The following is a 117,050-nucleotide window of genomic DNA, read 5'->3' as shown; positions in this document are numbered from 1 at the left end:
AATTACAGTTGTACTATAAAGCTGTTTAGACTATATCTGGATTAGAGGCTTTAATTAGTTGATTTTTCATTGCTTTCTAAAGTTTTTGGATGTGCATTGCTTTACAAATATATATACATGAGAAAATAGTCAATGTAAGCATGTGGGTTTTTTGGATAGGGTATTTATCAAGTAATAGAGAGGAACGAGGATAGGGTTTGTACGGCCTTCTCGTCCTGAGGCCTTGGGGCTCTCTCCCATGGCGAAATCAAGGGGTTTGGTTTAGGCAGAAGCAAACAACCCAGAGTCTGGCGTCCCTTCATTCAGAAGACTCTTTGTCTCAAAACAGGTCACCATTACAAGAAGTGCATGCTCAGGGCTCGACTGTTCAGGCGGTGGCTTCAATACAAGGCATGCAGCAGGGAGCTTGGCAAACTGTAGTTGAAAGTTGAGAAATCATGCATACACCTCCGTGGCCAAGGCGCGGCACCATTTCTAGGTGTAGATAACCTAACCTTTGGGCATTTCTAGCCTAAGTTGTCGTCGGATTTTTACTCAGTCTTCGATCTTGAATATGGCTTCCATGGAGATCACTCCTAGGGAGGAAGTGGAGTCAGAAGCAGAGGTGTCGTTGGGGTTGTCCATGAGGAATGAAGGAAATTCGTTGATTTTGGATGCAGACGAGATTCAATAGATCATTGAAGCCCTCTCAAAGGTGACCAAAGGCAAAGGCCTGAGGTTGCAACTAAGAACAGCAAAGCACGAGGCAACCAGTACGATCGAGTTACCTGAAGATTTGGCTAATAAATGGAGTTCTTCTTACCAAGCACATACTGTTGTGGGATTGTGCTTTCGCCCTCGATCACTAGTTGAATTTCTTCGATCCTGGATTAGGAATAATTGGTTTGTAAGAGGTTGGAAAGTAGAGAAAACACAATTTCTTCCCAATAACTACTATTGTTTTCTCTTTAAAAATGAATAAATGGCTCTCAACGTACTACAGGTCAATGGATGAGATTAGAAATTCTCCATTGTTTGTCTTTAAATGGTTATCGGATTTCACTTCCGTGGGACCCAAACCCTCAATTGTACCTATTTGGGTAGAGCTGTAGTTACATCTATATCCACTGTTGAAGCTTATTGTAAACCTGTTGGGAAGGCTATTAGGAACAAGACCTATTGATGACCTTAACCCGAGATGGCACTCCCCAAGCTCTGGTTGAGATAGATATTACTCAAGAGCTTCCAATCAGTTTATCCATTTATGCGGGAAGTGGGTACGCTATAGACCAGCCGATAATATATATAAGAATATCCCTAATACTTGCTTTCATCGTGGAGCCAAGAATCATTATATTAGAAATTGTCATATTAAATCCCCCCCCCACGTTCCCCCCCTTCCTCCTAAGCCAGAGGAGCAAAAGATCCGAGAAATGGACAATCAAGGTTTTCAAAACGTAGCAAGGAGGGAACAAACCCTTCAATAGGAGTTGGCAACCAAGGGTAACTCCAAAGTAAACATAACAATAGATTCACCCCCCTTCTCATGGACCTTGCTGATCCTTCCCAGCTAGAAGAGGAGTCATCCAGTGGTGTGGAGGAATGTCCCGAGCTCTCAGGTTGCAATTAGACAAGGTACATTTGCAAAGAAAGTGGAGGATATGGACTTCTAGGAAGAGTTCCATGAAGAGCTACTCCTCCCCTCACAAGCAGATGAAGAGTCTCTTCCTGGTGAAAAAATAAAAAATCCCTCTCTAGTTGATATTAAACAAGGGATAAGGAATGGAAACCTGAGTGAAATGGGAACCTCCAAAAAGAGGCAATCTCAAGTGGGAGGGATGCATTTCCCAGTCCCCAATGAAAAGACTCCCAAGCCCTCTGGGAAACCTCCTTCCAAAACCCCCAGAACATGATGCTAGACAACATCATAGCATTGTTCTTCAATACTAAAGGACTCATTGAGGAAATTAGACCTAGAGTTATAAAAGATTGGATGCGACAGTCAAGTTTAAAGACTTCCATTATATGTCTTCAAGAAATCAAGGTAGTGGGCGACACATTGCAGAGGAATCTCGATAGTTTCCAAGAATCACCGATGGTTTGTGACAGACCATCAGCAGCAGGGGAACAACCATGGGTATAGATGAATCTTTAGTTGCTTGCATCAAAGAGATTGACATTGATTCCAAACATAGATGGATAGCTATACGGATTGATACAGGGGAAGACATCTTTATTGTGATTTCAGTGTATGCATCAGGCCTTGTAGGGTCCAAACCGGAGTTGTGGACATCTTTGTTGAGAATTCAGTCTCCAATTCTCCTGCTTGGGCACTTTAACATGGTGGAATCTCAGTTAGATAGGTACAAGCAAATGGGCCATACTATCAGAGGTCAAGAAAAGAAAAGATGGGAAGAATGCAAACTGTTACATTCGTTAAATGACCTGGCATCCTCAAATGATTTCACATGGAGCAATGGAAGGTCAGATTTGTTGACAAGAAAGGCTCGGTTGGATACATGCTATATGTCAGATGCTCTTAGTCAAAAATACCTGAGCTCAACGGTTAAAGTCATGAAGAACATTGTTCTTTTCAGACCATTATCCCATTGTTGTAACTCTCAAATCATCTTGTGTTAGAATAAAATTTGGGTGGTTTTATACAGATCCAAAATTGTTTCAAATGCCGTCAATTCAGGAACGAATTAAACAAATTCGGGAGGACTCCTTTTCCACCATTCGTGCCTCGGCTAGAGCTTGGTCAAAAGTTGAGGGACTCTCAAAACTTCCTAGTCTTTGTTAAAAAAGAGGTGACCAAAGCTCGAGCTCACAGAAGGAACAAGTACTCTTGTCTTAAGGAGCTTGATAACAGAATATCTGCAACTCAGGAGGACTTGAGTAATGAAATTAATACTCTTAGAGAAGACCCGAGGAAGGAGGAAATAATTCAAAGCCAATATTTGAAACTTTTCATTAGAGTGGTGGGCTGGCAAAGTAGATAGACTTTTCAGAGAAATGTTCAAAATCCTTAAGAAGAAAGCTGACAAGGATTTTTATCCTTTCTTTAAAACCCCTAATGGTTATCTGGCAGAATCTATTGAGGAAAACACGAACACAACAAAGGAGCATTTCTTGAACATATTCAGTAAGCCTCCAGTAAAAAATGAAGAGAGACATGGCATGCAGGCACCTCTTGAAGCTGACGTTACTGATGAGGAAGAAATTGTAGATGCAACTTTCTTTCAAAAAGTTTTTTAGAGACACGTGGCACTTAATGAGCCTACGTCACACCATGTGGCACACATGAGCCAAGTATTTTTTTGTTTTTATTTTTGACACATGGTAGCACACATGAGCCCTTCATTACCACATGGCACACGTGAGCCAAGTTTCTTCGGGGGAGAAATGGCAATGTGAGCCTATCTTGCCACGTGGCACACGAGCAAATGTTTTATTTTAAATTTTTTACGAGTGGCACACGTGAATCAAGTTTTTTTTGATGATGTGGCACACCGATGCATTGTGGCAATGTGACCCTTTGTTGCCATTTGGCACACGTAATCCTAAAATTTTAATTTTTAATTTTACCTTGGGTAGCCTAAGATGCTTGCATAAAAGTAAGCATCCAGAGTAGCCCACATGGCTACCCAAAAAATTTTTTTTTGGGAACAATAAAGTATATATACTAACTATTGAAAGTCAGACCAACCGCATATATCACACCCACACTCGACTTTCTCACAACCTCTAATACCCCACATCCACACTACTTTACTCCTTTTTTATCTCGTTCAGAATTTTACAAAGGAAATCCCATCTATCATCTTCACATAAAAATTGGATTGATTCCAAGAAATTTGATATCCCAGTAGTAAACAAGCTTCCATCATAGCCTCAGTAGTGCAGCCCCGGGGAGACTGTTTCTCCAGTAGTCCTCCGTGTTTTGACCACACCTTAACAGCAGGTCTTGTGCCAACCAGGTTCTCAATAAAAGCCACGAATGTGTGATCCACTTGCTTTTCCTTACGGTACCATCTATGTGTTCTGGGCCTAAATTTGGGGGGCCTTTTCTTATCAATCCAACATCTAACCTGCAGCCAGCAAGTTCACATTAAAGCTCAATCCAAAAAAACTTGGGTAGCCAGTCCACTCCATGATGAATGCAATGGACTGGCTACCCAAGTTTTTTAAAAAGCATGCTTAATAAAGCTAGTAACACAATTACTACCTTGAAGGTCTCTCTCTCTCTCTCTCTCTCTCTCTCTTTTTTTGTTGGCTAGTATTGGTTGTCATAGCTTTTCTAGAAAGCTCTGTTTTTCTCTTACCCTACAATATTTTTCTCCCATAGCTCTCCCCTTCGGTTCAATACAGCGCTTCACACCTCCCACCATGAAGGACACGCATAGAAGAAACGCCGCTGGTGAACCCTAGCTTACCCTGACACAAACATACTTTGACTTGGAAAAACAAAAGCCAACCCCGTCAGCTTTTTGTTGTGTGCTTCCTTACGCTCTTTCTGCTCTCTCAAAAACTCTTCGTCGACAGCTCTGTCGATCTCTCTTTGGTATTCTGTATCTCTTCATTTGGCACGAGCCACTTCTTCTGCATGGAGCTTCTGTTTTTGTTCCTCAGCACGCTTCATCCACTCCTCTTTGACTACTTTTTATTCTTCCTTCTTCTTCCTCATTTATTCCAAAAAAGCCTTGTCATTTCTTCGCTTGGTGTGAAACTCTGGTGCTCTTGATATGCCATATCTAGAGCTCAGAAAATCCTGACAGATGGTGAGTTGGGGAATGCAAGCTTGAGCTCAAGGATAGCAGCACGCGGCCAGAGCTCGAGATATGGCATATCAAGGGTAAGCTCAACCATCGCATTCTTCTTTTTGTGTTTCTCTTTTCTTCTTGTTTTGTCTTCGTTGTGCCATTGCTATTACCTGAAGCTCTGACTGTGGCGCATGAATGTCAAACCAGTTCCCTTTGAGAATCAATCGTGTCACTCACACCTGAAGCTCTGGCTAGTGGATGAACATGAAGCCCATCCAACTTGGCTCGTTTGTCTCGCAAAGAATAGGGACCCTCTTTATTTAGCCGGTGTAGCAGAGAATGGAGATGTGTATTTATGTCCCTAAGCTTTGCTCTGGCATTTGCTTCAAAAATCACTCGAGGTGCAGTGAGTGTAGCCAAGTTGCACAAATATAGACAGAATCGGTCCTAGAATCTCTGTATGTATTTCTTTTTCCCCTTCTAACCCAAAAGGTGAAACAATTTCTCAGTCATACACAAGATCAACAGTTTACAGCTGGGGTTGGTAAGTGGAAAGAAGATCCTTTTTTTGCATATTGTTAAAATATAGTGCTCTGCACTTCTACTAGATTGTTTTGTTGGCAACGTTCAATTTCCAGGCTTGAAAACGTTGTCATATCTCATGTATGGTCCAGTCACATGCATCTGTGTTGTGCACTTGGTTTTCTGGTTGGTTTTCTGGTTGGGTCCTTGTTACTTCAATGTGTAGCTGGTTTTACTTGAGGGAGGTCACACAAGTGTCCTAAATTTGAATTGAAGGCTCACAGGCATGATTTTGGATGCTTGGGACATGGAAATTCAAGTGATTTTTCAACACCATTGACAACGTCTTGCACTTGCATGGAGGCATCAGATCTTTGTTAAAACCCTTACCGGCAAGACCCTTACCTTGGAGGTGGAGAGTTTCGACACCATCTACAATGTCAAGGCCAAGATCCAGGATAAGGAGGGAATTCCACCCGATGAGCACATCGTCTCATCTTTTCTAGAAAGCAGTTAGAGGATGGCCACACCCTTGCTGACTACAGCATCCAGAAGGAGTCCACCCCTCCATTTAGTACTTTGCCTGCATGGAGGTGTGTATATCTTTGTGAAAACCTTGACCGAAAAAACCATAACCTCGGAGGTGGAGAGCTCTAACACCTTAAAAAATGTGAAGGCCAAGATCTAAGATAGGGAAGGGATCCCTCCCGATGGCAGAGGCTAATTTTTGCTGGTAAGCAGCTTGAAGATGGTTGAACCCTTGCTGATTACAACATCCAAAAGGAGTCCACGCTCCACCTAGTCCTTTGCTTACATGGACGTCAGTGAGGGATGTGAGAGCCAAGGTTTCCTTCTGGTTACACTTTGTCACCGCACGCCTGAGCTTGGATGAGCAAGGGAAACACCTCCAAGGCCAACACCCACCCCATGGGGCCAAACCCCACCGAGAAGAACACCACATAGGCGTAGATAGCGTTGATCACAATATAGCAGAGGGGAACCACATTCATGAGAAAATTGTGAGAGGGCTTTTTGGCAAGATAATATTTTGCAAGCTTGTATATGCTTGAGAATCCTCAACTATCTCATGCACAAGATGTCTTGGTGTATAAATGCAAGTAGCATTAGGAGAAATATGGACTCTCCATTTTGCCCCTTAAGGATTTTCTCTTACTTTTCTCTCTCTCTAGAAAAAGATTCTAAAATAATGTTATAATATTAGCTCTTGTAGAATCAAGGAGATCTCTTTATATTGTTTTTAAAAGAGATTCACCTATTATTTTATTGTAGTACTGTTTCATCTTCAAAGTTATGACCACCTGTCCTCAAAATTCTCAAATCTGAAATAATAATATTCTATTTGATCTTAAAACGTGAAGCATCTAAGATGGGACACTCTTAAATGCCCACTTGACTTTTCAGCTTCTAATTCTTTCCAAATAGATTGCATTTACGTATTTCAAAATGGAAAAAGTTAAAAAACGGAATAACTTGATGTGGATATTAGATTTTTGAATTTCTTTTTATGCACGCCTACCTCTATGCTCTAAGAGTGTGACTGTTAATTTTTGTCATTTTTCATTAAGTATGCAGGAGTTTATGATTATTTTCTTCATTTAGAGACTTCTTTACATTTTTTAGAATAAGAAAAGTAGGGTTTTCAGTTTAAGGCAATTTTAGTTTGCTTTGATTTTTCACTTTCCCTCCTTTGTACAGAGAAAATTCAAATTTGTGTTTGTTTTCTTTAGTAGCTATGCTCAAGAGCTTTCTTTCCCCCCCTAAACCACATTAATGAGTTTAGATATTCTCAATCATGGGGTTTCTTCTCTTTTGTAACAGAGAAATTGAAGGGTAGCTTTATTATTGGGTGCCATTTAGTTGGAACCACATATTCATCTTTCCCTTCAATCATCTTTCTGTTTATCAATTTTTGCAAAAGAATCAAGAACAAGAGAGCAATGGAGATATGATCATTACTGTTATCTGTTATGTTATTATGGTTAAATTTTATCTGAGTTATTATGTTTTCTTTTCTATTAATGCTAATCTTGTTATTCTAAATGTAATTTAGTCATGTGTGAAATAGAAGATAATAGTTGAGTTTAATGGTATTATTTGTGTGCTATTTGGATTGTTTTGTTATAATTTAATATTGTCTGAGTTATTTTATTTTTTTTTCTATTTTGACCATCTTATTGTTTGAAATGTGATTTAGTCATGTGTAAAATAGTAGATAATAGTCGAGTTTAAGAATGCTATTTCTGTGTTATTTAGATTGTTTATTAGTAATTTTTTGAGTGGAAGAAGTGTGTGAAATAAAACTGTTTGATTAATAGTTATGATTTAGTTTTAGGATATATTGAAGTCTATATGTTATGTTATGTTCAATAATATGTTATGTCCCCATTCGGGTGGCGAAGGCTATTTTGTGGCTATTTCTGTTCATCAATATCTGCAAAAGAATGAAGAACAAGAGAGCAATGGAGGTATGATCATTACTGTTATCTGTTATGTTGTTTTGTTATGGTTTAATTTTGTCTGAGTTATTATATTTTCTTTTTTATTAATGTTAATCTTGTTATTCTAAATGTATTTTTTTCTATTAATGTTAATCTTATTATTCTAAATGTGACAGACGCGGTTAGCAAAGGCAAATGTGTGGATTATTACACTTGATAAATTGGCCACTTTTACAAAAGATGACATCCAATTTTGATGATTTCAATGCATTTAAAGAGGCGGTTGTAAACTTTCATAACTCAATGATAGAGGCATGGACTTCAAATTGCATTACACACTATATGGTTAGAGTGGTCTCTATTTCATTTTTACAATTAAATTATGAATGTAATATTTTGAGTTTAATTGTGGATCCTGTGTTTTTGAATGCAGCACATACTTGAGGGCTCATGGTCCATACTTTAATGAACAAGGAAGTTTGGCGATATGGTCCACACAAGACATGGAGCGATCTCATTGGCAAGCTCGATGCGGATTCCAAAAAGCAACGGTACATGGAGGTGGAATCAATGATTCCAATCCTATAAGGCAGTTACTCCAATGGGTGGTATAGGAGAATAGAGATAAGATATGGGAAAAAATTAATAAAGTCCAAATCTAATGATACAAAAGCTGTCGCAGGGTAATATATGAAGTGAGGAAAGCAAGATATGAAAATAGCATGGCCCACGGCACATGGAGGTGGAATCAATGATTTCAATCCTATAAGGCAGTTACTCCAATGGGTGGTATAGGAGAATAGAGATAAGATATGGGAAAAAATTAATAAAGTCCAAATCTAATGATACAAAAGTTGTTCGCAGGACAATATATGAAGTGAGGAAAGCAAGGTATGAAAATAGCATGGCCAAAGAAAATCATGTAGAATGGTTGACAACCCAAGAGAGAGTCGGTAGCAAATGAAAATATCGATAGAATTGTAATTATGAAATAATATTTTATGTTTATGACAATATTGGAACAATCCAATGTTTTGAAGAAATAGGTGTTTGCTAAAGTCAACATGGATAACTTTTTGATAGTGTTGATATGCATACTTGTGTGTGAGAGTATATGCATACTTGTGTGTAAACAGTTGTGTTATTTTTAAAGTTGATTAAACTATTACTTATAAGTGCTTATAAGTGGTGAGACATTTACATTTTATACTCTTCTAGCTTTCAAGCCATGGCACGTACTAAGCAAAGTGCTAAGAGGAACCCTACTAAGACTCGTCCAACACAGTCCCAGATCAATATACCAACGGAGAATGATAGTGAGCGCACTCAATTTGACAATCTAGGAGGCACTACTACAGGCACAACACATCCAAATCTGCCACGTCACAAGAAGTGTAGATAGAGACCAGGCACTGTTTTTCTTCAAGAAATAAGGAAGTATTAGAAAAGTACAAACTTAATCATACTGAGAGCGCTATTTTTAAGACTGGTGAGAGATATTTCAAGATCTCCAGCGAATGTCTCGTAATAGGTTCTATGTAATTTAGTTCTATAGTCAACAATGTGTAGCGATGGTTAGCCCAAGCGTTGCTAGCTCTTCAAGAAGCATATTCGGTGGACCTCATGCATGATGGTCCGTTGGCAGCTATTTATGCAAAGCACACACTCTTAGGACAAGGATTTAAGACTTGTACGAAGGATTCGTAATAATGCTAATGTCTTCAGTTTGAATATGGATAATATGATTTGAGTAAATCATTTGAACCTGTTTTAATGTACTTGTAATCTATGAGAAGTGTTTTTAATACAAGTACAATTTGATGTTTCTTTCTCAATACTTTGGGTGTTATTATCTTTTCCTCTCATATAGTTTTTCAAGTTTATCGAAAGCATTATTTTTTTGTTCACAAGCCTCATACGGATTTAGGATTTTTCACACATGTATACATGGAAGACTATAAGTGTATAAAATTTCAATGGATTTAGAAGTTTTGAAAATTTTATCTTTACTTTAAAAAAAACTCTAAAAATTAGATTACTTTAAACATGGAACGAAGTTCTAGAAACCCTAGGGAATTAGTGAGATGTTGCATCAAAGGGGATCTTATAAAAAAGGAAATTATTAAATATAATAAAAATTACTAAAAAATTTAAGAGTTATATTTATTTTTATTCTATAAAAATATAAATGTAAGTTATATTTTCAAGTTATAAATATAAGTTTAGAGTCTTTTGTTTTTATTCTATTCTTGTTTTATCTTCTTCAAGAACATGGCTCGCACGAAGCAGATTGCCAAGAGGGTTGATCCCGTGAAGGTCAGGCCCCCACCACCGCCCACACATCGCAAACGTCGGTGGAGACCCGGCATCGTCGCTCTTCGGGAAATCAAAAACTATCAGAAGACGGCAGACCTTCTGATCCCAAGGAGGCCTTTTCATCGCCTCGTTAGGGAGATTATGGATGATTTGAACGCGAGCCAGCTATCTCGATGGTATCGTCGGGTCGACAATAGTGAGGCTTCCACACGATGGACAACTATAGCTTTGGAAGCTCTTCAAGAGGCTGCTGAAGCTTTTTTGGTGGACATATATTGTGTCACAGTGTATGCAGCTGTCCATGCCAAGAGTCACCATCACTGACAAAGATATGCGGCTAGTTCTACGCATGCGGAAGTGGAGGGAAGATTATGGTGATGAAGAGCCACAGTTTAGGGTTTAAGATAATCTCATGTATATTTCACAATGTAATCTCATGTGATCATGATGTAAATGCTTTACTTAATGAAAATATTTTTTTTAATCCTTGCCAAGTGTCTACTTGTATTGTGATTTTAATTTTAAATTAATGATTAAATATTATTTGTTGATTTTAATTTTAAATTAATAATTAAATATTATTTATTGATCGCAAGAATACAACAAAACTTTAAAAATATATTTTTATTAATATAGAAACTGCTACATCATGACATAGAAGCAAGTACAAAAATCCTAAACTCTGCGCCTCTTAGAACTAGGCTCAGCAGAGTTAGTAGGAGGTTTAAGCGAAGGAATTATAACAAAATTTCCTTCGAGCTCGAGCTGGATAGCATGAAGATCAATCTTCCGAGTGGAAAGGCCTAGGTCAACTAGTGAATGAATCTTCCCTCCACGCTGAGCTTCGAACAAGTATAGGAGCTTGCAGCGCTTCACAAGCACCACCTTCTCTAAGCTTGATTTCACAGGCATAGGCTTGAATGCAACACCCTTTGTTAAAGCCTTGATCTTCATTAGAGAGACTCATCCATCAAGGGAGCATACTTTGTGAAAGACAATAATGTCTTGGAAGATTTTGCCAATGTACTCCTTCAAAGCTGCATCCTAGACTCTTCCTCCGCCGCCCCTCGTTCCACCAGCTCTAGATGCAAACTCATCGACATAGACAATTTCCTGAAGAAAATATTTGCATGAAAAAATAAAATATCAAAAATTATTCCAAAATACGATTGCATGGAAAAAATATATTTCAAATGAGATGAAATTGTCGGTACGGGGCCTCAGGGGCCTGAAGACCCCACACATGTAATCTGGGAAGCATCAGGGCCCTCCAGGCATGCCAGTCGAAGGCTGGCGAGGATGCAGATTCAGGGCCATCCTTGCCAGCCTTCGGCTGGCATGCCTGGAGGGCCCTGATGCTTCCCAAATTACATGTGTGGGGTCCCCAGGCCCCTGAGGCCGCACATCAAAATTTTCAGGAAGATTACAAAAAAATAAATTTACGTACCTTCTCAGCCGCCTCATCATTCTGTTTCCCATCCGATGCATCTAAATCTGCCCCAAGGATTGCTCTATCACCATGTACAAGGTTGGAGAGGTCAATGCGTGGTCGAGGTCCAAAGAGCTCCTCATGCAACCTCTCAAATTCTGCATCTGAGATATCATACTCAGAAGCAAATTCTACAACACTTCTTTACTATAGCACTTCTTTGGATGTGGATGATTGCAGAGACATCATCCATGCTCGTGCCATCGTATCGGCCACAGTTACTTGTGGAGGGACATCCACAATGTCAAAGTCGATGATGTTTTCATCAACATCCCGCACAAGGTGGCAGTATACATTAGGAAAAAAGGGAGCTCATTTTGGGGCTCTGTAAGAAATTCACTATTTTTTGATTTATTTCTCTCCTAAAAGACATCAAAAATAATAAAATATGGAAACGTGGCTCAGAACTGTCAGTAAGGACTACTGTCAGTTCAGAAAAGAATAAGATAATCTTTTGTCTCTAACTAACACGATTTTGCATTAAATATCTCCTTAGTTTTTTTTTGTTTCCTGAAGATTTCGCATCTCTTTTGACGTGTGCAGGCCTCATAAAGATCCATCACTGAACTTAATGATTGTATGGATACCGCCACACTTCCACGATTCATGTTACAAAAAGACTATGAGATTGATAAGCAAACTTTGCAACCTCATAAGCACAAAAAATGGCCGATACTAGTGAGTCACAATCTCAGAAGAAGCGATTACACCATCTTCACATCGACTTAGAAGAACAATATGCTCCAGCACAAAAAAGACGAAAGGATACGGTGCTGAATGCTCAACAACGGGAAAATATGAGAAGAGAAGGGCTCCAACATATTGACTTATGGTGTGATGGAAGTATATATCCAAAATGTCTAGTAAAAAACTCTACACCTCCATTTGTCAATCCAACCACACTACTGAGGTTTGCAGGCGATGGACAAAATGGACTTCTTGGTTATATTTCAGCACAGCCTGCATTTGTAGAAACATATAAAACAATGTACCTACAAGAAAAGGGGGCCAAGATTCAAGAGATAGCTATTCGTGCAAAATTGGAGCAGCAGTTGCAGAATGACAAATGACCTCTTATCTTTTACACGGTTGCTGGATTTGGCAGTAAAACTCGTTTAATCCTTTGATCTCTCAAAGTTGAGGATATCGCATGGAAAATCGAACTATATCCCTTCCTGCTAACTCCACTAACATCAAGTGCCTCTTGGATTGTAGTACCATCAACTTGATTATTGGATATAAAGTCCTCTACAACATTGCGTTTGATTGTTTTGTATTTTTTTTCTTCAATCAAACCTTTTGCTACACCACAAGAAAGCAATCCTTTCATTTGTTTAACTGGAAGAAGGTTGGAATCCATATTTTCTTTTGCAGGCTCCAATAGTTTCCTATAGTAACAACACAATATGCCTATATTATTCAACACTTCCAATCCTGTTTTGCGTTAATGGACAAAATAGATATAGTCATTTGAGAGCATTTTTTAGTATAAAAAATAAAAAATTACAAACTAGCCTTGCTTCCTGAATTCTTCTCTTGCATCCACCAGTCCCAGCCTTCAAATTTGCAATGTTTTTAATCTTCCTGCTTCGTTGTCTGTCTCCAAGCACGGTTCTCTTCCTTCTTGATCTTGTCAACTCTTTTTTACTCTTTGAATGCTCGTCAAACGCTTTTAGAAGCTACTGAGTGTGGGAAGAGTACTGAAGTGTCGTACGGTGATGGGACAAATGCAAAAGGGTACTGATCGTCCATACGGACAAGGAACTGATGAGGATCAAAGACTTTGTACAAATCAGTTCAACTTCAACATAATGTTTGTGCTATATTTGATGACTAAATCCTATTACTCCCAAGGCCTGCCAGTCGGAACTCTCTTTTTGAACTTGATTAGACTCTTTTTCTTCCTTGTTGGCTTGATGTCGACTGTCCATTTATCAATGCTTGCCTCTGTTGCTTGTCTGAGAGGGGTATCCTTGTCTTCAGCTATCTCCACGTGTTCTTCTTCTTGGATTGTGTGGCCTGATGCAATCATGGGTGGCTCTCAAAACCTTATGAGCTTGTGTTTTCCATAGCCCTCCAGACATTTGGGCTCTTTAACACCACATGCTAATGCATAAGAAGTGTAAGACAAAAAGTAAGAGGCCCTAGAGGCCTGCTTATTCACATAATCCCCAAATATATCTATGGCGGACAACCTCTCTATTAAAATGATCTTTTCCTTTTGCCATGGAAGATCGTATCCACCTAAAACCCTAGACAAACATTTAAAGAAGTAAACAATGGCTTCTCCATTGTTGCTCAACTGCCTATGGTAAATCAAGATCTTAGCACTGCCTAGATCATGAATATAATGAGCTAGGCTTGACATTTTGCCAAACCCAGCCGGCCTGCTTCCACTTGTTCTCTGGAGGAATGTGTCATCCTCAATTTGTAGCTGCCACGTATCAAAAGATTGGAGTGAGACAATAATACATAACTATAAAACATTTAAACACAAGATAAAGTATTTGATTTTCAAGAAGTAATAATATCATACCTTCTCATTTTCATTAGCAACAAGAAGTTCATCTTTCCAAAGATTTATTCCTCTCCCCTCCAGTCCAGCCTCTTCTTTAAGCTTTTCCTTATGAAGTGCTGAGAGATTCATAGCTTCCTGGGTGAGCTGGAAGGCAGCTTCATCTGGCTCTTGGAAATTTTTAGCCTCTTTGAAACAAATAGTAAGGGCCTCTGTAGGATCAAAAGTTGTTTCCAAAGCCAGTAGTGAATGGTCATCCTCTATGCCAACCTCCTTGTCAAGCCTTGAAGCTTGGGCAATAAGGGAAATGACATAGTCCTCCCTCAAATTGAACATACACTCTATATCATGGAGGAAAACATAATCTTTACCACCAATCAAGACACCTGGAAGCATGGGCACTGCATAGTTGCTGCTCTGAACATCAAAATCTTCAACTGGCTATACTGCCATAAGAGTTTCAGTCCTCAGTTGAACAAGGTCAAGAGCAGCCACTTGCAGCCCCTCATCCTCGAGGTTGATATCTTCTTCCTGCTCTGCCATATCTGGTGCCACAAGAATATCCTCTTTTACCTCCGCTACAGATATATCTTCTTCTTTAGCCTCCTGCCCTTGCTCTTCTAGAGATTGCTGATGGAAGACAATGTACATAAGGAATGCCATGGTTTCCTCAAGCACTCTACACTTTTTGGTGTGCAAGTTACAGCTGAATTTATATTTCTCAGGCAGGCTGTCAAATCTTTTATTCACATGGTACCTCAGCCTGTCAATGGAGACAATATGATTTATATGCACAAAAACCTTTTCACCTTCCACAATTCTTCCTGCCTCTGTCAGTTGTTTGAAGGTATCCCAATGGTCTGAAAGAAAATCTCTGTGATGCTCCAAAACAGAGCTCATAGTGAACTCCCTGTTGAAAATACTGTGGTATATGTGGAAGTTCCTCTGAGCCTTGCACTTGTGAAGAAAGTCAAATAGGAGCAAATCTGGAGATTTGTCCTCTTCTGGTTCCCTTTGTTTTGAAAGGGAAGACTCACCTTTCTGCTCCAGTCTCTTGCTTTTGCCTGAACAAAAATTTATATATCATGAATTCTATATGCTGACATATGCAATCAGGGAATGTATAGGATATCACCAAACAACTCTCTTCATGAGCACACATGAATCACCTGGTGATTGCTGTGGTCTGAGTATAGCAGCAGAAAAGTCCAGCTTCCTCTTGAAAGGAGGGGCTTGAGAATCAACTGTTCCAAAGCAAAAACTTTTCTCATCATCAAGAAAGGAGGGGCTTGAGAATCAACTGTTCCAAAGCAAAAACTTTTCTCATCATTAAGAAAGAAATCCCCAGGGACATAGAAAGCAAAACAATGAGGAAGATGTGAAAACCAAAAGGGACACAAGAATTTGCAAGAAAACGCGATGCAGGGCCATTTGGAAAATGTCAAGTACTTTCCTCGCATTTTGTTGCAAATTCTCCATTTCTATTGACATCCATCTCCAATCAAATGCTAGGAACATCTTACAATGTTCTGGACAGTAAATGATACTAGGAGGAATTCCCCAGGGCAAAAGAGAGCAAAACAAAGAGGAAGAAATAAAAACTAAAACTAATATAAGAATTTGTAGGAAAACGCGATTTGGACCATTTGGAAAATGTAAAGCACTCTCCTCGCATTTTGTTGCAAAATTCTAAGTCCTATTCATATCCATCTCTAATCAAATCCTAGGGTGATGTACCAGATTCCTAGGCAGTAAGATTCAAGAATTCTATAGATGGAAGAAATATATATCAGAAAACATTGAAAAGAATATAGATCTCTGACCTTTCTTTTCCTCTTCGATTTGTCTACAATCTTTATCTGCATAACATTTAGCACAATCCTGTGCACTCTTAACATTACTTTTCACGATTTTCGTTATCTCCTGGAGATCTTGAAGAAAATATTTAACCTTTTGTATCTTTTTTGAAAACCATACATTAACACTAAATCCTGTTATTGATGTTTGGCACTATTATAAGCAAATTCCAATATGGGTAAATAATCTTCCCTATTGGTTTTCTTTTTACTTACATATGCTCATAACATGTCTTCCAAGACTTGGTTTACTCTCTCGGTTTGACCATCGCTTTGAGGATGATTAGTAGTACTCATACTTAGCATGGTGTCCAATCTCTTAACTAGTGCATGTCTTCCATATTCCAGGATGACGAGCACTCAGACTATCATGACATTCATATAAAATTTGGCACCTAATGTCTGAGTCCAAAGGTATACACACTCTACCTTTGTAAAGTAAGTAACCGTTATTGACGGAAAAATTCTTCCAACAATTTCTTTCATCACTCGTAAGTGACATGTCTCCTTGAGATAATCTCTTAAGACTTATCGCTAATGGAAGTATTTATCTCGTTAATGGGGCTATCTTTATTTTTAATCAAGGGATCCCTTTTCTCTATGACACTCCACATGTGGGCATAATGCGGATCATCAAGGCACTTCCTCTTAAGTGATTCCAAAAAATCACTCTTAATTTGAGTAACACTCAACTCGTTAATCATGGTCATGCAACTCAATGAATTGACTACCACATTGTAATGTCCTTTTCTATATCTGAGTTGAAAGTCAAAGTCTTGGAGAAACTCTGCCCATTGAGCTTTGCATTCTTTCAACTCAAATTGTAACGTACTTTTCTATATCTGACTAGATAGCCATGCGATACTCTCATGATCAAAGACTATCTCAAATCTTGCACCATATAAATAATGCCTCCACTTTTTTAAGACATGAATTATAGCATATAACTCCCTTTCATAAGTTGAATAATTTTGTTGAGCTTTGTCCAACTTTTCACTTTCAAATGCAATAGGTTTTCCTCCTTGTAAGAGGACTGCTTGTACTACATCATTACTAGCATTTGTCTCTACCACAAAAGGGCTAATTCGGATCGACAACTTGGAGAATGGGAGCTGCAGCTATTAAGTTTTTCAAAACTTCTTTACTGGGAATCTCCCCAAACAAAGGTCTTTCCCTTTCCTTTAAGCTGATCCGTCATGGAAACAACTATCTTAGCATAATCTTGAACATACTTTCTATAGAATCAAGATAAACCAAGAAAAAATTGTAATTCTTCTAAGTTTGGGGGATGTGGCCATTTCAATATGGCCTGAACTTTCATTGGATCCATACGAATGCCATCTTCCGAGATTATGTGGCCTAAGTATTGAATTTCTTTTACGAAGAATTCACATTTATTTTATTTGGCATAAAGTGAATGCTTCCTAAGTAACTTAAATACTTGCTGTAAGTTTTCGAGATGTTCTTTCTTAGTGCGACTATAGATCAGGATTTCGTCTAGGAAAACCATGACAAATTTTCCTAAATAAGGTTTCAAGACACTATCCCCATCAGTGTCATGAATGTGGCTGGAGCATTAGTCAAACCGAAGGGCATGACTAAAAACTCATAGTGACCAAACTTAGTTTGAAAAGCAGTCCTTTGGACATCCGCTTCCCGAATTCTCACTCGGTGATATCCGGATCATAAATTTATTTTTGTAAAGTACTTTTCCCCTTGGAGTTGATCAAATAACTCATCTATTCGCGGAAAAAGATACGTCGAGAGTTGTCGCAGAGTACCTCCTGATCTTCGTAAAAACAACCTCAAAGCTTCACGTGGCAATTCCTCCGTGGGAACGGGCTCTAAACTTTAAAGGTTTAAAACCTTTGAAATTTCTCTTTTCTCTTTAAAAAAAAAGAGAAATTTCTGAATTTCAAAAAAAACTTTTAACGTTTTCAGAATTTCGAAGAAGCTCCTGTGCTCTCTGCAACAAAGTTTCTCTATTGTCTGTGTGCCTACCACTCCCGGCCTGGTACTGAAGCGAGGAGCATGGTGGCCTGGGTGCTGAGGTGAGGAGCGTCTCTCAGGCGATGCAATTCTACTTGGCCGCGATGCAGATTGGCTGTTGTGCCCATCTATCCTCTATGGTGACTGGCCATGTACACCATAGGCTGGCTACTTTACCTACCTGCCATAGTGGGAGTCAGCCTGTTTGTCGGTCGACATGCTTGACGGTGCTTTTTTATTATTGCGGCTGTAGCAACGATGGTGGTGGCTGGTTTATGCGCAGACACACGGGCGGACTCCTCCACGATTATTAGTGTTCAACGTGTCGAGGATGCAAGATTTGATACCAGTGTAAGGGCAGCCTGTGCTGCACTTCTTCTTTTTCAAGACTAGAGTGTTGAGAGCCCCTTCTTCTCCACCATAGCCAAAAGCATACCCCCGGTTCCTATATTAAGACCCAAACTCTTTTAATAGAAAACATGCTCTTCACACATGCCCCAACACTCTTATTAGTGCCCTGTCACCTGAGTTCATAACGGGTCTTTTGGCTCCCCTAAACCCCACCTATGTCTTGCTCGGACGGTCGAGGTCTCTAGGTTCCCGAAAATTCCAATGTCATGAGACGGAAGGGTACGAGCTCTGGTGTGTCGAGGGTGCTACATACCTAAAGGGTGCAGGCGCTTGTGAACAAGGGTTCTGCGTACCTGAGGGGTGGTGAAGAGTAGAGAGGGCTGCCGTTCTCGAGTGGTGTTGATGGTGAAGATAAGCAGAGCGTGGGGGGGATGCCGTCCCCGATGGTGTGATGTAACGGAGAGTGGACTGCTGGCCCAGAGAGTACTGATGATAAAACGATGATGTCTTGTACTGTAGCAGAGAGTGGGATATTGTCTCGATGGTGTGAGTTGAGGAAAAATGATGAAGTGCTCTATGTAGTAGAGAGGGATGCTGTCCCATGAGCTGAAGATAAAATGCTGATATGCTCTAATGTAGTAGAGAGGGATGCTGTCCCATGAATAGATATGTAACGCTGATGTGATTTATGTGGCAGCGAGGGCTGATATCCCATGAACAGATATGTAACGCTGATGTGATCTATGTGGCAGAGAGGGCTGTCATCCCAAAGTGTAGCTAGTTTGTAAAACGCTAAAGTACTATGCTGTAGGCAGAGTGGGCTGTTGCTGTCCCAAGGTATGGCCAGTAGTAAACGCTGATGTGTAAAGTAAGAGAGGGCGATCGTGATGAAAAAGGTGGTGAAGGTGAGGTGATGTAGATGGGTTGATCGTCTCCCAAAGTAAGATCTTGAACGCAACTCTCCACTGAGTAGGAAGTCCCATTCCCTATGTGGTCCAGATCATAGTTTGGAGATTCAACTTCTGGTGAGAAGATTTGGTCCTCCGGGAGTGTGGGTAGATGATCCATGCTGTGTGCTTTTGATAGAGCTATGATACCATGTGAGGGGAAAAAAGACGAAAGGACGAAAGGACCAAATGTACGAGAGATCAGAGCAAAACAACACAACAAAGTAGAAGCACGGACTATGACGAAGGCTCGCAGGGTCGATGTGAGGCAAAGCACTCCAAGAGGTGGTCGGTGTTGAAGGCTCGCGTGTCGGTGGATGCAGAGGCACTTCGAGGTAATAGTCGCAATGGAAGATGAGGTGATGCAGGCTCTAGTGTGACAAGGGTGCTTCAATACCTGGGGTGGTAGATGCAGAACAGAGAGTGCTGCTAGTACCATTCAGGTACCATAGCACCCTTGTCACCGAAGTTTGCATCATCATCATAGCACCCTTGTAAAACTAGAGATTGCACCGATGAAGAGCAAAGAGGGATGTCATTCCGAGTGGTGCAAGCTTTGGTGACAAGGGTGCTGCAATACCTAAGGGGTGGTGAGGGGGGCAGAGAGGGATGCTGTCCCGAGTGGTGTCGATGGGGAAGATAATCAGAGAGGTCTACCATCTCGATGATGTGAGATGGTGAGCAGAGATGGCTGCTATCCTGAGGTAAACTATAGGAGAAGTAGAGATGGCTACTATCCTGATGATATGAGATGGTGAGCAGAGATGTCACGTGCATGCCCGTGCCATGGCTAAATCTTCAGCATGAACTATGTAAATCCCTGATCAATAGTAGAAGCATATTTATCATTAGCATGGTCTACAGCAGCATCATCATCAACACCATAGCATTAGCAACATCACATCATCATCATCATCTTCATTTACAGTAGCATACAGTGCATGAGGAGCCTGGTAAACTGTCGGCAGCCAACAGGGTACTGTTGGCTACCAACTATGCTATCCGAGTTACAGTCAGCATAAGGGGCAGTAGCAAGGCATGGGGTGTGACCAGCCATAGTGAAGCGAAGAAGTGAATAAAGCCAATCAACATTTGTTTGTCCACCCAAAATTAGCAGACTTGTTGTCTACTGGCTGATTGGTCCTCAAACAACATATATAAGTAACTCAAGCATATTCAATAGTTTGCAAGTCATAGTTAAGTTGATAAATCAACATTCAGTCATAGCAAGAGTAGAATGAATGTAAAGGGATAGGGTCAACCCCTATGGGGCTGACCACAAGCCTCATTCATGTCAAAGCATCAGTTACCTTTTTGTAACATAGTTATACAAGAAAACCCCGAGCACTAATCTCTCTTCTCTCTCCTCTCTGTCTTAATCATAGGTAATTAGCATCAATGTTCTTAAGTATGCTTAGGGCTGTGGATCAGTACACATGCTGAAGATTAAGCCATGGCATGGGCGTGCATGTGACAAGAGAGGGCTGCTATCCCGTGGTAAAATATAGAAGAAAAATGATGTTGTGCTATAGAGCAGAGAGTGGGCTGCTGTCCCAAGATATGTACTAATGATAAAACGTAGATGTGCTATACAATATTAGAGAGCGGGCTGCTATTAGATGGTTGGAAACACTGATGATAAAAATTCTGGTGACAAGGGTGTTGTGGTACTTGAATGATGATGAAGAGCAGAGACGGCCGTCGTCTCCTGAGTGGTGCAAGCTCTGGTGATAAGGGTGCTGCAATACCTGAGGGGTGGTGAGGAGCAGAGAGGGTTGTTGTTGTTACATACAGAAGTCTTAGGAGTCTTCTTTCAGCCCTAAACACCATCTAGGAACATGCTAATGTAAAAGCACAAATAGAAGAGAGAGAGAGATAATTGAGTATTCAGTATATTCATATATGTACAAAAAGGTACAAGTCATGGCAGCCCTAGGCATGCCTAAAAAGGTAGTAAAATATCTAACCTAACCTAAATCTAATCCTAGACTAATGATCCAGCCAACAATGACTAAATGCCTAAAATGATGAGCAAGGCTACCTTTTATAGGCAGGACATGACTATATAAACTGGCCGACCACCACTGGTTGGCCAGCTTCTTGGACAAAACTTCATCATCATGCTACAGCCAACTAGATATAACCACTAAAATACTAGTCGACATCTCCTCATATTTATCCATAGCCAAATCCCTGTACAAACTAGCAACTCAAGCTCCAAACTTCTAGTTCTGATCTGTCTTTATCTTGTTGCCTCTTCAAGACTAGCTTTGAGGTATGCCCATGCATGTCTTGCACATGACAACTATCCTAAGTGGTGTCGATGGTGGTGAAGATAAGTAGAGAGGTATGATGTTCGGATGATGTAAGATGATGAGCAGAGAGGGCTGCTATCTTGAGGTACACTGGCGGGGTTGGCATCACGACACGACATGGTCTGGGAGGGGGTGGGCTCACTGCATGGTTCTTGGTGAAGCGGGGTCATAGCGCTACACAGCTCGCTGGGGGGGTCACTGCACCGCTCCCTTATGGGGTGGGGTTGCAGCACAACATAGCCCAGGAGGGGGGGGGGGGGGGGCCTCACTGCATAGCAAGGGTGGATTCGCAGTACGGCACAATAGGGGCAAGGGTAGGGGTGGGGTAGCGGCATGGCCCAAGCTACTGTCGAATGTTTGGCTAGGATAATGCGATCGGCCTCTTTGTCTAGGTCCTCCACGACCTCATAAACCATATAGTGTTTAAGATGATATGATCTAGACCTTGATGTCAATGTCGCGTTGGAAATATAGTGTTTTGGTTATGGTGGTTATGATGTCCCTAGTCAATGACCTCAACTAGGGGCATGGTTAGCTAAGGGACAATAGTGGTGGTTAGTTAGTGTTAGTTGAGTGTTAGAGAGTTGTTTGCATTAGGAGCATTTAGGTAAGCCTTGGGCCAAGCCATGGCATGGCGAGCCCATAAAGGATAGCTTCCAGCCCATAGGAGGGCTTGGGAAGCCAGTGGGTTGCCCTACACATGCCCATCGATTGTCAGCATAGCATTACATCATCCCCATGGGCTATCGGCATAGCAAATAATCCTGCTTGCATATAAGCTAAACCCATCATTTCATTTAGAGCATCACTCCTCTCCATAGAGCATAGCTCTTACGTCAGAATTGGAGTTGATCATCATGGAACTATGGACACATGGACACTTATTTGAATGTGTGTGTGTGTGTGTAGAGAGAGAGAGAGAGAGAGAGAGAGAGAGAGAGAGAGAGAGAGAGAGAGAGAGAGAGAGAGAGAGAGAGAGAGGGAGGGAGAGAGATGAGAGTGTGAGAAATAAGGTGTAAGAGTAGTACTTATTGGTCATAGTATATTATGTGGGAAAATCCATCAATGCTTAATCAAAGTAATTAATTTGCATAGGCTTATATTCAATGGCTAGACCCGAGACACTCACAAAGATTGTCAATGACATCTTGTTGGCTTACACATATAAAGACAACATCGATGCTTTACCGCATAACTCTTCAAAGGAAACAATATGTTATGGATCTTTATCAGGGCACAATAGTGCGTGATAGGACAAGTCTAGTTGATGTGAATAAAGCAGAGATGAAGCTTTTTGAGGCCATCACTGAGTGGAAACAAAATCAGCTAATTGACAAGAGCTCATGCTGAGCTTGTTGATATAGTGCAGCAGGCTCGGTAAAATGTTTAGGAATTATCAATTTCAAGTACTCTTTTATAATATATTGTTTCTATAGTTTAATGAACTATCGGCTTTATATCCTTGATAGTCCGATATTATGTTGTTGTTTCCGTTCTTGACGTTATGAGATACATTATGTTATTGTTATTGACATTGGTGGCATTTGGAGTTGTATTTGAGTATGTTATATTTTACTTAGAATGTGATGATGGTGATTGTGTGCATCTTTTATCTTGTGTATATGTACTAGTGGATTGTGAGTGTATGCTTATAGGTTTAGATACAATCTCATTCTGCATGTGTATAGATATCCATGTGGCGAACTTCAGGAAGTTAGGTCTCTTGATAGCCATTAAGAGAGTATTGCAGAGTCTGGGTTTGAGGAGAGAGGAGATAGAGGAGGACATGGGAGAGTATACTATGTTGAGCATTGATGAGTTGGAGGCTACCCTCACTTGACTCTCTTGCTCCTTGTTGTGGCCCGTAGTCCCTGGTGAGGGCACCTGTAGATCCTTCAGAGGAGGAGGATCCAAAGTAAGGAGAAGCAGGGTCAGGGTCATTTGCTGGAATTGGCCGTGGAGCAGCAGGATCCGGAGCTGGACATGGCGCTAGAGGATTAGGAGATCAAGAGCAGGATGTGGCATCGCACAACCAGATGAGTATGTATAATTTCTATATTTTGTCTCTTTTGAGCTATCATTTGTTTAAATATGGATATAATACTTATATTCGGTCAATCGTTCACGACACAGAGGAGAGGTACACACAAGGGGCTTGGTGTTGTTACCTAGGAGCCTCCACATCGACGCAGGTATGAAGTATGTTTTGTATGTTATACTAGTTATTTCAACATCTAATAACTATTTGTTTTAATTTCAACGTCTAATAACTATTTATTTTAATTTCCTTATAAGAGTGACGAGCGAAGTGTCATAGATCTTCTTGAGTAGCCAGCCGCACAGTCGTTCGTGCCACAATCCTGTATAGGGGACGTGGGTATAGAGTGCTCCATTGATGAGTGGGGACACATAGTGGATCGAGATGGAGGTAAGGTTTTCCGTCATCGGCTTTGAGACCTCGTGGACCTCTATATACCTGAGGTCCGCAATCTATGGGGGTAAGAGATCTTTGATTATAATATGAGATGGTTGTAAATTTTAATTGAACTCCTTAATAAACATAGAGTTTTCATTTAAATGAGGGACCAAGATGAGGTTAGCAAGAAGTTTGTCCTTGAATAGCTCAAGCGAGAGTTTGGAGCCGAATGGAGCCACAACGGTGTTCTATAAGAGTGTGTGATTCTACTCAGGCACCGGAGAGATAATTCACGGTAATAATACGCAAATTTATTTGAAAGACTGAAGTAGATGTGTAGAAATATATATATATATATATATATATATATATATATATAGAGAGAGAGAGAGAGAGAGAGAGAGAGAGAGAGAGAGAGAGAGAGAGAGAGAGAGAGAGAGAGAGAGAGAGAGAGTCTAGGTTGTTGGGTATCCATGCACAAACAGTGTGGGACTGTCAGTCGACTGGCTGCATAGGGTCCTAGCCCTGTCAGCTACTTGGCCAAGGCCCCTACTAGGGGGGCTGGTCGACAGCCTACCTAGCCCATGCAATGAAAAGATACAGGGGAGAAGAGAGCTTGAACTCTTGCAAAGCACACACACACTCACACAAACCCTAGAAGAGAACACACAAGGTGAGAGGCTGAAAATTCTTGTTCTTTACACAATAAAAGAGGTTTACAAATGTAAGATTCCTCCCTCCATCTTTTGAGGTATACAGGTGTAAGAACCTTCCCTTCTGATCTTGTAATTATTCCCCTCTTTGAAATAAAAGAAAGATTCTATTTTACCCTGTTTTGACCTAGAGAGAGAAAATTTCTAGAGAGGTAATCCAAAATTGAGATATTTTTGGATATAAAAATCTTCCTAGTGTCAAAAATGGTTTCCCTTGAAACAGAAATTCAAAAAGAACTTTCCAATGTGCATTTGGAATTAATTGAAAATAAGTATAAAGGACCTTAGCCTAAGGGTCTAGATTTTCAAAAAAATTTGGATTATGGTCCAATTAAGGTTCCTATGGGCCAATAGGATCAATCCAAGTGTGGGGAGGAGATAAATCCAATTTATAAAAGAAAAACACCCAAAAATGAGTAAATGTCCACTTAAGATGAAGAGTTGGCTAAGTACAAGATTTATTAGTAAAAAACTATGAATATTACTAAAAAAATGAGATATTTTGGGTATAATGATTCAATTTTGGCACCTTGGTAAGGAGAAGGGGGCTATTCAAGGAGGCGCCTATTTCACATGTGTGGTGGAGTTTTAAACTCAAAAATATTGTGATATTTTTATCTCTCCTCTCTCCTGGATCAAACCAAATCAAAAGGGAGCCAAAACTAGGTCCAAATCTTGTCCAAATTCAGCCAAACTGAACCTAGAAAATTCTAGAAACTAGTTGAACTTGGTTAGAGGCCTCCCTCACCTATAAATAGATCCTTAGCCCTTTGTGAAAAAATATGAGAACTATACCATGCCAGTATTATACTGAAATAATGATATTTTCTATTATCCTCTAAAAACCCTCTACAAATTGGAGAGATTGGAGTTTCTCTCTCTCTTCAATCTTCCTTGGAGTCTTCATCAACATACCAAACCAATTGATTGGTTGGGGGCCTCTACATTGATTAAAGAATCAAGCAATCTAGGAGGTAAAGTGTGGTTTATGGTTTTTTTTTAAATCTCCAAATGTTCTCTCTTCTCAACCCCTCTCAAGCTTGAGAAGCATTCAATTGGATGGCTTTTTAATACAATTGAAGTTCTTTAATGAATTGTAGTGATAAAACACATAAATTTTCATTTATGCTTAAATTAAATATTTTTTATAAGCATGTCTCTCTCTCTCCCCCAAAGCATGTCTCTCTCTCCCCCAAAGAATGGTCATTCCTATGACCTATTCTATATTCAAATGACGCTTCTCATGAAGCAATTCTCTAATCTAAAAGTAATTTCTATGCTTGTCAAATTGAGGCCAAATAAGTGGCTTTTTAATGCTTTTATGCTATTTAATTCATGGAAAAATTAAGAATTAAGTCCATAATTGGATATTGATCCAATTAATGGTTATTCTATCATATGATATTACTAAACTTTATGTTTTTAAAATTTTCATTTATGCTTATATTAAATATTTTTTATAAGCATGTCTTTCTCTCCCCCAAAGAATGGTCATTCCTATGACCTATTCTATATTCAAATGAAGCTTCTCATGAAGCAATTCTCTAATCTAAAAGTAATTTCTATGCTTGTCAAATTGAGGCCAAATAAGTGGCTTTTTAATGCTTTATGCTATTTAATTCATGAAAAAATTAAGAATTTCATAATTGGATATTGATCCAATTAATGGTTATTCTATCATATAATATTACTAAACTTTATGTTTTCAAAATTATTGAGAATTGTCAGTAATAGCAGAGCGAAGCTATGGTAAAATTTTTGAAAAATTAACACATGAATCATTTTCATTCATAATATGAAAAGAGAGCTTCCTACCATATTCTAGGATTAATCATCCTAGATTAATTGAATGATTCTCATTATAATCATGGAAAAATTAATTTTATGTTTATGCATAAATAGTTAATTAGAAAAAAGAGAAATTTCTAGTAATTCATTTTTATGTTAAAACAGTAATCCCTGTGACAATGGAAATCCCTGTATTCCAATGAAGTGAGAGAAAAATTGGGGTGCTAAAATAATGTATATTTTATTTAAAAATTAAAGAAGGATTTTAGTTAAATTTATCTTTTTGCATAGATAAATTTAAATGATGAACGAGTAATTTTCACCATATTGGAATTCAAATATTTAAATGAGGAAGTGTAATTTTTAGCATATTGAAAATTAATGGGTATTTTATTGAAATTCAAAGATGAATTTTAGATAAATTTATTTTATCTATGAGAAATATTTAAATGGTAAAAGAGGAATTCTATGACATTTGGAATTCCATCATTTAGATGGAAAAAGAGAAATTCCTAAAGCATATTGAAATTAATGGATATTTTATTTAAATTCAAAGATAAATTTTAGATAAATTTATTTTATCTATGAGAAATATTTAAATGTTTAAAGAGGAATTCCTATGACATTTGGAATTCCACCATTTAGATGGGAAAAGAGAAATTCCTAGCATATTGAATTAATGGGTATTTTATTATGAGAAATATTGATGATAAAATAGAAATTTCCATGACATTGGAATGCAAATAATTAAATGCAAAAAAGAAGAATTCCCATGGTATTTGAGATCCAAGAAATTAAATGGAAAGAAGAGGAATTTTTAGTATAATTCAATTTATGATTATTTATCAAAAGTGAAAATATGGGTATAGATTTGATTTCTATAATCCCATGAATTATTTTATTCAAAAGAGGAATATTGAATATAATTCAATTGAGGAATTGAGAAGAAATATAGAAATAGTCATTCAAGAAAAGGAACCTTTAATTAGGCCAAGCAATTGGTAAAAATTTAGAAAAAGTCCCATTATCGAAATTAAACTAGAAAAAGCTACTAAATGGGAATATCATGTGAAATGGATGTGACAAGATGTAAATAGGATGTGATAAGATGTGAATGGATGTAATAAGATGAAAATAGAATGTGATAAGATGTGAATGGATGTGATAAGATGTGATGTAATGTGAATGGATGTGATAAGATGTAAATAAGATGCGATAAGATGTGAATGGATGTAATAAGATGAAAATAGAATGTGATAAGATGCGATAAGATGTGATGTAATGGAAATGGATGTGGGTGTGTATGCGAAAGAATGGATGTGGATGTGTATGTGAAAGAATGGATATGGATGTGTATGTGGAAGAATGGATGTGGATGTGTATGTGAAATAATGGATGTGGATGTGGATGTGTATGTGGAAGGATAGATGTGGATGTGGATGTGTATGTGGAAGGATGGATGTGGATGTCTATGTGAAAGAATGGATGTGGATGTGTATGTGAAAGGATGTGATGTGGATGTGTATGAATGGATGTGATGTCAATGTGAGTGAATGGATGAGATGTAATGTGATGTGAATCAGGATGTGAATGAATGAGATGTGATGTCATGTGAATTGGATGTAAATGAATGATATGGGATGTGAATGGATGAGATGTGATGTGATGTGAATCGGGATAAGAATGAATGAGATGAGATGTGAAATGAATGTGATGAGATGTGATGTAAATTGAGATAGATGTGAATGAATGATATGTGAATCGAGATAAGAATGAATGAGATGAGATGTGAAATGAATGTGATGTAAATTGAGATAGATGTGAATGAATGATATGTGATGTAAATGAATGAGGTGTGATGAATATGGGTAGATGCGAGTGGATGAGATGTGATGAGGACAAATGAGGAAAGATGTGATGAGATGAAAAATGATGTGATTGGATGAGAATAAGAATACATATGAATTGGATATGGATTAAGTAATGTGGACAGATGTGGAACAATGTGAAAGACGAGAGTTCATTATAGAAACTGTATTTATGACCTATTTTTAAATGATTGTTTTATGTCAATAATGATGGGAAAGAATTTTGACCGTCTTGAGAATGAGGTCGTGGAGACCTAATTGATAAAGTTGCAATAGCTGACGGAGAGTCAACGGAGGACGTCTCACGTTAGCAAGGTCTTGACCAGTCGCGGTTCGATTTAAATGGTGAACTTCTGGTACGGTGGATGAGGGACCAAGGAAGCGGCCTATGAGTGAAGCGCTAGGTGACCTGCGAAGGATCCTAGAGGGTGATGACCATACGGTGCTCGGGCTCTGGGTCGCCGAAGATACCCACACATGCGTCGGGGAGGACGATATTGGAACAAGGAGTAAAAGTTGTTTTCTGAAACCGGGCATGGATATGGTTGATTGACCTTGCTGGTTGATTGACCTTGCTGGTTGATTGACCTTGCTGGTTGATTGACCTTGCTGGTCCTCAACGGATGAGTCCATGGCTCTTTTATATGGATCTGTTGGTTGATCTTGTTGATCTTCGACAGAGATTCCATCTTGATTTTTATAAGTGAATATATTGTCGGGTACTATGAGCTAGGAACTATCGAAAAGGCCCCTGAGGGACAGGTGGTGAGCGTTCTGGTTGCCAATGATGCCATAGGGACACCGATGAAGAAATGATTAGAGTAGGATTCAATCGGATATTTTGGAGGATTATGATTAGTGACACTATGGTTTCATTAATAAATGATTGTTTTAAAGATAGCTGAATCTGTGAAAAAGGCAATTTCATATTGGGTGTGTAAGTGGTGTGACTGGCGTTAAATTTGCATGAATATCTGGCTAGGGGGTCTGGGAACTCTTTTCCCCGCCACCCTTATCCATATTGCATAACAAAAATTTCCTTCATAAAAACAAATGCCTATGTGGGTTGAAATTTACACCCATGGGCTATATGATGTGTGCCTCTAAGATTGTCCTACTGAAAAAATATATCTTTTAACATACTTAGGTTTACTCAGAGCCTCCATAGTTACCATATTCTACATATATATATATGAATACAAGTCTACCTTTGCACTCCTATAAGTTGACCTCCTTAAACTCTTAGCATTGGTTGTATATCATGCCCAATATTTGCTTATAAAAAATAAAGCAAATAGTTATATCATGCAAACTGTCAAGATAAGTATATACTAAAGGCTTTACTATTTGGGTCTAGAAATAGACTCAAGGATGTTTGTAGATTTTTTCAAAAATTATGGAGCTTATATTGTTATGTATTCTAATATTTTTTGAGTGCTTATCAAATAATGTGCATATTTATGCATAGTGGTAGAATTTGTCCCAAAAAGTACATTAAAAAAGTGTCTTATATTCATGAAATTTATAAAATAATTTTTTATTTGAAAAAGATTGATATTTCTTTAAGTTATGTAAACTCCTATGTAATTTTGTAAGTCAAGTTTATTTTTATGTCACAAACAACAACAGTTTATAAATCTACAAAGGTCACACGTGTTTTCAATCTTGAAAAAAATAGCAAAATTCATATATTTTTTAAATTTATACATGGAATTCTAGATGTGTTTTCGAAAAACTATGTTTTTAAGCCATTTTTGAGATTTCACACATTTTGGGAGGGAATCTTTTTAGGTAACCCTCGTCAATTACCTATTTTGTTTGCAATAGTGTGTTCAAGGTCTCTTCCTCCTATAATAGCAATTTCACAATGCCTGCAGGAGTGTTCAAGGTGATTGTTTGCATGGATTCATCAATTGAATACCATGAGTCACACACCTAAGCTCCACCAAGGATGACATCATATTCAATGTAATCTGGGATAACATGGAATCTAAATTTCACATTTCCACCGATTGTTTGAGTACCATAGTTAAAGCATCTTGGAACTTTAATGTTTTATCCATGGGCACCTCTTGCAAGACCGTTATCTTTAGGGAAGATTTTAGGTTACCCTAATAACACCCAAGTGTGTATTGTCATGATGTTATGACTAGCTCGAGGACTAATCAATGCATGTTTGCGCTTAAAAACATTGCCCATAGGGAAATCTAACCATACCATGATAGAATCCTCAAGCGGAACCATGGAAGTTTCAGTTTCAGTTTCATCTTTAGTTCCTATTTTGGTTTCATATTCCCATTCACTTTCATCCTCTTCTTGGCTCTCGGCTTTTTCAAGAGTGCCCAATGTGTACAATGGCACACTTGATCCTTTGACCACTTTTACGGAAGTCTGTTTGGAAACTTGTGAATCCTTACAGTCCTCTTTTATGTAGCTCTTTATATCTTGGTACAAGTTATGGTTAGCCATTAAAGGTGTAAGGGGTAACGCTATGCTAGCTTCACCATGAGAGGAGATATCTCCTTCAAATGAGGATTTGAGAGACTGCTTAAATTTCGTAAGAGATTCATCAAATTCTGTAGGGAGTACGTCTTCCTCTCTTGAAAGGGGAAGCGATACTTGTCTGATTTTTATATTCTAGTTGCTTTTTTAGGTTTGATATTATGAGGTTCAATTACAGCCGATGATCATGTATGACACTCAACAATGCTAAGCATTCTCTCTTGAGCTTTCTTTTTGCGTTTCACATGTCATAGGATCACGTTTTCAATATGGGGTGGTTGGGTGGGTTCTAGTTTTTGAATTGGCCTATGAGATGCATTGAGTGACGAGGCAGAACTTGTTTCATCCTCACTAAGTAGCGTACTAGAACTTGGTTCATCTTCTGAATTTTCCTTGGATCACCAGGTTTGCATTATATTTGTCCATGCGATGAGAACGAACTTGCTTTCAGGGTTTTATATCATGTGTCGCACATGTGGGTTTTGTGGTTTGAGGAGTAGTCTTTGAGAAGCTTCTATAATATGTGTATTTTTTTGCTCTTTTGGGGTTAGGTCCTCCACATGCTCCTTTTTCGTGTCCTTTATTTCTACCTTATTTTCTACAGTTTGTTGGCCCTAATTTTGTTGGGTTCAGAAGGTTTTCTTTCACCTTTTGGTTTTTGTTTTAAAACATGCTCCTCTACCCATTTCGAAGTTTGTTCTTAATGTACACAACAGTTGTTACTGCTTCTACCCAAAAGTAATGTGGCATATTCTTTTCATCCCATCAAGGCACATGCCACTTTTGCAATGTGCCTGTTTTTTCTTTCTACAACACCATTCTGTTGCGGAGTGTACTTGCATGTAAACTGCCTCTTGATTCCCTGCTTTCTCAGGAAATCGCTGAACTCACTGGAGAAATATTCTCCCCCACCATTTGATCTTAGGCATTTTATTTGCATGCCTTTTTCTTTCTTGACCAAGGCTTTAAATCTTTGAAAGTGAGCAAACACCTCACTTTTCTCCTCCATGAAAGAAACCCACACTTTTCTAGTAGTGTGGTCATCAATGAATGTAACATAGTACTTGCAACATACAATTGTTACAGTCTTGGTGGTCGGTCCCCATACATCTGAATGTATGACATCCAATGGCCTTGCATTGACATGTTTTTCATGCGGGAAAGCATGTTTGGCTTGCTTACCAAGTTGGCATGCTTCACATACCTTATGCATACCATCAACCTTAAACTTTGGTAAGCCTGCAACAATATTTTGGTCCTGCATAGACTTCAGTCATTGTACATTCACATGACCAATGTGCTTGTGCCATATGTAAATATCTTTAACGACACCTGTTCCATGCGTAAACATGGCTACCTTTATCTCAGGCATGTTCACATCCAAAGTAAACATCCTGCCATTTCTGTTACTCTTTTGCAACCAAGCGACACTTATTTTTGAAGTCTTCCACAAAACATCCTTGAGGATTAAACCTCACTTGCAGACCCTGCTCAACCATCTGTCCAACAGAAACCAGGTTCTTTGTAATATTCGAAACATGAAGTACATCAACCAAGTACTTCATTTTGCCATCCTGCAAGTATAGACAATGGCACTTTACCAACATGCGCAATGGGATGTGTAGTATCATCACCTGTTTCTACATAACCTGGTTTTTCCATTTTCTACATATCTCTAAACCACTCAGCATGACTGATCATGTGGTTAGAGGCGCCAGAATCCACATACCATATATCTTGAGATCCTAACACATCCCCTGTTATGGAACTAAGCATATGCTGCATCACAAACAGTTGCTCACTTCTCTCATCACCTCCATGTTTGCTAGATGATAAATGCCTTGCTGCAACTTCCCACTTTTAATGTCATTCTACTTTTTGTAGCAGTCCTTTGCCATGTGTCCTGGTTTGCCACAGAAATAGCACTCTATGCTATTAGCATTTTTATTTCTTTGCCAACCACCTCGGCCTCTTTGTCTCTCCCTGCCTCTAGACTGGCCTCTTCCACCTGTGTATGATTGTTGCTCTGAATCATTGGACTATTATTGTCCACAATTCTGATTTCCTTGTCAGCCACCACCTTGGCCTTGACCACGGCCTCTACTTGAATTAGAGTAGAAAGCATGTTCCGATGTGTTCTTACTTTATGAAGAAGAATCCTCACCTAAAGCCTTTTCTTCTATGATCAGCATAGATATGAAGTCCCGAAGGTTGGGTATATTCTCCCTAACTATAATGGAGGTCTTGAATGGCTTGTACTCTTTACCAAGCCCATTTAGACAGACACTCACCAAATCATCATCCTCCACTGATACATTGATTTCTTGCTTTAACTGCAACTTCCTTGCCTTTGTGTTAGTCTATAACATCTGAACCAGTTTCAGACTTGGGTATAGGGGCGAAAGACTAATCGAACCATCTAGTAGCTGGTTCCCTCCGAAGTTTCCCGACCATGTAACTGCTGGAGTGTTTGCATCCTATATGTGTCCTATCATAGTGTTTGTGACACTAATTGAAAGCTAGTACATGACTTTTCTTGCACCCTGATTCTAATCCTTAAATGCCTTTATATCTACAGGAGTGGCATTCTCCTCAGATAACTCTGGCAGCTCCTCATTGTCTCCTTCTACATAATCCCAAAATCCTTTACCCCCATTAGGAAATTGGTCATTGTGAACTTCCAGGCATGGAAGTTATTCTTATTCATCTTCTCACAATCTGATTAATTTCGTCAAACATGTTTTCTTACAGCAATCAAATAACCTGCAAACAGACAACTTCTATATGCAACTTGTGATACAGTAGTTTTCATGAAGGAGGAAGATACATGTCTACAGCCATGTAGACATGTTGTATTATTACCTTGATTTCTCCATTCTTATCCTTCTTTAAATGAAGAATCCTTCCCTTCCAATGGTGTTCCAAAACACCATGGTTAAGAACTCGATGTGGACCTATGGCACTTGGTTGCATATAAACCCAATCTTTCACCCTAAATGGATGCCCGATCCACTCACCTTAATCATATGTAGTGTTGTAGTTGTAGAGAAGGTATTCAAAGATGGAATCACTTGGTCTCTTACTAGAGGTAGGCATAATGAGATGTATGGGTGAAGAAGAGTGAGGAAAAGAGAGGGTACAATAGCTTAATAAATGATTAACGAAATAGAAGATTATGAAGAAATAGAAGATTAAAGTTTGGTATGGGTGAGCAAGAGATAGCAAGTTGAGATTAGGGAGGGTACAGTAGCTTTAGAGATGATTATGGAATAATAGAAGATCAAAGAAGCTTGTGGAAGAGGATTAGAGAGAGATTAAGATCTTAGAGAGCTGAAATAAACTTGAAAAATGGGTTTCTCACCATAGAATATGATTAGGTAGCCTTTTTGAGGTAAAAACGGAGGGAAAACCAAAATTTTAATTTTTTAGGTTTTTTTTGCCAAGCTGCACTTTTTTATTTATAAATGTTGGCCCATGTCATTTCAAAAAGGAGATTTGACCCTTGCCTTAAAATTTGGTGTGACCTCTAGAGAGAGGTGGAAGATAGGGGGACAAGGCTAAGAAATGTAATAACTACCCTATGTTTTATAGCTAAAGCTAGTGGATAGAATGTGCACTCCCCCCCCCTTCCCATTGGTGGTGGCTATATTGATTAGCACTAATTTTTTGATTAGTAAAGGGTCCATTTTATAGTCCATTTTCTCCCTACTGTACTCAAACTCTTTGGACTAATGAGGATGAACTGATATAATCAGAATCTAGCCTCAATATATACACAAATGCAAGGCTCAAAATAAACAGCCCCAACAATCCATTGTTTAAACATTGAACAACTAGATACTAATATTAAGAACTCTCACTCAACACATAGTTATATGGAAAACTTACAGAGAAGACCCTCTTCATTGGAGCTTACAAAAACAAGAAGAAGAAAATGATGGTACTTTACTCTCCTGGAGATGAAAAATTTGATACAACTAAAGAAGATGAAGTCCATGTTCATGAGATTTCAACAAACAATAACTAGGTCTTAGCTTCATGCACCAATAGATAACTTGAGAAGAAAGAACTAGATTCTAACTAGGAAGATGTCACATATGCTCTCACCCCCCGACTCACTTGGGCTTCAACCTGCATCTACACCCCTTTGTTGATCAGCTCCATGCTCTTTCCCTTAACCTTCATAACCACTCATTTATTCTTCTCTGTCCTTTGTTACTCTGTATAAAAACACAATGTTCTCTCTATTTTGAGCTTTGTTTATTGAGCATCTCAGGCTCTTAATCACCCCAGCTCTCTCCCTCTTCTCTTTCTATTTTGTATGTTCTACCGTCAGCTTAGTAGTATTTTCCTTGTCAATTGGCCCACATCAAGCTAGGATAAGCCTTCTTCTCTCTGTGTGTAACTTTACCCTACAAAACAAACCCAAATTTTTTCTCCACAATTCTCTTGTTGTGGTGAGCATCCCACAATTTCAATTTCAGCAACTCCACCCACTTTCCATTTTGAACTGCTAGTCCCTTGACCCTTCCACGTCTGATATGGTGCCTCCCCCTCCTACCAAGTGGAATCTCTCCATATATAGACACGGGATGTATATACCAATGTTTAAACCCATAGCATCTTATCATACATAATGATGGAGCAAGTATTATAATTGTGAAGGATAAAAACAATAAAAAAGAACAAGTATTCCTAATGGACCCTTAGCAAGATGAAGCTCTTCCTCTGGATTTCTCAACTTCATCTCATTTCCTTCCTTCTCAAACTCGCCCTCATTCCCTTTTCTTTCAAAAAAAATAAGAAACGCATCCTCCCTATTCACATGATTAGCCATGAGTCATCTTTAATATCAACATATATACACTCCCCTATCTCATCATCCCTACATGATAAACTTGCTAAGACTATTTACAATCATGCTCACCCAGACTTATATCCCCAACAAATCTATGCTACCCATATAAGCAGACTCCATAATGAGGATGTCAAATATATACATCCATGTATCACCATCATGAAAATAATCTATTGTTTACAAGCATCAAACCATAAGAATCTGAAAGCTGCCTAAAGCTGCTCTATCTTCAGCATCCAAGAGCTTCTAGCTGGGGCTCTGATCCCTCTTGCAAAAATCATCGAATTTTATCCTCACAATTTCTTCACCCTATGGGAAAGAGGTTAATAATAGGATAATAAGAAGAGCAAGGACCAAGCACAAAATACTGAGTAAGATTGCAATCTCATTTCCCCTCCTTCTCCAATATTTCTTATTATTGACAGGGTGCCAACTCGAGAGGGATTCACATTCAAAATATGTGAAATAGCACGAGAGTTCAATAGAAGGGAAATTTTAATTTCTTTTTTGAGATAAATTTATATAAATTTATTTTTTTTGGATTTTATTTATAGGGCTTGAACGAACGTGATGTATACAATTTTTATATAGTGGCCTCCTAGAGGCTGCTGAAAGTAGCCCATCTTTCTTGTTTTGCCAATGATACAGACAGCATGTCTACAAGGTGGCATGCACTGCGTGTGATCTATCCATGATAGACTCACTTTTGCATGACAGTAATAGTAGTCCTAGAGTTTCATGAGGAGTATGATTATGCAATGAGGGTGACCTTAAACATTGAGAGGTTTAGACTTCCATGATGTTCTATGACTTATAGTATTCATTAAGGTTAGTACAAGCATAGATAACATCAAATCTCAAACAATAAAATCTACCAAATTGTACACAAAAATGGCCTTGTTGTATATCAGAAGGTATACACTGGGGGATTCACTCACAATAAAGGGGGACATCACTTGCATGCATGAATCTCAAGAAAACCCCCTATATATGATTCTCATAAGATAATAACACCCCCTATTTAAGCTTATAAGGATACCTTTAAAAATGACTAAGTCACCCCCTTTCTTATATCTATGTTTTTTCTCTAGCATTTACACACCCCCTCTCCTTAGATTAAAGTATGTTACTTTGAACCATATTGAGCGAACATAAGTACTTCATGCATGCTACCAAAAAATAGATGTTAAGGACTAGGAAATCATCACTATTAATCACCACAACCTACTTGAATCATTACTCAAGCATGTTATGATCATGTCTTGATATCATTAGAGTATTATCATACATGCATCATGAAAGTAAGTACTACTGAGGCCCCCTCCCCCCCTAACTTAAATTTAAGATTTAGTATTCACCTAAATACGTGACCTTACCCCTACCTTATAAGCTTATGCCTCATTTTCAAAAAAAACCCCTCTTGTACACTCACGTGATATCACGAGTTTTCTAAGAGTGAATCCCCCAGGAGGTATACCAAGAGAACCACATGCAAAACTAAGAGATTGATATTTCATTTGTAAGGGATATAAGTTTGTGATTAGAGATGAAAGTATTCCTTCAAGAATAAATTGAATTGGGAAATATTTACCGAGGAGAGTATAGTATTGATATAGACATAAAACAAGTTGGAGAAGAAGTTGAAGGCGTGGAAAAAGGAGCCAATTGGCTCATATTGGATAATTCTTCATCAAGAGAAACATGAGAATGTCTAAAGTTATGAATAAGAAGATTCCACTATATACAAAGTTACTCCTACAAGATCAGAAGGAGAAGCTAAGGGAAGCACTTAAGAAACATGATAGAGTTGCAACCGCATTTGAAAAAACTACAATAGAACTTCTTAGAAGTCAGCCTATGAATGACTTTAAGTGCTTTTCCTAATTGATAAGTGCTTTTACTGTGATTGACAAGTGCTTGCATCAAGTTTGGGGTCAATCTATTCCCAAGGGCATGTGAACAAGTGCTTGCATCATCAAGATTGTGGTTAATCCCCATGGCATGCGGGTAATGACTAGAGAAACCATACTAGCTGCCCCTACCAACAAACATGTAAAGGGTAAACACTACTATCCATAGTCCTAGCTATGTCATATTTGAACTAGCTAATGGATTGTTAATATCTCTAGCTAGTGCTTTCTAGCTATAAGAGAGACACTAGCTAGTGTTGGTGATCAACAAAAAAACCAAATTCGTTACCAACAAATAGTAAAGCAAGATGGGAGTTGTGGAAAGAGTTATGAAAGTGTACTACAGATTGTGACAAGAATGAAAGTCTCCGTAAATAAGCGTGCAAAGGTTTGGTCTTGTTTTGGCCAGATGGTGTCGATCATGCTGTTAAGTACTACCAGCGCTCAACAACAAAGTATATTCAAGACAACAGTCAACAAACTTGTCATTGAAAGTTGGGGGGAAACATCAATCACCCATTACATGGTTTTTGTTATTATCAAGATGTTACAATATATATGTATTTATAATCACTCACGTAATTACTTGTTTCTAGCATATTATTTACACTCTCATGGATCATATTACTTGGAAAAGTATGGTTCCCTTGACATGTGGAGCACCCAAGGGATGGAAAAGTCACATTATAGGACAAAGGGAATCTATTTCAAGAACACTCATCATGGTGGAGGGGTGACACAAACAAATTACCTCATTAAAATGTTTGATTGGTTTTTCTGATACACATTGAGTAGAAGCTTATTGAAGGAGAAAGCACAAGCTTCAATAAGCACATGCATCTCAAATTGCAAAAGCAGTCCAACTCCACATGAAGGGTAGTCCAACTCCACATGAAGGAGACCAATATGTCTAGATGGAACTAAAGTAGTGGGCCAACACACCATGTTGCATGGCATGCTACAATGGTTAGATAGGGAAAATTTTGGGTGAAACAACATTAAATTGTAATGGACATTAATTGTTTTTGGTTTCAAACTAAATTGTCATTTTAAATTTTTTTACCTAATGTTCAAGTGCCTTTAACAAGGTGCTATAGCCTCATTTTTATCATTTTCCTTTCACTTTCCTCACTTTCTCACCCATGGCTCGAATTGAAAATATTACATGTAGAGTACCTCCACCTCCTACCAATGCTACTACTAGTACTAGAGAAAGCATCCTCAAGATCCCAATAGCATGGAATCCTCAACTGATAGCAAGCAGGAGTGGGAGCGTATTTCTGTTGAAGGTCCTCCACAATTGGAAGGATAAAATATTCCACCTCCATGAGGGCAACATGCTGGGAAGACACTCCCTACCAATATGGGTCCCCTTCCAGCACAAGAGTGGGAGCTTTACAAGAAGCTGCAGAAACTTTTTTGGTGACCTTTTTTGAGGATCCAAACCTATGTGCGATCCATGCCAAGAGGGTCACTATAATGAGACGAAGGATTTTAAATTAGCTAGACTTTTGTGTCGTCATGACTTGTAATCAATGGTGGTGCTATATGTAAAACTTTTTCTTTATCAATGGAAAGCTCAAGTTTTTTTGTCTTGTCTCATTTTAAGCTTAAATAACCATGGATTTTTATTTTAGGACTAATTTTAAAACGTATAAGTTTGAAATATATTTTATTAATGTACCATGTGCAAAATTGAAATAGATTGCACTAATTTTCTTATAGCAAGTCACAAAACACAGAAGTGCAATTTTTTGTAGATTCCTTTTTTTTTAAAGAGTTTACAGATTTACAAATTTTTATTGTGCAATTGAATTGTGAAATTAAATTTTGAAAAAATGGGAAAAAATGCAAACATCTGGAAACATTTTTTTAAAGCTCCTGTAGGCCTTCCAAGCCCTCCCCTAGGCCTTGGGCGTGGGGAGGGGGGGGCCTGGATGGGCCCAAAAGGCCCCAGCCAACTTGTCTAGCCCTAGGTCACCCCATGCTAGCTTGGGGGCTTCTGGGCCCCTCCCAAGGCTTGGGGGAGGGCTTGGAAGGCCTACAAGGGCTTTTAAAAAAATGTTCCAAGATGTTTGTGTAGAAATATGGAAACAAGAGCTAGAAACTAGAAAACTAGAAGTGAAATAAGAACAAGATTGAGGGACAAAGAGTTACCTTGAGATTAGTGTAGACAAGACACAAGCTAGATACTTCTTATGATGTGACACCCACAATATATAGGTGTGTAGTACAAGAGATAGTAGCCACGCTGATATGTGGGACAAATAAGATGCCACATGGCAGATACACAAGACTCAAGACAAAAGTTTATACTAGACTAGGAAAAGAGTACACTTAGTGTGCACTTATTTCCAACACCCTCCTTAAGTGGACACTAGGAGGAAGACAAAAGACAAGACTGAAAGACAGACAAGACAAGACCAAGACTGAAAGACAAGATAGAAGACAAGATAGAAAAGATCTTGAGACACCCCTCCTCAAGTGATATCCTCATATGGGTCCACAAGGGTAGGGACAAGACGGATCTAAAACAAGACATAGTCAGATTGATAGACAAATAGACAAACAGACAAGACTAGATAGACTGACTGTAGACAAACAGATGGACCTTGAAGACATCCCCTCCTCAAGGGCAATCTCTGCCTCTTGGATAGGGACAAGAGAGAGGTCCAAAAGCAGAATGAGTAAGACACTAGAACCCCTTGACCTACATCATCGGTGGTCAAAGTGGTAGACAAGAAAGATGAAGTAATCAGAAAGCCCACGTTTCATCATATGAGGAATGAACAGCAAGATCTGCTGATGGAGATGCTGCAGCATCATGGGCTGAGGTAGATGCAGGGGCTGATGGAGAGGGTTTGGAGTAGCAGTCCTTCTCCCGGTGATTATCACGGCCACAAATGGTGCATGGATGAGCCTTGAAGTAGTCCTTCTCCATATGATTAGTTTTGCCACAATGGGTGCAAGGCTTTCTTACCTTAGAACTTCCTTTCTTTGCTAAAAATGCAGTGTCAGTTACCTTTTGTTGTTGAGTTCTTTCCTCTTCTTGGAGAGCATTGATGATACCTTCAAGAGTAGGATTATTGTGATACTTGAAGGTAGTGACAAGAGTAGCATAGGTGTCAGGTAAGCTTTTGAGAAGCACAGCAATAGCAATATCTTCGGAGATGGGGGACTTCACTGATGCAAGCTGAACCATAAGACTGCGAAGATAATTGACATGAGAGGCTATAGTAGCTCCCTCCTGCATATGTAGATCAAAGAATGAGATCATAAGTGCAATCTTAGAGTTTTTAGAGCGGGGTCCAAAAAGGGTATCCAAAGTGATCCATGCTCGAGAAGCAGACTGTATGTCGAAGATGTGATGAATGTAATCATCTCCAAGACCGAGCAAGATGATAGCATAGGCTTTGTCATTCTTGGCAGTGGGAACATAAGTGACAACTTGCTCAATGTCGGAATCTTTGGGAGCAGCATGGTGAACAACGTCCCAAAGACTTTCTTTCATAAGATGGCACTTGATTTTGATTTGCCAAGTATGAAAGTTGGACCCATTGAATTTGTCGATAGACATGAGAGAATGAGTAGAAGTGGCCATGTGGGAAGGTCTTACCTCTTGCTAAAATGCAAGGGCAATGTCTATTCCCTTACAAGATTGCAAAAATGAATAAAAGAAGAGATCCAAATTGTTTTTAGAAGCCGGCTATCTCACCACTTGTCAAGGCCATAGCATGTGACAGCCCATTGAAGCATGAGGAACCAGGAGTTTGCAGATATGAGGATAATAAAAGGACTAACCAGAAAACTGAAGGAGACAATGCATAGTACCTTGTAGACTCTTCAAGAGGAAGCGATGGCAGAACTGAATGCAGCAAACTTGAGTCGATGAAGAAGGCAGCCAAAGGAGAGCAGCAACAGTACAACGGCGATTGGCAAGGTGGCCGCAAAGCAGAAGCAGACATGATGTAGATAGATGACGCCGTGATGAGAGAGGCTTGCTTTGGTGATGCACAAAGGCAACCCGGCTGGTGACGAGAGTCGGGGGGTGCGGGATGGAAGGACGGTCGTAGTCGAGACGAACATGACACGTGGCCTTGCGCTTAAAAGCAAACGGTGGCGGGGTTGGTTACAGCTGAGGAACTGCTACCGTAAAATGAGACCGAGCAAGGTAACAATGAGCAGTTAAGGTACTCAGTATAGTAGGCAGAGTAGAGTGGCAATGTCACAGAGACAGTCGATGTAGAAGATGACGAAGGCCGCTATGTGGGAGCTTGCTTGTGCCACCTTGGAGAGCTTTGGATGTAGCCGTTGTAGGAGATACTCCACTCACATAGGCTATACTGTCATGATGCAATTGCTAGAAGTGCCATTGAGTGGAGAGCATATAAGCAGTTGGTGATGCTTCTAAAGCAAAAGAACACTCCTTAATGTGCCCGATAGTGATGAAAGTGGGAGGAGCTCCAGGCGTGCGCAGGGCTCTGATACCATGTAGAAATATGGAAACAAGAGGTAGAAACTAGAAAACTAGAAGTGAAATAAGAACAAGATTGAGGGACAAAGAGTTACCTTGAGATGAGTGTAGACAAGACACAAGCTAGATACTTCTTATGATGTGACACCCACAATATATAGGTGTGTAGTACAAGAGATAGTAGCCACGCTGATATGTGGGACAAATAAGATGCCACATTTTTCTAAAGCCCCTCTAGGCCTTCCAAGCCCTCTCCCAAGCCTCGAGGGTGCTGGGTGGGCCTAGAAGTCTCCCATGGTCAACATGGGGCGACCTGGGGCATGGGGGAGGGCTTGGAAGACCTAGAGGAGGTTAAGAAAATTTTTTTGGGATGTTTAAAATTTTTCCCCTTTTTTGGAATTGATTTTAAAAATGATTGCAAAACTAAATTCAATAAATTAGTGCAACTACAAAATTAAACTCACTCCATTCAACTTTAAATTCAAAATCAATTACATAGTTAAGAAAATCACTTCATGTAAAATTCTACTACAAAATTTAAAATTGGCCTCCTCGTACATGACTTTAAAAGAATCGTATTTATATTTCCAAAAAAGTGGATTATATGAAAAGTATTGCAATTTACATCCCAGTTTTTTTAAGTCTTTTGATTGCTTTTGATGTATTCAACATGCTAAGGACAAACTTGATGGGACTAACTACCCATTGTGGTCCTATATGATGAGGCATGTACTCATTGCTAAAGGCCTTTTGAATGTGCTCAATGGTAGTGAAAGCCATCCTATTTCACAACTACCAGTGCAACCAGGTGTTGTAGGTACATCTGAAATAGAATATGATACAGATATGGCTCCTCCACATGCACCACCAGTACCTCCCACTACTGCTCAAACGAGATAGTATGGAAGAGATGCACAAGCGCATGCACTGTTTGCACTTTCTATGAAGCGAAGCATTATTCCTCATATTTGGTCATGTAAGACTTCAAAACAGCCATGGGATGCTCTTGCTGCATTATACCAGGTGCGCAATGAAGCACGTGTTGCATATCTGTGTAAAACGTTGGAGTCTGAGCACCACATGAATGAGGGAGACTCTATGGACAGCTTCTTGACCAAGATCAAAGATTTTAAGGAGTAGCTCGCTAGTGTGGATGAGATATATCCTGATAGTACATTGGTGCCCACAGTTCTCAATCCATTGCCAGATTCTTATTAGAGTTTTGCCTCTACCCTTAGACTCATGCTAAAGGGAAATCCAAATGCCCTTACATTTGATGAGCTGGTTTCAGTATTCTTGCAACAAGAAGAGCAGTCTAGGCAAAACAGATTTATTATGCAAGTTGGTGACCAAGCTTTTGTTTTCAATCAGAAAGGCAAAGGTAAAGCTTCTTCGCATAGTGGCTATAAGCCAAAATCAGAATCCTCCTAAAAAGAAGGGCAAGTGTCACTATTGCAAGAAACCAAGGCACTACATAAATGAGTGCAAGAAAAATCTAGAGAAGGAGAAAAAGAAAGAATTGGACATTGTTATGGATGATGCATCTGCACCAAGTGCAGAGAAGAAAGAATCTGCAAGTTTTGCTCAAGATGATTGGACATGGAATGTACATTGCAGTTATGACCCTTCTGTTCATGATGTATGCATGTCAATTGTAGAATCGGATGGTTGGTAGTTTGATAGTGGTGCTAGTAAGCACATTACTTCACAAAAAAATTTGTTCTCGTCTCTCTAATCTATCTCCCAAGTGCAGGAACCATCACATGTGCAAATGGTTCCTCATATCCTGTCAAAGGAGTTGGTAGAGTTGTGCTCACTGCTACAAATGGGAGCGCATTTACTCTTTCTAAAGTTTTATATGTGCCAAGTATTAAGAAGAACTTGCTGTCAATTTTCAGCCTTAGCCTTGTCAGGCTTGATGGTGAAATTTGTGGATAATAGATGTACAGTTTTCAGGATAGAAATAATGGTTATTCTATCATTGCCTTAGGTACCTTGTTTCATGGCCTATACAAGATGGATGTATTTGAGAAGTTGTAGCATGATGCTTGCTCAGTCTCTACGACTCGTGCTATGAGTGATGCAGAATTATGGCTGCACGATTTGGCCATCTGAATTATGGCAGTTTGTTATGCCTTCAAAAAGGCATGATATGGTGTCTGAGTTGCCAACTCTTGAGACCCCTGTGAGGGGTGTATGTGAGGGGTGTATTCTTGGTAAAATACATCGGGCATCATTTCCAAAGGATGGATCTGTGAGAGCTGTTAAGAAATTATAGCTTATACATAGTGATGTATGTGGTCCTATGAGGACACCATCTACTGGGGGATATCTCTACTTTTCGTCACTTTTATTGATGATTACTCGAGATATAGCTAGGTATATCCATTAAAGTAGAAGTCAGAGGTTTTTATGTGCTTTAGGCACTTTGTATCCATGGATGAAAATGCATGTGAATGTAAAGTTGGCACCCTTCGTTTAGATCGAGGGAGGGAGTATATGTCCAAGGAATTTCATGCATATATGGTTGAAAAAGGCATAAGGCGTCAATGTACAGTGCCATACACACCTCAGCAAAATGGTGTGGCTGAGAGGAAGAACAGGTCTCTCATGGATATGGTACGATGTATGGTGAAAGCCCAAGATTTATCTCATGGTTTTTGGTTAGAGGCAACTATGTGCGCAAACTATGTGTTGAACAAATGCCCTACCAAATCCTTGCAATCCAAAACTCCTTATGAAGCTTGGCATAGCAGGAAGCCTTCTGTGGCTATATACTCTACCATCTAGCCTCAAAATGGATTTTGGTAAGTAGAGATGTTTTTGTCAAAAACTCAGATCAACCCATGCTTTCATACAAAAAACAGTAGAATGTATGCTCACAAGACATGTTTGACTCACTCCTACCTTTGTTCAATGGAGGGCAGCCATATGTAGAGCAATTGAATGCTCAACCAAGTGCTGAAATTCAACCTTTGTAGGTGCAAAATCAGCCTTTTGATGAGGCAATTATTGAGGATGTAGTGGATGAGGAGAGAGCAGCCATAGAAGAATCTAGGCGTATACCAAAATGGCTTGTGCAGACATTGAGGGATAGCAAGTTGGCAGCTCTTTTACCTAGCAGAACTCGTGCAGGTTCTCTTCATGCATATTATTCTCATGTGGATCATGTTCTCATTTCTACTTTATGTAGTGGGGAGGAACTTGTTTCCTTTGAGGAAGCACAGGATGATGATCATTGGATGCATGCTATGCAGGATGAGTATAACTCTATACTCAAGAATGACACCTGGTATTTGACAGATCTACCTCATGGCATGAAGGCTATTGGTACTAAGTGGGTTTACAAGCTAAAACACAAAGCATATGGTAGCATTTCTCGATACAAGGCCAAACTTGCTCTGCAAAGGGGTATGCCCAGCAAAAGGGCATTGATTATGAGACCTTTGCACCCACATCGCGTATGACTACCATTAGGTGTCTCATTGCTTTGGCAGCACATCATGGGTGGAATGTACATCAATTAGGCATTAAGACTACATTCTCGAATGATAATTTACATAAGGAGGTGTATGTATCGCAGCCTCCTAGTTTTAATGTGAAAGGAGAAGAGTCTAAAATATGCTGGTTGAAAAAGGCTCTTTATGGCCTTACGCAGGCTCCTAGAGCACGGCATGAGAAGATTCATGCATACTTGGTTGCAAATTATTTTTGCAAGAGTCCAGCAGAGAGTACCCTCTATGTGAAGAGAGGAGTAAGGACACATTTTTGGTCATCATTCTATATGTTGATGGCATGCGCTCATCATGGGACCCAATATAGATCAGATTTTAACCTTTGAGGCTGATTTGCAGTCATCATTTGAGATGTCAGTTTTCGGCCCTTGCATTACTATTTGGGGATTTAGTTTATGCAACGCAATGATGGCATTATTATGCTGCAGTCTAAATATATGCATAAGCTATTGAAGAGGTTTGATCTTGAAGACTGTAAACTTGTGGCTACACCTATGGAGACAGGTACTCGACTTAGTCTTCAAGATGCAGGAGACTCTTTTGATGCTAGTTTGTATCAGTAGGCTGTTGGATCCATTCTTTATGTGTGCAACATGAGGCCAGATATACAGTATGTGGTCTCACAGTTGAGCATATTTATGTATAGCCCAGGTACAAAGCATTGGCAAGCTATTAGCGGGGTTTTCACTATTTACAAGGCAGTCAGTATTTTGGATTATTTTATCCAAAAGGGGGTGAGTCACAGTTGCATGCCTTCAGTGATTCAAATTGGGCGTGGATGATATGACACACGAGTGTAAGCTGAGTACAGGATAGCTTTTATAGATACAGTTGAGTGTGTGTGACTCAGATGTCTTATGGCTGATTTGGGTGTTGGATAGTCGTCTAGCACTACGAATTTCACTGACAGCCAGAGCACATTAAGAGTTGCGAGGAACTTAGTGTTTTATGCTCACACTAAGCACATTGAGGTGCATTACCACTATGTCAGGGAAAGACTCTCTATACAATAGAGTTCAGCTTGGTCTATGTGCCTACACATGACAACAGGGCAGATTTATTCACGAAGGCTCTTCCTCATGACAAGTTTGGAGCTTTTCATAAAGCTTTGGACTTACTGCCTTTTTAAGATTAATCGACCATACCCTGTACATGTGCACATCATCACTCCAAGGGGGATTTGTAGCGTTATATGGTAGTGATGTGTGTGAACACACTTAGGACTGTCGGGACACTTTTTCCCTCACTAGGAGGTTTTTTCCCCCATGCGTATGTACACCCTCTTATCTACTCATTTTGGGGTGTGTACTTATCTTTTGTATCTAGCACACATTTGTTTATTCTAATCTAGTGAGCTTGTGTGCTCTCAAGCTTCTCTATCTTGTGTGTGTGCATTGTTACAACCCTAACCCTAATGCCAACAGGACTTAAGGACCACTTAGTAGTACTTCGAGACCACTTAATAGTACTTCTCGACCACTTAATAGTACTTAAGGACCACTTAATTGTACTTCTGGACCACTTAGTAGTACTTAAAGACCACTTAATAGTACTTCTGGACCAGAAGTACTTAAGGACCAATTAATAGTACTTCTGAACCACTTAGAAGTACTTAAGAACCACTTAATAGTTCTTCTGGACCACTTAGTAGTACTTAAGGACCACTTATAGTACTTCTAGACCACTTAGAAGTACTTAAGGATCACTTAATAGTAATTATGGACCACTTAGTAGTACTTAAGAACCACTTAATGGTACTTCTGGAACACTTAGAAGTACTTAAGTACCACTTAATAGTACTTTTGAACCACTAAGTAGAACTTTAGGACCACTTAGTAGAAGTTCAGGACCACTTAGTAGAACTTTAGGACCACTTAGTAGAAGTTCAGGACCACTTTAAAGCAGTTGACAAGAAAAATATACTTTAGGACCAGCCCTTAAAAGTACTTCATGGCCTTTGCAAAAGACTTTAGAATTAGATATAAGTACTTTAGGACCACTTGATAGAACTTGAGGGTCACCTTGAAAATCATACAAGTTCTCTAGAGCTATTAAAATTACTTTAGGATGACCTAAAAGTACTTTAGAGCTATTAAAAGTACTTCAAGACCTTTGCAAAGTACTCTAGGATCATGTATATGGTCTATAGGACCACTTGGAAGTACTTCAAGATCACTTTCAAGTACTTATAAGTTCTTTCTGATATTATAAACACTTTAGACCACCTAGCACCTAAAAGTGCTTTAGAGATATTAAAAGTACTTCATGGACTTTGCAACCTACTCAAGGATCATGTATTAGTACTTATACATGCTCCTCAAGTAATTTACACTGGCCCTAAAGTATTTTAAAAGCTCTGAAGCGCTTTAGAAGGTCCTACAGAACTTTCAATGGCACAAAAGTACTTGTAAGTACTTTCAAGTGATATTGAAGTTTTTCCAAGTGGTACTAAAGTACTTGGAAGTACTTCAATATCACTTTAAATTTTTTACAAGTTCTTTTGTGCCATTGAAAGTTCTAAAGAACCACCTAAACGTGCTTCAGAGTTATTAAAAGTACTTTAGGGCCGGTGTAAAGAACTTTAGGACCATGTATAATTTTTTTTAGGAAAACTTGGAAGTACTTTAGTATCACTTTAAAATTCTTACAAGTTATTTTCTACTATTGAAAGTTCTGTAGGACCACCTAAAAGTGCTTGAGATCTGTTAAAGGTGTTTTAGGGCCCAGTGTAAAGTACTTTAAATCTACTTTATACAAGTTTGAGAGTGTCTTAAGGTGCTCTAGGACTGCTTTTAATTCTGCTTTGATAAAAGTAGACTACGAGCCTGAGGCTCATCAAGCAAATGTATCGGATGCTTTACAACAGCACGTCTCCCCATTCTCTTGCTCTACAAACATTTTTTTTGTTGGGGGAGACTCTTGTCTCTAGTGTACAAAATTCAAAAACAAGATCTTTAACCTCATGTGTGATAATGTTCCTTTGAGGTTGCTATCTTTGGCATGTTTGTAGGGGGTAAGACTCCATCGTCTTCTAATTGTAGGCAAGCATTGGCTGCACACAGGTTTCTCTGGTGCATACCTTCTAAAACCTTTGCTACCTTTGCAAAGCTAATAGATTTGCTATTTCCACCATGTGCATTGAAGCCATTACCATTAAGTACCATCATTAGAGATGACCTCTTCAAGAAAAGCTCATCTTTTAATCGGGGCACTTTGACTTGTGTCAAAGTGTTGCGAATGTTGGCCAGCACAGCTCCTTCGCAACCCATTCCTTCAAGTTAAACATCCCAAAAATTTGGATGAAGGAGGAGTTCTTCAAATATTTTCGTACAAGTAGCTTTGTCGAGGCCCTTCGTCTGCTCGTACCAAGAGTTAGCTATACAACTCTACAAATCTTCTTTCTTTCCTTCTGATCGGCAGACCTATTCTCCTCAGGCCTTCGATTCTCCTTGGCTTTTTGTCGATGCTCCCTTTGCTTTGCAGCCCAATACTGCCTAATTTTCTCAGTGCCTTCCTGAGACTGAGAATAACCTTGCCTCCCTCCTTTGCTTGCGCTTCTGCATTGTCCAAAAACTGATCTTGTCCCATTGCATGCCCATCAATATTCATCCTGAAATGAGGTGCAAGTACTACTAGACCATTTTGACCCTGACCAATCATACTTTGCAAGTTTCATCGACCTGAAAACATTAGGAAAGAACAAGCAGATAAGTGGAGGGAGACACACTTTGTGTGTGTGTGTGTGTAGAAGAGAGATAGAAAGAGTTCATGAATGTAGCACAACTCTTGTGAGCCACAAGGACGGAGATCAAGAAACCGAGCACAAGAGAAACAAGAGCTCACCTGTTGTCTCCATAGATCTACAAGAAGACAACCGTATGAGGAGAGAGAGAGAGAGAGAGAGAGAGAGAGAGAGAGAGAGAGAGAGAGAGAGAGAGAGAGAGAGAGAGAGAGAGAGAGAGAGAGAGAGAGAGCACGTAGTCATGGAGGGTGATTGAGCGTGACAAAATGCTACGTGAACTTTTCATGATAACTATCGGCCAAAACATTATTTTCATGATAACTATTCCTTTTATTTTATTTAACCACTCCTTGTTAGCAGGAATGTCAATGAGACTGCTTTTTGATCCACCTATCCATGCTTTCACCCCCACCTGATGGAGACAAAGGTTGAGTACAAAGCTGTGTGCTTGCATCATGTGAGGAATTGTGGTTGAGGAGGATATGGGAGTGGTATAGAAGCAGGCTGCAATGCTCTAATGTGATAACCACAGTTGTATGGCCATTTCTTGAAGTCATGTGTTACATGCTTACACGAAGCACTTTGAGATTCACCACTTTGTGTGTGATCTCAACATGTTTAGGGAGCTTAAGATGGTCTACTACCTCTTGACAAAGAATTGTGTTGTTAGATCCCATTTTTTTTGCATGAAAATCTCCCCTTTGTGTGTGTGTGTGTGTGTGTGTGTGTGTGTGTGTCTATCTCTGTATGTGTGTGTGTGTGTGTGTGTGTGTGGTGTAGGAAGGAGGTGGTCAGTGCCCTGTTGGATCACCCCCCCATGATTTCTCGCTCTCTCTCATCTCCTTCCCCACCGCCCTCCCTCCCTGTCAACTGTGGGGATCCCTATAGGTTTGGGGGTATCTATGAGGTACAATGAAACACTTGGCAGCCTTGGTAGCTCATCTAAGCAAAGAAAAGTCAAGGGAACGACTATACTGCATATAGGCTTGATGGTGTGACAAGGGTTTCTTCTGCCTTCTTCTTCATTGGTGAGTGGTTGGCATACACGATAGGGGTACTACCACTACTCTTCATTCCTACTTGACTTTAGAAAAATTGAGGGTGCAACTACTACTACGCAGAAGCTTAGTGGGATGACCAAGTTTTCTTCCGTTTTCTTCACTAGCTCGAGACTGGCACGCATGATAGGGATGCTGACGACTGCTCCCCATTCTTGCTTAAACTTTGAGGGTGGTGTCAGAGGCAAGGCCTTGGGTCTCCACACCCACTTGGATTTGTTATTTAAGGATGCATTTGTGGGGTCCGGGGCACGGGTTTCTTTGATCTTCTCTAGGCTCACGTGTGTAGACTCGACTCGTGTCTCCAAGCTCACATTTGTTGGCTCACATGTCTAAACTCACATCTTTTTGTACAGGATTGTGTGCTCATGTCTCTTACTTTTTGAGAGCTAGTTTGGCCTGGCTTTTGGTGGTTTTTGTAGTTTTTTGAATTTGATGAGGTGTCATTAATGATCCTAATCCTAATGAATGGTTGTTATGTAAGTAATTAAGTGTTTTCTTCTTGTTTATTAAATGAAATTTCATGCTTCTAAGCTACCAATTCAAGAATGCATGAAAAAAATATTAAATGCATGAGCAAAATTGATAATCCCCTCTAATGAAGCCCAATGCTCATATTTGAGTGGATTCCACTCCTAATCATAATTGATATGCTAATCCTTGGCTCAAAACAATGAACATGCAAATAACCATGGCCCCCTTCATAGAATCCTTATGCTTCTAACAGTTTTGTGAGAATCCCAATGTTGTTCTGAGGTAACACTGGGTAGTGAGGACATTGCTTGGATCTTTTTGGCTTCCAAGGTTGTGTGGACAATGAGGCTCTTGGGAACCATACCGACGGGTTCCTTGCATCGAAGTCTTGGGCTCCAAAATAGGGTCCAACAAGGCTCAAGGTTTGGGTAGCACTCTGTTACATGGGGCTCCCGCTCATTGTTGGACTTTGTGCCAAAAGGTGGATGCCATGTCTTCTCATGAACATCATACTTTCCTTGACTAGCTAGGGTACCCTTGGGTACTCACTCCTTAGGGCCCTCCTCCTCACAACGAAGGGTTACCAAGGTTGAGATTTGGGAGGTGGTCTTCGTCCTCACCCTAGTGAGGTTTAGGATCTCCATGTAGGTTTGAGGGGGTAGTCGATGTGGCAGCGAGGCGAGAGTGTTGTGTAATATTAGAGATTACTTTAGGTGATGACTTGTAAGTGGAGGAAGAGGCTTAGGATATTGATATATTTGGGATAATCTAATTTACCAAAGGTAGAGTAACCATTCCATAGTAGTGGAGCTCAAGCGATGCGGTGCTTCTTTACCAGTGATGCAATCAGTGGCCATAATACATCCCCTTCCGAGGAGGATGCTCTCTCTCTCATTGTACTTGTTGCAAGAATCATGTAAAACTTACATGCTGCAAGTTTAGATCCAATATGAAACTCTCCTTCAAAACAATCAATAGTCATGGATTGGGAATTTTTTACCATGGTAATGGTTGTTGTGGAAGGTGTGAGGGACGAGTGGCCTAACGAGCTCCACGTCTCCTAAGATAAAACATTGTGGCTAACCTTGGTGTCTGCCAATGCTCGCCACATCACACTCTCGCTCAAGTTGAGCAGGTTCCATGGTGTTTTTGTTTGGCCACATTGAAGAGATTGGCTACGTCATGTACAGAGCTCTGTACAGATCTCTGCCTGTACGGAGATCTATATGCTTGGGGGTATATGTCCCCTTTGGGTCTTCTTTTATCGGGTGGTCCCAAGGCATACTCTCTATTTTGCATTGTCAGCCTCTCGTTTCTCCTCTTTTTCTTGTTGATTTAGAAGATAATGTCTTGGGTGAGAGGTCTATAGTAGCACTTTAGTGCAAAGTTTAGCTGTTGCAATAGATGAAACTACTTATGCAAATGAATTTAAAAGAAGAATCAAAATCAACAAACAAACACATCCAATGGCTCCAAAACCGTATGTTTTTTGGAATGTTAACTTCCTAATCAATATATGATCTCAATTGCTTGGAATGGATGGAGGGAGGGAGTTAATCCCTAGGCCAATACCTTATAGTGGGGGGGCAAATTTGTTCAAGTGCTTACCTTCGCCTTATTGAAGCATGTGTCATTGGGTCTTGCCCTTATAACCACAAACTACAACTTCCATAGGTGCACTACCTCTTCCCCGCCGTGTCCTTACTCCATTGTCATTACCAAAATGCTCCTTTTCCAAAGGGGTAAAGGGAGAGCTCTTTATGCCTAGATGGAAGAGGCAAAAAAAGATGGTTCTTCACAATGGTTCTCTCACAAAAGGTGGGGGAAGAAGAAGCTAATGGAAGAGGAAAACCTATAATCAAACCTATTCAAACAAGCATCCATCTAGCATGTAAGACCAATAGTATCCAAGCAACCAAGAGGAAGGAAGATAGGGAGCTCACAAGTAAACTATTGCAAGGGAATGATTGTGTATTGCTTATTGTCCAAAATTACTTATATACAAATGACTAGTATTTACATTGCCAACCAAACTACAGCCTCTATTACTAGTCTTAAGTAACTATGTACACAAAGTGCCTAGACGTTTCCTGATTAACATTAAGCACTGGGTAAGACAGCTTTATATGTTCCATACCTTCTTACAAAAGATAAGGGCCGGTTCAAATGGATAAAATGGCAAATCCCTTACAGTAGGTCGAGCGAGTGAAACCATGTTAGCCTACGAAGTGGGTAACAGCTTGTAAGATTTTCAATTTAGTATTGTTGGGGTTGAGGAGAGCTTGCCTGTACACCACCACCACACACACACACAACTTGAACCATACACATGAGAGAGAGCTAGTTGCTTGAAAGTACTCTTATGATAATGATAAGTACAAAAGTACTATGAGTACAAGATATGCTGGGAAAAACCTATGTCCAGCCACCACAGGGAAAAAGTGCATGTAAGTAAGTTATGATCACACCTAAACTAGCCGGGAGTGGTCATGACCAACAAACCCCCCTCAAGCAAATGGTGGGTGTGAACGGAGACAGGGTGTAGCAGACTACCCTAGTAGAGGCTGTAAGCTCAAAGCTTTGTGGAAAGCCTCAAACTTTTCTCTCAAAAGAGGCTTTGTAAACCCATCTACTATATTGGCATGTGTAGACACATAAGCCAAGTCAATCTCTCTTGTATGGAGCCTTTCCCCCTGACATAATGATAGTGAACCTCAAGATGCTTTGTGCGAGCATGAAATACAGGGTTTCGTACAACTTCCAAAGCACTCTTACTATCAATGTAAATGGTGGTAGGGGACTCTTGTCCAACACCAAGATCAGCTAAAAGGCGTCGTAGCCAAACACATTCCATAGTAGTTGTAAAGACTGCCCTCTATTCAACTTCACAGCTAGAAGTGGCCACTATAGGCTACTTCTTACTGAGCCATGAGATGCATGAGTCACCAAGAAGAAAATAGTTACCACTGGTTGACACTCGTGTGTCATAGCAACCTGCCCAATCACCGTCTGTAAATGCAAGCAAGCATGGTGTAGAAGAACTGCCATAAAACACGACAAAGTTTGCAGTGCCTTTAAGATAGCGAAAGACACGCTTACACACTTGCCACCAATGCATAGTGCTCGGACAATGCATCATTCTGCTCAACTGAGAAACAACATACTGTATGTCCAAATAAGTAGAGCATAAATAGATAAGGCATCCCACAGCCTGCTCTGCTGATACGTGGCAACATCAAAAGACTCACCAGCATGCTCGGCTCCATATAGGTGTAGAAATAGGTTTACAATCTATCATGTGAAAATGCTCAAGGAGCTGCTCAACATATATACACTAAGATAACATGATACCCCCCTCAAAAGGTATAAACTATATGCCCAAATAGTAATGTAAATGCCCCATGTCTGTGACATGAAATGCATGTTGCAAATCAGCTTTAAAAGCTGAAATATCACCCTCTTCCAGTGACAAGCACGTCATCCACATAAAGAATAAGGATGAGAACATTGTTCCCAATATGGCATACATAAAGTGTACTCTCAGCTGAACTATTCTGAAACCCTTTGGCAGTCAAGTATGCATGAATTTTGTGGTGCCAAGCATGAGGAGCCTGTTTAAGACCATACAGTGCTTTACGTAAACGGCATACTTTACTTTCTGCACCTTTTTGAACAAAGCCAAGAGGCTAAGATACATAAACTTCCTCCTGCAAACCACCATTCAAAAAAGCAGTTTTGACATCCAACTGATGTACATGCCATTGTTTGTGTGCAACCAATGCAATAACAGTACGTATGGTAGTCATACGTGAAGTGGGAGCAAATGTCTCTTCATAGTCAATGCCCTCACGTTGGGCATATCCTTTGGTGACCAAGTGAGCCTTATGGTAATCAACTAAACCATCAGGCTTACGCTTTAGCTTGAAAACCCACTTTGTGTGCCAATAGCACGCTTGCCAACAAGAGGTAAGTCACATAACTCCCAAGTACCATTTTTGTCAATGGAGTTCAACTTCGAATGCATGGCTGCCACCCAATTGTCATCCTCCAATGCATCAACATGAGAAATGGGTTCCTCATTACAAGTGGTGGCAACAAGAGCTGCATCCACATAATGTGAAGATGCATGGCGAGAAGCAGCACGTGTACGACTTGGCATAAATGTAGATTGTTTGCTATCACTCAAAGTCTCAACCAGCCATCTAGGTACAGTTTTTGACTTCCTATCCTCTGCCAATGCATCACCCAAGGAATCCTAATCAATTTGAGGCATTTCAGGATCAATTTGGGGCAAGTTCAGCTGGCTGATTTTCAACAAGCATAGGTGGTTGTAAGTGAGCTGAAATTGGCTCTATATTATCCACATTGGAATTGAATAAAGGCAACAAAGTATCAAACACATCTTCCGGCCCAATAGATGGTTGTCTGGTACATGAGACAAGTGGTTGAGATGCATATTCATCAAAGATAACATCTCTTGACACAATGATCTTGCCTGTATTAGGCTCATAGAGTATGTATCCCTTACTCTCAGTACTATAACCAATGAAAATGCATTTGATTGCCTTTGCATCAAGATTATGTCTTTGTTGTGTGAAACATGCATATATGCCAAACACCCAAAGACTCTCATATGAGTCACCACTTGAATCCTACCATTCCATGCCTCATAGGTAGTCATATATTTCAAGGCTTTAATGGGGCAACGATTAAGCACAGAATTGGCACAGATAACCTCCTCAAACCAAAATTTACTGGGCAGATCCTTGCTCTCTTGAGCACGCAACGTGCCATCTCCATAAGTGTATGATTATGTCTCTTTTTGCAATTCCATTTTGCTGAGGAGTATAGGGGGTAGTACACTGATGGGAATTACAATGTAAGCTGTGAACGCAATGTGAAGCTTGTGTCGACAAACATTTTCAGCCATGGGACGGAAATCTCTGAAAGCTGCAAAGGCACCTGACTTCATTTTTAAACCATACACCCAACAAAACCAAGTGTAGTCATCAACAATGAACGTGATGAAGTACAAGTGTCCTCCAAAAGATGGAGCCCTCATGGGGCCACAAACATCACTGTGAATGAGCTGTAATGGACGGACAGCCCTCATAGCACCATCTTTAGGAAAGGAATTCTTGTGCATCTTTCCAAGGATGCATCCCTCACATACATGCATGAAGAGAACTTGCATAGGAGGAAGCTCATGCACCATACCTTGCTTCTGCAAGTGTACAAGAGATGGGAAATTCAAGTGACCAAACCGAGCATGCCATAACTCAATGTCAACACACTGGAGGTGGATGCAAGCATAGCATCATGAGAATAAGTTCTCCTGTCATACATGTCAAACTTATACAAGCCACTACAGAAGGTCCCAGAAAGCATAAGAGAAGCTGAATCTCTGCTGTCATACACTGAGCAACAATGGTCAGAAAACTGAACCTTAAACCTAGATAATGCAGGGGCTGAAACAGAAATGAGATTCTTCTTAATGCCTAGTACATATTAAGTGTCACAAAGAGTAAAACTATCCCCATTACATGCTCTTAGCTCCACATTGGCAATGCCTTTGGAGTAAGAGGCATCATTGGCACACATAACTATGCCACCTGGAGGTGAAGCCTGTAAAATGGCAAATAGATCTCTGCAAGAAGTGATGTGCTTAGAAGCACCATTGTCAAAGTACCAATCTCCAGCTGAGATAGACATACAAGAAGCAGGCAAACTGCATGTAACCACTAATTCATATCCCTCATAAGCAAAGTTAGCCTCTTCTTTAGTGTCCACACAGTAGCAGCCAAACCTTGCTGCTTCTTTTTCTTTTCACTCTCAATGCGCTTCCTACATTCCTCAATAAGATGGCTAGGTTTTCTACAATAGCTGCATCTCTTCTTTTTCTTGGTTTCACCCTCTTTAGACAAGGTAGAATCTGAATGGGTATGTGGTTTTCCCTTAGGCTTACCACTAGATGCAGCCCCAGATTTACCTTTGTTTCGATCAAAGGCACCAAGTGCCTGATCAGCAGAAAGCATAGTAGTCCTGTTAGAACGAGATTGCTCCTCCTGCAACAATAAGAGAGTCACCAACTCATCAAAGGTATACAAATTTGGATTACCCTTCATGAGTAGACGAAGAGTAGTAGCAAAACCCTAATAGGATTCTGGCAAACCGTGAAGCATTGTCAATATAAGTGAACCATCTGGAATGACCTCATCAATGTTAATGAGCTGCTCTCGCAAATCCTTGATGCGGATAAGGAACTTGTCCATTATATCACCCTCATCCATATGCTCAGACTCAATCTTCTTTGTGAAGATAGGCAACACGAGCCTCATTGCGAACCTGATACAAAGAAGCAAGTACATCCCATGCACCCTTAGCAAAAGTGCATGAACGAATGTGTGGTATAACCTGCCTTTTGCATGAAAGTGCAATCAAAGCATGTGCCTGAGCATCCTTGGCATCCCATCTGAGCTGTTCTGGAGTGGGTGGCAAAGGTGCAGAAGATGTAGCACCACGTGAAGATACATCATCACCTGCATCAACGGTTCCTGAAGTACTAGTAGCTGCTCATGCAGGTACAATAGGCCTGACATCAGCCCCTGATACAGACCCATAAATTCTTTGCAAACATGTTTCATCATATATGCCCACATAGGATAGTTAGTGCCATCCAACTTATCATCAATGGAGAGCATTCCAACTTATCATCAATGGAGAGCATACCAAACAAATCACTAGTATTCCTAGACATGGTTGTCACAAATGCGTAGGCAAAAATCTGCAATCCAATGCTGAGACACGAGAAATTGGGAGAAATGCCTCAATTGTGCCTTTATCACCTGTTCCAATGCTATAACATCCAAATAATTGGGAAAAATGCCCCAATTGTGTCTATCACGTGTTCCAATGTTATTACACCCAAAAAATTGAGGAAAATGCCCCAATGCCAGAGCAATGTACCTGTAATAGCAAAAATGCCTGCAAATATCTCTGGTAACCCTGCAAATAGTGTTGATTTCTACAAAATCCCTAAATTTTTTTTTAGTGTAATTATGCACCAAATCTGAGAAAATCAATGTCAATGTCGCAATTTCAGGCTCAATCACGAAAAGCCCCAAAATTAATGCTATCAATTTGCTAATTTTTCAACAATTTCTACAATATTTGACTACAATATTTGACAAACATTAGAAATAATAGCAAAACAACTTTACTCATTATTGATGGCACTGATTTCGAGAAGAAGATGCTGATATCGATGCAGATCTGTACGGACTACACAGTAGGTACAATGGGGTGTTACAGATCTAGAGATGTTGTAGTTGAACAGCAGAGTGGTGAAGAGGCGACGCGAGCAGGCGACGTAGGGGCAACGAACAGCAGACAGGAAACACCAGGCAAATCTGAGGCGACGCAAGGGCAGCAAAATAGGCGGCACCGGGTAGATCTGAGACGGCACAGGGGCGGCGAATTGCAGACGAGCAACGCCAGGCAGATCTGAGGCGGCACAGGGCGAAAGGGTGGCGACAGATCTCAACAGATGCAAGGCTGTACGAAACCTTAATGCACGCAATAGACAATTGAAGAAACCCTAACACTAATGCTCTGATAGAGCAGGTGGGTGAAACCCTAACCCCAAATGGCTCTAATACGACTGTTGGGTTGCGGAGAGCTTGCATGTACACCACCACACACACACAGCTTGAACCACACACGTGAGAGAGAGCTAGTTGCTGGAAAGTACTCTTATGATAATGATAAGTACAAAAGAACTATGAGTACAAGATATAGCCTAGGGCAAAGTGCCCAACACACGTAAATGTATTCACACCAAGAAAAAACCTTTGTCCAACCACATGGAAAAAGTGCCCGTGAGTAAACTGTGCTCACCTGAACTAGCTGGGAGTGGTCATGACCAACAAGTATTATAGCGACCTAGAAAGGCTCATTGCACGTCTAGCTTATGGATTCTACATTGTGTAGATTTAAATAGTGTGCATGTGTCCAACATTATGGGCAACTAGAATCAACAATCTGATAAATTTAGTAGAGCATTTTACTACAGCCCTATGACTAGGGTGTCTCGATGAGAGCAACAAACTCTTTTCTCTATGTGAGAGAAACCATTTGGGGGCAAGAAGATTTGGGCAGCTCACAAGGCTCTCCGGGAGAGAATCTATGCTTAGTTTGAGGTGTAACATGCACCTCTCGCCACCACCATAAGGGCTTGCGCACCCCATCCATACCCTAGGCACGTTCAGCACCTTGAAACTAATGAAAAAAGAAATGACAAAGATATGACATACTGTTCAACACCAAGATCATAATAAAATTGGAAGTTGCAGATTTAGCCATGTGATCTGAGAATGCATATGAAAAAACATGGCACAAAAAAAATAAAAATAAATAATAAATAAAAAAAATCTCCATCACCTTAACATATGAATGCTAGCGTATAGGCACCAGTCAAATTCAAAAATTCGTGAAGAAACTGCACAGATTTGCCATAATGTTGGGGTAGCATAAAATGAAACGGACAGGTTCCCACCCATCATAGGATTCTGCCAAAACCTCGCCGCTTTTGGTGGTAGTCTGCAAACACCTAAAACACAATGGTGCGCCATAACATATCACAGGCTAATAAAAAAGTTTTAAATGGGCATAAAGCCACTGCAATGTTCCAAGGGTCCTTTCTAGCTTCATATCTACTTACTGTTCAGACAACAAATAGCCTCATCCTTACAAAAGCTCAAGCTAAAGAAAGTTAATGTTGAATGCTGAGCCACAATGCCAAAGCCGAGAGAGAGAGAGAGAGAGAGAGAGAGAGGTATTAATGTCTGTGAAGGCAAATTGTCAAAAATACTACAAGCTGACATTTAGTACTGTGATAAAAGATACATCCTACAAAGCAACATCAAATAATAACACCAGAATCACTAGTCTCCTATCAGACATACATTAGAAGAAGACCCAATGAGAGCGCAAGAGAAGAATAATTACAAGTTTACCATTAAAGTTACACCCAAATCGCCCACATCCTGGCTTGCACCCCCCAACATCAGGTCTAGCTTATCTGAACATATGAAAAAGAAGGATAAAAAAACATGATGTCTTCATCACCTGAACATATAAATGCTAGCTTATCGGCAGCACTCAAGTGTAAAAATGCGTCACTGTGTGGATCACATACTTAGAAATAGCACAAGTTTTCCATAATGATGGGCTAGCATAAAATGAGATGGACAGGTTCCCGCCCATCATAGGATTCAATCAAAACCTCACAGCCTTTTGGCGGGTGGGGGTAGTCTGTAAAGACTTGAATACAAGGACTTTCACCTAAAACACAATGGTGCACCAATTACAAAACACATCACACAGCATAATAAAGCGTTTTAGACGGGTACAAAACCCCCGCAATGTTCCAAGGGGGTCCTTTCTGGCTTCATATCAACTTACTGTTCTGTCAAAACCTCAAAACGTTTTAGCAGGCAGGGGTAGTCTGTAAAGACCTTAATACAAGGATTTTCACCTAAAACACAATGATGCACAGTACACCAATCACAGTATAATAAAAAGTTTTAGAAAGGTATAATCGCAATGTTCCAACAGTCCTGTCTAGCTTCATATCTACTTTACTGTTCAGAAAACAAGTAGCTTCGTTCTTACAAAAGCTCAAGCTAAAGAAAGTTAATGTTGAATGCCAAACCACGAGGCCAAACCCGAGAGAGAGAGAGAGAGAGAGAGAGAGGTGTTAAGGTCTGTGAAGGAAATTGGCCAAAAATAATACATGCTGACAAGTCGTACTGTGATTGATACAAGATACATCCTACAACATAACATCAAAAAATAAAAGGAAACAGTAGGATCACTAGTCTCCTGTAAGACATTAATAAGAAGAAGACCCAACGAGAAAATTATTACAAGTTAACCATTAAAGTTACATCCGAATTCTCCCTTCAAAAAATTTACACCAAATTCTTATCTACTTTAGAGTACAACAGAACAACAGACACTCTGCATCTTCCTGTCTAGTTGTGGGAAGTGTGATCAAACGGTGTTCAAGTATTCTGAAGAGGCAGTTTCATAACAGCAGCTGAAGCCAGAAATTCCAAGCTACCTGCAGCATAGAACTGCAGAGATCCAAGGGGTAAAACTGTGTTCCCAGAGTGCAAATCCGACAGGAATAACAACCCTCTACTGTTTATGTGCTGCTGCTCAGGGTGGCCCATCCATGATCTGCGTGCTTGAATGAGTTCCAGAATCCATTCGAATACCTGCATCGGATGCTCAGTGACTTGCCTTCAACCTCACAAAAGTAAGACACACCCAGACAATATGAAAACAAAGCCAAAAGCTTTGGCTCTAACCTGTGCAAGACGATAACGAGGCTGTTCCAACTGATTACAACGGACTTCCACACCAGTACCTTGACATTCTGGACAGAAAAGGGGTCCGCTGTTCCCAGCTGTAGCTTTTGCTTTCCCTCTTCGTGGCTTCTTGCTTATTTGACCCCTCATTCTGCGGGCATCCTTTTTTGCAACACGACAACTCCAAAACTTGGATTCACAAAGAAGAATCCAATCTATCAGGCATGAGGTGTGAAACACATGAAACGCCTGCATTGAAAGCACAATAAATGAAACTCAAACCTGCTTATCTTCGTTTAAAAACAACAGTTCTTGAAAGACATGACTAAGGAACTGTAAAATACTATGAAAATGATCACTTCGAAGAAAGGAGAGTGAGCCATAGCTTTGTCTTGGTACACCCTATGTACCCAAGCACATCCTGTGATGCCCTCAAATCTCTCAGTTTACACGCTGGAGTACAGCATGTTTCTGTTTCCGCTTCTCTGTGTGTTACATATGATGCATACCCCAGAGCTGGTCGATCACATCTGTGACCTGACCTGTGAAGAGACTTGTGCAGAGCGGAAGTACCTGCACTATTGTGCAGGGCGGATGTAGTACCAATGACAACTTGTGCAGGGCTCATGTACCTGTAACAACTCTTGCGCAGAGCGAATGTACCAGTGAAGAGACTTGTGTAGCGCTGATTTCTGGCAAGAGAAACCTACAGCAAGGCTGGTCGACAACATCTGAGCATGCCCCAGAGCTGGTCAACAACATCTGTGACATGACTTGTAAAGAGACTTGGGCAGAGCGGACATAACTGTAAGCACTCTTGTGCAGATAGGATGTACTAGAGTGACGACTTGTGCAAGGTGGAAGTACCTGTCAGAACTCGTGCAGAGCCGATGTACCTGTGAAGAGACTTATGTAGGGCGGATGTACCTATGAGAACTCTTGTGCAAGGTGGATGTACCTATCAAGAGACTCTACAGCTGGATGTACCTACAAATACTCTTAATAATACTCGGGAGTATTTTTTGGCCCCGAGACCTACGGTCACTAGAAACCTATTGTTTTTTGTGCTTTCATGTTTGATATTCTTGGAGAATTTAGGTGCAGGCCGGAGGTGAATCCACAGGCACCCATGATCTTGTACTTGGATGTCATGTGCATGCCCATTCCCAGGGCTGATCCTTGAAGGGCAAGGATAAGAACCAGTTTTGGACCAGACTCGGAAGCTTGTGTTGCTTGTATGGGCAAGGGAGGCTTGTGGAGAGAACCAGGTGGTTGTCGGCCAGCGCATGAAGGGGATCTATCTTTTGTCAGCTGCCGCAGATGGACATTTATTTGTCCAGGACCTGGCCGACAACAGGTCGGCCAGTCCTCCATAGGGACTCCCTAAGGCATTGCTTGCTCATTGGTTAGATCATTCAGTCCAGTAGGGGCTGAGTCACTAGATGTAGGGATTTTGATGAGTCAAGAACCCTTTTGATGGCAGCCAAAGGCTGGCCTAGACTTGTACACCTTTTTGTACTTTATGAATATACTGAAACTCAGCTAGGTCTCTCTCTTCTCTCCATCTATCTTGCTTGCGTTTTGCATCTGGTTGTTCCAGGATGGTGTTTACGGCTGAATGTCACTATTTGGCCACCCAATTGGTCCACCCGTGCTTTCTCATCATGTATGTACATTGGACTAGCGTCCATGGCAGTTGTATATGCCGGGGATTGATGCCACTCATAGGATACTGTGGACTTGGCTTTCCATTGGAACTTGTGCCTCTGTGTACATGCCCAGAAATGCCTGGTGGATTGGTGTTCCATTGGGTCTGGTACCTCGTGTACTTGCCTGGAGCACGTCTATTTTGGTAGTCTCATGAACGGGGATTGTCCATACCAATGCTTCATTGCATAGCATCTTTATGTGCTTGCTTGCAATTGAAATTGCATGCTGTTTTCATGCTTGCTTGACCAATGTATAGTTCTGGATAAGGGGACACCTGCGTGTGAAACTGTCTACTAACATGGTTATGTGGCATTTTTTAGTGGTAAGTATTGGTCATAAACCTAGCCTTAGGAGTTAGCACTAATTTATAAGTGAGTGTGTACACACTTCATTAAGTTTTGGGCGACCAAAACTCACTTATAAGTTATGACCAACCCGATGTTCACACACACTGATGTCCCGAGGTGGACAAAACCCAATGTCCACCACCCAGACCTTATCCCCTTTGTACAAAGGGAGTAACCAGCCATGTGTCCTTTCTAGCTTACTCCACAAAGCACCTGCCTGCCACCTAGAGTGGACAACTCACCACCTCACTCTTCCCTCTTTCTCTAGAAGAAGGCGCCGCCTTCATGAGGGCTTTTGAGCGGTGACATAGAGACACATGTACGTGCATGTATCACCTATCAAAAGGTGAAATTTGATAGGCAAAAGATGCCAAGTTTGCTTCAGCCATTGCCTATTCCCACGCGGCCATGGGAAAGTATTACAATGGATTTCATTATGGACTTGCCACGGACCCAATAGGGTAATGATGCTATTTGGACAATTGTGGATAGGTTTAGCAAACAAGCTCACTTCTTGCCGGTCAAAAAGACCATCAAAGTTGAGCATATGGTTAAAATATATCTTGCACAAGTGTTCAAGCATCATGGAATGCCAAAGTCCATTGTGGAGGATAGAGATCCCAGGACTACAAGTCTCTTTTAGCGGGCCTTATTTTGATAACATAGGCACCAAATTGGACTTCTCATCAGCTTATCATCCTCAAATGGATGGGCAAAGTGAGGTTGCAAATTCAGCCGTGTTGGATCTCTTGAAATGTTATGTGGCGGATCAGAAGTCTTCTTGGGAGAAGTACTTTGCATGCATCTACGGGAAAGGCCTCGTTTGAGATTGTTTATGGTAGGGTGGTTTTGCTACCCATCCTTTGCACAAAAGATGAGATATTTGCAACTGATGAGTATGTAAGAGACTTGGATATTGCTTTTGCTCCGGTGCGGACAGCCATTGCAAGGTCACAAGACAAACATAAAAAGGCTGCCGACAAGCATAGAAGGCAATTGGATGTTAAAGAGAATGATTGGGTATTGCTGAAATTTGAGAAAGCCAGACTTGCAAAGAGGCGTGGCAAAGAGGATGCATATCCTAAGCTTGCGACCACGTACTATGGGCCTTTTCGAGTGATCAAGAAGATCAATGAAATGGCTTTCAGATTGGCATTGCCTAGCCATTGGTACATATACAATGCTTTTCATGTGAGTCTCCTTCGTAAGTATGTAGAGCCCGAGTCCAGTGAACCGCTCATTGAGGATCCACCACAAGTGGATGAGCTTGAGGAGATCTTGCAGCAAGAGCAGATTGTGTATCACAAGGAACGCAAGCTTGATACACGCAAAGTTGCCATGCGTTACCTTGTGAAGTTTAAGAACTATCTTCCCATCCATGCTAAATGGGTAGATAAAGAGTTCTTTAGAGATTGCCCGCATGTGCTACATACATATTTGGATGCTTTTCACTTGCGGACAACTGTTTAGAAGCCGGGGGGGATGTCACCATTTGGTCACCCAATTGGTCCACACGTGCTTTCTCATCATGTATGTACATGCATCCATGGTAGTTGTATATGCCGAGGATTAATGCCACTCATGTGATACTGTGGACTTGGCTTTCCGCTCGGACTTGTGCCTCTGTGTACATGCCCAGAAATGCCTGGTGGATTGGTGTTCCATTAGGTCTAGTACCTTGTGTACTTCCTAGAGCACCTCTATTTTGGTATAGTCTCATGAACGGGGATTGTCCATATAAATGTTGCATTGCATAGCATCTTTATGTGCTTGCTTGCAATTGAAATTGCATGCTGTTTTCATGCTTGCTTGACCAATGTGTAGTTCCAGGTAAGGGGCTGCCCGCCTGCGAACCGTGCATGTGAAACTATCTACTGACATGGTTATGTGGCATGTGACAGGTGGTAAACCTAGTCTTAAGAGTTAGCACTAATTTATAAGTGAGTGTATACACACTTCATTAAGTTTTGGGCGACCAAAACTCACTTATAAATTATGACCAGGCCAGTGTTCACACACACTGATGTCCCAAGGTGAACAAAACCCAATGTCCACTGCCAGACCTTATCCCCTTTGTACAAAGAGAGTAACCAGCCATGTGCCCTTTCTAGCTTGCTCCACAAAAAACATGCCTGCCACCTAGAGTGGATGACTCACCACCTCACTCTTCCCTCTCTCTCTAGAAGAAGGCACCTCCTTCATGAGAGCTTTTGGGCTGTATTTTCTACACTTTCTCCTTCCCAACTCCATATCCAAGCTTGGTAGGGTGTTTCCCAAGCTTCCAAGAGTGTTTCCGGGTGCTATTCACTCTCCTACACCCTCCCAATGAATGAAATTCAGCAAAACAGCTCTCTTTCTTGCTGTAATTTCTGCTCTTTTTGCTGAAAACCCTACTACTTTATTTGAGGGAGAGGCCGGCCATTCCGGCTCATTGTGTGTCTCTTGTCAATTCAGCAAATTACTTCTTGTATTGAGCATGTTGTCCATCAAATCTTGGTGTATTTAAGTGTATTGATTAGCATTGTGTTCAACCAAGTTACACTGAAAGAAGACTCCCAGAGCTTCTGCATGTGACATTAACATGAGGAAGCTCTTGGAGTCTTCTTTAAGCCCTAAACACCATCCTGGAACAACCAGATGCAAAACGCAAGCAAGAGAGATGGAGAGAAGAGAGAGAGCTGAGTTTCGGTAGATTCATCAAGTAGAAAAATAAGGTGTACAATTCTAGGCCAGCCTTTGGCTGCCATCAAAAGGGTTCTTGACTCATCAAAAGTCCTACAACTAGTGACTCAGCCCCTAGTGGACTGAATGATCTAACCAATGAGAAAGCAATGCCTTATACAGGCCTTGGGAGTCCCTATGAACTGGTCAACCTGCTGTTGGCCAAGTCCTGGACAAATAAATGTCCATCTGCTGTAGCCGACAGAAGATAGAACCCCTTCATGCGGTGGCCGACAGCCACCTGGTTCTCTCCACAAGCCTCTCCTGTCCAACAAGTAGCACAAGCTCCTGAGTCTGGTCCAAAACTAGTTCTTTATCTGTTGCCCTTCAAGGATGCACATGACATTGGAAGCAGACTCCTTTTGGTAATCAAATACGGGAAGTACAAGAAAGCAGATGGGTGATTCTCCAAGTCCACTTGTGCACATGCATAATTGATGCATGTCTGGGCATTATTTTTGTGTAGCACTTTTTTTGTTGTGTTGACAAGGCCTCGTATTTTTGCACATGATTGTCAATGGGACCGGGGATGCCTAGGCACCTTGTGGAAGTGTGTGTGCATAACTGTTTTGGCCTAAAGCATTGTCTTATGAGTTTTGTAGGTGATAAGTGTGAAACTCATTTACAGCTTTTAGTAATTTATTACTGTATGGTTGCAAGTCCACCCCTCATTTAAAAGAGACCAGACAACTTATAACATGTTCACAAAATTGGAACCTGATTTTTATACATGCAGACAATTTATAGCAAGCATGCTTGGGAGCTGTGCATATAGAACACTCCAAATCTGGACAAGGTGCTAAAAGAGGAGGCACAAGGCTGAATTTGACACTTCTCACCTAGCTGTCAATGGGAAAAGCTGATTTCTTGCAAGAGAACCTTAGAGCAAGACTAGTTGACAACATCTAACCATCTTAGAGCTTGTCAACCATATATGTGGCCTGACATGCGAAGGCTTTTGCAATGTCACGTGCATCCCACACTTGGAGGCCATGTGGCCATATCTGTATAGCAGGTGCAGGCCAGCAGCGAGGGCTGCCATGTTCACACATGTGAAAGCGATCGAGTAAAATCTGAATTATCCCAGTCGTGAGTAGGCCGACAGCATCAGTAGCAAACCGACTAGCATATATGGGTCCTAGATAAGAGATCTCCAGCCCCAAGCATAAATCATCTCATATTCTCTACAAGTGCTAAAAACCAAGGGCTAGAACAGCCAAGAAGGGGTCAAAGGCAAGGTGGCAAGTGTATGCCATGTGCACCCTGCACTCGGGTACACAGTGACACACTGGCATCATCATCACAGCAACATTTTGTACAAAAATAGTACCTTTTATAGGAATATTTGTCATAAGATGTGACCCCATTGTGAGCCAACAGCCCAAGGACAGTCAGGCACAAGCTATGAAGGTCAATCTCCGAGCCATAGAGGTTAGTCTGGAGTCAGTCCTCTTAACCCACTTGAGGTCAGTCTAGAGTCAATCCTCTTAACCCACTTGGAGAATTCATCAGATAAGTGCATGTAGCAATCAACCTATAAGCCTAAGGGGGGCGTCCGTGACAGATTCAACCAATAAAGATCAAGAGGGGGAAAGAGAGAAGGGATTAGGGAGCTTTGCACAATACACACACTGAGCGGGAAACAGGCCCTGCCCCCTTTCAGGAATTTGTTCAAGAACAATCCACAAGCTTATCAAGAAAGGATCAATACAACCAATGAATACAAAAGCAAACAACTTTGTCGATGTCGATGTCACGATGCTAGCTGTGCAAGTGGCGCAGATGGGCGATGGAGACTGGCGCTTGGCTGGCTGGCAACGCTGGTGGCACTAGCTGCAACGCTAACGAGCGACGCAAGTAGCACACAAGCAGGCGGCAAAAAATGACACAAATAGGTGCAGTTGGGTGGTGCAGCCCAACAGAGAATGGCGGAACCAACGACGACCGCGGTCTGATGTACCGCAAGTGATGCAAACAACCACACCCTGGTGATAATAAAGTTCTTCACGCCCTTGATGACGATGATGACGATGAGCCCCACGATCTTGATGATGACGATGATGATGAAGTAGATGATCTTCAAGCTCCTTCAATGATCTTCCTCATGGTCCTACAAGAGAGATTCAAGTCTTTTATACTTGAAGAGAGCCCTGCTTTTTGCCAAAAGCTTATCCATGCTCTTGCTTTTGCCTTTTACTCTTTGCTTTTTCCTTTTGCTTTTTAATAATAAAATATTACTCAACGTTTGTCAAAGTTCTTTAGCTTTGCTTTTCTAACTTCAGGCCTTGCTTTTTGGCCCTAGAGCTGCTTTTTGAAAAAGCGGCTTTTAGCTTTTTGGTCCAACTCAGTCTCCTCTTGCCAGCGGTGCCCTTGGCTCGCGGTCAACCCTGTTTGACTTTTCACTTTTTCTTGCTTTTTTACCAAGACTGGTGCTTTTTCTTGAGCAAACCTTATGGTCCCTATCCCCATGCCTTCTTCCACCTATCTAGTGTCCGGACAAGGGTTTTATTATATGAAATAGAGCCAGGAGCGCCAAATAGTTACATTCCCTCCCTCTTATATTGCAGTTGTCCTCAACTGTGGAATGTAAGTGTTCCAAGCATTTCAATATGTTCCAAGTACAGCCATATGTCCCGAGTACTAGCCATGTCTGGTGAGCTAGTGCATTTGGTCTTTCCCCCATGGTTGTTTCTCGTACGCGTACGAACCTATTCGTACGTACGAGTCGTACGGTACGATACCGTACGAATTCGTACGATATCGTACGGTACGAGTTAGGTTTCCCCCCCCCCCCCCCCCCCCCCCCCCCCCAAATTTTTTTTCCTTGAAAAAAAATTTCCAAATGCTTAAAAAAAATAGAAACCCTGCTTTACGAAGATCCCAAATGCTCGCAATACTTCGCAACTTTCGTGTCCACTCAGTATTCCATATGGGGTTGTGGAGAGACCTAAAAAATCTGGCGAGGTAGACTGGTAGTGTACACTTGATTGGTAGGATGAGAGAATCTTGCTACATCACTTGGGGATCCCTGGTATAGGTAGGCTAGACAATTAGATTCTCAAGTTATGCACAAGGGAGAACATTTGGACATGGCCATTTTGATCTAGAGAGGAGTCCCTAAACTTATCACCCTAGATGCACTCCTCGTATTTGTGCAAGGACGGTCCCTTAGTCATAAACGCTACACTGGGAGACCTTTGGTATTGCATTACCCATCCAGGTTCTTTTTTGGAGACAATCGGGAGATCCAACCGGGAGAGACACATATCCATGTACTGGTTTCTCAAGCACTGTAGACTCCTCCCCTCCCAACCTTCCCTCACATTCAAGCTTGAAGCTCCATAGCTTGTAAGTGTAAAAAATAAAAACCGTATTTTATCGTACCGTATCCCAAAATTTCATATCGTACCGAATATTCCCGTACGGTATCGTACCGTACCGTATCGTATTTTCGTACCGTGACAACTATGCTTTCCCCGTATCTGTGGTGTCATCTGTCCATCTGGCAACATCTCTTTATCTTATCTTTGACCAATGGCTTTGCTCTTTATGATACTCCTGTCACATGTTTTGGATAAAATAAATGCATACTTACCTCCTGCAAAAACTAGACAGAAGCTAGTCAACAAACAGGTATGTATCATTCGCATCTACTGGATATTCCAGGTACTGGCCAAGTAGTCTGGAGTCCAGTGGACTATCACATGCCATAAATCCAAGCATTGTCCACACATCAAAAACAGCACACAAAGTCAAGGAAATTCAAGCATGCATCAGTACGCAGTGCACAAGTAATGATCCTCCTGTTCATGGATTGTAATGTCTAGTTTCATCGAAAACCATGCTGAGCTATCTAGCTCCCGAGGAAAACTGCTCACACTATCCTCAAGGCCATCTGGTCATTAGGACCACCCGAGAGTTCATCAATAGTCATCTCGGCCATCCGGTTGCATTGACCACCTGACTATGAAATCCAATACAGTCATTTGGGCTATCTGGTTGCAATGACTGACCGACTATGAAGTTCAATACAGTCATCTAGGCCGCAATGACTGCCTGACTATAAAGTCCAAAATATATGGCATCGTTGCCGTCCAATGGGTCATCTCGCATCATTGCCAGCCAAATACAAATCTTGCTCCTTGGGCTATCTGGCATTGTTACCACCCAAACTAGAGCATGTCCAAATAATCATTATATAAGACAAATAATGATCAACTCCATTCATATATGTATATATGTATATATGTATATATATATGTATATATGTATACATGGTTGTCACGGTACCAAAATACGATACCGTACGATACGATACCGTACGGGAATTTTTGGTACGATATGAAATTTTCGGATATCGTACGATAAAATACGGTTTTTATTTTTTACACTTACAACCTATGGAGCTTCAAGCTTGAATGTGAGGGAAGGTTGGGAGGGAAGGAGTCTACAGTGCTTGAGGAACCAGAACATGAATATGTGTCTCTCCCGGTTGGATCTCCCGATTGTCTCCAAAAAAGAACCTGGATGGGTAATGCAATACCAAAGATCTCCCAGTGTAGCGTTTATGACTAAGGGACCGTCCTTGCGCAAATACGAGGAGTGCATCTAGGGTGATAAGTTTAGGGACTCCTCTCTAGATCAAAATGGCCATGTCCAAATCTTCTCCCTCGTACATAACTTGAGAATCTAATTGTCTAGCCTACCTATACCAGGGATCCCCAAGTGATGTAGCAAGATTCTCTCATCCTACCAATCAAGTGTACACTACCAGTCTACCTCGTCATATTTTTTAGGTCTCTCAACAACCCTATATGGAATACTGAGTGGACACAAAAGTTGCGAAGTATTGCGAGCATTTGGGATCTTCGTAAAGCATAGTTTCTATATTTTTTTTAAGCATTTGGAAAAAAAAATCAAGGGAAAAATTTTTTTGAAAAAAAAACTCGTACCGTATGATACCGTACGGTATCGTGCCGTACGAACCCATTCGTACCGGTACGAGAAACAACTATGTATGTATATATATGTATATATATATATATATATATGTATGTATGTATGTATATATATATATGTATGTATGTATATATATATATATATATGTATGTATGTATGTATGTATATATATATATGTATGTATGTATGTATATATATATATATATGTATGTATGTATGTATATATATATGTATGTATATATATATGTATGTATATATATATATATATATATATATATATATATATATATATATATATATATATATGTATGTATGTATGTATATATGTATGTATATATGTATATATGTATGTATATATATATATATGTGTATATGTATATATATGTGTATATGTATATATATGTGTATATGTATATATATATATAACGAAGAGGACTAGAGGTACAATCCCTCCCTCTTGAATCTGTCTTGATCGCAGGACGTCTATATTTGTACTTCGAGCTCTAGTGGATCCTCTAATCCAGGCTCCCTCAAGGCTCCCTCGGTGATAATCCTATGTATGGTTTCCTTAAACTAACATGGAAGGCATTATGTATCCTCCAATGATCTGAAAGGCCATATATACACATATATATATATACATATATATATATATACATATACATATATACATATATATATATACATATACATATATACATATACATATATACATATACATATATATATATACATACATATATATATATACATACATATATATATATATATATAACGAAGAGGACTAGAGGTACAATCCCTCCCTCTTGAATCTGTCTTGATCGCAAGACGTCTATATTTGTACTTCCAGCTCCCTCTTGAATCTGTCTTGATCGCAGGACGTCTATATTTGTACTTCCAGCTCTGGTGGATCCTCTAATCCAGGCTCCCTCGGTGATAATCCTGTGTATGGTTTCCTTAAACTGACATGGAAGGCATTATGTATCCTCCAATGATCTGAAAGGCCCAACCGATGACATACATGGTTAATCTTCTTGGTATCCTCAAAAAGGTTCATATATTAACATTCCTTGATTGTGGCAATCCAAAGATAAAATCCATAGCAATACTCTCCCATAGAACATTCAATGGGTGCAATAATCCTATTAGATTTTGTCGATCAAACTTGACCTTCTGACAAACCAAACATTCTTGAACTTAAAACTTAATGTTCTTTCTGCTAGGCCAATTAGTAGCTTCTCCCAAGCTTAAGTTGTAGTCACTTTTGGCTTCAAGTCCTTTGTTACACAAACAGATTTACTTCATAAAAGAATCTTCTTTGATGACAAGAAAAGTCACAAAATTTTCATTCTACAATCTGTTCCAATACAATCCTTGAAATCCTAATCTAAGACTTTCATAGGCCACACCATGGCCCTCATGGTATAAGTCTGCTCCAATGCAATCTCTTTTTAACAAACTTCCTGGCAAGATGTCAATTTGATGATCTTCCGGTCTCTCTGGCTTCTTGCTTTGGCTTGTCAGGACAATTTGCAGCCATATGTCCCTTCTTTCCACATTGGAAACACTTCCCTTCTTTGGCGTATTCCTCACGTTACCTAAGGGACAATCTTCTTTAAAAGAGTAGAGGGTCCTCACTCCAATCCTTCTTCTCTTGAGACTCAGCTCTTGATGGGGATCGGTCTTTAGACTTCTTCCTTTGAGGTGGATCCCAATTGTCGTTCTTTGTCTTGTCGTCCCTCCAAGACATGTACAAAACCTTGGCTTGCAAAGCTTTGTCTTGAGCTTCTTCCAAAGTTTTTGGACCAGCCATATACACTACTTGCATAAGCTTTGCTTGTAGTCCATTCACAAACTTTTTGCATTTCCATGGTACTCTGCTGATGTCATGGTCCCGGTCTCATGAGAAATGGATCGTCCTGGAGTCTTGGATCAACCTCATAGTTGTTCCCTTCATTCGGTCCTTGGTTACCCTCTATTTTCGACATGTCTCCGTCACCCCAAGAAAGTTTCTTCAAGAGAAATCCTGCTATGATACCATCGTAAGTCCAGCGGGGTGTGTCGTGAAAGATTCAACCACGTATCCAAGAGATAAAGATAGAGAGGGGGAAAGAGAGAAGGGATCAGGGAGCTTTGCAGAGTAAACACACTGAGCAGGGAACACGCCCCTCACCCTTTTAAGGAATTTATTCAAGAACAATCCACAGGCTTATCAAACCACGGTCAATACAACCAATGAATACAAAAGCAAACAAATATGTCAATGTAAGTTGATGTCGAGACACGAGATCTCTGTTGCCGAGCACACCACGGGGATGACCCATAAGAATCTCTCACCGGGCTAGTAACAGATCCAATATCCAAAATCCAAGTCTGGATCCAAATCCAGATCCAAGTCCAAGTCCAGATCCAAATCAAAAGCTGGCACACCAGGTACACTGGTCGTATATGTGAGGATGACAAAGTAAATGATGATCAACTGTAGGCTTTGTTGCCCAAGTCAAAGAAGGAGACAGCCCACAAAGCATGTCACGTGCATCTCGCACTTGGATGCCACGTAGATATATCTAAACAGGAAGGTGCAGGACTTGCATTGGAAACTGGTCCCATGTGAGCTCAGTCTGGGACAAGTCAACCAGGGTTCCACTCTATACGTCCGAGGTCAGGTGTGCATTGTCCTTCACGGCAGTGCCAAACCGCACCGTGAGTCTCCCTATGGAGTGATGACAGATGTTCTGTGTATCTAGTTTGCAACTGGATGCCAGACTTCTATTTAGGTGCATTTAGGTTGCATATAGAAGAGGAGGCGGCCCTTATGGCTCCCCCAGAATAAGACTCCTTGCATATCTCATGGGAAGGCTTGGAGGCCATCCTAGAGGGGGCTAAGAGGCCCATGCTGTCGGCCAGCCCCAGGGGGGACTGGACAGCAAGGCGGCCAGCCTTAGGGCTGGACAGCCTGTCGACCAGCATGGCAGGCCTGGGCAGCCCTGTGTAAATTGTATTTAATGCTCTTTTATGTATTCGTTTCACACTGGGGGCTGCTGGCCTTCCTTCGCTTCTGTCCAGCCATCACACTCGGGCTGTAAAGCCTGCGCAGGCTGCCCATTGGGCTGGCCCACAGTCTGGCCTAGCCTTTGGGGCTGGCCGACTAGTCGGAGGAGTTTTAGTTGCTGCCCGACTAGAAGCTTTTGGGAGTATAAATACTGCAGCCAAGAAACGATGAAGGCATCTCATATTTCACAAAGGATTTGCTGCCTTCCAAGGGCCAGGACAGCCAAGGGAGTGTTCCAGTCAAGGTGAACATTGAAGGTCAAGATTTCAGTCTTTATTTTGCTGATTTGCATCATTCTAATAAAATAAATACACCATTCGTGGTAGGGCCCCTATAGAGGGTATTCGGGATCCAATATTGTGTCCTCTCTCTCTCTCTATTTTCTGCACATCTACTTCAGTTTTGTGCGTTATGTTCGTCGTCGTGAAAGATTGCTGAAATCTGAGCATTGAAGTTACCGATTCAACCCCAGAGCTTCCGCATGTTACACTCGTATCAGAGCCTCTTCAAGTGTGAAGATTCAGCCAGAAAAACTAGAAAAAAAGAATCTCGCTTGTGTGGCTGGCTTCTAGACTTCGGTGGACCACCCCCTTTCGGTGCGACTCTTGTCCCTCCTCAAAGGACAGTTGTTTTCAGCCTCCGGAAGTCTCCCACACACAATGGATGGTCCGATTGCGCTCCAAAAAGGAAGTGCATTTTCCTACTATGGCAAGCTACGACGACAAGAGAGAACGACCTCCTTGGGACCAAAGTGCACCAGGCAGTCCATCTAGGGCATCACGCATGAGTGTATCGGAGATGTTCCAACAGATGATGCAAACAATCACAGAACAGGGTACCAAATTGGAAGAGAAAAAGGCAGAGATCTTAGCCCTGGAAGAGCGCGCCCGTTCTCCAGCTCCTCTTTTTCCGTCTCCTCCTTCCTCTCCTTCCGTTTCCCAGATTCCACATCCTCCAAAAAATGACCCTTTTGAAGGGTCACGACCACAACCGAGTTCTATGCTCGAGGTGCAAATGCGTGCATTGGAGATTCAACAAATGGAAGACCGTGCGGCAATAGCCCGTGTTGCTGCACAAGATGACACCAGGCAACGCGTGGAACACGAAAGATACCTTGCGGCTTTGGATGCAAGAATGACACCAACGGCTTCCTCAAGTCCTTTTCTAGAGAAAATGAACTTCAATAAGTATAATGGTAAACTCATGTCACAAAAAAACGCTACGCACCAACGAAATCTCTGAAACGTTTCTACGAAACAAGCAAAACACCTGACTCGAGACGTTTCGCCCAAATCTAGATTTGCCCGTTTTTTCACCCATTGCGCGTTTTGGCGTGTTTTTTTCCACTCTGTGCGCTCGCTTCTCCGTGGCACGTGCCCTTCACGTCAACGGTCGCCGACTCGCCTGCAGCCCACCCAACAGTCACCCACTCGCCAGTCGCCCACCAGCCCGACAATCACCTACTTCTTCAGCCTTCTCTTCTTCCTCTTCCTTCACCTCTCCTTCTCTTCACTGCTCCTTCTCTTCTTGTTCTCTCTTCCTTCACCTCTACTTTTCCGCCTCTTCTTCTCCTTCCTCTCCCTCTTCTTCCTCCTACCTTCTTCTCCTTCCTTCCCCTCTTCTTCTTCTTCCTACCTTCTTCTCCTTCCTCCCTTCTCATCTTCTCTCTTTCCTTTCCCTTCTCTTCTCCTCATCTTCTCTCCTTCCTTTCCATTTTCTTCTCCTTCCTCAATTCTCCCATCTCCTTTTTTCCCTAATTCCAAAATTCCTCTTCTTAACCCTATTCTTAAATTCTATAATGCCTCGCCGCAACAAAAATGATAATGCCCAGAATGTGTGGGATGACACTCTATTCATCCACAAGTACAGGACCTCCGGCTCGATATGTGTAGTGTGCAAGTTGTGTGGAGATGTCTTGCGGGGTAGTAGCACCCATGCGAGAGCTCACTTCGCATGGGAGGACAAGCAAGGATCACACGGATGCTATCATGTGAGTGATGCTATTTTTCTTGCTCATGGTGGTTTGGAGCGAAAATGGCAAGAAGTGCTCCCACTCTTGTGCCCTTCACTACCCCGAGAGCACATTGATGAGTGTGTAGAGGCAGCGAGGCAATTCGAAGCCTCAAAGCAAAGTGCAACAGGAGGCGGGCAACCATCGGTCCCAAGCTCACAACCACCAAGCTCTTCAAATGTTGGTGCTATGAGCTCCCAACCACCAATTACATCGAGGGATACACCTACACACTCACGTGCGGCTACGACGGATTCTCCTCTTATGGGTGAGTCTCTATCAAACCTCCCAATAGATAAAAATCAAGAGACACATGTTTCCATGCCTTCTAGCACACGACCCACATAAGTCTATACAAAGAAGAGGGCTAGGGAACTTGTGTATGATACTCAAACTACACTTGCATCACTATACGTTCCAAAGCTCAAGCAAGAGGCACAAATTGCGGAGCAACAATTTTCTTACCAATGTAATCTTCCCTTTAACATTGCTCGTGTGCCCGCATACCATAAGTTTTACAATGCTTTAGTTGCGGCGGTTGTGGTGGGAGCCACCGGCATGCATCCTGTCAACTTGGAGTCCTTGAGAACCACACATTTGACCGCTCAAGTGAACCAAATCAAACAAGAGTTGACGGGATTGAGAGCATGTTGGCAAAGATATGGATACTCTATCATCTCCGATGGATGGAGTGACCTAGTAAGTCATGACTCTCAAATGGTCCCTTGCTTTGATCTTTTGATACATTCTCAATCATGATTTGAGACTTGTATAATATTGTTGTCTACTAAATATTTACATAATCGATTTGTTTGTCCAATGTGCAATGTAGAAAAGGCGGCATATGATCAATATCTTGGTCTCGTCTTGTGCCGGTACGGCATTAGTGCGAGTGTTGATGCCTCGGCTCTGGGTTTGCGCATCACAGGGGAGTGGATATACGAGCACATTTGGCAAGCTATAGAGGAGGTTGGGCCACAACATGTAGTCCAAATCATCACCGATAATGGTTCGAATTGTGCAAAGATGGGAGAGTTTGTAGAAAGGGATTTTCCTACCATTGTATGGACACCATGTGCCTCCCACTCCATTGACTTAATGATTGAGGATATTGCAAAGCTTGGGTGGGTTGACCCTGTTAGCACATTCATCCCCAAATTCTGCTTTTTTATGGTGCCCATTTGGTCCCTTTTGCATGGCCCTTGCTTGTGGGCTGGCCACCCCTTTTTTTTCTATTTTTTTGGGATTTTTCCCATCCTTTCTGGTATTTACCAATCGGCCATGTCCATTTTTTTTTTCCAGAAAGGAGACTTCTATTAAGTATGAATTGGATAGTGGGAGGGGATTTTAATATGGTTGAGCAACCTTCTGACAAGAAGGGTGGATGCGAAGGGGGTTTACACCCTTTGGAGCGAGCCTCATGGGAGAGGTTCACGCTTTCCCTTTTTGGCAGGGATTGCTGGACTGAGGATGACTTCCAGAGAAGGCCGAATTCCTTATCTTTCTCTTGGCATAACCGCAGGAGCGGATGAGAGCATCTTTGCACGTCTGGATAGGTTTTATGTGGATGATTGGTCCTTGGACAAAGGAGGCACCATTGCTATTATGCCTAGCACCACCAAATCCGATCATTGCCCCGTCGTTTTGTGTCTCAGGGAGCCTGAGGCTCGCTCTGTCTCTCCCCGTAACCGTATCCCTGACTCTCTTTATCTAGATGCTGACATTTCCCTTGAGATCAGAGAGATATAGAGATCTTGTGACGGTCCTGATCCTCGTCATAATATTGCGCTAGCTCTTGAGAGGACGAGCCATCATTATCATAGCATTGCCTTGTCTAAGAAGCAGGAGGCTCTGGACAAGGAGAGAGCTATTAGGCGTAGGATTGTTGCTCTTCAGAGGGAACATGAAAAGCATCCACATGCGACTTGGATAACAAACCTCTTGACCACAATTAGAGCAGAGCTGCAGTTGGTCATGGACAGGAGGGCTGAGTTCGCCTTTCATGCGAACGAGGCCTTTTGGACTAAGATGGGTGGCAGATGCAACAAAGAGTTTTTTTCAGCACACAGTCCTTCCCATAGCAGGGACTCTGTGAGGTACTTGCAGGATTCACAGGGTGAGGTTCAGATTGAGCCTGATAAGGTGCCCTCCCCTCAGAGAGATGTGGCACGGCAGAAAGTTTGGGAGTGCATGCCCAGGCTCATTACAGATGCTGTGTGTTCTTCCCTGGATGCCCCTTTCTCGAAGGATGAATTCCTTCACGCTCTGCATGCTCTTTCCAGTGGTTCATGCCCCGGGGATGATGGTCTTTCTCCCGCCTTCTTTATTCTTTTTTGGGATCATATTGGAGATGCTATCACTATTGCCCTTCAGGAAATGTGGGTGTCGGGTATGATGCCTCCATACCTCACGGAGGGACTGATTCACCTTATCCCCAAGAGTGGGGACAAGACTGACATCAAGCAATGGAGGCCCATCACTCTCCTTGGTTCTGCATATAAAATCTTAGCTAAAGCCTTGAGTATAAGGTTGCAGCCGATTCTCGAAAGGACTATCCATGATACCCAGAATGGGTTCCTCCAAGGAAGGAGTATATTTGATAACATCTTTTCTTTCTGGGAAGCTGTCGAGTGGGCAAAGGCTAGTCAGCAGCCTCTTGCCATTCTTTTGCTTGATTTTGAAAAAGCTTAAGACAGAGTAGATTGGGGTTTTTTGGAGGGCACTATGGCACACATGGGGTTTTCCCAAAACTGGATCAAAGGTGTGTCTTGCCTATACAGGGAGGCTCATAGCACTGTTTTAGCCTGTGGGGGGCGTGGTGAGCGTTTTCAGATTTCCCGTTAAGTGAGGCAGGGCTGTCCCCTCGCCCCTTTACTGTACCTCATTGTAGCTGAGGCTATGAGCAGGTTTCTTCGGGCAGCCCATGGTGTTGTGGGTCTCAGGCTGCCTTTATGTACGGAGGAAGAGTTATTGGACTATGAGTTGGCAGATGACACGGCGTTGTTCCTTGAGGCTTCACATGCTTGTTTATGTGCTTTCCGGACAGCCTTGGAAGCCTTTCCTTTGGCAGCAGGAGCTACTATCAATTGGCATAAGTCAGTTGGTTTTTGGATCAGTGATTCTCCTCTTGCAGATTGGGGTACAGATGTTGGTTTTACTTGGATTGAGAGAGGATGCTCTGCTAGATAACTTGGTTGTCAGGTGGGTGTTGACATCTCCCCTCCTGCAAAACAGTTTGCTCCAATGCTCTTAAGCATTAAAAGCAAACTTCATCACTGGAGTAGGAGGAAGCTCGACTTGGCCTCTAGAGCTTTGGTGGTTAACCAAGTTTTGCTAGCCACGACTTGGTTTATCGCTTCGTGCTGGATTTTTCATAAGGGCTGCATTGGACAGCTTCGTCGCCTTATTCGAACTTTCTTTGGTCAAGGCTTAATGGAAATGCACACACCAGGGCTAGAGTTGCTTGGGAAACCATTATCAAGCCTAAGCAAGAAGGGGGATTGAATATCATTGACCCTAAGGTGGAATGTAAGGCTTTGCTGTGTAAGCTGGTTGTTAGGGGCTTTCTTCCAGGCTCTGAGCCGTGGAAAGACTTTCTCATTAGGCTTTGCTATGTAAGCTGGTTGTTAGGGGCTTTCTTCTAGGCTCTGAGCCGTGGAAAGACTTTCTCATGCAGCAGATCATGAAGTGAGTCCCTGTTCGCGGAGGTGACTGGACTCTCAGCTCACGCTTTATTTTCTCGGATGCAGTTCACCGCTCCCCTTCATCCCCCCTGGTTAGGTCCCTCCTACAGGCCTGGGACTGCCTGAGGAGTTTTTTGGTGCACATCCCCCCCCCCCGTTCAGCGGAGGAAGTTAACCGGCAGCCCATTCTGTGGAATGATTTGATCTTAGATGTGCATGGTAGGCCTCTTGGGACAGCTATGCATATTCTTTGGGGTGGATGGGAGACGCTTTGTCCCACAATGTTGGCTTGGATGAGGTTTCAGAGCCTCGCCGAGGTACAGAGATTGGATCTCACGAAGCATTTGAGAGGCTTTAGTCGGAGGATTGCACAGATTGACGCAGCCATTCCCAACCACTGGATTACTGGATCTTTCTTGGAAGACCATCATCATTTTTGGTTTGGTGTTTTTTCTAGGACAGGTGTTCCTCTTCAAGTTATGGGTCTCCCCTTGCCTAGGGAGGATGATGTACCGGTTTTTTTTTCTATACAAGATGGATGGTAGTTGGAGAGATGTGACGTGCAGGACCTTACTGAGGGCCCCCAGATTCGTCCAGTCAGAGTTGTTGGCAAGTTAGGGAAGCACGTCTTTGTTGACACCCCCCCCCCAGGGATGATCACACAGAGTGTTAGCCTTTGGTTGTATGGTGGCTGCCCTATCAGACATTTGCATTGGGACCCCACTGAGTGGGGGGGTGGGAGGATGCTTGTAACCCCTTGAAAAGCATGCCTTTTTTCAGTTATACGGCGCGGAATGCCAGACATCTTATCTTGCGACACATTCAGAGTGTCCCTACTCTTAGACCCCATTGGGAATCTTACAGCATTTCGACTGACATTCAGAGGGCTAGGAAGCCACAGATTTCCTCCTTTATCTGGGTTTCTCTCCATGGTGGTCTGGCCACCAATCAGTGGAGGTCAGTTACTGGTGCTTGCCCAGCATGCCCTAGATGTGCAGGAGTTTTGGAGTCAGTTTACCATTGTTTATGGGAATGCAGGGAAGCACAGAGGGTTTGGTTTGCGATTGCACACCTCTTTGGTAGGATTAAGAGGGATGCTATCATTTCTTTTGGTTCTATTATTTGGTTGACACAATCTGGGCCACAACTGAGATTCGAGGGGACTGACAGGAGCTTGGCCATTATGGTTAGGCAAGGAGTTGCTCGGCAGTGTTGTCTTCAGTATTTGCCACTTTCACACTTTGTCCCTCCGGCACAAAGGTTAGACAATTCTTGGAAGATTATTGCTAGCATCTCAGCCTCGAATATCTAGAAGGCTAGATGCACCGAGGCTATTGAGGGTACTCCCGTTCTTGTTTCTCAGTGTCTTTGCAGGATTTGGAGTGATATTATTCACACCATCATGGCTACCTGGGCCAGAATCCAAGGATCTTCAAGGGCTGCGGAGAGGAAGCGCGGCCAGTTTATGAGAGTGGGACATTGGTATCTTTTTCACGTCCTCTCATTTGGGACCCTATTGGCAGCACAGGGCTCCTGATTGGTTGAGATCTCCACCTTTCTTGGTGTAAAACTTTTTCAGCCATGTCCATTAGCTCCAGTCGGCCAGCATTCCCTTACTATAAATAGTGGGTGCTGGCCTCTCTTTTCTCATTCAGTCTTGTACATATTTTGCTCCCTCACTTATGAGACTATCTCTGTCTCTTGCTTGGGACTATTTTGCTTCACTATATTCAGCATAGTTCTCTCCATCTCTCTCTCTCTTGCACTCTCTGTTCAGCACATTCTAGTGCCACTTTGCTTTCGCTCTGTGCAGTCTTTCATGGTATCATCACAAGCCGACTGCATGTATGGGGCCATATAAAATGGCCCCATGGCCCCCACACCATTGTATCTTGTTTTCATCTTCGGGATCTTGTGTGTAGAGAAGAGTTACACTCCTATCTCTCTCCTTCTCTTGTGCTGTCTATTTTCTACACTCTACTTGCTCTTGTGGTCTCAGATTTGGTTATCATCTCCACTGCGTATTTTGACATGGTATTAGAGCCCTAGGCTCTTGAAAGATCTTGGGAGTTTTCTGAGCAAGAGGGGGATTGTTGCGTTGCTGATTGGTGGATTGCTAGGGACTTTACGTTCGGGGAAGAGAAGAAGCAAGAGGAAGGCGGGCTGAGTTGCTGGACAGCCACTTGCAGGTTTAAAGTTTTTTCTCCCACCCATCCACCCTTTTTTCAGTTACATCCCCGCGATGGCAGATTTGTTAGAGATGGCTGAGAAGCATGTGAAGATCCCAACACTCCCCACATTCCCAGTGGACCGTCAGTTGGACGGAAACAATTACGGCATCTGGAAGGTTATGATGGAGTCTATGCTGCTGGAGTCATATAACCTTGCTGATTTCATCGTTATCGAGGTTCCACGGCCGAAAGCAGAGGAAGGGGAGTTACTGTCAACGAGGAAGGACCGCGAGGCACAGGCACAGATGTGGGATCGTGTCAACGCCAGGGTCCGTTCATTTATCTTCCTCAACTGCACACCGCAAGTAATCAATCACATAAAGCATATGACGCTGGCCAGGGGCATATGGCAGCACTTGGCTTCTCTTTATAACAGGGTATCGCCCATGAAGAGGATTTCCTTGGAAGTACAGATGCAGGTTATGAGCCTTGCAAAGTCGTCAACGATGCGGGAGCACATTAACAAGCTGCAAGCACTTCAATAGGAAGTCCTCCAAGCTGGGAAGGAGATATCATCAAAAGATATGGCCATTACTTTGCTGTCCCACTTGCCTGCTTAGTATTCCGCTTTCTACTCCTCTTTGATTACTAGTGGCAGGCTCAGCACCATTACCTGGGAGGAGCTTGTGCCCATGGTCTTGGACCAGGAGGAACGATTCACGAACCCTCCTCACAGTGGAGGTTCGAAGGCCTTAACTGGCCAACGGCCGAAAGGTCGGAATAACAACAAGGGCAAAGGGAAGGCTTCACCGGAGAAGTCTTCTCAGAAGAAGCCTGACACAGAATGAGAGAAACTGAAGGCCGAGAGGTCGTGCAATGATTGTGGCGAGAAAGGCCACTATTGGAGGAAGTGTCCTAAGTGGACTGGGAAGAGTGCTGATTCTTCAGCCTCAGCTGCAAAGACTCCTACATTTGTGCACTTAGAGATGATGGACTCAGATGCTTCATTGTCTTCGAGCAAGGAGGCAGTTGGCTTCACCGCAAGGATACCCGGGAATGGATTCTTGACAATGGTGCTTCCAGGCACATGACTCCGCCCGAAGACTTTTTTTTGGATCTGAAACGGCAGTCAGGTCGCATTTTCATTGGCAACAACTCCACCATTCCGATACACAGTGAGGACCGGATGGAGATTATTCCCGACAGCAAGGGGGGCAAGCATGCCTCCCGTGTTCTTTACGTCCCTGCTCTTGGTTTTCATCTTCTGTCAGTGCATGAAGCATGGAAGACTGGCTTTCGGGTGGAATTTGAGGAGCACTCAGTTGCTCTACGGGACCATGAGGCTGGCCAGGTTGTTTGGGAAGGCGGTGTGGAGAATGGTATCTACAAGCTCTCTGCACTCTCCTCATTGACAGGTTCTCAGGTCGGAGATCTGTGGCACTTTCGTTATGGCCACTTAAATGTGGATGCTCTGCGGCGAGCTTTCTGGGACCAGATGGTGGTTGGCTTGCCAGATGTTGGCAGCAGGCAAGGACGTTGCAGTTCTTGCATACGTGGTAAGCAGCACAAGGAATCCTTTCCGAAGCAGGCTTCCAGGCGGGATTCAAAACCATTGGAGTTGATTCACACTGACTTGCGTGGACCTTAGCAAACACCGTCATTGGGAGGATCTCTCTATTTCATGCTACTTGTTGATGACTGTACTAGATTCACGTGGGTCTACTTTCTTTCACAGAAGGACCAAGCTTTTGCACGGTTCAAGGATTGGCACGTGATGGTGGAAAAAGAGTCTGGATTGCAGGTAAAGACTCTCACGGCTAACAAAGGGGGTGAATTCTCCTCCAATGTTTTTCTCAAATTTTGTGCAGACCATGGCATCAAGAGGAAACTGGCCAATACAGGATCGCCTTCAAAGAATGGAGTTGTAGAACGCAAAAAACAGGACTGTGGTGGAGATGGCGAGGACCATGCTGGAGCATCGTGATCTTCCTCGTCCACTTTGGGGAGAGACTGTGGCAACGGCTGTCCATACCCTCAACCAATCTCCAACGACTTCAGTACCTAATATGACTCCATTTGAGGCATACTTTGGCAGGAAACCTGATGTCTCCGACTTTTGTGTTTTTGGGAGTGATGCGTATGTACATATTCCGAAGAAGCAGAGAGGGAAGCTTGACTCCAAATCCCGCAAGCTTATATTTGAGGGGTATAATTCTCTTTCCAAGGGATACAGATTGTATGATCCAAAGAGGAATGAGATTGTTGTCAGCCGGGATGTGGTCTTTGATGAGCATGTTCCAGTATCCACTTGGAGATCCAGAGGAGTCTGATGATGATTCCCAGACCATTGTTCTAGTTGATCCGGACTGGTTTTGAGAGATCGGTTGCAGATCCCAACCTGTATCTCTTTCGGGAACGCGGCATGGTTACGATTATCATCCTTTATGTGGATGATCTCATTCTCACCGGCGGTCATGACGAAGGCTGCCTTGTCAAAGGAGTTTGAGATGACCGACCTAGGCTTACTCCACTTCTTTTTGGGATTGGAGATCTGGCAGACCCAAAGGGGGATTTTGTCTCTCAGCAGCGGTATGTTCATGAGTTGCTTGAGGCCTTTGGGGTGGAGAACTGCAAGCCTGTTACTTCGCCGATGGACCCAAATACAAAGTTAACTGTTAATGATCCTTGTGAGCCAGTTGATGCCTCGCAGCATCGAAAGTTGGTTGGTTCATTGATCAGAATGCTAAACACCAGATTGGACTTGAGCTTCTCTGTGGGGCTGTTGAGCTCTTTTATGCAGACGCCATTGAAGTCTCATTGGGACGCAGGATTGCGGATCTTGCGGTATCTGCAGAGTACGAAGGATCTAGGACTCTTTTACACAGGAGGAGATGGAGTCAAACTCCAAGGTTGGAGTGACTCAGATTGGGGAGGAGATCCAGACACGAGGAGATCTACTTCAGGTTACAATTTTACCCTCGGCTCAGGAGCAGTTTCTTGGAGCAATAAGAGGCAGCCAACTATTGCCCTGTCTTCGACACACACATAGTACCAGGCTGCTTGTGGTGCTGCTTGTGGTGCTGCTTGCGAGGTTGTGTGGCTACAGAGGCTGCTAGGCGAGATTGGGTTTCCACAATAGGAGCCCACAGTCATCCAGTGTGATAACCAGAGTTTTATAGCTATTGCTCGCTCGGACCAAGCACATAGAGATACATTATCACTTTGTACGTGAGAAGATCTTCGCTGGTGAGATCTTGCTACTTTATTGTTCAACGGAGGACAATGCGGTGGACCTCTTCACGAAGTCTCTACCTCAGGCTACGCTCAGGCGCCACTCCAGCTCCCTAGGGTTGATTTTACAGCCAGGAGCTGAGAGGGCGTGTTAGAAGTCATCTCTGTCTTTATCAGACACCAGGGCCTCTGTTGTGGATGTGCCCGCCCTTTGTAGATGTTTTCTCATTTTTCCTCATTCCCGTATTTTTTTCCCATTTTTCCCTATTTTTACCAGGTGTGGGAGGCAGTTTTCTACACCCTGGCTGATTGAGATACTGGCCGACTGCTGGTCAAAGGTTCTGGGTGCTGGCCGACCGCCCCTTCTGGTCCCCGACCTCTCATGCATGCTGGCCGACTGTGCGACTGGTGGATGGGACTGGTCGTGGACATGTAGGCGCAGTCGGCTGCCTTTTCTACAAGCCGACTGCATGTGGCCTCCACACCATTGTAACTTGTTTTCATCTTCAGGATCTTGTGTATAGAGAAGAGTTACACTCCTATCTCTCTCCTTCTCTTGTGCTGTCTATTTTCTGCACTCTACTTGCTCTTGTGGTCTCAGATTTGGTTATCATCTCTGCTGTGTATTTTGACAAGAAGGCCGGTTTCCTAAGCTTTCAAACAGGTATTACGGGCCATTCCAAATTTTGCAGAAAATAAATGAAGTGGCATATAGATTAGTATTGCCCGATCACTGGAAAATACACAATGCCTTTTATGTCAGTTTGCTTAGGCCTTATGTGGGACCACCTCCTATGGAAGCAGTTTTGGAAGATCCACCAGAAGTGGATGAACTTGAGAAGGTATTGCAACCCATAAAGAGCGCAAGCATGCAAGTGGCAAGCTAGTGCGCAAGTATCTTGTGAAGTTTAAAAACTATTCCGCTATAAATGCAAAATGAATGGACGAGGATTATTTTGCAGATTATTGGGAACTTCTGAAGGCTTACTTGGAAGCTTTTCAGTTGCGATCAACTGCTTAGAAGCCGGGGGGAATGTCACAAAACTCCTTATAACTTCTATTTTTCTACTGTTCATGTGTGGCATGTGGAGCCTGACATGACATACATGTACGGTTGGTGTAGCCTGACATGGTGTGTTTGTGTGGCATATGGAGCCTGACATGACAATACATGTATGGCTAGTGTAGCTTGACATGATAGTACATGTGTGGCATGTGGGGCCTGACATGGTGTACATGTATGGCCCATGGAGCCTGACATGATGAAATTCTCTGGGACTGGCTATCTTGGAGATCTTTTGTATTTATGTTCTGGGAAGGTTCCGGAAGGATCATGAGCCCTGGACATTTTATCGGATACAACTAAGCAGATAGGTGTTTCTTCCAATATAATTGCACTCATGTGTGTGCGTGACTTTGATTTTATCTTTGGATGACTTGTCTTGTTTGCCTGGACTATGCCTGAGATTTTTGCCTGTGTTGTCTATGGGGCCGGGGACGCCTGGGCACCCTGTGGACATTCCAATTTACAGCTTTACGAGTTCACATGTTAATAATTATTGGTGCAAGTTCACACTCACTTATAAGTGACCGGACAACTTATAAGTGAGTACACATTGAGCACGACTTATTTAATACACGTGGCGGCCAAAAACTGGGCACTGGACATTATTTGGACCTCCTTCATGTAGGCGCCCCCCTTCTGGACCAGAAAAGCACACGTGTGGGCTATTTTCAGCAGGGAAGCCTCTATTATTGAGAAAAACTCCAGATTGGAGGGGGGCACATGCTTTTCAGGGTGCATGAGGGCTGGTCGGCTGGTTTTCAACCTATTGGCAAGCTTCTACAGCCATCCATTGCGACTAAAGTTCACTGGATGCATGGGAGGTGCTGGCCGACTCCTTCTGCATGTTCTCCACTGCTGGCCGGCTGATTTACAGCTTGAACAGAGGCTGGACAGAGGTGAAAAACAGGGAGGAAGAGCTGGTCGTGGACTTCTAAACAGTTTTCCTTCCGGCCGGGGGTTTGAAGGCTTGTGTACAACTGCTGGTCGCTTTCTCGCTTTCTTCTGAGGCTACTGAGGGCTGGTTGACTGCTGAAAACATCTTTTGAGGGCTGGTCTATGAGCCAGACAGGAAGAAGATGATGATGGGCTGATGTGGGAGTGCTACGGGCTGTCCATAGTTGTCTTGCATGTGCTTGATGTCAAGAATGCTCAAGAATTGTCAGCAAATTCAGTTTACGTGATGTTTTCTTGTTTTTATATTGTTGGAAGAAACAGGTGCATCCAGTGGTGAACCTTGGGCACCCGCAAAGTTGTATTGGGAGCAAACTCCTTTTTGGTAATCTAACCATAAAGGGGAGGGGTCAGCCCATCTTCTGGCCCCTAGTGTGGTATACTATGCAAATTTGTCATCTTGTTTTATCTGGCATGCTTATGTGTATTTTCAGATTTCATGATTGATTAGATTTTCCGTGTTCAGTTGCCCTTCTGTTTACATACGGTCAATGATAGGGACTCAAGTTACAATTTGCATACAGCAGTACTAAGCATATGAGTATAGGTTTTAGTTCTTTTATGCTTATGTGCAAGTTTCAACCTAGATCATCTGTTACCGTGGGATTTTCAGGACTTCAGCATGATGCTACGCGTACCATTTTGCAAGATATGCAAGAAATGTTACAAGTTGCGAAGAAATCTCTTAGAAGCGCTCAAGACAGAGATAGATTTTTTTCTAATAGACATCGTTCACCAAGAGAGTTCTCTGAAGCAACGATGGTGTATTTGCAAGTAAAGAAAGATTCTGACACTTTACGGACATGCCGATCTCCGAAATTATCCCCTAGATACTGCGGACCATTCGCCGGATTGGTTCAGTTGCATATGAACTGGACTTGCCTTCTCATGTGAAAGTTCATCCCATATTTAAGGAAGTACTGGGTGGACCAAACCAGTTAGTTACTCCTCAAGAAATCATAGATGTCGAGGATATGACATTTGTGCCACACGAACTGGAAAAGATTCCTGGATTTCGTGAAAGACGATTGCGGCATACGCTACTCACGAAATACAAGATCAAGTGGAAGGATCGTGTTGAGGAGGACGCTACGTGGGAGACATTGACTACCCTTCAGAGGGATTACCCTGAGTTTTTACCGAGCTCAAGAGTGAGCTCTTAGAGAAAGGGGTGTATCTCATGTGCACAGAGTGTATCTACCATGTGCAGCATGCACACAAGAATGGCTTCGAGGCTTGGGATAGCTTGGAGCTAGACAAGTAGATTGGCGAGCTACACTAGGGATAGACTGAGAGGCCCGGTGACCAGTTAAGAGCCTATAAAAGGGTGGCCAAGGTCAATCAGTTAGAGTCTTGCGAGGCTATGCGAGAGCTCTGGGGCGGTCAAGAGGCTGGATCTAGTGCAGACGTGCACCTGCTTCATGCCGCCAAGGCCGGCAGTAGTCTTGAGGCCCACGAGGGTAGCCTCATGGCGGTATGGAAAGTCATGGGGGTAGAGGCTAGTCAGTACATCTAGCTAGTTAGCTCAGCTCGTGGCTCGGTGGGGACAACCAAGACTTATTTTTTGGTGTTGGACTCACACTCACACACACAGAAACCTGCACATTAGGGTTAGGTGCAAGAAGAAGAAGCTCACACAGAAAAAGAGAGAGAGAGAGAGAGAGAGAGAGAGAGAGAGAGAGAGAGAGAGAGAGCCAAAAGTGTGGTAGCCACAAAATGCAAGTCAACCCTTGCATGTGTGCCACATCCATATAATATAGAAGTACAAAATATTATATGTAGAGTGTCCTTTCACACTTGATATCCAAGGGGAAAAACCACATGGGAAAAAGTGCCCTTGGTTAAGCCCTGTTCACACATAGCACTACCATAAGTTAGCACATGCCTACAAATCCCCCCTGTAGTGAAAGTGTGAACCTGTACAAGGTAGCAGATCACTCTCTGTATAAGAGTAAGTCCAAAGCTTTGCGGAAAGCTTCAAACTTTTCTCGAGGTAAAGCCTTTGTGAATAGATAAACTGATCTCCCTTGCATGTAACCTCTCTTTGACATAGTGATAATGAATCTCAATGTGCTTGGTACGTGCATGAAATACTGGATTTCGTGCCATTGCCATAGCACTCTGGTTATCAGTGAGAATGGTGGTGGGTATCTGCTAACACTCACGACGATCAGCCAATAATCTCCTCAACCATACACAATCTACTGTAGCTGTGAAGACTGCCCTATAGTCAGCCTCACAAGTAGATGTGGCAACACTAGGTTGCTTTTCGCTCAACCAAGATATGCATGAACTACCAAGAAAAAAACAATTCCCACTGGTGGATTGCCTGGTATCATAATCACCAGCCCAATCTGAATCACTGTATGCATAAAGCTGCAAGCTGCCCCCCCTGGGATAGAACAAACCAAGATCCAGGGTACCTTGAAGATAACGAAAAATGCATTTGACTGCTTGCCAATGCTTTGTGCCTGGGCTGTGCATGAATTTGCTCAACAAAGACACCCCAAAAGATATGCCCGGCCTCGTGTTACACAAGTAAATGAGGCATCCCACTGCCTGGCAATTCCCAATGCCGGCCTCAAAAGGCTCTCCAATATCATGCATAGACACCCACTTTGTACCAATGACATGCTTGCCTTTAGGCAATTCCACAAGATCCCAAGTATTGTTCTTCATGATAGAAGAGCTTTCAGCTTGCATAGCTTGCACCCAATGCTCATTCTCATGTGCTTCTTCATAAGGAGAAGGCTCTTCTGAATCAAAGAGACCACCCATGGCTAATGCAGAATCCCCATGATGCATATTCAATGCATGGCTGGAACTAGCCCTTGTTCTACCTGCGAGTGGAGCTGCAAGTTTGCTTTCTTGCAAAGTTTTCAGCAACCATCTTGGCACTGACTTGGCTGTGTCTAGGCTGTTTGCTCTTCCCTGACAAGATCTTCCACTTCTTCCATAGAAGGGGGCTGAATGGCTGGCTGTTCCACATGTTCTAGATGAGGATTTTCTTGTGTAGGGGCTAGCTGATCTGAATCCCCCCCATGCATCTTGCCATCTCCATGAGAGATCTATTTTTCCTCTCAACTACACCATTCTGCTGCGGTGTATAAGGCACAGTACATTGGTGTTTGATGCCCTTTTGAAGCATATAATCCTTGAATGCATTTGACATGTATTCTCCACCTCTATCGGCGGAGTGTTTGGACTTTACATCCACGCATATTTTCAGCCATTGCTACAAAGTGTCGAAAGCATGTAAACACCTCTGCTTTCGCTTTCAAAGGGTAAACCCAAGCAAACCTGGAGTAGTCATCAATGAATGTGACGATGTAAAGATGCCCCCCTATGGATGGTGTCCGCATTGGACCACATACATCACTTCAATGTGCAGTTAATTTGCCTACTTTCACAAAAGCCCCAAATTTCTGCAAACAAAAGAGGCCCAATTTGCTGATTTTGACCTCAATTTGGAAAACCCCCAAACTGCAAGCAAAGCAACATGTCCAATTTTTCAATTTGGCATCAAATTGAGAAATCCACCCAAAATTGCCTGAACCTTGCACCAAAAAGGATTTTTTCCAATTTTCCTGGCAAAAAGGGAATTTTTGGCAAACCCCAAGAAATTTCTGAACTTGACCTAACCTGAAATGGCTGCAAAGCTGTGTTTTTTTTATATATAATCCAGTAAAAATCTGAATTAATGGTACCAACAAGCGTAGACAGTACGGGTGGCAGTACAAAAGCTAGCCAGCGCAGGTAAGTACAGGCAGCACAGGCAACACTGAGCAGTTGATGGCCACGTGGAGACGGGTACAATCAGGCCGTAGTGGAGGACGAGCGTCTGCAAGTTCAGAAGGGGAAGACGTGCGTGCAGGTACTGAAGGCGCAGGTGACGTGGCGAAGAATTGGCCGGCGCAGGTACCAGACGAGCCAACGGGGGTGTCAACGCAAGTACAGTCGTGCGACGAGGACGGCTGGTCGGAACCGGCGATGGGCGACTGCGGCTGGACGGAAACGGCGCGTCGGACAGCGACGACCTTCGCACTAACACCGCCGAGTCTGGATGCTGGGCTGGGCGATGTGCGCGTGTGAGCGAAGCGGCTCGAAGCTGGGCCGAGCGACAGCGGGTCCCTGGATAGTAACGCTGCCAATTCTGGGCGACTGTGGCGGCCGAGCCTGGCGGAGCAGATGTCATGTGCACAGTGTGTATCTACCGTGTGCTACACGCACACAAGACTAGCTTCGAGGTTTGGAGAAGCTTGGAGCTAGGCAAGCTGATTGGCGAGCTGAGTTAGGGATAGACTAATGGGCAGGCACCCAAGTATGGACAGGCAGGCGCCCAAGTATGGACGCCCAATGACCGGCCAAGAGCCTATAAAAGAGTGGCCAAGGTTAGTCATTAGTCATATAGAGTCTCGCGTGATTTGTGAGAGCTCTATGGTCTGGAGCCTGGATCTAGTGCAGACGTGCACCTGCTTTATGCAGCCGAGGCCGGCAAAAATCTCGAGGCCCGTGAGGGTAGCTTCGTGGCGGTATGGGACGTCGCGAGGAGATTGGTCGGTACGTCAACCTAGTTAGCTCAGCCCGTGGCTCGGTGGGGACAGCCAAGACTGTGGGCTTGCCCACGGCTGTCATGGTTGGGAGGTGAGTCAAGCCTGCACCCCCTTGTTTGTTTGTTTATTTGCAGGATTCGAGTCTCGTACCAGGAGCGATCACAAGGAGATCCAGTGGGGATTTGACAGTGGTATCAGAGTGTGCCTCGTGAACGAGCAAGTCGGTAGGTAGAGAAGATGAGGTCGAAGAAAGGTATGTGTTCAAAAAAGCTTGCTGTTTTTTCTGTGCATACTGCTGTTTTTCAGATTCAGTATGTTGTTTTTTCATCATAGGAAACCCGTGATGAGGGTGCAGGTAGATGGTAGGGTTGTTTGCTTTGCAAGAAGAAGGCTGAAGATGTTTGTGCAGTCGCATGAACAAGTCGTGAGAGAAAACAAAAAAAAAAACAAAAAAGCATATTCGTTTTTTGTTTGAACGAGAGAGAGAGAGAGAGAGAAAGCGTGAGATGTGGTCGCGTGCTGGTCGTGTGCTGTTGGAGGACGCTCGCATGCTGGTCGTATATTGTTGGAGGCGCACGCATGAAGTAGGCCAAGCCTACGTAGGCAGGCGCCTAGGCCAGGCCGGCACGCGCCCAGGCCTGCGTAGGCCAGGGCGCGTGCCGGCCAGGCCGCCTGCGTAGGCCTGGGCGCGTGCCGGCCTGACCTAGGCGCCTGCCTACGTAGGCCTGGGCGCGTGCCGGCCTGGCCTAGGCGCCTGCCTACGTAGGCTTGGCCTACTTCATGCGTGCACCTCCAACAATATACGACCAGCATGCGACCGTCCTCCAACAGCACACGACCAGCACGTGGCCTAGGCGCCTGCCTACGTAGGCCTGGGCGCGCCCAGGCCTACGTAGGCAGGCGCCTAGGCCAGGCCAGCACGCGCCCAAGCCTACGCCGGCAGGCGCCTAGGCCAGGCTAGCAGGCACCCAGGTCTACGTCGGCTTGTGGCCAGGCCTACGCAGGCGGTCAAGCTGGCGGGGGCTTAGGCCTACGCAAGCTGGCGCAGGCACAGGCAGACACGAAAGCGCCGGCAACCACGATCACCTAAGCGCAAGCAGCGCTGGAAGATTCGAAAGTGCTAGCAGTACGGTCGGCGACGGCAGCAGCGCAGGTGACGACTACAGACAGGCTGACAGCGCTAAATCTAAGAGGGAAGAGAAAAAAAATCCAAAAAAGCATTCGGGGCTTTTGTTTTTTTTTAGATTAAATTTTTTTTTAAAAAAAGGTTTAAAGACCCCTCCAAGGTTTTAAGGTGTTTGTTTTTTTTTTTTAGAAAGCAGAATATATATATGCATATATATATAAAAACACAAAAGCAAAAGCTCAAGTAGCTTTTGGAGACAGTTATATAAACCCCTTAAGTGGACTTCTTGCCACACATCTCTCAAGTTTTCAAGCTCTCAAGCTCTCAAGTTCCCTCGCACTTTTATTGTGCAAAGATCGAATTTTCTCTCCACTTGCCCTCTTCACGATGTCGACCCAAGAATCGGAGTTGGAGCCCCTTGTCGAACACGAAGGCTTGCCGGCTACGGAAGATATCGATGCCGATCTTTTTGACGATTATGTGTCAAAATTAGATTTCCAAGAGTTCAAAGTTGCTCTCGAAGCTTCTTCTTCAGAACCTCAGGCACAAATTGCCGCCCAGATGCAAGCCTTGCAGAACTCCATCTCTCTCTTGACCACTATCCTCTCTACTCTTTCGGGTATGGATACCTTGGTCCTTGGCCTCTGCTTTAGGCCCCAATATTACCCTGGAACCGTTCGGGGGCGAGCAAAAGCAGCGTACCAAGGAGATCGTGGACACTTGGCTACATAAGTGGCAGGTCCATTTTCAGTTTCATTCATATGATGATGGAAAAAAGATCCAGTTAGCAGCAGGTTTCCTCTCCGGCAAAGCTTTGCTCGTATCTATGATGATACAATGGTCTCTTCCAAGTCGAAACCTGTTACCGAGCAGGGGAACAAGCACAAACGAAAGTTCTCTGCACCTGTGGCTAACACGACTGAAGGAAAGTCTTCGGACCAACCTTCGAAGAATTCAAGTTCGACATCAGCGAAGAAGAAACGACTCCTTGGGGCTTTAAAGCTCAAGAAGGAAGGACGTTGTTTTATTTGCAAAGAAAAAGGACACATGCGTAACGAGTGTCCAAAGCAAAAGGGTGCAAAGACCAACGCAGGACCCAAGCCAAAGGCAGCTAATCAGTTGTCTTTGACAAGTACGTCAATTACTGTACTTTCTCGCCCTAGTACATGTTCTGATTGTCTGTTCAACTCTAAAGTATTTGGCTTGCATGATCTTCTCCGAGTTTATGGAGAAGTGAATGGCCATAAAATTCACATTCTTTTAGACCCTACACAACTTTGTTAACTACAAACCTGTGCAGAAATTGAGTCTTGATACGACACCCAACGATCGTACCTATGAGGTACGCCTACTTGGGAAGGCAAGTATGGGATCGAAAGGTGGAGATGCTTCCAATCCAGATTCAGGACTACAAAGATACTCTGGAATGCTATGTTATGCACCTAGAAAATGTAGACTTGTTATTAGGGATTGAGTTGTTTAAGACTCTTCAAGTCCAGATAGATTGGTCTAGTCATATTTTTTCTTTTCACCATAGGAACATCCAGTATAGTATTTTAGGTGATTGTGTTCATCCCTCTCAGGGACCTCTTGTAAATACACTTGATTTTGGAAATATAATGGATTCTTCTTTGTATACCGCTTTCCATTGTGTATTGATTCCACTTTCTTCATTCCTCATCCCTTCCATGGAAGTCGATGAATTAAGTGTGTTTGAAAGCAAAGAATTACAGAAGATACTTGATTTGTTTCAAGATGTATTTCCTAAGGAATTGCCATCGGGTTTACTACCTAAAAGGGCAGTAGATCATCGTATTGACTTGATCCCTGGTGCCCATCCTGTCAATATTCCACCTTACAAGATGAGCCAAGCTGAGGAAGATGAGTTGGCTAAACAACTCGAAGATTATTTGAGGATGGGCCAGATCCGTCCCAGTAAATCACCTTGGGGTACACTTGCTTAGGAGAAAGAAGGACAACACCTGGAGAATGTGTATAGATTACAAGAGATTGAACAAGCTGACCATTAAGAACCGTTATCCTCTCTCTAGATCAGATGACCTGATTGACCGGTTAGCAGGAGCGAAATATTTCACGAAGATAGATTTACGTAGTGGCTATCACCAGATACTTATTTATGAAAGGCATGTCGAAAGAACCGCCTTTCGGACTAGGACGAGTTTCTCGTATTTTTGGATTAACCAATGCTCCAGCCACTTTCCAGCAAATGATAAACGATCTTTTTCGTGAACATTTGGGAAAATTTGTGGTGGTGTTCCTGGATGATATTTTGATATATAGTCGTACTCTTGAGGATCATGTTAGACACCTCACGATTGTCTTATCTATTTTAAAACAGAATCGACTATATGCTAAGTTAAGTAAATGTGAGTTTTTTATGACAGACATCATTTACTTGGGACACAAGATCACTAGAGATGGATTGAGCATTGACTATGACCGAGTTCAGAAGGTTCTGGACTGGCCTATACCGCGAACAGTGAAACAACTTCGTTCTTTTCTCGGTTTTGTAGTTTTTCTTTGGAAATCTATGTAGGAGTACTCTCAGCTCACACTACCGATGACCGACTTATTGAAAGGTCGTGGACGTAAGTCAAATCAGCCTATCACTTGGAATAACGATTTGGATATGGCCTTCAGACTTTTGAAAGATAAAGTCAAGAAAGCACCTATCTTAGCATTACCCGATCCTAGTCGGCCTTATGTTCTTGAAACTGATGCTAGTGACTATGCCATCGGGGCTGCTCTATTTCAAGATGGTAGACCGGTTGCTTTTGAAAGTAAAAAGCTAGACGACACTCAACCTCGTTGGCCAACCCTTGAGAAGGAGCTTTATGCTGTGATTCATGCTCTCAAGGTTTGGAGACATTATTTATATGGCTCCAAGTTTGTGGTATTGATTGATCATCAGTCAATCAATCATGTGTGTGATGCGGATGATTTGAGAGGAAGGAAAGCTCGTTGGACTAAGTTAATGCCAGATTTTGATTTTGAGATCCATTATCGGAAAGGGTCCATGAATAGTGTTGCAGATGCGCTTAGTCGAATTAGAGAGGTGAATACTTTGTCGTTCACTGAGATTTCTACTGACTTATTTCAGTCATTGAGAGGGCTTTGCAGGACTGATAGTTATTTTGGTCCATTTTGGCAGAAGATCCAGGACGGGAGCTCATTGATTGACCAAGGCTCAATGACTGAGCAGTCTACCATTCAGGCTCCAGTGGATGATTCGGAATGGTTTACTATTCCGTAATGACAAAATTTGTGTACCACAGATCCCGGACATTAGGTCCAAGATTCTTAACGAGTGTCACGACGCCCCTTCTGCTGGACACCCTGGGGTACACAAGACGCTATTGCTAGTGAAACACACTTTTTATTGGCCAAAGATGAAAGGGTATGTAGAAGATTATGTTCTCAAGTGTCAAATTTGTCAGGCAAATAAAGCTGAACGCTTTAGACACGCTGGGTTGTTGCATCCTTTGCAAATCCCAGGTAATAAATGGGAAAGTATTTCCATGGATTTTATTACCGGATTGCCAAGAACACATCAAGGCCACGATTCTATTTGGGTTGTGGTAGATCGCTTGACAAAAATGGCTAGATTTTTACCGACCCGAAAGACTATTACAGCTACGCAATTAGCACGGCAGTTTATCGAGCAATTGTTTAGACTGTACGGGTTACCGCAGGACATAGTCAATGATAGGGACTCTAAGTTTACGAGTGATTTTTGGAAACTTGTTTTTGAGAAGTTGGAAACAACTTTGAATTTGAGTTCCTCAGATTATCCTCAATCTGATGGCCAAACTGAAAGAGTGAATCAGATTTTGGAGGATATGCTTCGAGCATATGTATCCAAAAGACAGAGTTCATGGGAGGATTATCTTCCTATGTTAGAATTTGCATATAACAGTACTAAGCATACGAGTACAGGTTTTAGTCCTTTCATGCTTATGTATGGTTTTCAATCTAGATCACCTGTTACAGTAGGATTCTCAGGACTTCAGCATGATGCAGCACGTAATTTTTTGCAACATATGCAGGAAATGTTACAAGTTGCGAAGGAATCTATTAGAAGTGCTCAAGACCGAGACAGATTTTATTCTGATAGACATCGTTTACCCAGAGAGTTCTTTGAAGGAACGATGGTGTATTTGCGAGTTCTGAAAGATTTTGAGACTTTACGGACAGGTCGATCTCCGAAATTATCCCCTAGATACTGTGGACCATTTCGTATTACACAAAGGATTGGTTCAGTTGCATATGAATTGGATTTGCCTTCTCATGTGAAAGTTCATCCTGTATTTCATGTCAGTAGACTTAAGGAAGTACTGGGTGGAACAGACCAGTTAGTTACTCCTCAAGAAATTATAGATGTCGAGGATATGACATTTGTTCCGCACGAACCTGAAAAGATTCTTGGATTTCGTGAAAGAAGATTGCGTAATACGCTTATCACGGAATACAAGATCAAGTGGAAGGCTCGTGTTGAGGAGGATGCTACATGGGAGACATTGACTACTCTTCAAAGAGATTACCCTGGCTTTTTAGTGAGCTCAGGAGTGAGCTTTTAGAGAAAGGGGAGTATGTCATGTGCACAGTGTGTATCTACCGTGTGCTACACGCATACAAGACTAGCTTCGAGGTTCGGGGAAGCTTGGAGCTAGGCAGGCTGATTGGCGAGCTGAGTTAGGGATAGACTAACGGGCGGGCACCCAAGTATGGACGGGTAGGCGCCCAAGTATGGACGCCCGATGACCGGCCAAGAGCCTATAAAAGGGTGGCCAAGGTTAGTCATTAGTCATATAGAGTCTCGCGTGATTTGTGAGAGCTCTATGGTCTGGAGCCTGGATCTAGTGGAGACGTGCACCTGCTTTATGCAGCCGAGACCGGCAGAAATCTCGAGGCCCGTGAGGGTAGCTTCGTGGCGGTATGGGACGTCGCGAGGAGGAGATTGGTTGGTACGTCAACCTAGTTAGCTCAACTCGTGGCTTGGTGGGGACAGCCAAGACTGTGGCCTGGCCCACGGCTGTCATGGTTGGGAGGTGAGTTAGGCCTGCACCCCCTAGGAGATCCGGTGGGGATTTGACAGCAGAGGCGGACGGAACAAATTGCCAGACGCAAACCACCAGCGGACGGACTGGTTCCGGCGACGGATCTATTCGATGGAAATCCACAGGCGACGAAAATTCACGGGAAACTGCAAAGACAGAATTTCCAGAATCTGAGAACCTCCAGTGCTCTGTGCTCTGATACCAATTGTTGGTGTTGGACTCACACACACACACACACACACAAACCTGCACATTAGGGTTAGGTGCAAGGAGAAGAAGCTCACACAGAAAATGAGAGAGAGAGAGAGAGAGAGAGAGAGAGAGAGAGAGAGAGAGAGAGAGAGCCAAAAGTGTGGTAGCCACAAAATGCAAGTCAACCCTTGCATGTGTGCCACATCCATATGATATAGAAGTACAAAATATTATATGTAGAGTGTCCTTTCACACTTGATATCCAAGGGGAAAAACCACATGGGAAAAAGTGCCCTTGGTTAAGCCTTGTTCACACATAGCACTACCATAAGTGAGCATATGCCTACATTATTGTCGTGGTTGGATGGTGAGTCAAGCCTGCACCCCCTTCATGGTTTATGGCTTTGTTTTGAAGGTTTGGAGTCTTGTTTCAGGTTTGCCCTATGAGGAGACCCTTGGGGATTTGACAGATCCCCCGAGCAAGTTTCCATACCTCCTTTCCAAGGCAATGGAATCAAAGTTGGACCGCCAACTCCAAGAACTGTTGTGTCACCAATTGGCCGACCATTTGGTCCATCTCCAGTTTTTGCGTCTCGTTCACTTGAGGCCAGGCCAGTGTCTCGTGTGAAGAGGCCAGTATTTTGCTGACATGGACGGGAGCCAGACTGGTGCCACCCGTGTTAGCAAGATGGTGTCGTATGGACGGGAGCCAGACCAGTGCCACCCGTGTATGACCTGGACTGTGTTCGACCCATGGGATTGTCACGCCAGGGAAGAGCCAGTATTCGTGCCGTGTTTTGCCTATGGGACTGTCACACCATAGGGAGACTCGTGCCTGGAACTGTGTCTTACCTATGGGACTGTCACTCCATAGGAAGACCAGGTTTTTATGTTTTTATGTCGTGCCAGTTTTGTGCCGACAGATATTTTGTACTTGTTCCATGAACAGGAGATATGTCCATGTTACTATTTGCACATGCACACATGATTTGCATGCTTGAAACTGTTTTCGCATGACATGTATTTGTGTGTTTGCCTGCTTGACGTGTTACTTACTGAGCGGGGATGCCTGCCAGTGAGTCGTGAAGTCTGCTCTGTATTCTGACGAGTTTTGGTGCATGTGAACAGGTGGTAAGTATGTCGCACATATTGTTTTAATGTTTCATATTCTAACCTTTTATTTTATAAGGTTAGGTGTTCACATTTATTTAAAAGTGGGCACCCCCTTTGGACACCCACTTAGGGGCCAAGGTGGGGAGCCCCACTTTAAGTGAGTGTGGGGGTGGGCATGGTTACCTACCCAAACTCCCCACCCACATGCAAGCGTGGAGTAAACTCCACTTTTATTTTATTAAAAAAAGGGCTCCCTCCTTCAAGCGTAGACATCATCGCTTCCACCTTACGTGAGAACCGGCGGTCCGGCGAACATCTCTTCAGGCTGCGCACGTATTCTGATTCTGTGCGCCTTCATCACCCTGTGCTTCATCACGTGCTGCCGGTTGAGCCAAATCAAAGGCGACTGCATCTCAGGCTGCTGGCTGCGTTTCTGAATAACCAGGCGCATGCTTTTGTCAGAATACGCAGCGGAGATGATGACCAAATCTGGGAACACGAGCAAAAACGCAGGCAGAAAAACAGCACAATAGAGAGAGAGAGATGTAGGCGTGTAACTCTACTCTATATAGACAAGAAGATCCCGAGGAATGATACAAATGAGGTATGGGGGCTGAGGACCTATATATACCCCCCTAGAGGGCAGTCGGCCAGCATAAAGAAAAGCCCACGACTGATAAAAAGGTCCACGACTGCATAAATGCAGTCGGCCAGCAAAACAGGTGCCCACGGCTGATCAAATCCAATCGGCCAGCAGCCCTGAAGCCCACGACTGATGTAGATCCAGTCGGCCAGCAATAGGGTGCTCCTAGCATCACCTGGCAGCCCTCCCAAGCCTCAGAAAAATGGGAAAAAATAAGGGAAAAATACGGAGAGTGGGGAAAAATGGGAAAACACCTCATAAGGGCGGGCACACCCACAACAAAGGCCCTGGTGTATAAATCTAGACAGGAGATGACTTCTAACACCCCCTCTCAGCTCCTAGCTGTGTAACCAACCACTGGGAGCTGGGGTGCCGCCTAAGCAAATCTTGAGAGAGCGACTTCGTGAAGAGGTCCACCGTACTGTCCTCCGTCGAACAGAACTCCAGCAAGATGTCATCAGCAACGATCTGTTCACGAACAAAGTGCCTCGGGATGACCATGGGTTCCTCCAGTGGAAGCCCAAACCTGCAATGTAACCTCCTCCTGCTCCGTAAAACTGCTCCTGGGCCATAAGTAGATCTCCTCGTGTCCGGATCTCCTCCCCAAACCGAGTCACTCCAACCGTGGAGTCGGACTCCATCCAACAATCCCCCTCCTGTGTACAAGAGTCCATGATCCTTCGCATGCTGCAGAAACCACAGGAAACGCAATCCTGCCTCACAAAGAGACATCTGCAACCAAGAGCTCAACTGCCTCATCAGGAAGCTCCCGTCCAATCCGGTGTCCATCAACCAGATCAATGAACCATACAGCTTCTGAGTCAAAGAGACATCACACTACTCACAAGGATCAACACCTGTTACGGTGCACAAATAAGTCCTGGAAACCTGATGAAACCTGTCAACCACCCCCTCTGACTCCGGAATCACAAAGCCTGGAGAAACCACCTCCTTCTGTAAGTTATCACCTGTCACCTGCCTGGCTTTCCGAAAGGTTCCCGTGGAAAGAACATCCTCTACTACTGGAAGTTCTATGTCCTGAACACTACGAGACATCAGAGCATAAGTGACCTGTTCAGCTTCCTCTGACTCACGAACACAAGAACTACCAACCTCAGTACTCGAAAGTTCCTGCCAACTGCTGCCATCTACTGGCAAGCTATCCACCACCTGGTCTCGGAAAGCCCGCACCTACAGCGTATCCACACTTGAGTAGCCATTACCAGACTGCCACTCATCACAACCCTGAGGACCTGGGAGAGAGAGTGCTGAAAGCCTGTAGACTCCATTCTCCACTCCACCTTCCCAAACCACTTGGCCTGTTGCTTTGTCCCGGAGAGCAACAAAATGCTCATCAAACTCCACCCGTACGCCAGTCTTGCAAACCTGATGCATTGACAACACATGAAAACCAAGTGCCGGAACATACAACACCTGGGAGGAATGCTTCCCCCCTCTGCCATCGGGAACTATCTCCATCCTGCCCTCACTGTGAACTGGGATAGTGGACGTATCCCCAGTAAGAATATGACCAGAAAGCCTGCAGAGATCCTGTAAACCGGAACGGGAAGGAGTCATGTGCCTGGAAGCACCACTGTCGAGAATCCATTCCCGAGTATCCGTTGCGGAGAATCCTCCAATCTCCTCCTTGCCTGAAGAAAATGAAGCATCGGTGTCCATCACCTCCAGGTGCACAAAAGCCGGAGTCTTCATGATTGCTGAGGAGTCTTCACCCTTCTCGGTCTTCCGCTTGGGACACTGCCTCCAGTAGTGGCCTTTCTCGCCACAATCATTACAGGTCCTCTCTGTCTTCACTTTCTCGCGGTCACTAACGGACATCTTCTCAGAAGACTTCTCCGACGAAGCCTTCCCCTTGCCCGTGTTACGGCCTTTCGACCGTTGGCCAGTAAAGGCCTCCGAACCTCCACCCTGAGGAGGGTTCGTGAATCGTTTCTCCTGGTCCAAGACCATGGGCACAAGCTCCTCCCACGTGATGGTGCTGAGCCTGCCACTGGTAATCAAAGACAAGTAGAATGCTGAGTACGAAGAGGGCAAATGTGACAGCAACGTGATGGCCATGTCCTCTGATGATATCTCCTTCCCAACCTGGAGAACTTCCTACTGAAGAGCCTGCAGCTTGTTAATATGCTCCCGCATCGTCGACGACTTTGCAGGGCTCATAACCCGCATCTGTACTTCCAAGGAAATCCTCTTCATGGGCGATACCCTGTTGTAAAGTGAGGCCAAATGTTGCCATATACCTCTGGCTAGCGTCATGTGCTTTACATGATTGATTACTTGTGGTGTGGAGTTGAGGAAAATAAACGAACGGACCCTGGCGTTGACGCGATCCCACATCTGCGTGTGGGCCTCCCGGTCCCCTAGTGTATAAATCTAGACAAGAAATGACTTCTAACAGCTTTTACCTCTCTTGCAGGCGACTGTTTCACTCCCATACAAGCGTGTGTGTGCTCTTTCTCTTCATAGCAGGCTGCGCTTGCTTTTCCCAGGCGGCTGGCTGCTCTACGACTGCACATGCTACAAGCTGCCCACCATCTATTGGCAACCTCACCTGTATGCTGTGCAGGCTGCGCTTCTGGACCATCTGTGTGGCGGCTGTACCCTCTACCGGTTCCCCTTCTCAGCAGGCTGCGTGAGCTCTCCTGCATGCGGCTGCTTCACCTCCTATACAGGCGACTGCACCTATTCGCCTGCAGCTTCTACTCCCCACAGGCGGCTGCAGCAAGTATCCCTCTTCTCCATACAAGCCAGGTCTCTCTCTTCCCTTGCAAGTGGGTACTCCTCCTCTCACAGCAAGCGGCTGTGGACTTTTGCGGTGAAGTGGCTACATCTTCTCCATTGGCGTTCTACAAGGGGACTTCGCATCTCCTGGGTGGCTTCATCATACCACGAGTATTGGTTCTCTATCAGCTATCCACAAGTAAGTGAATTTCAGATTTAAGTAAAGTATTTTGTGTTTAAATCTGGTAAGGGATTCCCGACTCCCTATACGGCCAACACCCGTTCGGTGCCGGGTTGTCCAAGCTCTATTGGAGAACCACGGTCCAAAGGTGCTGAGATCGGGAGTGCCAGGCGTTAGTACGAGAGCGCGTGTTTGTGCGTGGTCTCGGAACACCAGTGAGGCGCACAGGACCGTAGAGATTGGACCACACTAGTGGTCGTTCTGCTTCGAGCTTCTACATCGAAATTCGACTTCGAGCCTATTTGTTTGGTACTGTTTTCATATGTACATGGACATTATCTGGTTCTTGGAACCCATGGAGCATTGTATTTATTAAAAACTCCCAATAAATATATCATATATTGAGGGGGGGTCGGCCCGTTCCGGCCCCAGTGCTGGTGTCCATCTTTCCATTTCATTTCATTTAAATTTCAAGTTGTATTAAGTTGTCCATTTCAAATTTGTGGTTTTAAAGTTGTGCTATTAAGCGTGTGGGTGTCCAACGGAGTCTTTCCCACTTGACGGGATTGGTTTCATTGGTATCAGAGCACGGTTGTTTCCCTCTTCCTAGTGGGGAAACGAACCTGTGTACTGGACATCCCGCTTTTAGCAAACTTAAAACACGATGGACAGCCAAGGCAACCCTTTGGAAGTGCCAAATTCGAGGGGTCCATCTAGTGCCTCTCGTGGGTCTGATGCCCTGCGAGGTAGACACAAGCCTCTTGAAAGGGTTATTGATAGTGAATCAAAGGGTCAACTGTCTCCAAGAAAGACAGTTATGCTTGAACAAGAGCCTGATGCTATGAGGGCTGAAATGGAACATATGAGAGAACTTTTGCAGGCTCAAGAGCAAGAGTTAAAGTTTTTGCATGAAGATCCCCATCTGCAAAGTGCTATTGAAGCCAGGAAGGCTGATGCAATGGTGGATGTAACTTTTGAATCAATGGCTCATGAAGTGGGCAAGAAACCAAGGGAGTTGGCACTAGCCTACCTCCTCCGCAAAGGTGATATCAAAGAGGGGGATGATGGAGAGCTGAAATTCCAAAATCCACCTCGTTTGAAGCATGGAGATCCCGCATCTCAAAGGCTGAAATCTTTTATGCAAAAGGAAGAGGTCCCTCCTTCAAGCGTAGACATCATCGCTTCCACCTTACGTGAGAACCGGCGGTCCGGCGAACATCTCTTCAGGCTGCGCACGTATTCTGATTCTGTGCGCCTTCATCACGTGCTGCCGGTTGAGCCAAATCAAAGGCGACTGCATCTCAGGCTGCTGGCTGCGTTTCTGAATAACCAGGCGCATGCTTTTACCTCTCCTGCAGGCGACTGTTTCACTCCCATACAGGCATGTGTGTGCTCTTTCTCTTCATAGCAGGCTGCGCTTGCTTTTCCCAGGCGGCTGGCTGCTCTACAACTGCACATGCTACAGGCTGCCCACCATCTATTGGCAACCTCACCTGTATGCTGTCCAGGCTGCGCTTCTGGACCATCTGTGGCGACTGTACCCTCTACCGGTTCCCCTTCTCAGCAGGCTGCGTGAGCTCTCCTGCAGGCGGCTGCTTCACCTCCTATACAGGCGACTGCACCTATTCGCCTGCAGCTTCTACTCCCCACAGGCGGCTGCAGCAAGTATCCCTCTTCTCCATACAAGCCAAGTCTCTCTCTTCCCTTGCAAGTGGGTACTCCTCCTCTCACAGCAGGCGGCTGTGGACTTTTGCGGTGAAGTGGCTACATCTTCTCCACTGGCGTTCTACAAGGGGACTTCGCATCTCCTGGGTGGCTTCATCATACCACGAGTATTGGTTCTCTATCAGCTATCCACAAGTAAGTGAATTTCAGCTATCCACGAGTATTGGTTCTCTATCAGCTATCCACAAGTAAGTGAATTTCAGATTTAAGTAAAGTATTTTGTGTTTAAATCTGGTAAGGGATTCCCGACTCCCTATACGGCCAACACCCGTTCAGTGCCGGGTTGTCCAAGCTCTATTGGAGAACCACGGTCCAAAGGTGCTGAGATCGGGAGAGCCAGGCGTTAGTACGAGAGCGCCTGTTTGTGCGTGGTCTCGGAACACCAGTGAGGCGCACAGGACCGTAGAGATTGGACCACACTAGTGGTCGTTCTGCTTCGAGCTTCTACATCGAAATTTGACTTCGAGCCTATTTGTTTGGTACTGTTTTCATATGTACATGGACATTATCTGGTTCTTGGAACCCATGGAGCATTGTATTTATTAAATACTCCCAATAAATATATCATATATTGAGGGGGGGGGTCGGCCCGTTCCGGCCCCAGTGCTGGGGTCCATCTTTCCATTTCATTTCATTTAAATTTCAAGTTGTATTAAGTTGTCCATTTCAAATTTGTGGTTTTAAAGTTGTGCTATTAAGCGTGTGGGTGTCCAACGGAGTCTTTCCCACTTGACGGGATCGGTTTCATGTTGCAATCTGGCTTCATATATCCCAGTATTTTCAGCTTCCGTTGAGCAGCATAACATTGATGTGGAGAAAGTCCTAAAGTTGCTGGAAAGCAACGAGCTTTACGTCAATGAGAAGACGTCGGAATTTTATTTGTTCGAGGTTCACTACCTTGGATACATTATCAATGCTGAGGGCATCCGACTAGATCCGACCAAGGTGGCCGAGATTGTCAATTGGAAAGTACCACAAACTACGTTTCACATCAGAACCTTTGTGATATATGCCAAGCATACTCTACCCACATAGACAAGTTTTCTGACCTCTCGGCGGATCTTATCGATCTGCTAAAGGGTGTCAAGACTGGCCTTTCCTGGAAAGTACTCAATCATACCACCAAATTGCTGGAAGATTTGGCTCCAGCAGTGATGTCGGTCACTCCACTGTGCACTTGGCATTGTCTAAATCGAACGTAATGCCTGATGATCAATGCGAACCTCAAATTCACAGCCATAAAAGAAATGTTTCCAATGTTTCAAGGCCTGCATGACTGCTAGGAGTTCCCGATCGTAGACCGAGTAATTCTTTTCTATGGGCAATAACTTACAAGACATGTAAGCTACTGGATGGTCATTCTGTTGTAATACACCTCCAATTGCGATGTTACTCGCATCGGTGATCACCTAGAACGGCTCGTCCCATGAGGCAAGCGCTAGCCAAGGGCTTCTGACAAAGCCACCTTGAGGTTCTTGAATGCCTCCAATGCTCGTGGAGTCATTCGAATCAACTGCCTTCTAACCTAGTGGCCGATGCTTTGAGCAGGAAGGGACAATTGACTTTGATTCAGACCACTAGACTCGACCTCCCTGGTATGGGACTAGACAACATGAAGCACACATACACGGATTCCAAGGAATTCGGTACACAATGCAAACATGCATTGGATGCCACAGGACCGTACCACTTTTTGATTTCTACAAAGGCCGACTATGTGTCATGAAGTCGTTCAGGGCAACTCTTCTCCATGATGCCCATGATGCCATCATTGGTGGTCATCGGGGTATGAATTCGACTATGGAGAAGTTAGAAAGGCAATATTATTGACCAAGAATGAGGCGAGATGTGTTTGCACATGTGCAACAGTGTAGCATTTGTCAGAAAGTGAAAGCTCCTCGTGAGAAGAAGATAGAGTTATTACAGCCTTAACGATTCCCGAAGGACCTTTCCAAGATATATCCATGGATTTTGTCACGAATCTGCCTCCCAGTCCGAGTAAGCGTAATGCTCAGTGCTTGCCTCCTAGTCCAAATACTCAGTGCTTGACTATTGTTGATAGATTTAGCAAATTTGTTATGCTTATTCCTTGCAGGGCCAATGTGACCGCCGAGGATGTTGCTCGTTTGTTCATTCAGCATTAGTACCCAATTGGCGGGATCCCTAGGACCATAGTGTCAAACCAAGATGCCAAGTTTACCAGTCATTTTTGGAGAACATTGTTTGATAACTTTGATACTAAATTTTTCCAGTGCATTTCACCCAAAGACTGATGGCCAGACAGAAATCTACAACCAATTGGCCCTTGATGTGAAGTGTTATGTCCACGATCAGCAAGGTAAGTGGGAATCATATTTGCCTTTAGTTCAAGCTGTTTTGAATGATTCCTTCTCTTCACCTATTGGCAAGACTCCATATGAAGCAACGTTTGGAAGACCATTCCAGTCGCTATTGACCAGAACCTCGTCTTCAGTACCTAAAGCGAACAGAATGACGAAGTCTTACCAAGAGATTTTGGAGTCAATGAAAGACAAGTTGGCTAAAGCACAGGAGGCCTACACTCGACAAGCCAACAAAGACCGAAGGGATATGAAGTTCTCAGACGGAGATTGGGTTTATCTTCGGATCATGAAGCAAAGATCGAAACGGTGAGCAAGCGATGCCCAAAGCTATCATTCAGGAGCTTCAGACCTTTTCCCACCCAGAGAAAGATTAACGAGGTTTCAATGAAGCTGAAGTTACCTCCAAGCTAGGCTATGCATGATGTGTTCCATGTCAATTGGCTAAAACCGTATGCAGGTCTAATCCCTTCAGAAGTGAAAGACGAAGCAGAACCAGATATCATTGATGAAGCTGAAGTGATGGTTCCATCGAAGACTATTCGGCTTTATTGACGCACTATTTGGAGGCTATGCAGCTTCCGTCAAGTTAAGCAGAAGGGGATGTCACGTGCATCCCGCACTTGGATGCCACGTAAGCATATTTGAACAAGAAGGTGCAGGACCTGCAATGGAAACTGGTCCCATGTGAGCCCAGTTTGGGACGAGTCAGCCAGGGTTCCACTCTATGCATCCAAGGTCAAGTGTGCATTGTCCTGCACATGAGGCAGTGCCAGTCCGCGCTGTCTCTCCCTCTGGTATGATGTCAGATGTTCCTGGTTTGCAAGTGGATGCCAGTTCTATTTAGGTGCATTTAGGTTGCATATAGAAGAGGGGGCAGCCCTTATGGCTCCCCCCGAAAAGGAGGTAAGACTCCTTGTATATCTCATGGGAAGGCTTGGAGGCCATCCTAGAGGGGGCCAAGAGGCCCATGCTTGGGCCAACATGCTGTCGGCCAGCCCCAGGGGGGTCTGGCCAGCATGGCAGGCCTGGGTAGCCCAAGTGGCCAGCCCCAAAGGCTAGGCCAGACTGTGGGCCAGCCCAATGGGCAGCCTCCACAGGCTTTACAGCCCCAATTTGATGGCTCGACAGAAGTGAAGGAAGGCCAGCAACCCACAGTGTGAAATGAATACATAAAAGGGCATTAAATACAATTCACACAAGTCGTGGGAGTTTTAGTTGCTGGCCGACTAGAAGCTTTTGGGAGTATAAATACTCCAGCCAAGAAACGATGAAGGCATCTCATATTTCACAAAGGATTTGCTGCCTTCCAAGGGCCAAGATAGCCAAAGGAGTGTTCCAGTCAAGGTGAACATTGAAGGTCAAGATTTCAGTCTTTATTTTGTTGATTTGCATCATTCTAATAAAGCAAATACACCATTCGAGGTGGGGGCCTACAGAGGGTATTCGGGACCCAATCCTGTGTTGCTCTTCTCCCTCTCTCTCTCTCTCTCTCTCTCTCTCTCTCTATTTTTTGCAGATCTACTTCAGTTTTGTGCGTTATGTTCGTCGTGAAAGATTGCTGAATTCTGAGCATTGAAGTTACCAATTCAACCCCGAAGCTTCCACATGCTACAAAGGAGCCACACAAATAGATGGTGCATGCCAGAAGGGCGATGGAAATAGCGCTCCAGGTGGCATCAACGGACAGGTGATGGCCAGTGCTAGCGACAATAGCTGGCAGTGGTGGCTGAAGATGGCACTGGCGGCTAAAGTTGCTCAGATTCTACCAGCTCAAAGGCTGGTGGCGAATCTGTGGGGAGTTTGGCTGGCTGGCTCAAGGCGCTGAGCGCTGGACAGGCTGACTACAGGCGACGCAGTTGGCTGCAGGCAGAGCTAACTGCGCAGGAGGCTGTACCAGGCGGTGCTGGCTGTGCAGGTGGCATAGATGGGCGGCAGAGGCTGGCTCTTAGCTGACTGGCTGGCGACGCTAGCTGCTAGCTGATATTGCAAATAAGGTTTGATTATTAGGTTGTTTTAGACCTTACCAAAAAAAACTCTTGTCCAAGAAACACCCCCCCCCCCCCCCCCCTTCCATTGAAGAAAGCCCTTTCTTAGAGAAAAGCTTTAAACAAAGACTTCACAAACATCCACCATATTTATTGTGCGGCTGTACAATGATTTCCCATATCTCAGGCCAATCAATACCTTGCAGGCAATTGGATTGGAATTTCCGACACTCATCACAATATCAGACGGCTGAGAACAACTGTCATTTCAGTGGGGGAGAATGTAGCACACTTGCTGGTACAGATAAGGCTGTGCAAACCACCTCCATGGGCAGTATTTTGGGCAACCAGGTAATTGGGAAGGGCACACACATAATAGGCCAGGCAATGATCAATAAATGGGCGGCCACGTGTGCACACCTATGTGTGCGTAGTTGCCAAGTGTTTCATGAAACGTGTTTCATAAACGTTTTATTCATTTTCCACAAGTTTCAAAAACGTTCCATACAAAAAGGGGGGGTAGAGGCCTCAAAATTTATATACAAGTTTATAATATGTTAAAAATATGTTGCCTTCCCTACAAAACAATATTAAACATGCATCATTTACACATTAAAACATGTTTACAAGCTAAAACTAAAGAATCTGGGTGACCCAGTTACAGTGGGCACCCAACTGAGTCACTGACCAACTGGCATAAATAAATTGGCAGCATCAAGAATCAAGATCTAGATTTCATCATCGATAATGGCACTCAAAGTGATCACAAAAAGTTTGAATCCTGAGCTGATACAAAAAAAAGTAAACTGAAGTCTGAAATACACAAAGTAAAGCATGTTGAAGCCTAAAAGATGCAATCATGCATGAATGATGACAAATAGTAAACTAGAGGAGCTTGATAGCCCCAAAGACTAGAGTCCTCAATATGGAGTGTGGGCACTGCCAACTGGGCACTCAATCCTCAACATCCTCGATGTCTTCATCAGTACTCTCCTCGGTAGACTCAATGTCACTCTCAGAAGAGGATGATGCTGGCTCAGCTGCCGCACTCGTCTCAACTGCCGCACTGGTACTAGCACCTCCTGATAATGCTACTGTAGATGCTCGTGTGCCATGAGCACGTGCCATCAACTCCTCATACAACATGGCATATATGTCGCGCTCCTCGTGAGGATCTCTCGAACATCTTTCATCTTCTCAATGTTGATTTTATCGACATTGACCTGAGGAGGCTCTATCGGATTGCCCGACTGCTCAATTAGGCGGAGATTGCAATGGCAATACACCAACCGCTCCAACTGTGCAGTAGACAACCTATTCCTCTTCTTTGTATGGAAGAGGGTCCATGTGCTCCAGTTCCTCTCAGCAGGACCCGAACTGCAATCCTGTGAGAGGACTCGAATGGTGAGGCGTTTCTACCATTAAAATACAGAAACTTTGTAAGTACAGGGTACTAAAGTCTAAGTATAATCATCATTGATCAATGTATTATGTAAATAACAGACTTGTCTTTTAGAGTTGTACTCACCAAGTGAGGGCTATTGATCCCATACTTCTCCCACCATGAGACTGGCCGAAGCTGTCTCTCTCGCATGCATGCAGTCTGTCTACCAAATCCGTGGCTGGCATTTCGATACACTAGCCGCTCGTCCTCCAATCGTCTCATGAGCTCCACATGAAACTCACGGCGGTACCCGGGGGACTAGGGCCTTTGACACACTTGTTGATACCATCAATGCATATTAAAACATTTAAACATGGCCACAGCCTTAACACATATCCATCATCACTTTGCATAAAACATAAAGCTGGTCAAAACATCCACAAATGCTGAAAATGGAGCTTGCACGTGTGACACCGCATAGAGGCCAAAATGGGCCGACCCCCCCTTGGAGTATTTTATTACCCAAGGAGAATAATATCATGTACAAGCTTTGAGGGCCTTACTCTCCCCACGGGAGATGCCGGATTATCCATATACAAATGCCATAACACAGCCCAACACGAGGCAACCAAGCCGGAACATAGGCTGTAGAAATGCCGAGCCAACAATATAATCCATATACCTCCGTATCGGTATTGATTCTTCCCCAAAAACCACGGGTCTTCATGCAATAGAAAGGGTACAGCAAGTCCAACTCTCCATTCAGCCGGTACAGCAAGTACAATGGCTGGTACAGCCGGTACAATGGCTGGTACAGTACGTACATGTTAAATATAGTATCTCAAAGTGGGGTGGTAGTCGGCCATTTCACTTGTAAGGGTATATATACCCATGCCCACCCATTGTATTATTCAACTATTCATTGCTAAAGTTAGCTGTTCGTCAACTTTTCTCTCTCTCTCTCTCTCTGCGCCAACTTCTCTCTCTACGTGTGTATGAGTGTGGCTTCCGCATGCACCAATCTGACATGGTATCAGAGCTTCTGGCTCAATGATCCTCAAGCGCAGGTAGGAGTAGTTGAGAACAAGAGCTGCGTTGGCTTGTATGCTACGATTGCGACTCTTGCAAGGCCGGGGTGCTGCAGAACGTGAAGCACGACTGGCGTCGCGTGGCCGTAGTTGAAAGATTTCTATGGTGCCGATCTGTCCTCCATCCAGTCCGGTTGTTGCCGACCCCCGAGCGCCTGCGGCTTTACCTTTTTGACGCCCAGAGAGGGGCAGTCTGTGCTCCCGTCTTGGTGATTTGGACCCGTGTGTCGGAGTTCAAGGCACATGCATCTGGCATGGAACAGCTTGACAAATCTATGGACGTGATGTGTTCGTAGTTCATTGGTAGAAGACTATGGATGGGATGAGTTCCTAGTTCATTGTCAGAGAATTTTGGACGTGTGTGTTCTCAGTTGTTCAACGAATGGGGGATCATGGATGTGGAGTTGTCTGCAATTCATTATTCTATGTGGCAGCTGAAGCTCAAGATGGCATTCCTTGAGGAGACAGGTTGTTTGGTGCATTTTCCGAGGTGTATTCAATATCCGGCCAGTACTGAGGTGTCCATATTTGCATCGACTTGGTTTCTTCATCTATGCCCACTATGAGCTACAGAGAGGGTGTTAAATATAGTATCTCAAAGTGGGGTGGTAGTCGGCCATTTCACTTGTAAGGGTATATATACCCATGCCCACCCATTGTATTATTCAACTATTCATTGCTAAAGTTAGCTGTTCGTCAACTTCTCTCTCTCCCTCTCTCTGCGCCAACTTCTCTCTCTACGTGTGTATGAGTGTGGCTTCCGCATGCACCAATCTGACAGTACAGTGGCTGGTACAATCGATACGGTGGCTGGTATAGCAGATACAGTAAGTATAGAAGCTGGTACAGCCGGTACAATGGGTGGTACAACAAGTACAAAAGCTGATACAGCCAGTACAAGGACTGGTACAATAGGTACAGTAAGTACAGATGCTGGTACAACAAGTACAATGACTAGAAATCATAATAAATGATTAAATACCCTTACCTTCAGTATTTCTTCACGATGGAAGCCTCCAAAACAGTCCCCGACAGCCGGTATTCTTCATGTGCAACCTTCAAGTGAGAGAGAAAGAGAGTAGCCATCATTAGGATAGCCTGTAACGGTGGTAGAGGCTAGTGTGCAGCAAGAGAGCCTCTATTAATGTAGAGAGAGGGCTCCAATTTATAGATTTGGGCCTCCCATGAGCTAAAATGGCAAGATAAGGTTACGATGACAAGTGGAGAGCCACACAATAGCTGAAGTGACAAGTGTGAGGCCACTTGTCTCACTTTTATCCTTTTTCTAACAAGTGTCAGGCCACTTGTCTCACTTTGGTCCACTTTCTTGCCACATGTCCCAATCTAAGAGATGGGTCCTTCCATAATCTTTACTTCTAAAAATATCCCAACTGGTAGACATTCTGTCATAGGCACTTTGCCAACTCTTGGTATCTGCTCAATTCCAGATGTAATGACGCGAACAGAATTTCCATTGGAGTCGGGCCAAAAATAGCAACTCTCCTAAATTTTAGGAGTGTGGTCCTTTGTATTCTAGCGTATATTTGACCACCCGTCACATAACAATGTGCAACCATACTTGCTCCAAGTGTGGCTTTTAATGGCTCCATCTCCACCTCCACTGCTTGTTGCTCTCTTCTGAGCTCTTTAGTGCGCAAGGTCTCATAGGAGGGTCCCTCCCACTTACATCCAATGCGGCTCTCATGGCCTTTTTCCATCGTGGTGTGCGCACAATGTGAAAAGACAAAGCACATTGGATGAAAAGCCTAGTGAGTTCCCTAGTTGCATCTTTAATTGCCTGCTTTTTCATGCTTGCTTGAATGCTTGCTCTCTTTAGAGAGGCTTTGGGTGCTGCGGGCAAAGGGGTTCGTGTTGCCGTGGGAGTGGAACTACCAACACCCCCAAATCCTGCTTGGCTCTGTGCATCTTCCTCTGAACCCAACCGTGTTCTCTTTGATGCCTCACATGTATCCTCACTAACCCCAATATCCTCAAGCACAAGCCCACAACCGCGTCCTGCCAGTTGCTGTCTTTTCCATTCTTGTAGCTCGGCTTTGATGTTTGCAGGCACAAGTTTGCATGCACCAATGCCTTCCCCGGTTAAACCTGTGAAATGAGCCTTAACACGGATTATGGACCCTCCTGAGCAAACCCCACAAAAATTGCATTTCCACTTTTGTGTGCCTAAACCACCATATTTAGATACGGAAGTGACATGGGCCCACATGGCATCCTTAGTGCGAGGCATCTTGACAAAAGCAGGGCTGGATTGGCACCCTGGCATGAAAACCCCCAAATTTCAAAATCTGTGTGTTTTTTACAAAATCGAAGAAAAAAAGCACAAATCAGCACAACCAACCTGATTTCCCAGTCGCCTATAGACGTTTTTTCAAAAAACATGCTCTCTGGATAGAAAACGTTGAAGGTTTTCCCAGGCAGCATGAAAGAAACGCGTTTCATTCCAATGAAACGTTTCGTTTCATTCAGATGGAATGAAACCCGTTTCATTGCAACACTGTATGTGTGGGAGAAAACAGCAAAAAGTAAGCCCACCAGCATCTCCCAGCTCCTATAAATAGGGTTTTTGGGCATTTGATCAATTATCTCATACTCCAGGAGTCCTACCAAGAAGAGCGCTAGTCTGCAAGTAAATTGGAGAGCTGGAAGCCAGATCTGCAGCAGTGTTTGGGCTTAGGGACAGGAGCATTAGGCCTGAGATCTAGGGAGATCAACCTTTTGGAATTACCTTCTGTGCAGAGAAAACATTAATTTGTATTTCTTTCCGTTGTACATGATACAAGGAGTAGAAGAGGGTACTTGTGAATGCTTGTGTTTTGCAGTCTTCCAATGTGCATTATATCTCTGTTAACATTAGAAGTGCATGACACAGGCAAAGGCAGATTTATTAATACAGGACTCTTTGGCTAGCAAACCATGGTCTGCTTCCCCCTCAAGAGTAGATCCTTTTATAATTCACGAGTCACCCAGCATTCTACCCCATAATTATTTCTTTCCCTGTATCCATTCATCAAATAAAAGAAGTTCATGACACCGAGGCCAAGTTCATGCGAGAGGTTTGTAAAACATTTCATAAGGGCAGTATATAAGATGGTCATCTACTGTGACCAGTTCACCCAAGTTTTAAGGCATAGCTATACCAGAGAAGTTTGCATGCTCATCAAAACAATCGAAGCAAGTCATTGACATACCAGTTAGGGTTTTCTTTCAGTTTTACACCTATACAAACTCCATATAAAAAATTCAGCCGCTTACCCCTCGTTCATTCCTGCTGCTGCACATCATTTGTCCTGTCTTTAAATTCAAGAGTGCGGCAATGTCTTTGCCAGGGAGCATCTGTTGATGACAAATGAAACAAAGCCTCTCCATCAAGTTCAGCCTCCTCCTTTTCAGTGCTTTGCGCAATGCTCTTTCTGATAGATCCTTTGAGAATAAAATCCCTGTGTGCTCCTCGTCTGCAATGGTGGGGTCCCCAGAAAATAGACCCTCTTTGGTAAGGAGGTCAAGCAAAAACAGACTGTTTGGCTCAACAATCTTTGTGCCTCTCTTCCAAAGGTCCATTTGTTGTAGCTTCTCCTTGGATGGAGCCTCGCCTTTCTTGACCAAGCAACCTGGCTTCCAATCTCCCCGGCGCCCAATGGCGTCGCTGTAAGGGAAAATGACCACTGCGTATGTGGACTCCTCAGCCATCTTACCTGTCTGACCATCATGCATTTCGGATGCCCCATTCCTTCCAAGCCATTGGCACCAGACCCCCTTCACCTGCCGTGCAGGCTCGGATTGCCCCTCTTTGAGAAAAACTTGCCCTGATCCAATCCACTCAAGTGAGGATGCAGGAAACACCCCAGTTGAATCCGCCACTACAGCGGACTTTGAAAGTGGTGCCAAATCACTCTTCACCTTTCCTTTTATCCCAGTTGCCAACTGTTCTGTCTCACCAAAACGACCCCCTTCAGTATCAGATGAGAGGAGAGATTGTCCTGATGCATGTGCAAGTCGCCGAGTGTGAAAATTGCCTTTGAGGTGGTCTGCCAAAGTTGCATCACTATAACACCGAGTAGAACAAAGTGCACAAAAGAAGATGATGGCGCGACCATCACGTCTGAGCTCAACACATTGATGCCCATTCTGCCATGCATCTCTCAGAACCGCCCTTGCTGCATTCTCCTTGTTGCTGAGACCAACTGTTGCCCCATCCATACATGCACTTTTGGCATCTAACATGATATTGGATCAAAAACTGAGCACAGCCGTTGCATATGATGTCATGATCCCAACAGCATGGCCATCATATGCATCCTCGTTTACCATAGACTTTATCAGCATGGGTCTTTGATGTTGGAGACTACTGCCCTCTCACAAGCTTTAGTATCCTCCAGGAATAATCCTAGCAATGTGAATGAATGAAACAATCTGCGGGTTGATCTGCCAACTTCTACCTCCTATGTGCCGCCAAAACTGCTGTTGCTGACATCGTCCTTGCCGGCAGGCTATAGCGTGACCCTCTTTTACAATCATGACTGCGGATCCTGAAGGCAGCGAAGCAGAGGAAGCTTTCCATGCCATAACCCCGTTATACATATGCAAAAACAGCACACAATCCTCTCTTCCCTGTTTCAAAAGGGTTTTTTAGGATTTGTGAAATTCTTAGGGTTTCGAAGATTTTCTTAAGGGCTTGCTGAGATTACTAGGGTTTCTGAGATTATTAGGTTTTCTGGGATTGTTGACGTTGTTAGGGTTTCTGGTATTGTTAGGGTTCCTGAGATTCTTAAGGGATTGTTATTAAAAAAAATAAGATGTGTGCAATTCAACAGCAAAAATGGAAAAATGAAACAGTGAAAGACAGTATCATAATCGTTATTAGCAAACGAAAAGCAGAAAGCAGGATGCTCACCCGCGACCAAGCTCAAGAATTCTGATTCCACAGGAGAACCCTTTCCATCGATACTGTGAACCTCAAGGTCAAGCAGTTATGTTGAAGGGGTGCAAAAAGCAAAAGATCTTCGAAGCTGCCCCTTAAAGATTTCGTTAGCCCCACGTGGCGTTCGCATGTTCCATTACACTATCAGTTAGTAGTCGGTGGCTCTGAATAAACCCGTTGAACAAACCATAGGATTACAATGTTACAGGCAGGGATTCAAATTTTGAAACCGTCCTCGGGAAATGGGACCATTATAATTTTATTACATCACCTAGGTTGTGAATTTGTTGTGGACCTCCTCTCCTCACCCCCTCTCGTGCATCTAGGAGCCTTGTCTATACAAAAAACACCCCACTCCTTGTTTGCGACAAGAAGCAGAGATGTGCACGTGTATGAACGCGAGAGAGAGATTGGATTTTGTGCACTTCAAGCCTCCCGCACGAGAGAGACCTCCCACATATGAGAGAGAGAGAGAGAAGGGGAGGGAGACCTCCTTGCAAAACGCACCTCCCGCAAGCTAGATGAGAGAAGAAGAAGAAGAAGAATTATTTTTACGTAGTAGGAAACTATCCCAAGAATCGTTGGAAGGATTATGAGACATAGACAGACTCTTGTGTTGCGTCCTACTGTTGCTACAGAATCCATTATGTGGTGAGAGGCATAGATATTGAGGTATGGCACACCCTCGTGCTGCGAGCATGCAACTTAACATGTGGAAAAAATATCCTCCTATCTCGAGCAAGCTTTTCAAGAAAGATATAACTATCTTACATAATATAATGGGGGAAGGTTTTTGACTTTTTTCCCTTGCCAAGTGGCGAATTTTCTAGCCCCTCTCACATGCATTCATCGTCCGACATCGAGG

General features: G+C 42.9%; 2 protein-coding genes and 1 pseudogene across 3 annotated transcripts; 1 reads left to right on the top strand and 2 right to left on the bottom strand.

Moving 5' to 3' along the window:
• The first annotated feature begins 9,994 nt into the window (after window positions 1–9,994).
• Window positions 9,995–10,363, top strand: LOC147616033 (histone H3-like centromeric protein cnp1 pseudogene; annotated as a pseudogene).
• A 45,830-nt stretch (window positions 10,364–56,193) lies between these two features.
• LOC147616032 (uncharacterized) lies at window positions 56,194–57,426 on the bottom strand. Of its 2 annotated transcripts, XM_086778057.1 has the most exons (3): window positions 57,270–57,426; window positions 56,992–57,164; window positions 56,195–56,836 (listed from the first exon to the last, which is right to left on the bottom strand). In XM_086778057.1, exons 1-3 carry the CDS (start codon window positions 57,416–57,418, stop codon window positions 56,820–56,822), a joined length of 339 nt encoding a protein of 112 aa, XP_086634183.1. In that variant the 5' UTR covers window positions 57,419–57,426; the 3' UTR covers window positions 56,195–56,819. The 2 variants fall into 2 exon arrangements, with proteins under 2 accessions (XP_086634182.1, XP_086634183.1); XM_086778056.1 differs by having other exon boundaries at window positions 56,194–57,164.
• Window positions 57,427–60,587: 3,161 nt separating this feature from the next.
• LOC147616031 (acyl-UDP-N-acetylglucosamine O-acyltransferase) lies at window positions 60,588–116,357 on the bottom strand. Its single transcript, XM_086778683.1, has 4 exons — window positions 116,159–116,357; window positions 114,520–115,875; window positions 61,193–61,441; window positions 60,588–61,099 (listed from the first exon to the last, which is right to left on the bottom strand). Exons 2-4 carry the CDS (start codon window positions 115,486–115,488, stop codon window positions 60,884–60,886), a joined length of 1,434 nt encoding a protein of 477 aa, XP_086634809.1. The 5' UTR covers window positions 115,489–115,875; window positions 116,159–116,357; the 3' UTR covers window positions 60,588–60,883.
• Window positions 116,358–117,050: the final 693 nt, after the last annotated feature.

The sequence above is a fragment of the Cibotium barometz genome, chromosome 39 (assembly GCF_041138505.1).
Source record: "Cibotium barometz isolate CiBa-2024 chromosome 39, ASM4113850v1, whole genome shotgun sequence".
Classification (NCBI taxonomy): domain Eukaryota; kingdom Viridiplantae; phylum Streptophyta; class Polypodiopsida; order Cyatheales; family Cibotiaceae; genus Cibotium; species Cibotium barometz.
The sequence above is the reverse complement of the archived record's forward strand: the minus strand, read 5'-3'. Positions and strand labels throughout refer to the sequence as shown.

Bases quoted from the DNA above. Each gene is read 5' to 3' on its own strand.
- LOC147616032 (XM_086778056.1), bottom strand. From the start codon at position 57,418: ATGTCAGGCCTATTGTACCTGCATGAGCAGCTACTAGTACTTCAGGAA. The intron at 57,165-57,269 runs GCACATGCTTTG...TCTTTGTATCAG, and splicing joins GGGATGCCAAGGATGCTCAG to GTTCGCAATGAGGCTCGTGT.
- LOC147616031 (XM_086778683.1), bottom strand. From the start codon at position 115,488: ATGTTAGATGCCAAAAGTGCATGTATGGATGGGGCAACAGTTGGTCTC. The intron at 61,442-114,519 runs GTAAGCGGCTGA...CTTTCAATGCAG, and splicing joins GCAGCAGGAATGAACGAGGG to GCGTTTCATGTGTTTCACAC. The intron at 61,100-61,192 runs GTTAGAGCCAAA...CATCCGATGCAG, and splicing joins CTCGTTATCGTCTTGCACAG to GTATTCGAATGGATTCTGGA.